Source organism: Drosophila sulfurigaster, chromosome X, assembly GCF_023558435.1.
Source record: "Drosophila sulfurigaster albostrigata strain 15112-1811.04 chromosome X, ASM2355843v2, whole genome shotgun sequence".
NCBI lineage: Eukaryota > Metazoa > Arthropoda > Insecta > Diptera > Drosophilidae > Drosophila > Drosophila sulfurigaster.
Window position 1 is genome coordinate 20,206,922 of NC_084885.1, and position 121,896 is coordinate 20,328,817.

The window sequence follows — 121,896 nt, forward strand, 5'->3', positions numbered from 1 at the left end:
GAGAATGTGAACCTAGGCAGGCCAACAGCCAGCAGCAGCCAACAGCCAACAACCAACAACCAACAGCAGCAGCAGCAGCAGCCACTGAGATGTTGAAAATCGCAACGCAAAGTGAGCAATTGAAGCTGCTGTTGTAGTTGCTATGAGGCAACTGCAAAAAATATGTATGTATACATATTGTATGTATGTATGTATGTGTAAAAAAGAAAAAAAAAACTACTAAACTGACCAACAACGAGACGCGATGCGACGCGACAAAACGACGCGAGCACAAAACAAACGAATGCAAAAGTCAAAAGCGAGCAACGTGCTGCACAGCTCAAAGCGTTGAGAGGGGGAGCGGGGAGGAGAGAGGGGCGTAAAGAGGCGTATCTCAATTGTATACACACACACACACACACACACTCGAAGCACAACAGCATCGATTAAAATGACCAGCAACAAAGAGCATCAACAACTGCAGGTTGCAGGTTGCTAAAGAGTCGCATCAATTTATTTATTTATGCCGCTGATCTGTAGCGAAATCACAAGTCGCATATGGCAGATCAGTTCAAGGACGCCCCAAACCCAAAACAGCGTTTACAGGGTATCTGTGTCGTCGTTTACACAACAATTGCAATATTTTACATTACATGTAACTTGCAACTAACGCGCTTTTTACTTCTATATGTTTTTCGTTTATCGATATACCAAATATAGTCTTCGGTATAACTTAGTATTTTTTTTTAGTATTTTTTGGTATTTAAATTTGGTATATTTGTAGAGTATTGCTCAATTGAAAATGGGTAGTGGGTATCTCACCCACTCAACAAAAGATTTCTTGTTTAACATATAATATCGATATACCAAATATAGTCTTTGGTATATTTTTTTTGAGGTATATTAACTTAGCATAGCAGGTGTCTCACAGTCTAACACACTCGACTGAAGATTTCTTGTTTAGTATACCAAATAGCCTACGGTATATTTTCGTATTTTAATTTGGTATATTTTCAGAATATGATTCCATTGCAAATGGGTTGTGGATATCTCACAATCTAGCACACTCGACTGAAAATTTGTTCAATATACCAAAATATAGCCTTTGGTATTTTTAGTATTTTTGTGGTATATTTTTAGAACATGGTTATATTGAAAATGTGTAGCGGGTATCTCAAAGACGAGAGCACTTGATTGTAACTTTCTTTATTGCTTCATTAATAATATCAATATACCAAATATAGCCTTCGGTATATCTTAGTATTTTTAAGATATATGAATTTGGCATAGCAGGTGTCTCACAGTCTAGCACGCTCGACTGAAGATTTCTTGTTCAATATACCAAGTAGCCTACGGCATTTTTGGTATTTTTGTGGTATTTTAATTTGGTATAATTTCAGAATATGGTTCTATTGAAAATGTGTAGCCGGTATCTCACAATCGAGCACACTCGATTGAAGTTTTCTTGCTTGCTTAATATATAAAATCGATATACCAAACATAGCCTTCAGTATATCTCAGTATTTGTATGGTTTATTAAATTGGTATATTTTTAGAATATGATTTTACTGAATAGGAATAGAGGGTACCTAACAGTTGAGCACACTCGACTGTAGCTTTCTTACTTGTCTAATATTTGTATATACATATTTATATTTTCCTTGAACTTATTATTTGAATTAATGAAAGCGTATTTTTTTCATAGTTAATTTTAAACCTTAATTTTCCAGCAAGATTAATTTATCAAATCTAGATTATTAGATGCTGCATTTAGTATTTCAGAAGTTTACCTAAAATTCACGTAGCTCATTGGAGTTCTTTAACTTAATATAGTAAAATAATTTAACAAATTTTCTTCATAAAAAGAAATTACTGAAAGTTACTGATAGTACATAAATAAGATTTTCGTCGTAAGGAGAAAGCCTCATATTCGGATAGGTAATTATAGCCTTTATTAATTACGGGCAAATATCATAGTCTATAATTTAATAACGGATGATTAAAAGCTTCTAAAGTCAATATTTGCTTGTTTCTATTACAGTACTATATCAATATACCAATTATATTTTAGTATTTGGTATATATTCACTATTTTGGTATATTTAAAGAATAATACCGCACTATTTTGTTTTTATTCAAAATGATAGCAGGTAGCTTTCTTTCTTGTTTTTACTTAAATTTAAATTTATATATTTATTGTTGGCTTCGAAATGATATATTGCTGTTAGAAATGAACTTTCGCAATCTTAACTTTAATCGGTATTTAAAACACAGTTTAGGCGACGAAGCAGCACTCTTGGTATACGAAATAAATTAGTATATGCATAATAATTGCAAGTATAAATAATTCAGATTTTAATTGCTAGCTTTTGGCTTTTGCATTTCGCAGTGAGGTTGCCTTGGGGCGATGTTATGAAAAGTGGGCGTGGTCGCACGCATATGCCACCGAAAACATGCCGAAAAGGGAGCAGGTCGAGGGCGGTGTCGATGGAGGGGGAGTGGCACTCGCTAATAACATATTGCAAACATGCACGCAACACAAGCGCAACAAAAAAAAAGAAAAAAAAGCAAAGTGGGAAACAAAGTTGAAGAAAAGTCAAAAGCGAACGAGAGACTATAAAGGAGGATGCAAACTCGCTTTGCCAGGGTAGTTCAAGAAGGGATGGGTCAGGGGACAGGGGGTAGGGGTTAAGGGTTGTGGTTGAGGGGCACATCGAGGTCAGGGTTGGGGCATTGGAGGGATGGGGGGAAGGGGCTTTAGTGCAAAAAGTTGTACAACAAAAGTTGAATTTTTAATTTGCATTGCATAGCGAACAACACGAGAAAATGCAGCACAAAGAGGAAGCAAAAGCAAGCGAGAGAGAAAAAGAGCGAGTGAGAGAGGAAGAGCAAATGTGAGCGAGACAGGACCTAGAGCATAACAATGGAAATTTTTGATGTCTATGAATAAGATAAAAAAAAAGGAGAAGAAAAACAAATTGCAGACGACGAAAGTGAAGGGAAAAGGCAAGCGAAAAACCATACACACATACATACATGTATATAAATGCATGTGAGTGTGTGTGTGTACATCAACTTCCGATATTTTTGATATACTCTCAACGCATTTTGGTGGCCCAAAAGTTGAGTTTCTCAGTTCCTTTCCAGTTGAGCTGCACATATATGCATAAATGTGTGTGTATATACATGTGTGTGTGTGTGTGTGTTTAAGTGTGTAGCTGCCACACGCTAGTTTCAACAGGGAATGCAGTTGCAACTCACACCCAAAAATAAAAAAAGAACCAAGTTAAAGCAAGAAATTTAATTTGCATTGCAAAGGAAAGCAAAGAAAACGAAAACGAGGAAAACGTTGCAAAGCTGCTGTGGCAACAACACTGCGGCAAGAGGCAAGGAAATTATTGCTTTGTCTAGCCAAAAAAAAAATTTGTTAAAAGTTATCAACTGCCAAACTAAACAATTTGCAATTTATTTTGGCACATTTCCAGCAAATTTCCAATTATCATTAAAGCCTAGAAAACATTATTTGTTATAGAAGATTGATTCAAACACTTTAATTTGGCTGATAAACTTACGATTGCCAGTTACAAATGTAATTTAATACTTGACAAAATTAAAAGAAAGAAGGCAAATTATTTTAATTTGTTGTATAATTGCAAAATTGCATTTTTTACTAATTGTATTAGAAATATTTTAGATGCGTTATTTTCAATGTCTATATTGAATCTGAGTGTGAAAGTTAAGCATGAAAATTGTGCAATAAATCTGCATTTTGCAATTATTATAAAACTTAAACATGATTTAAATACAAATAAAATAATAATCATGTCCTTTTGTTTTTTGTACATATACATATATCATTTAAATTTCAGATAAGCGTAGGTAAATCTAAAACAACCTGCATTATTATGTAAACGTGAAAAGAACAATAAGCATTTAACTAAAAAGGAATGAAGCTACACGAAAGCTTCAAATAAGTGCTGTGTTATTTTTAAAATATACCAAAAAACATACCCCAAAAATACTAAAGTATAATGCAGGTTATTTTACTTAATTTCTGGAATCATAAATAGGTTAGTTATTATTTACGCTTGTTATTCGATTTTTGCAATAAAAATACTACGGAACTCAGTTGCATCGACTGACAATCTGGTATATTTGTTATTAATATACCAAATATAACACCCGGTATATTTTAAAAATATAATTTGGTATATTTGATATTGATGTTTTGCATATTTTTAATATAATACTGTCAATATACTAAAAACAAGGCTTTGGTATATTTTAGTATTTTGCGGAATATCAATTCAGTACATTTCATATTCATATTTTATGTTTTTAATTTAATACCAAATATACCCCTTAGTATATTTTAGTATTTTTGTGATATATGAATTCGGTATATTTTAGAATAGTTTGTATATTTTTATGGTATATTTTAGTATTTTTGCGGTATATTTTAGTATAATACACTGTTTTGCTTTCATTTGAAACTGGTAACAGGTATCTCACAGTCGAGCACACTCAACTGTTTCTTGTTATTTTTTTGCAATAACGAATACAATTTCCCCATTGCAATAAAATGAGCCAAAACAACGACCGATGGCTTTAGGCTAATATGCAAAATATTTCATTGATATTTATGAAAAAGAAACTTGTAGAATAAAAGCAAAAAAGGTGTAACCTAAAAGTGAGTAAAAAAAAAGCGAATTAATGCATTTATGATTAATTGAATTTGACACGCAAATATTTAGAACTATTTCATGTGCAATTGAGCAGCAATTAACGTGAATAAAAACTCTGGACTTTATTTCCCGACAACAAAAAAAAAAAAACAAACTTTACATAAATTGAAAAATGATTGAAAATTCGCCGCAGCTTTAGCTTGTTTTTTTTTGTGTGTGCTTTTGTTGTTGACTAATGGAGCGAATAAAAATCTGAAATCAAATATAAATGTTAAGCTTTAGTAAGCGGCGGGGTTTGTTTTATTTTTTTGGAGCAGCATACTGTGCGTATACGCAATGCTTGGAAGCGGCAACCAACGAAAGAGAAAAGCCAAAAACGAAATGCAGCTCAAATGGAAAATGTGGCGCATTAAAAAAAAGAAACTGATGAACAAAAAAAAAAAAATAAATAGAAAAATGTGAGAAGAAAAGCGCAGTCAGAAGGCGGCGAGTCGAGCTTTTCACTTGATATATGACTTACATATGAATACATACACACACATATATACAACACATGGACATGCTGCTATATATAGCAAGAGAGGGGAGGGGGAAGGGAGAGGGACGTGTGCCTTCTGTATCTGTAGCTGCATCTGTATCTGCATCTGGGGCTGGCAACTGGAATAAACTATGCGCAAAGTGTCGAGCGAAGCTGATATGGATGCGAATGCGTAGCTCTGTGTGTGTGTGTGTGTGTATGAGTGTGTGTGTGTAAATGTGCGTGAGTGTGCGTGAGTCTATCGCAATCGCAGGCTGCTTGCCACCCACAAATATGTATACATATGGCTTATGCCTGGCCAACTACCAACGAAAATGCGTTGCCAAGCACACACACACACACTCTCGCACACTCACACACACTCACACACACACACACACACACCCAGTGTATACGGGCTGCATATTATCGACGCCTGGCGACGACAATGCCAAGTCAACTTTGGTCTAAAGCGCGGCCCAACAAGCTGCGCCAAAGCTGCAAGTTGAACGGCCACAAAGGTTGACAAAGCGACTAAACGCCAAAGCACACACACACACACATACATGCACACACACACCAACACACACACACACTAAACTTAACCAAACCCTGCGATCTGCCAACTAGCGACTACCGACTTCCATCGACCATCGACCTGCAACCTCTGCCACATCCATCATCGAACGCAACTACGCGATGGCGCACAGTGGGCCGATGACTGGTGAAATTGAATGGAAAAATATTGGAGAGAAAAATGCAGTTGCATGCTAAACAAGTGCACTAGCAAATAATACCAAATAAATATACTTAAAAATACCAAAGCCTATATATGGTTTATTGGTATACTGTTATTTTCAAAATATACTAAATAAATATATTTAAAAATACCGATATATATATATATATATATATATATACATATATATATTGGTTTACTATTACTTTCAAAATGTACCAAATTATGGCAAACAAATATACTTGAATAATGCTCAAATACACCGAAGTCTATATATGGTGTATTGGTATACTATTACTTTAAAAATATACCAAAATGTGTCAAATAAATATACTTAAGAAATACTCAGACATATTTGTATCCTATTACATTTAAAATATAACTATATGTACATATGTATGTATATATAGAAAATATGGTATATTTCAAAATATGACAAAATATCCCAGATTATTGGACTGCAGCAGCCGTTTTTTACCATTTAAAATTATTTCTCAAATAAATTCAGTCTGTACATAAAGTCTGTTCAGTTCAAGATTGTAAGAATAATTCTATAAAAATAATTGCGTATTTTTTATGTATATTATTTCAATTTATTTTTTTATTATTATTATTTACTTTTTAAAAATACAATAGTTTTAATGTAATGTGTACTCTGTTTAAATGAAAAATTAATAAAGTTCTTTATACAAGTCTTACAATAGTTGAATTCGGAAATGTATAAATAAAAATATATATATATGTATATTGTAAAGAAAATTGTAACAAACTATCAAAAGTTTTCCCAATCGAAGTATTTATTAATGTTTAAAATGTATTGTATTTCAAATATATATTGGAATCAAAAGAATAGCATTGATTTTCAAATGTATATCTTATATAAAATTAATTTTAACATAAAATTAAATGTGTGTACATAAGAAAACATTGACAAAACCTACTTCGTTGCTTAACCTTGGTAAAAAAGAAGAATTTAGTTGTCACAATGGTAAGAAAAAGAAAGATTAATGAATGCATAGAAAATCAAACTATCTAAATATTTGAAAATATTATTAAATTAGAAATTTCGAAAAAGCCTTTCAAATAGTATTGCAAGCTGAGCAAAACTAGAAACCGCACATAGCTGAAATACCCTTTCTTCATTTGCCAAAAACGTGAGTCTGAAATGATTGACATACTCAATATTCAATTACAAGTTATTTATGCGTAGAGAGAAGAAAATTGATTGCGGGCCATGCAAAGGAACAAAGGAAATGGAAGTGTTGTGCATTTGAAAGGAATGCTTGAGATAACTGTAAATGAAGATGCTGAAGATGCACTGAGCACAACTGAGAATGGAATTCTCCATAAATTTAATTAATATGAATGTGTTTTTTTTATTTGTATTTTGTTTTTGTTGTTCTCGGTGTTTTCTCTGCTCTCGATGCAATGTGCGCATATTGAATGCCATTCCAACAGCGCATTTCCTACTCGCCATCGTCCTCTTTTGGTTGCAGCCTCCCCGCTACTACCAAATCAAAGGAGGAGGCTGTGTTTGCGTTCGTTGAGAGTTTGGGAGTTGGGAAAATCGCGCAACGCATTGATGCACAACAGAGAGAAAGAGCGAAGCAGAGACTTGCTTTTGGTGGGACTGAGGAGGAGGCAAGTGAAAAGAGGGAGGTAGGTGTTTGGTAAAGCGGTTCGGTCGTCTTGGCTGCTGCTGCTGCCAACGCCTCGCGCTTATGTATAACAGTTGTATAACAGATTGCCAAAAGGTGGCACAAACACACACACACAGAGACACAACAACAACAATGGTCCAAGTCCAATCGAAATTGGTTGCTACAGTGAAGCGTGGACTAAACCAACTTGCAAATACGTTTGCAGCGGAGGGAGAAAGAAGAAGAGCATGCAATTAGTTTGGCATGTGTGCTGGTCACACACACACCCACACACACACACTCGCTTTTGTGTGCAAATGAAATGCAATTATATATTAAAATGTGCTCACGAAGCTGTCATAATACATAAATTATAAACAGAATCAGATATATATATACATACACTATATACACAACTTTACCTATGTGTATATGTGTGTGTGTTGCCACATACTTAACGCACATTTGCTCTAATCACATAAAATTAAGCGTTAACAAATTCGCACAACATTTTTGGCCAATGAACAACGCTTTCCACACTTTTCTATGTACAAATTGCATAGATATATTTCTTTATTAACTGATTTAAGCATCGTTTAAAACATTTCACAATTTAACAAAAGCGAATTTGTATAGATATATTTCTTTATTAATTGATTTCACAAATTAACAAAATGTTTAAAGAAACTCCCTCTCAAGAGTTTTTCGATTCAGAAATTGCAAATTAAATTAACATCCATGTAATCACTGGATTAGTAAATGAATTAATAAAGTTTAATTACAAGTTGGATGGCATTGAACTTCATTTACAATTATTCAATACCTCAAAATTGTCATTTATCGCCCTTTGCATCAGTGGAGCAGTTTTTATTTCATTTAAGAGCAGTCGACTTATAGATTTTAGTATCAACATTAATTACATTAAATTGAACAATGAAAATTCTGTTAAATTTGGTAAAACTTTAAATTGAAATTGGAAAAATCGACTTATAATAATATAATAATACTATAAACATTAATTATATTATATTATATACAAATTGAGATAAATTTTTACTGAAGATTAACAACATTTATCGTGTCTTAGTATTTGATACCCTGTTCTAACGATTTCAATAAGACTCTGTTCATAATTGTTACAGTTACATCAATATATCCATTACTTTTTTATGTACACAGAATTGTCTAAGAAATTTACATAAGAAAATAGAATACACAAGTAAATACCCTGTAAATGAAATTGGTATAGAAATATAGAAATCGAGTGTTTCTAGGCGTTTAGTTTCTAATTAACACAAAAAAAAAAACATAAAATTTTCTACTACTAAACCGTACTACCAACTACATCGAAGCTTCTCTTGGCCGGACACATGTGACAAATTTGTACATGAGAGAACACAAAACACAAGTTAATAGAAGAATACCCAGTAAAAGAAATTCAAACAGTTCTAGTTAAGTAACTAGTACAGCGAAGCCTCTCTAGACCGGACACAGTTCATAAATTTGTATCCTTTCAAAGGAAAAAAGTATCTTTGCCGTGCAAACTACGCCAAACACTACAGCAAAAGTGTCCGCCAAGCGGAAGGTGTCCGCTAAAGAGAAGTTTTTACAGCATAGGGTATGTTAAAGTCTAGCAATTCAAAAGCTGTGATAATAATACATTAGGTTAATGGAAATTTAATTTAATTTAATTAATTTAATTTTAATTTAAATTTTGCAATATTTTTTTTTAACACTGCTATTTCAATGAAAATCTAATGCATTCCTTGTCTTTTGTTGTTATCCATACTTGGTAAAATTTTAAGTTACCAATAACGAAAAAGTTGTTGACTTATTTATAATTCAATACATTAAGCTGTTGTAACCAAATTTTATCGCGGAGTTGCTTTTATAATAGTATTTATTTAAATGTATTTTTACTATACTGCTATTTCAATGTTAACAACTGTATGTATGTATTGAGTATTGAAATCCCCTTTAGTAAAGTTGTCCGCTTAACGGGAGTTTTCACAGAGTATGTTAGAGTCTAACAATTCGATAAATGTGAACATTGAAATAGCAGTGCTTACAACCTAAGCGTTGAAAATTGAAAAATACTGTTATAAGCGCAACTTCGAGATAAAATTTAGTTCAATTATTTATTTATAAACAATTTTCATTGTTACTAACTCAACATTTCAGATAAAATGGATAATCGCAAATGAAAAAAGCTGAGGTTGAAGATTTGAGGGACGTTTCTACAGTATAGGGTATTTTAAAGTCTAGCAATACGATAGCTTCGATAAAATCACATACACGAGTGTGTGTATGTATTGAGTATTGACAATTAGCACACATTTACAAATTTCGTAACATTATCGCAAATGAGCGACCTCTCAACCCTCTGAAACTGAAACACAAGGCCATTTTGCAATCTGTCAACCCGAGTTTGAGTTACACACACACACATACAGAGAGAAACACACAGTCACAGACAGAGAGTCGTGGAGAGAGCGAGCGCCATCTAGCGGCAGTATTCGATTGTGTCCCAAATGCAGTTTTGCGTGTGAAAACTTCAAAATGAATTACACACACACACATATACACAGAGACAGCAGTTGAGTGAGTGAAACACACAGATAGCGAATACACAGAGAATGATGCAAGAAACTGAGAAACTGAGACGCAGGAGGAAGAAAGGGGGGAAGGGGAAGGGGAAGAGGCAGCAGAATGCAGAGCATGGATATGGATATGCTAGATGTGCCTATGTGAAATGCCGCCTCGCTCTCACTCGCTCTCGCTTGCTCTCTCTCTCTCTTTCTCTCTCTTTGTTCGCTCCCTATGCGACCCCTTCAACAACAACAACAACAAGAACAACAAGAGGGAGAACAACATCGAACAGAATCCCGTGTTCCGTGTTTTCCGTGTTCCGCCCACATTTATATTCTCTGGTGAATTCAAGGAGTATATAAAAGCGGAAACATGCTGAAAATGCTTACATAAGCAGAGCAATGTATTGCGTGATGGGCTATGGGCCAGAGGAGGGGGAGAGGGGAGGGGGAGGCGCCAAGGGAACGTAGCCATTGCGCAGGCCATCCCTCACCCCCCTCAGTTCCCACCCCCCCATGCGTATGCTGTGTGAAATGCATACATTAAGCCGCAACAGCAACAGTAAATATTGAAAATTCCATATCCGTTTTGGATGTCAACTCACGCGACAACAACAACAACAGCAACAAAAATATGTGCTAGCAACAGCAGCTGGCAAATATTAACCCCCCCAACCCCCTCCCTCCATACATCCACCTTTCTTTTTTCACCTTTCTGCCGCAATTCGCCAAAAATCTACCCGAAAACCAAAACTTTCATGTGAAATAAATGAAGAGAGTGCACACAGAACAAAAAAAAACAGAAAGAAAAAAAACTCGTTAGCATCGACAACAACAAAAATTCATCGCCCTCTAGGGGGCGCCACTGAGCCAAGAGCCAACGCGCGTCCGTCGCAGCATTTTTCGCTGCGTCTTTTTGAGCAACAATTCGCAATCTCCCTCCTCCCTCTCTCTCTCTCTTACGTGACACCTCTTTTCCCCTCCGCTCTCTCTCTCACTCACTCTTCTACGATGCTAGCTTATGGCCTCCAGGGCCCCAACAACACTCGACTCATCACAATTTTGCGGCATTTTACAACACTACACACTGGGCAAAAAAAAAAAGAAGAAAAAGGAAAATAAATATATAATATTCTAATAAGAAGTGTATGTGGCATAAAGAGAAGGCATGTGTTGCATAAATGCTTAAAGCCAGCGGCAAAGCGGCGTATACATAATTTTTCATATATTACGTATACGCCAGGTTGTACAAAAGTACAAAGTTCAAGGCATATTATGTAAGGAAATTATCATTATTCATTCATTTTATATAGAAATCTATTAAAAATAAGTATAGGAGAAATTATTTCAATATTTACAAGTCAAATTCAACAAGAACTCAAACTTAAATGCAAATGCAAATCCAAATCCAAATAAAGTCACATTTGATTTCACATATAATCTGTTAAATCAAACAAACACGTTTTAATGCCAGCTTTAAGGCATATTTAGACAAAGTTTGTTTTACATTTATATTTACGGCTTTAAATTGAATTTATTAGATGCACAAACACAAGCACACATATTTAAATTGACTTATTTGGCATTTGGAAAATTGTACAACTGTTACAAATTGTGACCCACATCTGATTATATACAAATACATATATATAAAACGCCCAGAGCAATTGAATCGATTGAATAAATACGCTCAACTCTTTAGCCAACTGTTTAAATTGATTCTATTTCTTCTTCTTCTTCTACTTTGTTTCCTTCTATTCAAATGCACACACATACACACACTCACACGTGCCCACGAGCACAAAAAGAGCAACAAAAATTGTCAAGAGGTGCCATAGTTCAGGCATTTCATTAATTTCGGATTCGCATTCGTTTTGCTTTTGCTGTTGTTGTTGTTGCTGTCTTTTTTCCTTTGCTGTTGTTGTTGTTGTTGTGAGAGAGCGCATCAACAACAGCTGAGCCAGTAACACGTCGCTCTCTCAACACAGCTGTTGCAATTTCTTCCGCTCTCTCTCTTTCTGACGCTCTCTCGCGCTCTGTGAATGCTTAGGCAGTTAACAGTTGCGGCCGCTGTTAATAACAGCAGACTGTTAAGGGCAGCAAAGATTTTTGCATTTTAGGTCAGGTCGCCACAGCACAACACAAATCTATCCAGCGACAGCGGCAGCGACGTCGACGTCGGCAGCGACGCATGACTAGTTTTTTTTTTTAATGCCTGTTGTTGTTGTAGTTGCTGTGCCGCCGTGGCAATCTTTTTTTTTTCCTACGTTTTCTCGCTGCTCCCAAGCTCTGAGCTCTGAGCAGCGTATAATTTTCATGGCAAGTTCAATGAACTTGCGAATTTTTTTTTTTTTTTTTTTTTTGTTATGCCGTTGCCCATTACTATTGTTACTTTTGTTGCGATTGTTTTTGTATTTGAAAAAAAAAGGTTGAAAAAAAGGCAAACGACGCGAGAAAAAGAGAAATTAGGTTTTCTTATTTGCTGTTTTCTGTTTCTGCTTCTGTTGCTGCTTCTTCTTCTGCTACTGCTCTGCTTGGTGTCGTCTTCTTCAGCCAACTGTTTCTTCTGATTAGTGTTCTGCTGCTTCTTCTTCTACTGCTTTGCTGCATTACCAGTTTTCTTTCCTATGTGCATTTGTGTCTACAATAGTTTTTACGGTTGCTTTTTGGTCTAAACCTAAGTTCAAAACCATAGACAATGAATACGACTATGATATACCCTATAAACTATGTGAACTTGACTTCAATTTTAAAGAATTGCAAATAATATTTATTTGTACCTATTTTTCATGAATATTTCTCTTTTAATTTTTGTTTTCATTTAAAAATAAAATTTATAATAAACAAAGAAAAATTTTAGATAAAAAATATGGTTTTTATTATTACTTTGCTAAAAAGAAATCACAAAATCACACGCAACTTTTGCAATATGATATTTTAACAAATAAATAATTCAGTCTTCATATAAATAGACTGCAGACAATCGTTAAACTGGTATTTTAAGTAATACTAGTTGTTATTTATTGGCAAGTCTCAAAAATATGAAGTTAGACAATTCTTTTTCAACGTCTTAGTCGGGGATTTATAATGCCATATTTTCTGGTTTCGAGTTGACAAATTACTTCACTTGCCTTTGACATTAATTATTGTTAAATTCAAATTGTTGAATTCGTCTAGTTTACTTTCAACATTCGATTTAAAAGTCAATTTCATCAATTAAGCAAATTTCAATGAATTTGGTCTGCAAGCAAATACAGTTTAAATCAACTTTTCATTGATTGGTTATGCAAATGATGCTGAAATTGATATTAGTTAAAAGGCAAAAGCATATTGACATTATTGTTTCAAAAAACGTGTTCAAGACAAATATCTTATTGATTGGATATGCGATATTTTTGATTATTACAATCTTTAATCTTGAAGTGCTAGGTATAAAAACAAGTAAATTGGTTTTTAAATTGTAAATTTTGTAAACAAAACAAATTTTTCTTTTAATAATTGATTTTTGTAGATTTACTTTAAATATTAAGTGAATTTATTTAAATGATGTCTTAGAACAAATAAAAAATTTGGATTTTTCTTGTCAACATAGCAAATTTTTCTTTTAGTAATTTTTTTTTTAACTTTCTTATATATATAACTTTAACTTTCCTATATTTAGAATTTATATTGAAATTGTATGTTGAAAAAAATAATGGATCTTAATTTTTATTTTAAAATTTCTGTAAAAAACTATTAAACAGCAGACAATTTTTTGGTTTAAAGAAAAACAAAAAATATATAATCGATATAAATGATATTTGTGTTTAATAGTATTACTACTATTAAATAAATAATATTTATAATATTTATTTGGTAAATCATTAATTTTTGTATTGTTTTTTTTTCTATATATATTTCCTCTATATAATACGTTAACAAATATTATTAAAATTTAATAAAATTGGTATCATTTTATTAAAATTTTAAATACATTTTTTCCCATAATAATCTTATATAGATATCGGAAAAATTTTCGGCAATTAAAATTGAAGAAATCATATATATAAAATAAATGTAATTCATAACGATAAGAACTTGTAATCTCCCCATTATACAGATGTATGTATGTGTGGAAGTTGCCACATGTGGGAAATATGGTGGCAACATATCACTTTCTCGCCAAGCTCCTCTCTCAGCGTTGTCTATCTGATTCTCATTTTCTGTCTGCCCCTTTTTTTGCATGTTTTTATCCATTCTCACATTCGGGCACTTTACTAACGACTCAACAAGGACACGAGAGAGGAAGGATAACAGTGTAGAGCGGAAAAAGAAATGCAGGCAAAACCAGGAAAATGGCAATAAATGTGATCAAATGAAATTATGCACATACAGTCTCTCTCTCTCTCCCTCTCTCTATCTTTCATTTTCTTCCTCTCTCTTTTTATTTTTCTTTCATCTCCGTTACATTCACATAATACTGCATTTTTTTCTTTACTAACCTTAAAGCGACTCATTTTCCTTTGCTTTATGACGGGCATGTCGCTGTTTGGGTTTGTGTCTTCGCTAAGCTGCGTTTGAATAGTGCTCTTCTTGCTCTGCCTTCTCTTTAACTTTTTTGCACACAATTTAGTTATTTTCTTTTTCACAAATTTGCATTTTTCACTTGTTTTACTTGTTTTGTTCGCTACTTCTATGCTTTTCTGTTTTTTTGTTTATTTCACTATTTTGCAACAACAAAAAATCAAAAAAAAAAAAAAAACAAAGAAACACGCACCGTATAAAAAATGAATTTCTTAGTTTTCAATTTGCAATTCTCACAAAGCTCTCACGCGCTCTCTCTCTCTCGCTCGTTCGTTCGCACACAGACACACACACACACAAGTCACGCGTAAGCTAGAGAATAGCGACAACAACAACAACGAATGGATAACAACTCAAAGTCGAACTCGAACTCGAACTGAAACTCCATTGAAGCGTGGCAATCAACTGAAAAAACAGTGAAAAACTGCATGCACTTCGGGCTGGGAAAATTGTGAGAAACGCCGGCGACGCGACTGCGACGCTAACTGCGAAATAGCGACGCCGTCGTCGCAGTCGCTGTCTCGCGGCTGCAAAAAGCAAAAAACAAATTGTAGCAGCAAACATTGCTTTAGAGGCGAACGTTGTGCTCTTGTTGTTGTTGTTGTTGCTGCAAAATTGCATCAAAAGAAACAAAAAAAAAGGGAAAAGGAGCAAGAGAGCTGCCGGGCGCAGCTTCGTGTTTTTCTCTTTTGTGCTTAGCCATTTTCCGGGCTCTGCCTTTTGGCCCGATCTTCGTAATCAATTTTTGTTGGTGGTTCGGTTTTTTTTTTCTCGGTTTAACAGAGACAAGAACCAGCGAGTAAAAGGCGCGGCGATAATTCTTATCAGACAAATGAATGAGCTAAAAATATATACAGTGTATATTCCATAACCATCATAAATCTGTTTGCCTTACGCTCAATGAAAAGCTCATAAAAATACAACAACAACAACAACAACAAAAAAACAGCAGCGTCCACTTGACGCGTTGCTACGGCAACAACAGCGCAACTACAATAACAACAAAAAATAATACAACTGATTAACCATAAAAACGAATGCGAGACAAAAGCCAAACAGCCGCTAACAAGCCGGCTGCCATAAACTCACACACACACACAAACACGCACTCACAAATATAGGCAAAGCTAAAGAGCGAACGCGAGAGCGAGAGCAACGTTGTGAGCACAGCGAGAGAGGGAGAGAGAAAAAGCTGCAGACACGCAAAGCGACGCGGCGACGTCGCTGTCAATGTTAAAATGGCTGCCAACAGCAGCGACCTACGACTACAACAGAAAACAGCAGCCGAAGCACTGTGTGTGTGTGTTTGTAGCTGTGTTTTGCTTTTTCGCATTAGCCGGCAAAACGTCACTGTTAATAACATGCGGAAGCCGAGATACCGCAGATACCTTTTCCTTGTCTTCTGCTGACGCTGACGCAGCTGCCACCGCTGCTGCTGTTATTGTTGTGTAGAAGAGATGTTGACAGGCGCAGGGCAATTAAATGTTATGTTATGCTATGTTAGAAATATGCATGTATGTATGTATGTACATCATATATTTGATGATTCGAGTCTGTGGTAATATTTGGGATGCTATCGTTGATATCAAACGCATGTGTGTGCGGTGTGTGTGTGTATCAACATTTACACTACAATTTGCGTTAATTTGCAAATTGAGTGAAACAATTTTTAAACGCCTGTATGAGGCGCACAGCAATCCAGCAGCAACGATATCTTCAACTGTTAACATCAGCGTGCATAACAGAAAAATGTTTGTTAACATGCCACCGATTCGTTGCACAGTGGATAAGAGTTGCACAAAACGCCATTAAAAAAAAAAAGTGTCAATTGTTGAATATTAAGGAAAAATATGAGAAACTTTTGTGAATTCAGATATTTTACGCAAATCACTCGTAGAATTGCATACTTTGAAAGCTGCCTTAAATATACAAATGAAAAATAAAAATTAAAGAAAATGAAGTGTATGACATTTGAAATGCAATTGAAAAAATCAGTTTGGAAATTAAGTATTGATTATTATTATTATTGTTTTTTTTTTTGTGTTTTATCGACTATTTAGCTTTTAAGCCTATATTTAGGGTTGATTTTTCATTGTTTTTTTTTTTTTAATATAAATTTGTTTCCCCTAAATATGTTAAGTTTATTCTCTTCTCTGGTAAAATTTAAATCTTGGTAAAAATACAAGAAATTAATTAGAGCACAGTTTTATCACAATTTATCATTAAAGGTTTATGCTTTTCAATGCGAGTTGAGTCTTGGCATGTTTTTCACCATGCTCACCTCACCTCAACTCCCCATTCTCAACCCAAAAAGCATAGACGCAAATGCTGAAGCCAACGTTGACGTTGCTGTCGCTGCCGCTGCCGCAGTCGCCGTCACCAACGACGACAACGTCGCGCTTATCAGCTGTTCTGTTGCTTTCATTTCTTCAGGCAACCACAGAGACGTGGCAGACCCAGAGAACACAGAACCAGCCTAGCCTAGGCGCAAAAGAGCGACAAAGAGTGCGAGCGAGAGAGGGAGACAGAGGGAGAGATGGTTGGGCGCACTGTGTGCAAAGTGTATGCGATATGGGGCGAAAAAGGCGTGGTGGTGTGATACAGCGAAATGTAGGAGGAGGAAGGTGAGGAGGTGGAGGAGAAGTTAGTTGGTTTGGTTTGGTTTCGCTTCGCAAATGTTTTGGGGTAGGGGGCCAAGTGCAAATGTTTCCTCTGTGTGTGTGTGTAAAACTGTATATACTACTTGCTGCGTTCTTTGTGCAAACTGCAATGTTATGTATTGACTATGTGTGTGTGTGTGTGTATGTTTGGTGTATGCCACGACTTGTCACGAGGCAACAACAACAACAACTACAACCAACTTGCATGTGTAAGTGGAGCTATTCATTCTGAAGTATGCAACGCACACACACACACACACACACACTTGCATACACTTATATACTCCTATGTACACACACACACACGCAGCAATGTGTATGTGTATTGGCAGCTTTCTTTTGCCCGCACATCTTTTGTACGCTAATTTATTTGCTTATGCTCTGCTTCGTCGTGTATTTCTTTTCTTCTCGCTGCCTTCGCTTTGTTCACAAATCTTAGGAGAGCAGCAGCAACAACAACAACTACAACAACATAGCAAAAGCAGTGCAAAGAAAAGGGCGAAACACATACAAAAAAAAAAAACTATGGGAAAAGCATCTTCTTCATCTTCCTTCCATCTTTCATTTTCTGCACAAGAGACCTTCACTCTCTTTCTCGCTCTCTCCCCAACAACAACATCAACATCAACAACAACATGTATTATAAAGTTTAAGTTGTGTGTTGCTGACAATTCCAAAGTGCAATAACCGTTTGGCCTGGCCTGGCTTTTAACCCACGTTAGCCGTTAAAAACAGCTCGAAGCTAATCACAAATAAAATGTTTCTAGCCGTATTTTAATTTTTAATTTTATTATGTTCGCATTTTTCTATGATTATGATTTATTTATCTATTTTTGATTTAGGTTTTTTTTATTATTATATATTATTAGGTTTTTTTATTATTATAATCACAATCGAAATATAAACATTTTTAAGTTCAATTTATTTATTCACCAACTTTTGATAATAAGAAAATTTTGTGAATAGTTTAAAATTACATGGTGAAGTCGTTTTAAATTTCAAAAACTTTCAGTTTCGTTTTTGAATATTAGAGCAAAATAAGTATGCCTCAAAATTAATAAAGTTTTCATATTTTTTTATTTTAATTAATATTAGATCAAAATAAATAAACCTCCAAAATAAAAAACTTCTGATTTTTATCTAGTTTCCCCTTTCCATCAAATAAACACGTTTATAAGTTGTATAACTTTAATTAATTTTTTCACTCTCCTCTCGTTTTTGTTTTTTGTTTTTGTTAATTTTAATAATTTATATTTTAATATATATTTTTGGCGCTTACCCTGACTCCGATGAAACGCGCCTCGAGCAGCTCCTGTTTCCGGGGATTTAGCGATGTTTGAAAGTGATCCATTTTTACTCCTTTTGCTTGGGTTCAATTGTCCGATTTTTTTGTAGTGTGTTGTTTGTTGTTTTTGTTGATTCGATTCTCAATTTTATTCAAGAAAATGTGTGTTTAATTTTCTGCTCCTTGCTCTTTGGTTTAGCAATTAAAGTTGCTATGTTTTGTTCTAGTTTTAGTGCAATTAACTTGCCCAGGAACGGCAACAGCAACAACAATTGTCAGTGCCATGACGATTTGTTGGCATATTAGCTAAAAATTTGTAGTTGATTCTCATTAGAATTATTCGACAAATTAATTTAGGGCGGTGTTTCAAAAAAAAATATACAAAAAGCATTGAAATTTAAATAATCTTATAAAGTTTGCATAATATTATTAATATTTATTTTAAATAAAAATACCAATACAAAATTGATCCTTTTTTAACATATCTAATTATTAAAAATTATTAACGTATATAATATAATTGTTACTACTTATAAATAAATTCAATAGGTCGTTATTTCCAGTTTATTTTATTATTATTATTTAACATTTTAGAATTAGAATTTATTTTTAAACTTTTGGTTTGTCAAATAATAATAATAATATTTTTATATTACTTACTTTTTAATTAAAAAACAGTTGAATTTAATAAAAATTTGCATGTTGCGTCGCTGCTGCCAATTGGAATACGTTCACAAATTCCGATTGGAAAATTGCGATACTAGCCAAACTAGGGTTAAAATTGTTCAGTTCAATACAAATGCCAAAATAATCGAATGTTACGCAAATATTTTGATCAATTATCAATGCCGGCTAAATAACATTGCATTTAGCATAAGCAAAAGCATTTCAGTACTCTATTTTTATTTATTATTATGTCAATTGGAACAATGTGTATTTATTCAATACATACACACACACACACACAACATAACACACACACATACGGTTGTAGAGTTTGTATTCGTATGTAGATGCTTTTGCTGCTGCTTCTTCTTCTTTTTGCTTTGCTTTGCTTTTGCTCGCCGGTCAATTTTGTTGTTTTGTGTTTCTTCTCTTGTACATTTTCATTCGTTTAAGTTTTAGTTGCGCTGCCACAAAAAAAAAAATTGAGTACACTTGCCGTTTTTTTCTCTCTTCTCTTCTCCTTTTTTAATAAAATTTATTTTATTGTTGACAGACAAATATGGGGGATCAAAAAAATAATAAAAAAAAATAGAAGTACTGCAACAAACACTTTTTTTTATCTTTCACTAAAGTAGTAGCTTTTCGCTCTCTCAATGCTTCTTTTCGCAGACGCTCTGGATTCGCGTTTTTCTTTGCTTGGCGACGTTTTTTTTTCGCAAATGCTGCGAGGTTAAGTTTTGTCTTTTTGCTTTTTACTTTGCAGCTGCTGCAGTTCGTTTGCCGTTTGGAGAGGAGCAAAGCTTTTGTATTATCATCAAGCTTAACTAATAACGAAACAAAACAATAAAAAAAATTATCCGATTAGCAACAATTTATGCTGCTGGCTGCACACGCACTTAGCACAATTTGGGTTTTTTCTTTGAGTTGATTTTCAATGTTGTTTTTTTATATTTTGTGTCACAATAAAAAAATTTTTTGCAGAAGCTCCACAAACGCGTCGCGTTGCAAAAATGTGCTAAAAAATGCGCTCAGCTGTCGTAAGGGCTGGCTGAATAAATATTTATCTATCGATAACAATCGTGTGGCCGCTGCACGAAATGTACCCAGTAAACTCTTCATAAAAGCTTTATCGATAACTGAAAATAAATTTGAACTTTATATTTAGTTTAACCGTTTTTGGTGCTGAATTCTCAATTTATTATAAATGCATTTATTACCAAACTTTTAGGTAATTAATATGTGAAATTTGGGTGCTATTTTAATGAATAAAATATACATAGCAGCGAATCAGCTGATCTGTAACAGTAGCGATTAATTGTACGGCTCGATAAATGTTAACTAACGAGGTTAGCATGGAAAGGGGCTGTAACTTTAAAAGCTCTATGCGATTATATTTCAGCAAAATGCTCAGGCTATTAAAATATATATTTCAATATAAATATAATCAGTGCCAATATTTAACATAGAAATTACTACTGCGCTTGAAAGTTTAAAATTAAATTAATGTTATCAGAAGTTAAGTTAAATTGATATATTATTAAAGTAATGCAAATAATAATAACGAAATCTTATTGCAAATTTATTTAAATACTATAAAAAATAAAAGTGTGAATACGGTATTAATATATATGGTCCCATTGCTTAACGTCCAACAAATTCAAATTAGTTGCAGCCATTTTTGGTGCTTGCAACCTATCACGTATGTATGATTCAGTAATACAAAAAATAAAAATATATTTGTTATTTATTAATATGTTAAAATATTCATTAAACTGTATTATGCCGTCATTTATAAGAATAATAATACCTTTTACATTGCAATGTAATGTAATAGTATTATATTCTATTTTATCTTCTGAATTTACACACATTTATATCATTTCGAACTATTTGATATTCTAAGCCGAATTAATTTAATAACTATTGATATTGAAGTTTTTCTTAAGGCATACAAAGTATTTACAGTTGTAATAACCAATACTTTAACATTTTGCTGTAATGTTAATAATATGAATGGAAATTTAAATGACAGCTTACTTAAAAACTAATAAAAAAAAAACCCTGAAAAATATAAAAAATTTTTACTAAATGAAAAATAAATTGTTTATACTATATTTGAAATTTTAATTGTTAAATGAGATTTTTACAAAAATGTAACTATTGTTGACACTGCGCGATTAGAAACAGATAAATACGGCTCCTAATAACAGAGTTGCTCCAGTTCAAGTGAATCACTTGAACAACAATTTGGTTCTTAACGAAATAACGGAACAAAATTGAATTCAATTTGTCGTTAATTTAAATTAATTCATAAATATATTTCCTTACTAAAGTGTTACATTTAAAATTGTAAACTATACAAATTATAATTCATTTAAAGTCTGCTAGTTCATTTGAACAAATACCTGAAAATGTTTTTGGTATTTGGTATTTTGTATTGCGCAGGTTTGATTTCCAACCAACCGTGGTATATTTAGTAATGCAACTTACGGTCACACGGCATACAACTCTATTCAGTTCATTTTCGGTTTTTGTGCGCAGCGAGTTAACAATATTATCAATATCGAGGCGTTCCGACATTCAATTATAAACATAATTCCACAGTAAAAAGACGCGCTGCCAAAAGAATACAAAAAACGCATAAGTGAGCTGCGAACAATACAAAAAACAAAGTGCACACAACGAGCAGAAGGCGGCTATACACAAAGTGATTACGAATTTGTATGTTTTCATTGCATTTCTCGCCCCTTTAAATATAAGAGTATTTTTTTAAACGTTTTTTTTTATGTTGCTGACTGACCTTTTTGTTGTTGTTGTGTTGTATATTGTGTTATTTACCAAGTGTGTGTAATTCTACTCTTTGAATTTGTTGTTCACTCTTTTTTTTTGCGAACGCGTCATCGTTGAGTTGAAGAAGAAAGAAAATACGCCAAAAAACGGCACAAAGTTTGCGCTCGATTTGGTTTATAGGGTTTTTTTTTGGTGTGCGTGCCGTGTGTTTGGCTGTATATGTGTGTGAATGCTTGTGTGTGTGGTAGCTGCTGTACTATAATTGATTAATTGCTCAGAGCGTCCTGTCTGCCCAACATCAACAACAAGAAAATTTAGCAAAAGCCGCCAAAAGGCGAACGATCTCAGCAGACGATGCAGCAGCAACGGCGTCATAGTCGGCGTCAAAGAAAGTGCGGCCTAGCTGCTTGTCTCTGTGTGTGTGTGTGTGTGTGCTCAGTGTGTGTACGAAGCAAAAGGCAAAAAAAAAACCAAGCCCAATGCATATGCTTGTGTGTATTTATTTGTTGCTGCCTCTGTCGCAGTCACTGCTTATAACGGGCGCCGCATGGCGCATAGCAAAAGTGAAATTTCTACTCGGGTTTCTTTATTATTTAAATTCAACAAAAAAAAAATAAAATTTGTTTTTTTCGGTTTGCTGCTGTTTGCCATTCTTTGTATGCGTATAATTTGCATTGTTGTTTTGTAGTCATTGTCGGTGTTGTTGCTTCATTGTCAGTGGCAACGCCTCTGCTCTGCTTTCTGCCCTCTTCTCTCTCTTGTCATTCAAAATTGTTGCTGACTTTTTTTATCAACGCTATCAGCGGAAACATTTTTGCGCCGCACCCCGCTTGACCTTATTCTACTCACACAGACGCAACAACATCACACGCATACAGAGAGGTACTTACACATTCACGCACGCAGAGGAAGCTGTCGGACACATACGCACACACACACACACACACAGTGCGTAGCTCCACTTTATGCAGTGCAATCCGCCCTCTGACGTCGGCGTCGCTGCTTTTGTCGTTTTTGTCGCCCATCGTTTTGTGTTCACATCTCACCCGCATTCGTTTTGCGCGCTGCGAATGAAGTTGACTCATTCTCTCGCTATGCGCATTCCATGTTCACATTTTTATACTATCTTTCTCTCTCTCTCTGGCGGTCGCACGGTCTATGCGTTGCGCTCTATTCACATGTTCTTCTTTCATAGTTTCTTTTTTTTTTGCATAGTCGATCACTCGTCCACTTTATCTACTTTCAATAAAAAAAAAAACAAAAACTTAATTACAATTGCATAGAGTTTAGCTTTTTTTACAATGATTACAAAACAAAATGATTTAAATCGATCGCAATTATCATTTGGAAATAATGACAATAGTTCTTATCACCCGCATATTAAAACAAGTTCAAGTTCAGTTTGAATTTTCTTATCTGCCCAGACTTGTGAGTTTTTAATGCTTAAATATCAGTCTTTATTATTTTTGTCACTCGAAGAGATTGATAAAAAAATGAAGTTTCTGTGATAGAAATGTAATTGTGGAAAGCAGTGTAATAAATTTATCTATAAATATTGTTCTATAATCAGTTTGTTGTGGTTTTAAGATAACTCTTCTTTTCATCATTATATTTCTCTTAGTTATTATATATTTTTTATGGGATTTCTATAGTATTGAACATGATGATCTATATTTCTGTAGAGTAATAAATGGATTAATTGTATAGAAGGATTTATAATCTAAATAAAAAGAGATTTACAATCTGTTGCTGAAACTTAAATTGAGAGCAAAATGTTGGAATTGGAATGAAATATTTAAAGAAAACTTATCAATCCACTTACAGGGTATCTTCAAGTGCAGTCCAGCACAATAGTTGTGTTCTAAGCCCCCATGATGAAAAACTGTGTCAAAATATTATGCGTTCCAAGATGATATTATATTGATTTTCGATTTGCATTTTGCGCTTAACGCTTTTTGTCGCCTTTGTTTCTGGTCATGTGGACTCGGCTTTTGATTTTCAGGTCTCGTGATAAGCGTTCATTTGTTGCTATTCTATTGGGCCAAATGTTCGGTTTCCTAATTTATTTTATTTTAGTGCTAACAACAAGAGCAACAACAATTGCAAATTTAAATATTTCGCATCTATTGTGTGTCTCTCTTTCGCTCTCGTTCGCAATGACGTGAGAATGAATGTAAATGTTGAAATCAACAATAATGATAATTATAATGATTATTTATAATGATGATGATGACACAATTTTCGTGTTGCTTTTGCATCGTCGTTTTCCGTATTCTTCATTTAAGTAAGCTACACTTTATAATTCTGCTTGTCTCTCTGTCAAATGATTTCCAAGTTATCGTCTCTCTCTCTCTCTCTCTCTATTTATCTCTATCTCCGTTTCTCTGTTTGCTGTCTCTGACCTGTCAAAGCTTCTTTCGAGCCATTTTGGTGCGCGCCGAAGCTGAACTAGCCTAATTTATAGCCATCAAGCTGCGATTTGTGCCAATTTCTTGACGCCGTCTTCCTCATTCTATCCACAGCGACAGAGGCCCTATTAAAAAAGTACAATAAAACCGAAAGAAAAACTATAATGAATAGTAGAAACCCAGTTAGCTTTAAAAGTGAACAACAGTTTGATTGTTTCCTGCACGTATAACTGTCCAACAACAACACAAAAAAAAAACCCATTTACATCTGGTAAAACAATCTCAAGTTGAACTATGCAATTTAAAATGTTATCGCACAGTTTATGCAGCTGAAATTTTCAGCATTTTAGCACGAATTTAGAGCTAAATAACTGAGTTTATCTTTTGTCTTTAAGACTTTATACATTAGCGAAACTTAAGATAACCGTTATCTCATATTATAATGGGCAGAAATAGGCTAATTTTGAAAGATCGTGAATACATATTCATTTGAGTTTGTGAAATTTTAGATAGAGATAGAGAATTTACAAACCAAACCATTTTATTTACTGAAAATAAATTCAAAATTCAGAATTTTTTCTAAAATGAAACTATACTAAAATCCTCAAAATAACATTATTATATTGCCTATCTTGATTATTTCTGTTCAATGTATTTTTTTTTTTAACAAATTTTAATCATAATGTATTTGAATCTTTCTAGATACCACCAACTTAATTAAATGATACGAAGTTTATTACACTTACATTTTCAAAGAATTTGTCTACATCGTTGTATTGCGACAATCAGATCAAAAGTACAATTAACGAATAATTCCCATTGAAAGCTTTTGTCTTGAGTTTCCCATGCGAGATCTTGTCAAAAGCTTCAGATCTTTAGGCTTGCGCAGTTTTTCAAGTTGCCCCCAAAGATCGTGTTAAGAAAGTGTGTATTGTAAGCGATATAGCGTATATATATATATATACCTACATTATCTGCGCTTGTATTTGGCACGTCTCTTTCATCTTATCTTACAGAGAGATCTTTAGCTCTCACAGCTCTCTCTCCCTCTCTCTCTCTTTCTATTTTGCTCTCTGTCAGTTGACTAGGTTTTAATTAAAGTTACTGGTCTGGCAACACTTCCCACGCTTAGATGTGAAAAATCACGTTATCTTTAGGGCAAAAAATTCCACTTGCTTGGAGCCTACAACACAATTTGGCTCGCCTTGAACTTGGGCTAATAAAACGTATGTGTGTGTGTGTGTGTGTGTGTGTGCGTAGAAAGTTGGGCGACATTTGAAACCAGTTTTGCGTGCTCATCCTCATCTCAAAAAAAAGATGTCTCTATTAATAGCGACAATGATGCAAAAACTAGAGATGAGCAAATGTCGCGCAAGTGCGAATAGTTCAAAAAACAGCAAACAGAATAAAGCGAGCTTCAAAGCTTCCAAAAGCTGTTTAGCATAAAGTGTGCATTGTTTTCGTTGTTGTTGTTGTTGCTGCTGCTTTGGGCTGCCACTTGACATTGAAAGTCGCAGCGACGCGACGCGACGCAACGCAGCGCTGCGCATCAGAGCACGCGACTGCGCAGCTGGCAGCACGAAACGAATTCGAATTCGAATTCGCCGCACACGAAATATTTTTGCCTTGCCGTGAGTCACGCGCATTCAACGGCTTTCGTATCTTCCTCCGCCTCCCCCCCACTTCAAATTTTTTTTCTTCTTTTTTTTTTGGTTTGTCACAACTGAGTGCACAGCAAAGTAAAGTAGAAAAAAAAACACGAAGCAAAATAGCTGGAAAAAAGCAGGCAAAAAAAAAGACAGCAAGCATTAACAGTTAACAAAACGCAAAAGCAATAAGCAAAACGAGAAACATTTTCGTGTTGATCTTCTGATTCTCTCCCTCTCCCTCTCTCTCTGTCTCTCTCTCTCTCTCCTACTTCTGCTTCTTACGCAGTGTCAAATGTGGCCACAATGCATAGAAGAGGGGGTTGCCACACATGCCACCAACATTGCTTAGGCAAAACGCACGTTTTAAATGGAATGCAAAAAAATAATTAAGAAAATCAGAAAAAAACAAAAAAAGAAAAAGAGAATTCTCCGATAATAACCAGTTTCGAAATGTCTAATGTCGCTAACGGGTGGAATTGGAATTCCATAGAGATCGGGCAATAATGCAAAATCGAAACCGTTTTCAACACTCTTCCAACGGGACTGCGTGGAGCTAAGCTTCAGCTGGGTTAAGTCGGTATTGCCCATGTTATTATTGCAAAAATATCCTCGATATCGTATTACAGAAGTCGCTAGTAAAACATTTTCAATTCAGATTCGTTATTAGCTTATCTTAAGTTTTAATCCATTTCAAAGGAAATGTTTGGAAGTCTCTAGAAACTTTTCCAATTTTCCTTCAAGTTTTAATCTGTATACAACTAAATAAAGCTGAAGGCCTTTGTAGCCATTGCTTTACCAATAATAGTTAGTATTCATTTTAATTGTAGCTAACATTTTTAAATAAATAAATTTTAATTTATTTACTTTTCAACTAGACAATTTGTTAGTCTTTTTATAAGTAAATTTTAACTCTGTAATTTATAACAATTTAAATCAAATTTATTTTTACAAAGTATTTTACAAGAGATACTGGGTTAAATTTAAAAATAGGAAATTTTCTTTCTTAACATAAGAACTTTCCAATTATTAGAACTTTAATAGTTATATTATTAAATGATATTCCATTTATTATATGTATTATATTCATTCATTTGCTTTACTATAACATTATTTCTTATTTATATAATATCTACTGGCTACTGAAATGTTTGAGAACCAGCATTGACTGCAAAAAACATGTTTCTAATGGTTGGTTAACAACATTTCGAGTTCGAGTTTGCTGGTCACCTTGGAATTTGATAAACGATCGGGGAACTCCAGACATTGAGATTGTGACGCATTCAATTGGTTATCACAAAATATGAATAGAAATGATCTATCATCAATCTCGTCGTCACGCTTCTCCAACAACAGCAATAACATAACCTCAAATGTTGCTTGTGAAACTATGGAACGATGAAACTATGTGTGTTAGCTGAACTCTGGGTCACAGATGCTTACAAATAATGATTAGCAAAAACATTGTAATCTGTCTGGCATTTACAAAAGAGAAAAAGAGGTGTAGACACAGTTAGAGAAGTGTTCTCATCATAAAGATGATCAACAGGTGGGCGTGTCACAAGTGCCACTAATGAATGACAAGACGCATTCTCTCTCTCTCTCTCTCTCTCTCTCTTTTTAACACACAACATGGCAGCTGCTTGTTCCATCTCTCCGCATCTCCTCAGTTAACTAATGGATGCATTTTTGTTCACAACTACTCGCCTTGAAGATTGTGGCAAGATTCACACACACACACACACACACCTAACATAATCGCTGTGAGGCAGCAACAATAACAAATGTCGACGACAACTGGCAAATGGGGTGCATCATAAAGTGAAGCATAGAATAACCAGATGCAGGCCATAGGCAAACTTCGAATACTCTTTAAACTGCTCGATGTATTTCTTTTTAAATTGTGAAGCCTTTGCTAATCGATTTGACATGGCTGTCTATCAAACAATAACCATGAGTATTCAAATTAAAATTTTACTTATTCAACTACTTTTCATGTTATATTGCTGAACTAATTGTGAAGCTACTTTGAAATTTAACGCTGGAAAATGTGTTCAATAGGAAACTCTTCACTATTTTAAATTTCTTTGTTTAGTTTAGGTATCTCCTTTTCAACTACTTTCTGTTTGGGCGCTGAACCATTTTTGAAACCAATTGCAAACATAGTTTAAAAAGGAACCATGCTTGAACCATTTTGGAATCTGCTTTCAATTTAAAACTTTACTCCTTCAACCTTATGAATTTTGTTTCATGAAATATCAACAAATTTAGTTTCTCATTTTCAACTACTTTTTGTTAGGGTGTTGAACCAATTTTGAAACCAATTGCAAACAAGTTGAACCACTTTTAAGCTGTAGCTTGAACCAATTTGGAATCTATTTTCTTTGTTCAGTTTAGTTTTCTTCATTTCAACTACTTTCTGGTTGGGCGCTGAACCATTTTTGAAACTAATTGCAAACATAGTTTAAAAAGGAACCAGGCTTGAACCATTTTGGAATCAGTTTTCCATTTAAAACTATTCACTCTTACAGCTTCATGAAAATATAGTTTTTTCTTTTTAACTACCTTTTTTTTAGGGTGTTGAACCAATTGTGAAATCAATTGCAAATAAAGTTTTAACAAGTTGAACCATTTTTAAGCTATAGCTTGAACCACTTTGAATTCTCTCTTTAATTGAGAACTTTTAACTATTACGGTTTTCTTCTTTTATATTTAAAAATTTGATATTTTCTCTTCGACTAGTTTTTTGCTAGGATACTGAACCACTTTTTGAACCAATTTAAAACTTAGTTTCAACCATTTTTTAAACCAAAGCTTGCAAAACTTCATAAAAACATTTTAAAACTACTTTTCTATGTTGTTTATTTTCTATTTCTAAACACTGAATTATTAGTGCTTGAAACCATAGTTTAAACCGGTTTTTAGCGAAGCGCTTAGAACCATATTTCGAAACCAATTCAAAAACCAGTTCGAAAATACTTCAAAGTCGTTTGCAAAATGTTCGCAAATGGCATTTCACAACTCTAACTGAAGAATACCAACAGTTTTATGACGCTGAACCGCTTTGTTGGAACTGGTTCGTTGAATTACAAATTACAAATTCTGAATTGTGAATTCCGATTGCGCCAGCTGCATTAAGTATGCATAATATTTATATAGAGTTCAGAAGCAGATGCAATGCTGCGTATGAAGAAGTTGTAAGTTGTGGAATGTGTCTGCAATGTTGTTGTTGTTGTTGTTGTTGTTTGTGGCATGGCAATTAAGATGTTAATGGATCATCATTGCCTTGTGTCTTCTTCCACCTACACACACGCGTCTGCTCCCCTATATATACTATATATACATATAAATATATCAACATAATGCCGGTTTATTGAACTTAATCTTGGCGGAAGTAAAGCGCAAAGCAAAAAAAATGCACTTCTTCTTGGCATGTTGTGGAGTGCAACGTTGTGGCAGCAATTGCTGCAGTTGCAGTTGTTGTTGTTGTTGTTGTTGTTGTTGTTGCTGTTGTAAACACTGAAAATGGCGCAGCGCAAAATAAAATGCAGCTCCAAAGTGCCGACATCGTTAAGAAAAAAACAAACTCAGAGACAGCAGCAGCAGCAGCAGCCCACTGGCAATTGTCAAATACGCGGAAAAGAAAAAGTAAAACGGTGTTAAAACAATAACATAAAAAACAAACTGTGGCGCATATAAAGAAAAAGGAAATTTTGTTGCCACTTTGGAGGTGTGGCAAAGCATTTTGCTGCAAATGACAAAATGCTGTTATATTGTTGGCTCCAGCAGCAAATATGTGTTGCTGTAAAAGAAACTTGACAGATCGCTCTGCAAATGGCAATACTTGATGAAAAACTATTTCTCAGCAAAATCAAAATAAGACAAAAAGCAACATTTACGCTATTAATTAAAAGCTTCGAACATATTTTCGCGGAAAACGGAAAATTCGCAAGACTAGATGATTAAATCTTGTTCCAGTTGGTAAAAGTTTTTTGATACGGGCAAATTTTACGTTTTCTACTTGAACAGACAAATTAATGAAAAATAAATAAAAAAAATACAACAATGAACATCATATTCATATTCATATTCATATTCATTCATATATCATTATATATAAATATAATTCAAAAATCACAGATCACTATAAATGGTGTAGTGTGAAGAACCTTTTAGATTTATTAGATTTGTTAATGATATATTCATATGTATGCATATTGAGCCATACAGATATATAAATTGTATATGCCACACCCTTTACCTCACATCAAAATAAAGTCTATTAATGTATAAGAACAATAAGTGTGCTGAGGTCTGGTTAAATTTAATTCTCTTTGCCGTAAAAACGGACAAAATGAACATTGCATTAAATGTTTGCAAGAACAGCAAGATTAGCTTTAGTTATTAATTAATAATAGCACTTATCTTAGCTGCACGCTTCTCAAATAACAATTGTATTTATTTAAATTCTATTTTACTCTTTTGAGATTCGAATGTCCCAAAAGCCAGCTCTTTTTCTGTAAATTAAATTTAATACTTTATAAATTAAATACTATTTAATACTTTATAAATTTTAATTTAATTTTTTTTTTTCATTTTATTTATAAGATTTTGTTTACATTTATTTACCTTTTTTCATTAGTGTATTATTTATTTTATTTTATTCAAATAACAAATCTAAAAACCATTTGTTTTTTAAGCATTTATTTTTTGTCTGATTTTATTTTATTGTATTCTAATTCATTTTATTCAAATGACGAATCTTAAAATCCATTATTCTTATTTTATTCATTTTAATTTTGTTTTATTTTATTGTATTTTAATTTAAAAAAAAACGAATCTTAAAATCAATTATTCTTAAGCATTTATTTATTTGATTCATTTTAATTTTTTAATTTTTCTCTTTTATTTTATTGTATGCTAATCTAATTCGTTTTTTTTAGTTACATTAAAAAAATAACAATTATCTTTATTTTATTTAGTTTATTCATGTTTTAATTTTCTTATTTCTTTTGTTTTATCTAAATAAGAAATCCAAAATAACAATTACATTTATTTTATTATTATATGTATTATATTTATTATTATTTTATTTATTATTTTATTTTATTTATTATTTTTTCTTTATTATTACCTTATTTAATATTATTTTATTTAATTTTTTATTATTTTTTTTTATTTTATGTACTTATATTTTTATTTATTTTTTTTCTCTATTATTATTTTATTTACTTTTGTATGTATTAGTTTTTTTTTTTCGTTTTATTTATTTATTTGATATTTTTTTTATTATTATTTTCTTTAATTTTTTATGTATTATTTTTTTCCTTTTATTTATTTTGTTTGTTTATTCCAACATTTTTTATGTGAGATTTCTATTCAATGTATTTTATTTTGTATATTTTATTCCATTCATTTTATATTTTGATATTTCATTTATTTCTATATTTTCATTCCTTGCACTTGAAGCTGTTGTTAGATTTGAAATCGATATTCAATTTGAATAATTGAGCGCGTATGACGCGTGTGGCTCTGATTTTTGTTTTTGGGGGTCCAGACAAACTGGCACTAACTGTAACTAACTGCTAACTATTGGAATTGTTGCGTCAAGGTTACAAACCAATCGTCGCCGTCTGCTGCCAACGAAACGAAACGAAACAGAAACAGAAACTGAAACAGAAACGAGAAGCGCAACGCAACAAAAACGCAACGCGCAACTAAAAATAAAAAAAGCCATTAATTTAACAGTTAGCTAACTAACAAACTGAAACCGTTGTGTGAGGAATGAGAAATAGTAGAAGAGTCGGAATAAAAGCAACAACAACAACTAACTAACTAACACACACGCAACACACAAATTTGCGGCGAATTCGGAGAGTTGAGCCAAAGTGAAGCGAAGAGATTTCAATTGTGCTAAAAGTTGACTGCACTTTGTGATTCTTCTTCTTCTCCTCCTCCTTCTGCTTCTCCTTCTTCGTCTTCTTGAAGCGCGTTCAACTGACCCTGAGGGTTGATTGCTGTGCATGCTCTGAACACCTTCAACCCATGTTTTCTCCCTCTTCTCCCTCGCCGTCCACCCACGCCTTTTACGCTCGAGTGCGTTGCGAGTGACGTCATCCGTGCAACCACCGAAAAAAATAATAATAATAAAGGAAAATGAAAAAATCACATGGCGAACTCAAAAGAAACTTTAAACGAGCTCACAAAATTATGAGTAATAAATAAGCGAGCATTTAATTGAGCTGCTTGCAAATACATGTTGTACATAAAGTCAAACTATATATAGATATAGTCTTATACATCTCTGCAGACTCACTCGAGTACTTCATAAATTTTGGCAATAACTACAACAACAACAACAACTGCTAAGACTAGAACTAGAATTTTTGGTTTGGTTAGCCAAAAGTCTGTTTAAAATCAATTTCGAGCAAATAAATTCATTTGGTGTCTGGGGTCTGGTCGATATTTGGCTAGTCGTTTTCAATATTATGGCAAACACAAGTCGAGAGGAGAATTCCACAATTCGAACTGTGCATGCTCTTTCTTTTTATTTCTTCTTATTTTCTAAATGGTTCTTAAGTTTGATTATTTTCTTATATTTTGTCAATTCTTCTTTCAATTTAAAAAGTTACGAATTAATTTCGACATTTTCTGAAGATTTTTTTTTTTGAGATTTATTTTTAATTTTAGTTTGCTCTTCACCTTTTTTTGTCAAGAATTCTTTTAAATAGATTTTCATTTAAAAGTTACAATTGAATTTTAATTTTACTTAGGTTTGCTTATTTGTTTTTTTCTTTTTCAAGAATACTTATAGATTTGTTTTATATATTCTTTATTTATTTATAATCTATCTATCTAAATATAATAAGTAATTTTTTTGAAATTTTAAAGGTGAATTTTCATTTTAAAGTTTGCTTAAGTCGCTTTTCCAAAATCTGATTATATTCTTCTTTTTTTATTTTTAAAGTTACACATTATTTTCGAAACTTTGTGAAGTTTGCTTATTTTTCTCATTTTTTGTCAGAAATAATTAGAATTTTGTATATAAAAATTGATTAATTTCGAAATTTTTTATGCTTCATTTTTAAGAATTTTGAGAGACGAATTTCAATTTAAAAATTTTGCAAATTAATTTTCAAATTTTCTTAAAAGTTTCCTTATTTTTATAATTATGTTTAAGAATTTTAGATAATTGATAATTTAGAAAAACCTTTTGAAATGTTCTTAAATTTGTTTATTTTTAAGAACTTTTATTTATTTGAGATCCATATATTTTCTTTTTCTTTGAAACTTGATTTGAAAAAGCTGAACATATTTTAAAATGCGCATAAATACATAAATGAATTTTAAATTTTGCCAAGTTTGTGCTATGTATATATATATTTAGGAGTACTTAGAGATGAGTTAAAAAATCTTTACATATTTTACGATGAATGTCATTTGTTTTTCAGTCTGTTATTTTGATATAATATAAAAATACATTTTTGTATTAATTACTGAAAAATACGAAAAATATACCATACACCGATCCCAAGCTTAAGAACCAAGAAAATGAATCTTTATAATAGCCAAAGTTGTTCTTCAATTTCTTAAGTTTACTCTTCGCTGTTTCACTTTTGGCATTTGTGCCAAAACAAATATTGAAAATTCATTTAGAGACTGAGTAAATTTAATTAACATATAACAGTTGCTGGCAGCAAAAATATGCAAAGTTTAAATTTTCTCGCTTCTTAATTCAATTAAAGAAGATGATTCTGAAGAATAAATAGAAGAAAAGAATATTAAATATGAAAGCTCATTTAAAGAAATGGAAAAACCATTGCGATTATAAATTTCTGCTGCAAAATTAAAAGTTTCTCGCTACCTTATTCAATTAAAGAATATTATTCTAAATAATAGAAAGAAAAAGAGAAGAAAATTTCGTTTTCTAAAGGAATTTCAATAGTTCAATTTCTGCTGCAAATTTCAAATTTTCTCGCTACCTTATTTAAAGAAGATAATTCTAAACAAGAATATTAAATATAAAGCTCATTAAAAAAAAGCGAAAAACATTAAAATTTCCTTCTCTAAAGGAATTTCTCGCTATCTTTAGATAAAGATGATTCTATACAATAGATAAACATAATTATATTAAATATAAACCTAATTTAAAGAAAAGCGAAAAACATTTCAATTTCTTTCTCTAAAGGAATTTCAATAGTTTCAAATTTTCTCGCTTCCTTATTTAATTAAAGAAGATGATTCTAAACAATAGATGGTTCTAAAAGTATATTAAATATAAAGCCCATTTAAAGAAAAGCGAAAAACATTTCAATTTCGTTCCCTAAAGGAATTTCGATTGTTAAATTGATGCTCGTGTTCGTTAATAGCATCAAAGTACTCGCAACTATTTCGGATTGCGAATGATATTAGCTTAGACTAGCTTCGCTGTCTGTTTCTCTGTTTGTCTGTCTGTCTGTCTGTCCGTCTGTCTGTCAGTCTGTCAGCATGCCACAATGACGTCATCTCAGTTTTTCCTGCGTACGGTAAAAATGAATTTCCGCAAACAAACAAATGGCAAAAATAGAGTTCTGCTCTCAGTTCTTTTCTTTTCTTCTATTCTCGCTCGATGAAAAGCGAACGCAAACAGACAAAATGCTGATGGAAAGGGTGAAGGGGGAAAAATGATTTTTCTTTTGTTTAGAAATTACCTCTGAATTTTGTTTTTTGTATATATCATTTGTTTGTTCTTTTTGTTGCTGTATTTTTCTTTCAGTGTTATTCTTTTATTCACCTTTTTTTTTTATTTTATTTTTGATTTTGTTAATCTTCACAAACAAATTTGCAACGTGGTATTTCGATCGTTCTTGAGATCAACGCATCATTTTTTTTTTTTTTTTGATGATTTTGGGTGAAAACATTAAAAATAATATGCGTTTGTGTGTGTGTGTGTCGTAAAAATGTGTGTAAGCCACATGAAATTATTTATTATGCTTATTAAAATGGCATAAAGCTGGGAAAATGCCTCGTTAAAATCTACGAAAAAATAATTATAATAATATTGCTATGCGCTGACCATGAATTGCAACTTTATAATTTGGCCATGTGCCAAATCATCATCAGCGTAACTTTATAATTTTCTAATAAAGTTCAGTTTCGAGCTGAAATAAAGTCAAATTTCCAAAGCTTGTAAACTTTGCTTAATTGAGCAGAAATTACAATTGTTTTAAACGCTGCATTTTTACTTGCTTCAATCACTATTTTTCTATATTTTTTTTTTTATATATTTCTTTATTTATATTTATATTTTTTTCTTAGCAATTTTGTTGCTTTAATAACTTTTTATTTTATATAATTTTCTTACTATTTTTGCTTTTGTTTTATGTATATTTTTCTTAGCCTGTTTTTTTTTATTTTTCATACAATTTTTGTTATCTTTTTTCTATATTTTTCTTACAATTTTTGTAATTTTTTTCTATATTTTTCTTACCATTTTCCCTATTTTTCTTTGCTTCAAAATAATTGCTTGCATTGCATTACAAATGGCAATTTGAAAGCTTGGCCTTGGCCCACACACACACACACACACCTAAGAAAAAAAGAAAGAAAAACAAACGAAAAAAGTACAACTGAAATTTAGTTTTTAGAAAATGTTCAAGCTAAAAAGTTCAGTTAATGAAATTCGTGCGTCAGAAGAAATACAAAAATATATTTGCTGGGTTTTGACTACACAATACCCTGTAATTCAAATGCAGTCTTGCAAAAAATTTCTAATGAAAGTGAAACATATTGAATTTGCTATTAGTAAATTTTCCAGCTAAAAAGTTTAATTAATTCAGAAATTCGTTCGTCAAAAATACAAGCGAATATTGTAGTTTTTGATTTCAAAACGAAAATTAAGCAAATTTAATTTGGTATTAAATTGGTTACTTAGTTTAAGTAAACTGAAAGTTCAATTAATGGAATTCGTGCAGCTATTAGACTGTAGAATACCCTGTAACAAAGTTACACTGTTCTTATGGAATTGAAATTATAGCAAATTTAATTTGGTATTAAATTCAGTTCTTTACACTTTATATACCCTCTTGTTCTGCATATTTCGAGGGTACAAAAAGTAACAATAAACATTCAAAATTCGTAGAAATCAATAAAAAAGCATCAGCAGCAAAAAACAAATATAATTTTCGGAGCTAATGTCAAATGCAAAAGAATCTGAAGCAAAAAGAAAGTATATTATTACGAGTATTACATTATAATATACAAAATAGAGGAAATATAATATATATTTCTTATATAGCAAAAGAAACAAAAAATGAAGAAATAAAGTAACAAATATGTACTTAATATAATTCACTTAGCTCCTATTAATGTTTTTAGTATAAATCGTGGGCAGACAGAAACAAAAAATAAAAACAAAAAGCAAAAGAAGAAAGAAATAAATAAAATATCGTTGTGCGAAGGAAAGATAATCAAAAATTGATTTCATTAGTTCGTAATTGCATTTGAAGCGAGTGGATGTGTGTGCGTGTGTGTGATCTATGTATATGTGTGTGTGTGTGTGTGTGTGTGTGTGGGATGGGTGTGAGTCAATGAGTGTGCCGGCGCTTTGAATTTAGCTGCAACTTTTCAATTAATTTTCCTGTCGTTTCACGCTGCGTATGAGTAACGTGCAATCTTGGCTAAAAATATTGCCTTTTTGCTGTAGTTTATTGTTGTTATTCGTGTTCTGCTTGCTATTTATATATCTTTATACAGAGCAAGAGAGAGAGGAAGAGAGAGAGAGAGAGATAATGGACAGTCGCATGCAATCATATCAATCACTTGTAAATGAAGTGATAACTGCCATCATAACTATGTTTTCAATTGTATCTGTAACTTTGTGCGCTTCGCTTCGCTTGGATTGCATAACACACAGGTTGTTTATATCAATATTGAATGCTGAGATTAACTTTTCAATAATTGATACAAAACGTGTTCTAATCTTAATTGCTTAATGATAACTTGAATTTGATTGCCATATTTTTAGTGCAAAACAAAAGTTCTAAGCAACTTCCTGCGTCTGTTTGATTAGCTAAAAGTGTGGAAATTAAAAGCAATTGGAGTTTTATAATATCTAGATGGTTTACAGATCTTTTTAACCATCATGGAATCTATAAATTGCTTAGTTGTGTGTTCGATTTAAAAATACTTTAACCATCGATAGAATATATAGATAGATAACATATATATAAATCGCAGAGTTTTGTTAACTTTTGACTTCAATCGCTAATTTTTACAATCATGAAATGAATTGAAATTTCTTTCTACTTTCTTTTTTGTGTGAAATATATCCATGTAAATTGCTAAGCTAAATTTTCGTTTAAATATTCGATTTTCGACATTTAATTGATTCTTTCTTGTTCAAAGATCGAAGCTATTTTTAACTGCGATCGTAAAACTCGTAACTAAAATGAAATAAATAAATTTCTCTGCCTTTGTTTTAAGTTTAACTGCAATCGTTTATTTTCTACAAATATTAAAAACATTTCGTTTAAATTTAACATTTAACTTTTCGTTTCTTCCATTTTGTGTTAAAGTTTTAAATTTTAGTTTTAATACTCTGTTAAATTTGTTATTTAAAGCTGATTCCAAAACTTAACTTCATTCTTTTCTTTCAAATGTTATAGCTAAAACTTTTGTTTTTAGCTGTTTAGAACGTTCAAAATTTGTCAACACTTTTAGCGTTTTTTTTTTGTTTTAGAGTATTTCAACTTCTGCTCGATGAAGTTGTTGTTAGTTTTAACGACTTGTTGTTGTTGTTGTTGCTGTTGGCGTGACTGTTAATTCAATTGAGAGTTGGGCGTGGGAGTTTTTGTTATTTCTTTTTGGCGTGTGTGTGTGTTTGTGATTTTCTTTTGTTTTGTGTTTGTTTCGAGTCTATTGATTGACGCGCTCGTTTGCCGCGATTACTCATACGCCGCGTGGCACTCAACGAGTTGTGTTTGCTGTTGGTGTTCTTGTTGCTGTTGCTGTTGCTTTTTGTACTTGTTGCGCACGTTATTTTATTTGACAGCTGCTGTTTTTCGTTTTCAATTCCCGGGCGCGTCGCCATTGGGAAACAGCAACAACAACAACAATAACAATAACGAAACCAAAACGATACTCATCTTATGTGGCAACAACAACTACAACTACAACAAAAACAATTCAAGTTCACTTTGCGTTACACTGCGCTCATAATATTTCTGGGTCAGTTGCGGTTACCAATACTTCTCATGTTTGCAATGCGGTTAAGTTTTTTGCTCTTTTGCTTTTCAAAAATAAGTCGAAGTCGTTTGTTGGTTAAACACTCTGCGCAATAGTATCATTTCAAATAAGTTGCAATAGTTGTTGCTGATTACATTACATTCGAGCACTTTGGGTGCTTTGGGCGCTATGAATCAGCTTCGAATCAACTCAGAAACTGTTTTCGCATTTCCGTTGCCATTTTGACAAATTCCCTGCTTAACAATTGAGGCTTGTTTACTGACATATTATTCATACAATTCTGTCTGATAACAAACAACAATGATTCAAACGTTGCCGTAATTATATTTTCAAAGGGGTGAAAGCATTTATTAATTATACGTTTTTCTAAAGCCAAACTTTGAGCTATATCAAATTGCTTTAAAGAGCTTACAAATGATTCAATCGTTGCCTCAATTATTGGTATTTTTAAAGGGTGAACTATCGAGTGTACTATCGGCACAATCGATTGTATTAACGATGTTTTAGAGATGGCGCAATCTATCGATAGTTCTTCACTTCTAATGCGTATATTTGAAGGTGAATGTGTTTGGCAAAAAATCTATTAATTGAATGTATTTCTTTTGTTGTAAAAAAGCTTCATTTCGAACTATATTAAAATTTCACATGATTTAACTCGTGACATAATTATTTGTAATAAAACTATCGATGACACTAACGATGTTTTGTAAATTACTATCGATGATTTCGTTTGAATTTTATCTCCGTTTCTAATGCGTATTTCTCAAAATTTCAAAATTTGACTTTATTGAACATAATTCATTTTTCTCTTAGAAGTATCCACGAATGAAATAATTAAGATTGAAAAGAATTGAAGACGATTTTACTTCTTTGTAAATCGATCCCTTGTTTATTTCTTTATCGCACAGTTGTCACTCAGTCTTTTAAACGAATGTATTATGTGAACTTAACGATGGCACTGGCGATAGTTTATAGATTACTATCGTCGACTATTGATTGCGTTTACTATCGATAGTTGCGCTAAATTTAGGTAGAAACATTTTTAATAAATGTATGTGATATAAAGCCTTTCGTTCTTTGACATTAATATACACTTCATTTATTTTGGCTTTAGAAATATCTTCAATGAAATAACTTATATTTGTATGATTTCATAGTATTTATTACATTTCAATATATTTATTTTCGATTGATCAAAATTGAAAGTGAAGACGATTTTACGTCTTTGTAACTCGAACTTTTGTTTGTTTTGTACATTGATCGATAGTTTAGAGATTACTATCGATTGAGCCTACTATCGATATTCGGACGAAATGCTTTTTGACAGAAATATATTGAATTTGTAGCAAAACATTTTGTACTTTGACTTTAATATTAACATATTTATTTTACCCTTAAAAATATGTTCGAAGATTTGAAATTATGATTTCATAGAATTTATTAAACTGAAATTGAAGACAATTTGACGTGTTTGTAACTCGAACTCTTGTTTATTGTCACTCAGCCTTTTAATCGCATTATGCATTATGCGTATCGAATGAACATTTAATATTATGCCGCGTCTCTGACTGACTGATGAATGAGTGAATGAATGAACGAATGCATATACATTTGATAATTTGTTGAGCTGTTGCGCGCTTTGGCAGCCATCCAAATGACCACGTGGCCAACAAATACATATACACAGACATATATAGAAAATATATATATGTGTGTGTATATATATATGTAATTTCACTCCTTAATTTATTGCAATCGATGGTGGACGGGACGGTCACAAAAGGCTAATTGCGAATGGCTTGGCGGCTTCATTTTGGCCAGCTCTGCATTATGCTACCCGTATTTTACTCTTTGAGTTTTCCCTCTTCTTCTTCTTCGCCGTTGTACCCGCTTTGTTGTGTGTGTGTAAAAGTTCATTCAACCTTTTTTTTTATGCTTCATTTGTCGATTTGCGCGCAAAGTGGCCAAAGCAGAAAACAAGCCAAGCTTTTTATGCAGCAATACAAAAAATAGTTGCCGTCAGTTAACTGTTTTGTTATACCATAAGCCAAATGAGTAATGCCAACAAGTAGTCGTAGTACTCACAATCATCAAGCACATTCACAATGCAAACACTCTATGACGAACACAATTCACAAATAAAACGAACAACAATAAAATGTCGTGTATGTAGAACATTTGACAATTGGAGAGCGAAAGTGAAAGAGAGACAGAGAGAGAGAGAGAGAGAGAGAGAAATTTATGCAGATCATTTATTAATAAACAACTTTTACTGCTCCATAATCAAAGATTGGAACAGTTAAGAAACTCTATTCTTCTTCGCCTCAAAATACTTTCAATCTAGTTTTATATTATTCTTGATTTACAATCATTAATTTATAAATGATCTGCATAAATTAAAGAGATTGTAAATCAAGAAGAATATGAAACTAGATTGAAAGTATTTTGTGGAGAATACAAATCGAGTTTCTTAGCTATTTATTATGGAGCAGTAAAAGTTGAAGTTATTTATGATACAAGATTAAAAGTTCTCAAAGTTAAAGTGAGATGCCGATGTTTTTTTGATTAAAAATTTAGGATGTGGTTAATTCACTGGCAAAAATTATTTCAGTAAAAATGAATCTTATAGCTATTGATTCGCACTTTATTTAAAGCTAAGAATGATTTATTATTATATTATTTTTCTGTTGTTAGATAAAAATGAACAAATTCATACGCCAAACCAAAAAATGCGCGAATTTCTATATTTTATTATATAACATTAAATGATTCCTAAAATCAATCTTATCTCTAAATATAGTGCTAAACAAAACCAAAAAAAATAACCTTTTCTTAATTTTAAAATTTTGTCAGTTTGTTTTTTCTCCGCAAAGAATTACCTATATATTAAAATTATAAATTTTCCATTTTAATTAGAAAGTTCTGAAATAGAACTCAAATTGGCAATTATTCTTATTGAGCTGTCAGTTAAGTCACATAATCAAATCAATGTCTAATAAAAGTGACCATGGCAGATGCAAAGTTGTGAATCAACTAATTTTTGATAGTGCTGACAAATTGACGCAGTTGATTGACGTAGTTGATAAGCGAAGATTAACTGAGTGCAATTCTCAGTAAAATAATGAGTTTGCCGATTACATTTTTTAAACAAGCAGTTAAAGAATTATTCGCTGTTTGCAAATGCTTTCTTTTGTTTTAGATTTCGAAATTGTGAAATTTTTGATTAAATTTGAATTTAATGATGCATTGAAAAGAATTCTTGATGACTCAGTTAATCAGGTGCCAAGAAAAAAATACTTTTATTCTGGGATTAAGAGTTCATAAAAATTATAAAGACAAAAACTTAAGTCCAAATTGAATTTTCGCAATCATTTCACAATTTAATATACCAATTATAGGCTTTAGTATATTTGCGTTAATTATTTAACCTTCTTGCTTGTTTATAAGTTTAAGCCTGCTGGAAATGTATGTAACAGACTGAAGAAGGATTTATGGCACATACTATAAAAGTACTAATATATTAATAGTATTTAAGATTATTGAAAAATGCAGAAATTATTTAATAAATACTTTTCTATGGCAAAAACGGATCTTATGTGCTTTAGTGGAGAATATGATATATTTTGTACTTTATGGTATATTTAAAATGTACTATTTAGATATACCAAAAAATTTGGTATATTTTTGTACAAATACAAGCAAAAAGAAGAGTAAACATTATTCAAGAAATACAAATTAGCAGTTAATATATTTTATACTTTATGGTATATTTAAAATGTACTATTCAGATATACCAAAAAATTTGGTATATTTTTGTACAAAAGAAGAGTAAAAATAATTCAGGAAATACAAATTAGCAGTTAGTATATTTTGTACTTTATGGTATATTTAAAGTGTACTATTCAAATATACCAAATATTTGGTATATTTTTGTACAAATATAAACAAAAAGAAGAGTAAACATAATTCAGGAAATACAAATTAGCAGTTAATATATTTTGTACTTTATGGTATATTTAAAATATACTATTCAGATATACCAAATATTTGGTATATTTTTGTACAAAAGAAGAGTAAACATAATTCAGGAAATACAAATTAGCAGTTAATATATTTTGTATTTTATATGGTATATTTAAAATGTACTATTCAAATATACCAAATATTTGGTATATTTTTGTACAAAAGAAGAGTAAACATAATTTAGGAAATACAAATTAGCAGTTAACATTTGTTTTAGTATTTGTTGAAGACAAGTTTTGAATACAACATTTTCCGCTTTTTTTTGTTAGTGGTGCCAATTGTGTGTGTGAGTGTTTGTCATAGGCAAGTGTCACTGTGCTGTGTGTACTTAGTATGGGTCGCATATGGTGTTGCTGGTTATGAAACGAAACGAAACGAGACGAAAGGAAAGGAAAGGAAAGAAACGCACCACGCAACGGGCCAAGTCAATAGCCCGCATTCACAATATGAATATGGGACTGTGAATGAGAATGGGGATCGTGGGGGGAAGGGGCTTTAGCTTTATATGGTTCAATTGTTGAACGGTTGAATGACTTAAGCGAGTCTGGGGAATAATGGCAAACAACAACAACAGCAACAACAATAAAACTTGTCGCCTGCCAATCGAAAATAGCTGCTGCCAAAAAAGTGTTTCAACCCTTTTATTTATTTAACTCATTTTTTCTCTCTTTACAGTTGCAGTTGAACAAGAGAGAGAGAGAGAGCGGAAGAAGAAGTAGAGGAGTGTGTGTGTGTGTGCCCGTGTGTGTGTGTGTGTGTGTAGTCCCCAAATATCCCGCCCGCATCAACGTCCACGTACAACAATCCAAGATGAGCAAGAAACCAACAGCCGGCCCGGCGTTGCACAAGGTCATCATGGTGGGCAGCGGAGGCGTTGGCAAATCGGCCCTCACATTGCAGTTCATGTACGATGAATTCGTGGAGGACTACGAGCCCACCAAGGCCGATAGCTATAGGAAAAAGGTGAGCGAACTTTTGAGATTACAATGCAAAAGAAAAGATTCCATTTCAATTGTTCGTTTTTCTCTCCTCTCTTAGGTTGTGCTCGATGGCGAGGAAGTACAAATAGATATTTTAGACACAGCCGGCCAGGAGGATTATGCCGCCATACGAGATAATTATTTTCGCAGCGGCGAAGGTTTCCTCTGTGTCTTCTCAATCACAGACGACGAAAGCTTCCAGGCCACCCAGGAATTCAGGTGAGTCGAGTCGTCCTCATCCTCATCAACATCATCATCATCATCATGCGTCAAGTGCGTCGAGTATGTCAAGTGGCTGCCAGTCTTCCCTCAAGTGTCGTCGTTGTCGTCTGCTGCTTCTGACACCTGCAGCTTCCCTTTTGGGACCAAAGTGGCCACTTGTTCATCACACACACACTGCACACAACTCACTAATTAGTCGAAACCGCAACGCGGACAACGCCGCAGCGGCTTTAACATAAATTGCGTATCTTGTATGCTAATGAAATCCTCAAAGCCAGACCCCAAACTGAAAACTGTCAACTGAAAAATGAAATAGAGTGGCGATTATAATCCCCAATTTATGTGGCAATCAATTGCATTTTTTATATCTTTCTTTCGATATCCACTTTAAATGTATCTACTAGAGCAGACGCTGTCTAAAAGCTTCGATTTCTTATGACGAATTTATAGAGCACAACTTTTCATGTTTCTTTCGTTTTTATTTATGTTTCAATAGCTGTCTTTACTTATAGAGAATTTATATATATTTAATTTCGTATAACGAATTTATGATGCATTTTTTAAACTATGTTTTTAATTTCTCCAATTTCTTATACCGAATTTTTAGTGCACATTTTGCTTACTATGTTTTATAACTTCAAGATTGCTTCAATTTGTTATAACGATCTTTTTTAAACATGTTTTCTATAGCTTAATGATATAATATGTAATTTATAATCAATTCCTTAAATAATCTTATATTTATTTATATCTTTAAAACATAGTTTAATCTATGAATTTCATGGCTTACTTATCAAGACTTTATAGTGAAGATTTTCTAAACTCTGTTTTTTAAAGCTTCATTGTTTCTATAGCTACTATTTCTTATAATGAATTTATGATGCATCTTTTAATCTATGTTTTCAAAAGCCTCAAAAGCTAAACAGTAATTAATAGTACATCATTTTTATTTATGTTTCAATTGGTGAACCTTTTAACAGATTTTTTTCAAGTAATCTTTAATCGATGATTTTAATTGCTATAGTCGAACTTGTAGAACATTTTTTAATGGATATTTTTAAATAATATGATAATAGTACAGAATTTTACTAAGCACATATAATACATACTATGTATGTATGTAGATCCATAGCAATTTATCAAAGTAGTTCAATGTGTTTCAAAGTACTGATTACTAGCTTATTCAGTATAATTCAGCAACAGCTTAAATGATAATATTTATACGCAATGGGTAACATGACAAATAATATTCTATATAAATACTAATATGATAAACTGGAATATATACAATTCCAGAGTAATTATATGGGTTTAAAAAGAGTTCTAAATAACAAAATATATAAAGAAAAATGTCATCTGTCATCACCTAAATCGTAGTAATTATTACAGCGAAATATGTAAAACTTTCTAGCAATACTTTCTACGTTCTTCTTTTATTTTACTTACTTTAAAGTTCAAGTTTTATCTTTAGTCATTAAATTTGCTATTAAGAACATTGATAATCAGCTAGATATATTTTTGTTAAGCACTTTATGCAAATTGTATTTCAAAATACATACCATATGTTTTATACAAATTCGAGACTATCAGCACTTTTGATATTAAATGTAATTAGGCATTTTTAGCTGTTTGGGTCTAGAGAGCCACCCTCAGACAATTTGAGGGGACTTGACGTGCCCTTTGACCTCATTCCGGGCATGAAATAAGCATAAACAGGAAAGACAAAAGGCACACGTCTAAAGAGGAGGAGATTATTATGATATTATAGGTATTATATGTAGAGTAGGGTATAGACTGCTGTCAATTATAATGTGTTGACTGGGTGTGGTTGCTGTTGCTGTTCTCTCATAATATTGAGTTGTTGACAGGTCGAAAGTGAGTGAAAGTGAGTCATGCCGCAGCCAGTCGAATGTGATAAGCGAAGAATGAGACGCTTATCGCCACACTAGACTTTTAGTATTACTTATGAGCAATTATTTATCCCCTCTTTATTTTCTCTTTCTCTCTCTCTCTCTCTTATCAACATTGTAGAGAACAAATATTGCGGGTGAAGAATGATGAGAGCATACCGTTCCTGCTGGTGGGCAACAAATGCGATCTGAATGACAAGCGCAAGGTGCCGCTCAGCGAGTGCCAGCTGAGGGCGCAGCAATGGTCGGTGCCCTACGTGGAGACCTCGGCCAAGACACGCGAGAACGTGGACAAGGTAAGTGCGCGATGGTTGCGGGGCAATCCAATACTTGCGATAGTTATGCGGTCAGCGAAGCGAAGTGTGCACGACTATCGATGTTACTATCGATCGATCGGTGGTAACTAACCATGCTTCTATCGGTAGATGATAACTATTGATGATACTATCGATATATGGTAGCTATCGATTAATGGCAACTATTAATGGTACTATAGATTATGGTAATTATCGACGTTACTATCGGTTGATGATAACTATTGATGTTACCGTCGATATATGGTATCTATCGATGTTACTATCGGTAGATGATTACTATTAATGTTACTATCGATAATTGGTAGCTACTGTCGATATATGGTATCTATCGATGTTACTATCGATCGATTGTAACTAAAAATGTTACTATCGATACATGGTAGCTATTGATGATGTTATCGATATATGGTAACTATTGATGTTTCTGTCGATATATGGTATTTATCGAAGTTACTATCGATCAATGGTAACGATCGATGTTACTATAGATATATGGTATTTATCGATGTTGCTATCGATGCATGGTAACTATTGATGTTACTGTCGATACATGGTAGCTATCGATTATTTGTAACGATCGATGTTACTATAAATATATGGTAATTATCGATACATGGTAACCATTGATGTTACTATCAATATATGGTACCTATCAATGTTGTTATCGATGTATGAGAACAATCGATGTTACTCTTCGTATATGGTTCCTATCAATGTTACTATTGATCAATGGCAACGATCAATGTTACTTTAGATATGTGGTATTTATCGATACACGGTAACTATCGATAGTTTGTGCTGCTTCACCGAACGAGAGAACACCTTTCTATCCCACCTGTCTCTCTCGCGCCACGCTCTCTTTCTCTCTCTCATTCCCACCGCTGCTCCCTTCCTATCTTGTCTGTTGTTATTTCTCTCCCCACTTTTGAAATGCCACCATGGACATAAAATATTTATTAAACCGAAAACATTTGCAGGCTCTTCATCAATTGGCTAAAGCGAGCAAAAAAGGAAAAAAAATGAAAAAGACAAAAGTGCAAAAGATGCAAATACCAAAGAATATATCAAAATTTATTTGTGATTATTATTAAACGTTCTAATCAATGATTTTTGAGCAGAGAAATCAGAAATCGAAATGCAAAAATTTGTCGCACACTCATTTTTTTCGTCACTTGATTTGATTTCGATTTTAAGTTTTCTTATTTTGTTTTTCCTTCGATTTTTTTCCCATCAAATTTTGTTTCTTGTCAATGTTTCGGTGTGTTTTTGTATTTTGCAATTACCGTGAACACTGATTAAAAGCAGCAAACACAACAACAATAAATACATATAACAAGAAATATCAAATCATTAGATTCGCATAATTTACTTTTTTGTTTTTTTAACTCAATTTACGATTCACACTCAACATTCTTATCAATTGCTATTTTTTGTGTTTGTTTGACTGCCACATTTTTTTTGTTTTGTTACCTGCAATTCACTTGCCAAATAGTTTATAGCCATTGTTGTTTTGGCCCAACAATAAGCACACATCCATCCACACACACACACATCTATCTATCTATCTATATATGAAAGCAATTGTAGTTCGTTTGTGCCATGAACATTTGAGCAAAATGCTTTAATTTCACTTAGAACTAAGCGACAATTGTGAAGTGAATCTTGATGATGGTAACAACAAAAAAAAAAAAAACATTTATATTACAAGAATTCTCCAGTGATTCTTCATTCCCTAAATGATAGTTTTAAAAGTCTTCAGAGTAGTTCAAGTTAAAGACTATCAAAAAATCTACCTTATAGAAAGCACTATATAAATAAATCTACCTTTTAGAAAGCACTTAATAATCGAATGTATCATCGCCATTGTCGTTATCGTTATCGTTTTATCGATGTTGTAATCGTAACGCTGCTTGCAGAACAACAACAACAATAAAGTTGATAATTATAATTTTAAGTATATAGTTTAATTATTCTTCATTTATTTTCTTTGATTTCTAATTGTGTTTTTTGCTAGCGCATTTCACACGCTCTTTTTTCATACACCCAGAAACAACACCAAAAAAAAAAAATAAAAAATACAGCCAGCTCTCTATGTAACAACTCTCTCTCTCTATCTATCTCTCTAACTAACTAACTACTCACCTCTCTATAACTATCGTATAAATAAAATGATTTGCGTTATTTTTACAACTAAATATATATATATACGTATGCGATATATGTATATGTATGTGTATGTACATGTATATTTTATTCCCATCACAATTGCAGGTATTTTTTGATTTGATGCGCGAAATAAGATCACGAAAAACCGAAGATTCGAAAGCCACGAGCGGGCGTGCTAAAGATAGATGCAAGAAGCGGAGACTTAAGTGTACCCTACTTTAGGCATTAGGTGCATAAACAAAACAATTTTACAAGCTACCAACTACTACAACATCAAAGATAATTGAAAAAAAAAAACTACACACTATTTACTTACTTACACCTTATGTGACCCGTATTTAGCTTTGCCCTCTTTCGCTTTTGGCTTTTTGCAACACTAAAATCCACTTAAGTTCTTTTTTTTTTGTAACAATTTCCTCTTTCTTTTCCTTTTCCTTTACTTACACCGATTTCTCTTATATTATTAACTTATTTATTTAGATTTGAGCGCCGCTTGTCTTTGATTTATTATAATGCTTTCCTTTTGTTGATGTTTGCCTTTGATTAGAATTGCAACTTTACAAACATCACAAAATCAAAACAAATAACAACAGTAACAACACAATAACAAACATGAACAACATTTATAGACTAACTTTTTAGCTCTTATACTATAAACAAAATGAGCTCTGCATGTCTACATTATTCAGCTGTAATTTCGTACTTTACTAATCGTCGTCTTTCAATTTCAATGTTTCCTTACAAATTGAAATTCAACTAGGAAAATAATATATTATTTTGACTGTCAAAATTCAATCTAAATTTACAGCAATTGAATATACAAATTTCATCATATTTGTGTTAAAAACAACGCTTTAAAAAAAAAAAAAGTTTAAAAAATTCAGATAATGACATTTCCATGAAAACAATTCAATTTCCAAATATGAATTTTAAACGCTATATTCATCGATAGTAACTTATTGACTTTTCAATGAAAACAATTAAATTTCAAAATATGTATTTTGCAATAATCTATACATATATTCATCGAGTAAAGTAACTTAATGACATTTCAACGAAAACAGTTTAATTTAAAAATATGTATTTTGCAATAATCTATATATTCATCGATAGTAAGTTAATAACACTTCAATGAAAACAATTCAATTTCAAAATATGTATTTATGCAATAATCGATAATAACTTTTGATTATGGCAAAATTAAATTTATGCCAACATCGGTTTATAACTGCAAACAATCGAAAAGTCTCGTTGTCGTTGTTTAAAACTTCGCCAAGCTTTTGCTTTTAAAACTTTAAAACACTAACAAACGTAGAGCACAATTGACAACAGTAGAAATTAGAATTGAATTACACTAGAGTTGCTTAGAAAATACACTTAATTGCAGTTTTAGTGCATAAAGGTATCGAAAAGAATTAATAAATAGTAGTAATATATTTATCGATAGTAATAAAATGTTGATTGATAGTAGTAATGTATTTATCGATAATATTTATATAATTGTCGACAGTAATAAAATATATCGATATAGTCGATAGTATTATGTTTATCGATATGCCCGATAGTATTATATTTATCGGTATGATCGATAGTATTATATTTATCGATAGGTTCGATAGTATTATATTTATCGATAACGTTATATCGCTCGATAGTATTATATTATCGATAGCATTATATCGATCGATAGTAATATTATCATTATCGTTAATATTGTTATATCGACCGATAAGAGTTATATTTTTATCGATAAAATTACATTGCAAAGGCAATATGGACAGCGACCCTTGAGATGAAGGTGAAAGGAATGCCAAGTTTCAACTAAGTGAAATACACCAATGCAAAACTACACACACATAGACACACCCACACATCTGTAGATAAACACTCATACATGAATAAAACAAGTATATTTGATTTAGTTTGAGTATGATCTTGGCACATTTATTAATCAAGTACAAAAACCCTTTTTTTTTTGGCTTTATTTGACATTATTTTGTTTGGTTTTATGATTTAATAACTTTTGGTTTGGCGCTCGTATTTTTGAATTTAATACAAATTTAGTTTTTGCTTTATTTTTAAGACAATTTTTTTGTTTTGTATATTTTTATGGTGTATGAAACTTTTTGCTTTCGGTTTTTAGCCATTTTTCCAAATTCTGTAACTATAGATACAAATTTTAACCCGAAACAAAATGTTTGATTTGAAACGGAGAAGAAAAAAAAAGGAATTTATGATTAATCTATTGTTTATTCTTATTTAGGTATTTTTCGATCTAATCAGGGATATTTCATCACGCAAAAAACAACGTCAGATGGACGTGAAAGAGCCGACAAAGCCTTCTCCTTGCTGCCAATTGTTGTAAACATTCAACAGCGACAACAACAACTGCAACATCTGCAACAATAACAACAAGAGGAAGATGAACAACAAGAACAACAACAACAACAATAATAATAATAAAGCAAACAACTGCAGTTCAACAAGGCCACAGCAGCAGCAGTAAAAAATGGCAAACAACATAACCAACAACAATAATTGAGCGTTATTAATATTTATAAAAACAAAACAGAAAAACGAAAAAAAAAAAAAAAAACAAAAACAAGCAACAACAACAAAAATTTGTATCAAAATTATTTGCAACATTTCAACGATGATTAACATTAAATAAATTATGAATTATATGTAATATACATAAAATCTATATATATATAAAATAAATATATTAACAACAAATGCAACTATTATTTAGGTAATAGCAAACAGCAACAACAACCACAACAACAACCACAGCAAAGCACAGCGCCAGCTTTTAATTCATAATTTATCGATATTTCTTTTCCTACGCTACAAATACAAGCATACACAACAAACACACACATATATAATACATACATGCTAATAAAGTGGAGCCTCGCCAAAGCGAACAGTGCAATCTAAACTAAACTTTATCGAAGCTCCACAGTATTTTGCTTAAGGGATTCAGTTGTTTATTATATCTATATATTTTTTTTTATTATTATGATAATTATTATTTTGTTCGTGTATAAAGTAATAGCAAAATGTTAAACAATAATAAAAAAAAAAAACAAAACAAAAAAGAAAGTAAAGTCTACACACAACACACTGAAAAGCTTTTTATAAATATTATACATACAAATACAAATACAATACATAACATACATAATTATATAGTTTAAAATATGTAATTGTAAAATGCAGCTGCAACAAATCATTAACAAACTTCAATCTTTAATTCATAAATAATATCGAAATAGACTTTTTTTAGAATCAATGAAGAACAAGAAGAAGAAGAACACCTCAATTCTAATGCAATTTTTGTAATTTTCTAAATAACTAAACAACAACAACAACAAAAAAACAAAAAGAAAAATCAATCAATATGAAAAGAACTTGAATAATTTGTAGCTGCTTTCATAAACAATTCTTTTTCAATTATTATTATGATTTTTTTTTTTAAATAACTTTATAAAATCGTATTGAGAAATTATTAAGATTATGCATACACTATTTTTTTTCTTGCAAACTGCATTCTGTATTTTAATGTTTAAGCTATTATTATTATTATGATTATTATTATTATGATTAATATGATAATGTTAAATCTAATTATTGTTAAATATATAAGTTATGCAATTGATTTACCTTGATTTCGAAACTCTGAAGAACTTTGAACTCCGCATTTGACAATATTTCCTTTCCTTTCCTTTACCTTTTCCTATTTATTTATTTTCGTTTTCTTTTCACCCTTTCTTGTGTATGATAAATCGAGAATCGAATGTTGCTATAAATTTATATACATACACTATACTATATATAGCGTATATATATATATATATAAAGAGAGATACATACATCATATATATTGATAAGAGCACAGCAGCCAACAAACACATACACATTTTTAGTGCTCTACTCTCGCACACACACACACACACACTCCTCTTCCCACACACGATGAAGAAAGAATGAAAGGAAAGAAAGAAACACAACACATTACACACACACACACACACACTGTCCCATACTTATATATATATATATGCATACATACATATATCGGAATCTAAATAAGTAACAATTTTTTTAGCAGCAATAGCAAAGCATTTTTTTGATAAACTATTATTATAATGATTATGAGTAAAACTGGATTAAAATTATGTTTAGCTTGGAAATAAACAAAACAACAAAAAAACAAAAAACTATGAGAAATCTTACAACAACGTGTTTTATTTAATACAAGGATTTCATAAGGACTTTTGAGATTGGCATTCAAGTATTTTCAAGAATCCGAGCAAAAAATTCATCAAAATTTTTTAAAAATTGTCACAAATTTCATATTTTCAGCTGTATCTCGGTCAAACGACCGACGATCGGATTGTCCTTTGGCATAATAATAGTTCTAATCAATAAAAACTGAATGTGGTTTCCAAAAGAACGAATGTCCTTACAGGAGCTGAGATAAAACGACTTTTTGATGCACACAAAATTAGCTACAACTCGTGAATGTCCTTTCGTATCCTGGCAAGCAATGTGTCAAATGGTGCGTATTAGTGAAGCCTATCAACTGGCCAAAGGACATGGCATTCGTTTTTATAGTTTTCGAGTTATCCTGGAATTTGCAATTTTGGTCGGTTTTCTTGAAAAAACTGAAAAATTACAAGTATTGGATTCTAAGATGACCCCATATTTTTTTGATGCAGATCGATAGAGGAGATCCTTGAGATCCTAGCAATATGTGTCCTTTGATAATGCGACAGGATATGGCCAAGTTATGATCAATTTTCATTTAGGTTAAATGCTTTGCTGGATGCCCCTAAAAGTTTGCAATGAAAACGCATAAAGCTCAACAGAAATTTCGTTTTTACGCCATAACTCGCCCAAATCTTTAAGGATCTGGAACGGACATACCTTTTTGTAATGAGAGTTACCAGGACTAACGATTTGCATCCAAGGATTTTAAGATTGCTTCCAATAATTCTGCTTGAAAATTTTCAAAGGGTAGGGCATAGGAAAATTGGTAAAAATTGCAAAATTCCGCCGTATCTCGGTCATTTGAAGGACGATCGGGATGTCCTTTGGCACTGACTTAATTCTAATCAATAGAAGCCGATTGGCGCAACTCCAAGGACGAAAATCCTTACAGGAGCCGAAATAAAAGGACTTTTTTGTATAGAAAAAATTAGCTATAACTCGTGAATGTCCTTGCATATCCTGACAAGCTATATGTCAAACGATGAGTATTTATGAGGCCTATTATCCTGCCAAAGGACATTCCAATCGTCCTTGTGGTTCTCGAGATATCCTGCAATTGTCAATTTTCGCATCATTTCTTTGGCCCCCGGATCAAAAAATTACAAGTGTTGGATTCCAAGATGACCCCATATTTTTTTGATGCAGATCGATAGAGAAGGTCCTTGTGATCCTAGCAATATGTGTCCTTTGGAAATCCGGCAGGATATGGCCGAGCTAGGAGCAGTTTTCTAATTCATAGTGGCAGCAAATACATTTTTGTAGCATACTTTCAGGCTGCGCCAGTTCAAGTCGAGATTGTGACTGCGACTCATAGATGGCGCTACTAAGCAGCTTATGTAGAATTGATGGAATTTATTTATTTCCACGTGACCCGCTCAAGTAAATAATTAAACAATTTGCATTTGCTTTGAAATCACTTTTTATTTTTTTTCTTGCATTTTTGTTTTCTTTACACATTTATAGAATATATATATCATTTCTCATATATATTTTTGTTTTATACTCATTTTTGCATTTTTGTTTTCATTGTTTATGCATTTAAAATTAATATTATATGTTACATTTACAGCTAAAAGATGTTCGTTTTGTTTTTTGTTTGTTTTTGTGTTTTTCTTTTTCAAATTTTGTTATTTAAATTGATTTATTTATTTTTTTTTGTCTGCTTCTTCCATTAATATATAACCTTTTGTTTGTTTTTTGTTTTGTTTTCATTCATTTATAATTTGCAATACTCCCGATTTGTTTTCAACTTTAAATTAGGTAAATAAAATAATAATATTAATAATAATAGCATTTCTAAAATGAAATCGTTTAGTAAAAATTAGAAAAAAAAATATATGTGTTTTCGTATTTATAAGAAAAACAGAATAGAATAATTGTAAAAGCTAAAATAAAGTATTATGTTCATTACTTGGCTACTTACAAATATCATTAATTAATTTAAATCAAACATATATTCAATTATTAATTAACTAATAAGCAAACATATAAATATGCAGATCTTCATATCATAAACGAACAAACTAGATACAAATTAATTATTAATTCTGTTGTTTGTTTTTTTCTTTTCTTTTTTTTGTAATTTTAATTTTTGTTATTATTTTTTACATTGATTTTTATCATTTTTTTCTTTTTTGTTGTTGTTGTGTGTGTTTATTTTGATTTTGTTTTTTTTTTAGAACTTATGGCTAAGCATTTTACATGTACATTTAAAACATTTACACAAACATTTAGGCTTAGACACTAAATTGATGTTATTCTTTTTTGAAAATAGATTCCAACTGCGTTGTATTTTTCTTGTTTTTTTTTTTTGTTTCTTGTTGTTCTTTATTTCTTTAAAATGTGTGAAAATAAATTTTTGTATTTTTTTGTTTTGTTTTCTTTTTTTGTGTTGGCTTCTTCAGAAACTAATTTATGGTGAAATTGTTGAATTTGCCAGCGATTTGTTTGTTTAATTTTTATTTTATTTTTTGTTGCTTTTTTTTTTGGACATAAGTATATTTGAACAACTTAAGATTGGGTTATTTAATTTTTACCTGTGCCAAAACTAAAAAGCCAGAGAAACAAAAGAATATTTACACAAAAATATGAAAGAGAAATTCACAATTTTCTCAGCTCTGTTAATATGTTTATGGTTTGTTTTTTTTTGCATCATTTTATATTGTTTTTGTTATTGTGTTTTATGTTTTTTTTTTCTACTTTTTCTACTTTCATTTGTTTTTTTTTTATCGTAATTGTAGTTTTGTTTTGTTTTTTTTTTCTATTTGTTTTTCTCTTTTCCAAATACAACTCTTCTCCGTCTGTTTTTTTTTTTTGTGTTGCAAATTCTTAACTTCTTCGGATTTAGATAATCAGTTTTTGCTATTATTGTTCTTATATTTTTTTCATTTCTGTTTTTTTTTTTAATACTTTTTTTATGTACTAACGTACGCGCACACATATACAGATACACACACACACACACACACAGACGCACACACGTTTGAAAAAAATGCTCCAAAATATAATATTTAGTTAGTTTTTAGTTGATTTTTCCCCTTTCTCTATCTCTTTTTGTTTTGTTTCGGTTTTTGTCTGTCTGTCATAGTTATACATAAATATATATAATATATACATATACATATAATATTTTAATATTTTCCCTTTTTCTTTTCTAGTTTCTATATTCTTTTTGTTTTTTCTTCTCGCTTTTGTTTTTTTTTTGTATATAAATATTCCAATATTTTGTGGTTCCGAATTTTAATAACTTGACGTAGAGCTCTTAAGGCGTTAGGTTCAGCTTTCTGCTCTCCAAAAAAGAAAAAGACAAATGTTTAAAGTAGAAAATGAAATAAATAAGAAAGTTAAAGTTGAATTGCAATTGTTTTCTCTAATTCTTTATGTAATTTTGGTTGTGATATGCTCTCTAAAATCATTTGAAAACTCATTTACATTTATCATTTTGCTATGGCTAAGAAGTTATCAGCTATTATCTATCGGGTGGGAAGCAAGCAAAGCGCCTATAGCAAAGTTTGCTTTCGAGGTGGTTTTTCTTATTTTGTTTTTTAATTGAAAAATCAAAAGTAAACTTTTTTGTTTGTGATGTATGCTTGGACAACAACAAAAGAAATGCAATCGAAAATTGAAGTAAAAAGAAGTTTTGCTTTCTATGTTTTTTAGCTTGTTCTAAGAGACATTCAATTGTATGTACTAAAAGAGTATGTATGTAATCTTGGCTACATCACTACTACACAACTACATGCATACATCCACATACACACATACATACATACACATCTATAATGGCTGATTAAGGGTATACACATTGAGTACATCATGTCAACATCGGTTTTACATTGCATTCAAGGAGGGGGGGAAGTTATTACAACTACAACTACACACACACATACACTCACACACACACACACACATTTAGTAGTAGTTAAACTCTGGCAAGGGAGCAGAAGTGAGGAAACTAAAGAATAAACCAATTTTTGGTATAACATTATTTTTGCTCTTCGCTCTTGTTTGTTGGTCATAGAGTATATAGAACTATATCAGATTCACTCTCTCACACACACACACACACACTCTTACAAATTTCTTACACTTTCACAATATTATATGTTATATGTATAAATATGTCTTTAGGTTCGGTTTGTCACATCAATTTGCCAAAAAAAAAAAAAAAAAAAAAAAAAAAATGAAGATAATTCGATTGGATTGTTCTTTAAGTTTATATATATGTATATATATATATAAAGTACTACACACACACATAAGATATATATATTAAGTATATACCACATAGTTGTGCAAGTATAGTATATCTATATATAGTATATTTTAGTATATATAGCATATGCATGCAGTTTTCATAAAGCGTTACCCATTTTGGTGGTTTCTGTTACAACAGCGCGATTTCTTTTCATCTTTTCACATTTCTTTTCATTTCATTTCCGACAATAATTTACACTAAGTTCTAAAAGTAGTTATTGTTGAAGTTGTTGTTGTTAGTGTTGTTTGTGTCCATGTGTGTGTGTGTTTGTAATTGTGTGGATAAATTCAATGTGAGCTACACATACAAATGTGAGTTGTATATATATAGAGTTTTCATACATATATTTCATAGAATAGGCGCTTATACTTTACATGTGTGTGTATGTGTGTGTTGAGTTGTGTGTGTGTGATGCTATTGTTGTTGTTGCTGTTGTTGCTGCTGCTGTTCTGGTATTTGTTGTTGTTGTTGTTCTAGTGTATAAAATTATTTATTAAAAATAATTCCTTTTGTTTTGTTTTGTGTTTTTTGTTTTCTTTTTAGTTTTCTTCTTGTTTAAATATGTATTTCATTACTTTCTTCTCTTTTCTTTTTTTTTTTTTTTTTTTTTTTTTTTTTGATTTTCAAAATCGATGCTTAAATGTTGGGCGGAACTGTTATGTTTTGTTGTTGTTGTTGTTGTTTACTGTTGTTGTTGCTGTGTGCGATTGTTGTTGTTTGTTAAATGACAGAAATCGAAGAAACATAGAAGATAGAGAGAGAGAGAGATAGAGATAGAGAGTTGAGAACAAGTTTGCTTCTTGCTCTGTTTTCTTGTTGTTGTTGTTGTTGTTGCTTTTGTTGTTTAAGGTGGGAGCTGTTGCACACAATTCAGTTGTTGTTTTTTTCTTTTTTGTTGTTGTTTTAGTTACAATTCTTGTTGTTGTTGTTGCTGCTGTTTCCATTGCTGTTGCCTCTACTGTGCCGCCGTACCGCTGCGTATCAAGAAATTGTAATTACGATCCTTGTCCGCCTGATGGAATCCAGCGGAATGCGCTTTAAACATAAAAGACAACAATCGATTAATTTAGTATTTCAATTTATGTATCTAACTAAAGCTAAACAACTTTAATGAAATTTGCTAAAAACAAATCAAAAGTAGTCAGATCTTAACCCTCTAGTGCCCAAATTTTCTTTTCCAAAAAAAAAATTATTTTTGGATTCAGTATTTATCAAAAGTGAATGTTTGTTTTAAAAAAAAATTTATTTTTGCTCGGATCGAGTTTTATATGACTATAACCTTGGACCGCCTAGAGGCGGCTTTGGGAAGCTAGGCCAACAAAAAATTAGGTAATCAATTCTTTTGTTCATATGTTTTATTATAAATGATATTAAGATGAGCACCAAAAACAAATAAAATAACAATTAAAACTAAAGTTACTTAAATTCACAAAGCTTCAAATATTTGTGTACAAAAAGTTCGTTTACTTATTTGTGATGAAAATCATAGAAACAGTTTTTTTTTTTCTGGGAAAAGCACAGGTTTATATTACATTTACGGCAGACAATTTGAGTTTCGGAAGTTTTTGAGGTCGCTATCAGTTGGCAGCTTACAATTTGGAATGCGATTCGAGCGAATAGTTCCCAAAGAAAATATTCCCCGGGACTTGAGATATACAAGAAGCGGCAACGAAGTATAATAATTGTCAAAGTAGATTATCTAATTTTTGAAATCCGGAACATTTCGAGTCAAACGAACAACTACATTTGCTGCCGCACCAAGATCTGGGGAGCCTGTTTGAACAACGTTGTCACCTGCTCCACAATATATCTCGAAATTATAGCAAAAGCCAGAATAATCACACAAATTGAAGAATTTCACTCTAAGAAAGGTCTTCATCTTCGTTGCACACATTTGTTCATCCACAGATAAGCGTTGGCGCATCGGAACTAATTGAAACTTGTCATTGAAATGATTCACGAGCGGCCGTATTTTGTATAAAGGATCGCGGTCGGCAGAATCCTTGGAGGGCAACTTACTGTTATCATTAAAATGCAAATTTCCTCGTATTTTTTCAAAGCGATTTCTTGACATTGTGTTTTGTATTGTTCCAAATGCGTACTCCCCCCAATATGAACGAACATTTGGGTAGCGAAAAACTGACATCAAAAATAGAATGCCAATAAATTGACGAATTTCTAAATTTGTTGTGGAAAACAGGTATTGACATCCTTTTGGGTAGCATACAAATTTGTTTGCTAGGTGATATGTTCAATAATAGTATCATTCAAAAAAAATTGAAAACACTTGAATGGCGTATCCAGATTTTTAAGTTCTCCGAGGTCAGGCTCATTACTGGATATTGCAGATTTATCCATGACTAGGTTCTTTTGGCGCCACAACATCTTTTCAAAACAGATCCACATTCAACTATTGTGCTTTCTTTAACATGAGCAGTATTATGCTCAGCAGGCGCTTTACGTTTGCGTTTCTGTGCTTGAGGTGAATTGGACGCAATCGAACTTGAGGGTGACAACAATTTTGCAAAAGGAGTAGGACTTCCGCGTGAAGTTACACAAATCTCTCTCGCCAACAAAGAATCCGACATATGTAGCACTCTTTCAATCGCTTCTTTATCTTCCTCATTGACAGGAAGTGCTGCCTCGCAAAACATCATTAGTCAAATCGTCCTCCAACTCTTCTTCTCCATCCGTATCAATATCAAAATCAATAGAATTTTAAAATTTTTCAATCTCCACGTCGGAAAGAGCTAATAGCTTATTCACTTGTCGTCGTTCCATGTCTACTGAAGCAATTATTTGTACTTAAATATGTCATAGATTGTTTCCCTTTCAAACTTACCTCATAAATTTTTTTCCCGAATTGTCCCAAGACCGCCTCTAGACGGGCTACTTTATAAATGCAACAAAAAGCTAACGAAAACTTATTTTTAGTGTGGGTTGCGTTTTTTGCGTCCTTGAGACAATCAGCAACACGGTACAATTTTTTTTCCAGCAGCAAACTATTTATAATATTTTAAAAAAATATTTACATCATGCACTTCTTACAAAATAATTACTTCGTCCGAGTTGCACAAATTTTCTACTTCAAATTAATACAGCAGCTTGCGCAAGCTCTAGTATGTATACCAAACGCAGCCAACTTAATTTTTGGTCTTCCCCGAATTAGAAAAAACGCAAAACCGAGTCAAAAGGAATGAAAAGAATAAAATAACGGTAGTTTTATCATTACCCGTCTAGAGGCGGTCCTGGGCACTAGAGGGTTAATACAAAATATTTGAATATTATCACAGAAAATGTTTTTTACTCAAATAAATAGAAAACTTTTTTGCTTGCATGGATTCCTGCAGTTTAAGAAATTTATAAAGCAAAAAAAAGAAAGATACTTGCTTCTTTACAATGCGATATTTTTCTTAAAATATACTAAATTAATATACTGCAAAATACTGAAAACATTCCGCATATATATGTATACCCAATATACGCTTTAATTTAAAAATATTTAAAAAATTAACTCTGAATGGTTCTGCTTTACTATTCTAATAAAAACTTCTTTTATTGATATTTCAAGTATTTCAACTAAAGCTTCAAAATACATAATAGTAAACCTGACTTCTAATAATAGTAAAATAATTTAAGAGACCAAATAAAAACTTTATTATAATTTAGTATTTTCTTCAATATATTAATTCGGTATATTTTAAGATTAATACCGCACTGTTTTGCTTTTATTGAGCTTTATCTTTACTATCAATCCATCAGGAATTTGCGTACTCTTTGGTATATTTTGAATACACGAATATATTAATATACCAAATATAAACTTTAGTATGTTTAGTCTTTGTTCAGTATATTAATTTGATCTTTTAAGAATAATACCGGTCTATTTTATTTTTGAGCTTTATCTTTTCTATCCATTAATTTTTTTGTATATTTCGAATGTGATAATATATTGATATACCAAATATAAATTTTAGTATTTTTAATTTGTTTAGTATATTAATTCAGTATATTCTAAGAATAATACCGCAGTGTTTTGTTTTTATTGAGCTTTATCTTTACTTTGGTATATTTTCAATGTAATAATAGTTCAATACACCAATACTAAATATACACTTTAGTATTTTTAGTATATCAATTCGGTATATTTTAGCAGTAATACCGCACTGTTTTTCTTTTATTGAACTTTATCTTCACTATCAATTCATCAGAAATTAGTGTATTTGTTGGTATATTATTATTGTATTTTTTTTAAAAGTATTTTTAGTATATCTATGCGGTATAATTTAAGAATAATACCACACTGTTTTTCTTTTATTGAGTTTTATCTTTCGACTGTATCTTTCTAAATTGTTTGTTGTTTATCAATCGTTTTTTTGTCTGCCTCTTAGCATTTACGGAATCTACTATAATTTTGTATATAAGTTGTAATCGCAGTAGTATTAGCCATTCAAGAGCTTGACTTACCATTTGCGGCTGCAACTGTTGCAGCACTTGGTGCTGTCGCCGTGACAATGGTGGCGCCACCGTTGAGGGCACCGCCTGCGCCGCTGGCATGGAACTTGATGTTCGCGCTACGTGTGGCGCCCAGCAAGTGCGTCGTCGTCGTCGTTGTCGCCGATTGTGTGTGTGTGGGTGGCGATGAGCCCGCCGACGAGGACGACGACAATGACGATGATGAGCTGGACGATGACGATGATGATGACGACGACGATGACGACGATGATGACGACGATGAGGAGCCAATGAAGGAGGCCGATGAGGAGACGCCGCTCGACGACGAGCTTGGTGATGGCGATGGCGTCGATGGCGTTGGCGATCCACGTGTCGTCGTCATCAATGTGGTGTTGTTGTTGTTGGTGGCACCAACAACCACATTTGGACTGCCAGCCGGGCTGCTCTGCTGCGATGTGGACGTTGCTATCGGTGAGCCATTGCTGCTGCTGTTACTGCTGTGGTTGCTGCTGCTGTGGTTGTTGCTGGTCAAAAGGCTGCTGCTATTCTTGAGCAGACCCATGGCAACAACTGTGGCGGGACTTTGATTCTGTGAATAGCTGACTGCAGCGGAGGTAACATTGTTGATGTTGCTGTTGCTAATGCTGCCGTTCGATTTGCTGTTCTTCAGTGCGCCAATTGTAACAGCTGCAGCGGCGGCGGCGGCGGGATTCAATTGATAACTGACGGCGGCATTGCTGTTGATGCTGTTGCTGTTGCCGTTGCCATTCGTGTTGGTGTTGTGCTTGCTGGCGTTGCTCTTGCTTATCACAGATGACATGGTCGTTGTGGGCACACCAGTCTGAAGCTGCACAGCGCAGACAGAGACAGCGAGAGGAGTGCGGCGAATATGAAAGAGAGAGCATGATTAATTGTTGATTCAATCAATAGACGAGATTCGATTAGCTGCAGCTGCAGCAGCAACAGTTGCCATCGCAATCTTTAAATACGCAAGTTCAACGATGTCAGTAATTAAACTAATATAAAACTTAGTTACTGCTATTTTTCTGTTACTCTCTGTGCATATTTCTGCCACTGTTACTGTAAATATTTCTGTTACACTGGCTGTTAATATTTATGTTACTGTAAATCTTGTTGTTAATCTTGCTGAAAATGTTTCTGTTAAAGTTACTGTAATTTTTCTGTGACGCTACATATTTCTTTTACTGTTACTGTTATTATTTCTGTTACTGCTACGAAAATTGACAGTTTGATGGAGAAAGAAAGCGGTATTCATGTAGTATTGTTGCTATAAAGAATTGATTCTAAAAGTATATTTTTTATCCAAAAAGAACCAAGTAAATCCTAGATAAGAAATAATGTTTCGTGAAGAAATCTATTTTAGATGTTCTAATGGGTATTTCTTTTAGTATTTAAATATAACAATATAATTATATCGATAAAGATGAAACTAATGCATCGTAAAGAAATCGATTTTGTTTGTGTTTGGTATTCAAAGTGGTATTGTTGTAGTATACTGATTGAACAGAAAACGAAATGCTAAGCTAGACTTTTTGTTCAGTTGTTTTGTGGCCGATAACTGATGACTGAGTGGCCACTAAGCGAGATTTAGTTCTATAAATATGATTAATGACAGAAAAGGCCGAGTTGAACTTGCGTATTTAAAAATTGTTGCCACTAAATGTGGTAATTAACTGATAGCTGAATGAAACAAAGTGGCCGCTAAGTGAGATGTAGTTCTGTACAAATCTCTGATGTTAGAATTGGGTGGGATGAACTTGTGGATCTCAAAATTGTTATTTCTGTATTATGTCAAATTGTTGCCATTTAATGTGGCCGATAATCGATAACTGAATGAAACAAAGTGGCCGCTAAGCGAGATGTAGTTATGTACAAATCTCTAATGCTAGAAATGGCTGAGTTGAACTTGCGTATTTAGAAACTCTTATTTCTGTACATATTATGTAAAATTGTTGCCACTAAATGTGACCGATAATCGATAACTGAATGAAACAAAGCGGCCGCTAAGTGAGATGTAGTTGTATAAAAATCTCTGATGGTAGAAATGGCCGAGTTGAACTTGCGGATCTCAAAATTGTTGCCACTAAATGTTGCCGATAACTGAATAAAACAAAGTGGCCGCTAAGCGAGATACAGTTCTGCACAAATCTCTGATGGTAGAAATGGCCGAGTTGAACTTGCGTATTTGTTATTGCTGCAACTACAAAAGTAAAGTGAGCATGTGAACTTACACCGGTGGCACAAACGGTCGCGGTGGTGCCATCGAACAGTATTGGCGGCGCTGCATTGCGTCCTCCAGCTGATCCCGATCCCGATGCTGGCGATAACGATGCTGATGTTGTTGCTGTGGTCGCCAGGCAAACGGCCTCATCTTTAACACGACAGCAACAGAGTGCGAAAGAGACAAGCCGAGAAAGAGAGAGAGAGTTAGAGTTAAAAATTTGATAATCGATATCAATTGGGGGAAGGGGAATTGCATAAGCTGAAGGTCGTCATTGCGAATCGAAATGATATGCACAACTTGATCTACTTTTCCACATCATCGCAATATCGATCCATGCAAATGTGCTATGAGCTCTGTGCTTTTCATGGTTGCACAAGTAGTTCTGTAGTTCATTTGAATTGCAGCTGAACTGAGCTGAGCTGAGCCTGAGCTTCACTTCTCGCATTTCCCCTCACCTTTATCGTTCTGTGGAATGCTCTGGGAATCCGCCGGACGTCTCAGGCTGTTTAGACGCTTCTGTAGCTCAATCTTTTGCTTGGCAAGCTGCTCGATTTGCGCCTCCTGATCACTAGCGGACTTTGACAGTTGCTAAAGAGAGTGCAGAGAAGAGAAGATAAGATTAGATAATCTGCTAGAGAACATAGCATAATAATAATTGCACTTACCTTGACATATTTGTGCGCCTTGTCGAGTATTGTCAAATTTGATGTCTTCTTGCGATCCTCATCCTTGAGCGGCAGCTCGTTCTTTAGCACTTCGTAGCAACACTTGAGATGGAATCGTCGATTCTTTTCCAGCTTGTTGTGCATATCGCGCGTGCCAGCCCTAAGATCAACAAAAACGTTAAGAATCAATAGAGAACGCATGATAAAAAATTAATATAATACGAATAAATCCTACAGCTTATTGAAGAATCAAAGGAAAGTTACCTATTTTATTTACAATACAAACAGAATCCTAAAACTTCGAAGTAATACAGTTAAGAAATTTAGAAAACGCTAAAATTGTTTTTCTTTTTCTATAAAAAAAAACTAACATAAGAATCAAAATATAATCTTTAAAATGTATTATTTAATTTGAGCAGTTCTTTAAGGCTAAATAAGTTATGCGTTCTTATCTATAAAATTCTTTATACTTTCGTTAAATTTGGCATTCAGAGAGTTTCTTTAATTCTTCCTACTTTCGATAAAGTTTCAATTGGACAAAATGCTAAATATTCAGTATGCTATATAAAAAATGTAATAAATTATCAACAACCCTTTTACCCTATTCATGTTACTGTTACAGTAAATATTTCTATCCCTATTACTATACATATTTCAGTTAAAGTTGCTGTTATTATTTCTGTTTATGTATATATTTTTGTTACAGTTGTTATTTATTTCTTTTAAAAATACTGTTATTGTCAAAGAATATTTCTGCACCTGTAGCTGTAAATATTTGTACTATTTGATACAGGTACTGTTATTATTTTTGTTACTGTAAAAATGTATGTTAAAGCTACCGTTATTTTTCTGTCACTCTCTATGCATATTTCAGTCACTGTTAATGCTAATTTTTCTGTTACTGATGCAGTTGTAATTTCTGTTACTGTAAATATTGCGGCACTATAAATGTTTCCTTTTATTACTCTTATTTAACTGTTATTTTCTGTGAATATTTATGCTATTGCCTTAAATATGTCTGTTACAGTTGCTGTTTTTATTTCTGTTACTGTAAATATTGGTGTTACTGACAATAATTCTGTTAAAGATACTGCTATTTTTCTGTTACTATCTAAGAATATTTCTGATACTGTTGCCGTAAATATGCCTGCTAATGTTAATGTGTCAATTTCTGTTAATGTTACTGTGTGCAATTCTGTTACAGATGCTGTTGTGTTTTCTGTTACTTCTGAACTGTAAATGTTTCTTTGAATATTTCTGCTACTGTTGCCGTATGTTACTGTTACTGTGCATATTTCTGTTAATGCTACTGTGTGTATTTATGTTGCTATTGCTGTTACTGTAAATAATTCTGTTAAAGATACTGTTATTTTTCTGTCACAATCTAAGAATATTTCAGCTACTGTTGCCTTAAATATGTCTGTTACAATTACTGTTATTGCTTACCCATTGCTATTGGAGCTGATGGTTCGTCGGCGTCCACCGTGGGCGGTCAGCTGAGATCCGGTGACTGGCGCCGATGAGGAGACTGCTGCCGCTGCTGCTGCCGCCTGTTGCTGCTGCTGCTGGGCATTGAGTATCTGTCGATAGGCGGCAGAGTTGGCGCTGTTGGCGCTGCGAGCAGAGGCTGAGCCGACAAAGCTCATGTGCGCATCCTCCGATCCTCCGATGAGCACACTCTGCGTTTGTGCTGAAAGTTTATGGGAGGACATTGAGTACGATCGAATTCTGGCTGGCTCGACCACCTTGCGGGTGGCCACCGGGGGTGGAGTGAGTGGTATTTGTGACTTGTGTACGATCACTTGGCGCGGGAAATTTGCCAAACCGATCAAGCTCGTTGTTGAAAGTGCAGACGCTGCTGTTGCTGCCGCCGCTGCTGGCGTTGCTGACGTTGTGGTTGCAGTTGCGGTTGCATTTGCTGTGGCTGTTGCCGTTGCGTTTGCGTTGGCTGTGGCAAAGGCGCCTTTGGCGTCTAGCATGAAATACTTGCGCGGTAACTCAGAGGCGGCAGCCGTCGCCGTGGTGGCCCACTTATGCTTCAGCGTTGCCGCCATCGGTTGCTGTTGCTGTTGTTGCACCTGAACAGGAGTCGAAGTCAAAGTCGAAGGTGTTGCAGCCACAGCAGCAACTGACCCCGAACCCGATCTCGTTCCTGTTCCAGGTGCAAGCACCACAAAAGCGGAGCCATCAAAGCGACCCGCCAACTTTGTGGCAGCTGTTGTTGTTGTTGTTGCTGCTGCTGCTGCCGCTGTTGGTGTTGCTCTGGCTACTTGTTGTTGTTGTTGTTGTGATGGTAGGGAGAAGGAGTTGGAGTTGGGAGTTCAAGTTTGACGAGGAATTTTCATCCTCTAAAACAAAACAAATAAAAAAAGAAAACAAAGAACAAAATAAATAAATAAACGTAAAGAAAAAAAGGTTGGAAAAATAGCATAGAATAGAAAAATAATAACGAAAAATAAAAAAAATGGGTGGCATGTGGCATGATAAATGGATAATGGCAATGGAAAAATCAAACTTTCCACAAATGAATTACAGCAAAAGCACAATTAACAAACAACAAGCTTATGCAAAATAGAACAACAATAACAACAAGGCGAGTTTTTAAAGTTTATGAATACAAATGAATTTCATTTGAATTAACTTTTGACCTCCCAAATGCATTCAATAGTAGTAGTATTCTAATTCAATATTTAAACTTATTAATTCCACTGTATAACAGGACTCATCAAAATTGGTTTATTATTCTTAACTTGCTCGGTTTCCTCATTCCCAATTTTCATTCTAAAAGTATTTGGGGTAGAATCCCAAAAAAAAAGATTTGACAACCTTCGTTAGGTTTTCGAAAATTAAGTTCAATCTTTAATTTAAATATTTGGAAATGAAATTTGGCTGAAATGCATAAATCATATGGAAACCTATACCAAAAAAATTTGCTAATGGTAGCGAAATTTGTAAGAAAATTACCATCATATTAATCGTTATTAAAAATTTAAGTACTGAATTTATAAAATGTAAAGTAATGATATAACTACACAAAGTTTTTATGAAAATAATAATAAATTCAATATAATATGACTATAATACTATATGATGTTTAAACAATTTTGTTGTTCAAAATTGAAGTAATTCGAAAATTTTATGAAATTTAATATTATTTTTTTATGTTTGAAGTTTGAAATCTTCAATGTAAGGCATATTTTTGTAAGCCTCAATTTAAAAAAATTAAAATTGTAATAAAAATAAATACGAATTAAAAAAGGGAAATTTAAAAATTATAACTCCAAAGAAATATGATAGTTTTGAATATGCTATTTTCAAGTATTTTCCACATTTCTTTACACCCTAGTTTCAAATGGTTTAATAACTAATTTTCAATCATTTTAATGAGTATTGTGCAATTACTATGAAGTCTATTTGAAAATGTTGAGGAATTTAACAAATTTTGCGGCTTCCCAGACACAAAATAAACACAGATGAAACAAGATCTCATCAGGTTTAAATCATTGCGCATTAACATTAACTCGTCTGCCGGTTACACTTAAAGCCCATAAAGTTGGAGGAGATGCACAACAAAAGACACGACGACGCTTTGCTTTCACGCTCTCTCACTCTTTCACAACGCATACGGCTCAACAACTTTGAAAGCTGCACATTTTGTTAGGACTTGCTCTCTTGCACTCTCTTTTGCGCGCTCTCTCACGCGCTCTCTCTCTGCTGCAGCCGGCGTCGCTGCTGCTGCGCATTCGATCGCCACGTGCGTATGCGTATCACGTGGCTGCAATGACGAAAGCACCGCCCAAATGCAAGACACACACACACATACATATGTATGCATGCGTGTATGTATGGAGTACATACCAAGACGATAATGTCGATATATCCACTTCTTTTTGGGCGGCGCCGCTGCTGACGTCGACTGCAGCTGCGTCACCGGTGCTTGCTGTGTTTGTTGCTGTTGTTGCTGCTGTGCCAGCAATAAAGTTTGCAGCGTATTAAGGCCGCTCAGCAGCTCAGTCAGCAGCTCGCGTTGTATTGACAGATAATCGATGTGGTTGTTGTTGTTGTTGATGTCGTTGTCGTTCTCTTCGTGACGTTGATGTGACATATTTTCTTTTCTATTTTATTATTCTATTCTATATTTCGTGTATTTTTTTTTGGGTTGTGGTTTTGTGGGGAGCCTTGTGGCCGCTTTAGAGCGCGACTAAACAACAAATGCGCTCAACAACTGCGATCGTTGGCAATGCGAGCTGACAAAATGCATAATAATGCAAATTGACAATGACGGCAACAACAACCACAACAACAATATTGTCACTACGCATTAGTTAGCATATTGCACAGTTACAACAACAGCGATATTTTCGTGTTGTGTGCTTTTAGGCAACAGGCAAAAAACCAACAACAAGAATCGAAAAAAATGGGGTGGAAATTTAAAGCGATAACTATCGAACTGTGAACTATCGAAACTAATTTAAATAGCAGTGGAAATTGAAAGCGAAAACTATCGAACTGTGAATATCGGATCTATCGAAACTATCTACTTAAAATAGCAGTGGAAATTGGAAGCGATAATTAACAAAGTGTGAACTATCGGAACTATCGAAACTATTTGAAATCGCAGTGCAAATTTAAAGGAATAACTATCGAACTGTAAATATCAGAACAATCGAACTGATTATTATTATTTATTTATTATTGTGGCTTAGAATTGAATGCTTAAGATAAAACCTCCCATAGCGAACACTTCTAGTAAACAAACTCCCCTTAAACGGACATTTTTTGTGCAACACTCGTTTTGTAAGAACTTTATTTAAATATAACGATGATATACTACTAATTTAAATAAGAACATGTCTTATTGTGTAAATTATACATTGTTATTTAAGTTCTAATGATCCATCGATTCTATAATCCAGAAATATGAACCATATCGTAAGAAATTTTCCTAATTTCAATAGCAAAAATATTTTTCTTGCTTCCTTTTAATGCCACATTTTAGTTTTCATCTATTCTATCAACGTTTCAATTAGTATTCAAACAAAAACCAATTTCGTCATTATATTTTGTGGCATTTCTCAATTGTAAACAAAGCATAAACAGCTGCTGCAGTTTGTTTGCTTTTACAACATAACTGATAATTGTTGTTATTTATTATTGAGAAAGTCACATTGTTTTTATCCATACTATAGATAACTTAACTTTAACTTGAGTATGATAAACCTGTCGGAAGTCTTGCAAAAAAGCAGACATCAAAGCAGAAGAAGAAGAAGCGCTGCTTACAAATGTATTTAAATGTATCGCATCATTTGATATTTACATAAACAACGCACGAAAAGAATATTCCAATTGAAATGGAAGCATCGATTTCGATATTTATTCCAGGATTTATTGTCGAAGCGAGAAAGCGACAGAGACTAACAAGCTGCAGGCGATGAGAGTGAGTGGGAGAGAAGTTTAACACCCACACGCACACAGTTATGGCTCACCCACTTGTGTATTTACTGATGCGCTAGCTCACCCACACACACACATACACACACACTCATGCAGTGCACTCAAAAGCTGCGCTGCTTTTGGTTGCATAACATTTGTAGTTGCCGCATTGTTGTTGTTTTCTTTTGAGCTCAGCTGAGCGCACGTTGGCTACAAATAAGCACACATAAACATACACACACACGCACACGGACAACGAGTGAGAGAGCGAGCGAGAGGCGCGCAGACAAAGACAGCTGTCCAAATATTACAAACGCCAAATTACCGAGCGATGCAACAACAATAAAAGCAACAGCAACATAAATTGTAAGTGTGAAGAAAATAAACATAAAAAGAAAGGCAGACGCTAATAAAAATATGAACGGCTCTGTCCAAAAAAAACAAGCAACAAAACAACACACACTCACACACAAACAAAAAAATGCGTACAAAGTTCATTGACTTTGTTTTACACTGCCGCGACGTGAGGAAGAGAGAGAAGTGCGCTCGCTCTCACCGTTTGCATATTGTGTTTGCAAAGACACAAAACAAACACACAAAAGCAGTCGAAATCGCAGCACACCATTTCTCTCTGTCTCTCCCTCTCATTTCGGCTCTCTCATACTCTAGCACGCCGTCGCTCACGTGGGGCTGGCTCGCATAAACAATGGGAGCTCTCTGTGCATGTGTGTGTGTGTGTGTGTGTCTGTTTGTGTTGTTTACCAGAGTTGCTGTGCTGTGTATGCATGTGTATACATGTGTGTGTGTGTGCTATGACTAATTTGTCTGTCGTTTTTCATGGTTGCGCTTGGCTGGCTACAACAAAGAGAGAGAGAGAGAAAGAGAGCGCAAGTGAGAGCGGGAGAGCGCACAAACAAGCCAGCAGCAGTGAGCGGCGGCGACATGACGTGACCCCAAACAACAACAGCAACAAGTACGAGCGTACGTGCAAAAAGCCAAAGACAAAATGGTAATAGCAAACACATACATACACACACACACACACGTCTACAATGTGTATGCGTGTGAATACGTATGCATGTGCGTCTGCTCTTTGTATATATGTATGTGTGTGAGACTTGGTGCTTGTTTGTGGCAGCCAAATAAGCACAGCAAAAGCTACAAAGACGAATGAAATGTATAAAAAATATATGTGTATATGTATAAACACAATATTACCGCTGGGTTTTCACTGAGCACCCCCCTCTCAACACAACCCACCCACCGCACTCCAGTCATTAGGCGTAATAATAATAATAACAACAACAACAACAAAAGTCGACAGCAAATTTAGCACATGCAAATTTGGCTGGCTTGAGCTGACAAAAAAAAAGAAAGAAAAACAACAACAAGCAGCAACACTGCTAAAAATATAATAGTACCTGCTGCTGGTGCAACCTGCTCAGAGAGCAAAGAGCGCGAACAGCGAAAGAGAGAGAACGAGTGAGAGAGAGCAGGCTCATTTATTTTGGACACCAGTGTGGCGTACAGTGCGAGCCTATGCAGAGTGCAATGTTTGGCATTGTTATTGTTATGCTACGTCACAAACAAGGTCAGCGCAAAGGAAGACTGCGACTGCGACTGCGTGTGAGCGAGACAGCTAGCGAGTGTATGAAGTATAAAGTGCGAAGTGCGAAATATTCGCAATGATTTGTTGCTTCAAATTCAAATTGAAAACTTCAAATTAAAGATAATGTGTTGTGTAAGGTTGTGTTTTGTTGGTATCTTTTTCGTTGTTTTCTGTTTTTGAAACTCACCCGAAACAATGGCGCGACCTTCGCTGCTACGTCCCCCCGTTGACTCCAATTGTCCATTGGTGGTGGTGATGCCGTTGCCAACATACTCATAATCATGAGTAACAACTAATTGACTGCGTGGACTGCTCTGCCCATTGGTGCTGCTGCTGCTGCCGCTGTTACTCAGCGCTGCAGCGGTACCGTTAGTCAGACCGTTATGGCCGTTTACGTTGGCGGGTGTTGTTGTTGTTGCTGATGTTGTGTTTGCTGCCGCTGCTGCTGCTGCTGGCGTGCTGTTTCTGTTGAGTTGGCTTGCGCTGTTGTTGTTGTTGTTGACGATGCTTTCACTGCTGATGCTGCTACTGCTGCTGTTGTAGCCATTATTGCTATCATTGATAAAATGCAACCCAACAGCATGCTTAAGCTTTTCCTGCTGCTCAATGAATTGAGCAGCTATCAGTAGCGATGTAATGCCGCCCTGTGACATAGCCGCCTACGCACACGCACACACTCACACACACACACACACACACACACACGCACGCACACGAAGAGAGCGAGAGAAGCGATCGAGAGAGCGTCAGACACACAAGATTTGGGTCGAGACACGTTTGCAGTTGAATTTTGTTTTCGGTTGCTTTTTCTTTGCGCTTCGTTTTACGACTCTTCTTCCACTTCCTTATATGCTGCTTCTTCTTCTTATTCTTCGTACACTTGTTGTTGTTGTTTTTGTAGTTGTTTTGTTTTTGTAATTGATGCAGTTTTTGCAGTTGTGTTGTTGTTATTGCTGTCAATTATTGCTTTTGCTTTTTGATTGAGATTGTTTCCGATTGTTTATGCACGTAATACACATGTATGCTAAAACGAGACGAAGAGAGAGTAATTGATTAGTAAAGCGCACAGAGAGAGACGACAGCAAATATGTACTTGCAAACTTGCACAGCGACAACCAACAAATTTGTCCACTTCATTTACATGTATGTCAAGTGCAGTACATTTATATGTAACATATATAAAGCAAGGGTATATTCGACTATTCGACACACTCGAAATATAGTTAAGCCACAGCAATTAGAATTTTGCCCTATTACATTGTGGTTTTTTGTTCCAGTTTTTAAATATTTATTTATTTTAAAAGAAAAACGAACAAGACATATTTTCTGGAAGTGAAAAATTAATGATTAAATTCAACATCAAATCTAATTTAAAGTATTGCAACCAAGAGAAGTAATGCAATGAATAGAAGTATGCTCGCCAAGTTTACCTACTTCTATTTCTATAAATATTCTCGGTTTAACAATTGATTACTCTAAAAAATTACAAAGAAAAAGGAAATTTATGTATAATATAAAAATATAGTCCATAAGACCTTTCAAAATTAAATACAATATGCTGACATCTTCATTAAATTTGTCTATAAAATAGAGCGATAAAAAAAATATATCTAAGGTCTGTTCATACTTAAATATGTAATTTTATTGCAATCTTAGTTTAGATATTTTTGCGTCACTTTAATATAATAAAATTAAGTAATAGAAAAACATTCTAAATAACCAGAAAACAGTTTTTTCTGATAAGCCCGAGCTCAGAAGAAACTATGATATGAGCCCCTATATAATACTGCTTATGATTTCATCGTTTTCAAAGTAATTAGGTCCATGAAAAATTCTAGTTAAATGTTAGACATTTCATTATCACATACGATGAATGCTTGAGAATTAGAAGCATATTGTTTTTAAGTATCTAATTTTTGTCAATACACATTTCAAGGCATTTTTTTTTATATAAAGTGTCTTATAGTCGAACATTTTAATTATATAAAGATGCACAACAATTACTTCAACAAGTTCAGTTCCAATATTTGAAATTTTTAAGTTGAGAATTCGAATTAAAGAGTTTCTACTGTTTCAACACTCAAAAAATATTTCAAAACTAGAATTCTTATCCAAAAAAAAACAAAAGCAAATGTTGCTTAACTAAAAAAACACTTTTGTCGCCTGTTCGCAAGTAAGTCCAGTCGTCGACTGCGACTAGCGGCAGCGGCAGCGACGGAGGCAGAGGCAGCTGTTGAGTTTGCGCTAATTGTGCACAGCTGCGTGGCGTCGACGACGACACAAATACAAACTCAAAAAAGAACACGAGCACAAAATACAAAAGAAACTACACACACACACAAGAACAACAACAAGAAGAGAGCGCAATGGACAGCCCCAACAAGTTGCTGCCGTTGTCGACATCGACATCGACATGTCGACGTCGACGCCAACGTTGCGCTTGCCTATCAATGAAAATAACATTGGCGCGTGCGCGAATTCGATGTTTGCGTCAGCTGCTCTTATTATATTCTGTATTCGATGTACATGTGTGTTCCTGTGTGTGTGTGTGTGTGACAAGACTAATGCTGCATTGTATTATTGTCATAAGCAGCCCGCAACCGTTCATAATTCATAAAGAGGTCAAGGGTCATGACAGTCGGCACCTGGCTGCATCAGAGCCGGCTGCCGGATACAAAAATAACCAACAACAACAAAAAAGTGACTGAGTGAGACAGCGACCAAATGCAACTAATAGAAGAGTGAAGAGAGTGTGATTGCAAGGGAGTTGAGAGATTGCTGAAGAAGCTTTCTGATGGCGCGCGTAGGCGTTGCACTCTCTCACAGCCACACACACATGCATACACTCTTTCGCTCTTTTCGTCTGTTGCTCCACATACGAAGAGAGAGAGAGTGCGTTTCGCCTTGACATTAAACGGCGCTTTGACGGTCGCCGTCGCTTCAGGGTTGCCAAGGAGCAAAGCTCTGCTGTTTTCTATGTAATTTTGTTGTTGCTCTTGGGTTCCAGGGTGCGACGTTGACATTTTCCGTTTCGCACACAACAGAGAGGGCGCGAGAGAGAGCGGTCTAGAGAGCGAGTGTGAGGCGAGGAGAGAGAGAGAGAGCTAGGTTGACAAAGTTGCGCGTGGCAAATTGTATTAAATATTTAAATGCAAATCGCTTAAAATAGAAAACAATTCGCAGTAATTGCCCCAAAAAAAAAAGGGAAAAACAAAATCGAGCAAAGCATAAAGGTGACAACAACAAGAACAAAACCCGCCACCCGCATCAAAAAGAAATGAAAAAAAAGCTCACGACATTTTAAGGGCTGCTTTGGCAAACGTGACTTTCGTCTGAATAACAATAAATAGAGAACACCACGCTACTCTAGCACACAATGTGTGACTCTGACTCTGCCCTTATCAACACTCTCGCTTCTAGTACTTCTTCGTCGTGCGAGCCTGCGGCCAAAAAGAATAATAATAACAACAACCCTATGATGGGCCAAGAGGGTCGAACGTACACCTTAGGACGCCTCACGTCATATTCTCAATACTTTATGTAGCTCATTGTCGTCAGGCTTTCTTCTCCTTCACCGCCTTCTTCTGTTACTGCTTCTGCTTCTGCTTATTTTCTTTTATTTTTATTTTTGTTTCTCTTTTTGGGGTGAGCGCATCGTGTGAAAGAAACCTTCGGAAACAGCCCATACCTGACTCTGGACAGGGGGGTTGCTTGCTCGCTGGGTTGTCTATAGATGCCACTCAATACTCAAATACATATATCCTTATAAGGCACTTCGAAGAGTGCCCCGAGAAACCGGAATTATGCATGTGGATGGTTCGTAGAAGCCTGAGAACTAAAAGTCAATGCAAATGAAACGAAAATGGTTCGACCTAATGAGACACAAATTGTTGCGACATTCAATGGCTGATTAAACGTCATTCCACTCAATATAAAAACAAATAAAAATGTCCGCAATTAGATATTAGCAGATTATTTTATTTCATTTAAGATTGGTTAAATAAGTAATGGTATATACAAAAATAATAATATTTTGTGCAAGAGAGATAACCCTAAGAATCGCAAGCATAAGACAACAACGGATTAATCCATCGGACACTTTAAAGCTTCAGCAAAAGCTGTCAAATGTCGATTGACTCTTCTACTATACTCGTATTGTCACTTGATACATTTTGAGCGTTGAAACCCAATATTTTCATGTACAATACCGAAAGAGTATGTGACACATTTTTGTCAGTGTGCGGTAGAAATATTGTTGAAACTTTTATGGAAAGTTTCAGCTGTATAAAGGGGGTGTTGGATGGGGGATGGCGGCTTTACTCGAATTCAAATTATTTTGAAGCGACTTAACGAGGTTACGGCGTATCAGATTCCAGTAATGAATTGTCACAGTAAACAGAGCTTATAGCAAAACTGCTTCATAAACACGTATAGTTGATCTATTGATCACTCGATTTATACACTATTCAATTATTGTAGAACACTCTTTTAGCATGAATTTAAATACTGCACAAAAGTGGATGGATTTATATGATAACAAACTAGTTAATTGCAAGGTATCTCTAAGGTATCTTTTTTTATGATATTTGGTTCAGCAAAGGTTTAAGTTGATAACTATTTCTAAATGCTCGTCAAACTATGTATTTGGTAAAACGAAGAATATGGAAAATATATAACCGGAATTAAGAAAATTAAATTCCACGCAAGTGACTTTAGGGTATACAAAAAAGTATTCAATAAAGAAATCAAACCAAAGACATTAATTTTTTTAATGCAATATTTAAAGTATTTCTCACAGCTTGTAATCAAATTTATAAACAGACCAACATTAGTTACTGTCTGACAAATCGATCACTTCGTCATTAACTTAACTTCTGCACTCTTCTCCACTCATTTTTGCATGACGAATCAGAGAAACACAGCGAATACAAAGTGAGGAATCGATCGTAAAATGGCACGTAAGATTGTCACGTGCACATCTCTAGTTTCCACCTTGTTATCGCAACAGATGCAAATTACACATGTGTGAGTGTATGTGTGTACGTGGGGTTCTTTATATAGCGACAGTTGTTATTACTATTTGCTTTGTATAAGCTAGTTTACTGTAAATATGTGTAACTTATATAGTTTTCGACTTTCTACACTAGGGTAACAACAACAAAAAAAAAAAAACAAAACTCTTAAAAGTTTAGTTTCTCAAAACTGCATTTAAGCAGAACGCAGAGACTGTCAAATGAAATGTGTTGAAAGTGAATTTCAAAACAAGACACTAGAGAGAGGCAGCAGAACAACAACAAATGGGCAGCAAAGCGCAAAAGGCAAAACGAAGAAAGCAACAGAGAGATACAAAAAAAATTCTGACGATGCTAAACGCTTTCATGTTTAGTTTCGCACACAAACACAAAGAAAGACAACACACGAACAGCAACAACAACAACAACAATCAGAGATTTCAACTTGGAGCCCTGTGCTCACGCATACACAGATGATGTGGTATATGTATGCATGTGTGTGCCAAAAGAGAGAGGGTGAGAGCGAGCAGCGAGCACACCAACACATAAATATGAATTTATGTATGTGAGCGCACTTTCTTTGCATTTCTCGTTGCTTTTGACGTCGTCGTCGTCGTTGTTTCGTATACGTGTGTTTTTATTATTGTTGCTAATTTTGAAATGAAGAACAAGAGTGTCGTGTTCGTTGGCAGCCCCAAAAGAGAGCACCAGTTAGCGCGACAGAGAAAGAGAGAGAGACCGATTAGCTGGTGCTTTACTTTTTGCTTTTGCTGTTGGTGTGATATCGTTGTTGTTTCTAGTGCTGCTGCTGCGGCTGCATATAAAAATAGCTAAGCGATTGTCTGGCAGCTAGAGAGAGAGCGAGAGAGAGAGAGAGGAGCGCACACCACAATTATGTACTGACTGTGTGTATGTGTGTGAGTGTGGGAGTCGCATAAAGGATATTTTATAGGCTCGGGAAATGAGAGAATTTCGCCGACATTGGCAGCACTGTTTAGCTTTTTATAATAGAAAAACTTGATAGCATTGTTGTTTGTTTTCGTTCTTCTTTTCTATCTTTTTTTTTTGTTGGTCATTAGTCAGCCACGCACACATTGAATTTATTAAAAACAAAAAAATACACACACACACACACACAATGATAGATGACAGCTGCATGAACCAAGGCACGCGCTTTGTGGCATGGGCAAGAAAAAAAAGCTCACGTTAACACACAGTCAAACACTCACATGCACATGCACACACACAGAAGCACTCAACACAGAGCCACGCAGCTACACACACACACTCTCCACTCACACACACGCGCGAGAACAGCGAAAAAAAAGCTAAACCACGAAGCCGAAAATTGCTGTATTTGGCTTTATATATGTTTTTTTTTCATCACTATTTTTTGTAGTTGTTTTTGAAATTGCGTATACAATTGAATTAGTTTTGTTTTTTTGCAATACATACATTTTTGCCACACATTTGTTGCGGAATTTTACGACGGTAGGAACAAACAGAAAAAAAAAGAAGAAATAGTTATTTTGTTATTACTGACGCAACGGACACTGACGTCGTCTGCTGCTGTTGCTGCTGCTGTTTACTGCGACTGCGACTGCGACGACGACGCGCACGGCACGGCTAAACAACGTATAATGAAAAATGCCAGGCGGCAACACTTACCGTTGACAAACTGCCAACAGCGCCAAACCGCGAGCTGAGCTAAGCTGAGAGAGAGTGAGTGAGCGAAAGAGCGAGAGCGCAAGAGAGAGCGCAGCAAGTGAGAGCGCGCGCCAATGTGAGAGCTGCATGGATGGGAGCTTGCGCGTGTGCTTATGTATTTGTGTGTGTGTGTGTGTGTAGGTGAGTGAGCAGCGCAAAATATGAGAGCAGCAAAATCGAAAAACGAAAAGAAAAAAAAAACAACAAGGCAAAAGCAAAAGCACGCGCGTCATGTACAAAATGTGCCTGTTGTGCATGATGGCTGCGCCCCGCCCCACCCCACCGCCGACGGTTGTGTGTGCAAGTAAACTATACGAAGAGGCGCACACACACATGCCTACTGATATCTACATACAGTATGTATGCAAGTAGGTGTGTTTGTATGTATGCGCACACTGAAAAGGGCACATGCTAAAAACAAAGCCAAAAAGCTTGCAAACAGTTCGTTACTGCTGTCGACGTCGCTGCCGCTGCCACTGCGCCCTGCACTTTGAACCGAAATTGCTCTAACATAGTATATGTATGTAATGTTTGTCTGTGTGTGTGTACGTGCGTGTATGTGTGCAGATATGCATTATGAACATTGCATATACACGTACATAGTGTAATGCAATTCTATATACACACACACGCACACACACACACACACATATATGTATGATGATTTTGTTGCTTTTCTATTTACCATTTGATATTATGAAGAATTTATAATTTTAGCTTTATAAACACACACTCACACACACGTACTTACGTACGTACACTTGAAAAAAAAAAACGTTTTGCAAGGTTTTAATGCTTTCGTTGTTGTTGTTGTTGTTGATGGATGTTGGTTTGTTGTTGTTTTTTGTAATTTTTTAAATTATATTTCTGCTTTGGTTCGGTTTATATTATTATGATTATTATTATTGTAGATTATTACTCTGCTTCTTCTTTCTGCTCCAACCCGCACACACACTGCAATGACACAAGCAAAAGCAAACTAAATGCTGGTGCCAGTCGCTGTCGCTGGCTTTAACTTTGAGTGCCACTCTGCGTCGCAGTCGCAGCGTGCTGAGACCGCAGCGGCAGCAGCAGCAGCATTCGCAAAAACAACAAAAGCAAAACGCACAGTGCAGTCAAGCCGCAGTACGCGAGAGAAGCAGCAGCAACAGCAGCAGCAGTAGCGGCAGCAGAGAGCGCGAGCGCACGTGACGTGGTGCCGTTTTCGTTGTATGTGTGTATGTGCGTGTGTGTGTATTTGTTTTTGTTTGTGTGAGCGCGAAACAGGAAGAAGAAAATAACAACAACAACCATAAGCAACAGCAGCAGCCACGACGGCAGCGCTATGTAATTGTAAATAGCAGCAACAGCAGCAAGAACATTAGGGTGGCTCCGAACAGTTCTTTTTATTGAGGAAATTCGAGAGCAACGCATCGCAGCATTTTTAATGAACTTTATAAGGCAAAAGTGCTATTAGCAAGTGTCTTTAACAATTCGAGCATTGGGTTACAACATCATGAAAATCCAGTTTTCATATATACACAGTGAGAATTCGCTTGAAAGGACAAGATGTTCAAAATTATTTCAAGCTAAAACGATAAAAACAATTGATGTTCGGCCAATAGGAATGCCTGTCTAATAGAGGTTTCCATTAAGCGAGTTTTCACTGTAGTGTTAAGAATTCATTAAATTACATTAAACTAAGCATTACAGTTAAAGGAAAATGTATACATTTTTTTTATAATAATAAAATTTAAAAATCATTTATGGAACAATTTTAGAATTTATTAAGAAGAATTAATATAATAATATTAAATAAATTTGAAAAGTATATTTAAAATCGTAAAATAATTAAATTAAACAATAATGATTTTGGTGTTACACAAAAAATGTTAAACCCTTAAGCAAATAAATTTCGAATTTGATTTACATGCACACAGATTTTCTTTTGGGCATTATTTTTGGGATCACCCTAAGATGCGATGCTGTGATTGCCCTGCGCTTATGCTGCGCTGCAGCAGCGAAAACAACGACGACGACGACGTCAACGTCGACTGCAGCAACAACTTCTTTCTGTACTCGTATATGTATGTTGTAAGTGATTGTTTTTGTTTTTGCTGCTGCTGCAGCCGCTTTTTATGCACTGTTTCGTTTACCAAATTGTTTTGCTGCCTTTGCCGGGCTTTTGTTATTGTTATGATGCGTCGTCGTCGTCGTCGTCGCCGTCGCCGACGTCGGCAATTTCGAAACGTGCTGGCATTTGTGTGGAACGGAACTTGTTTTGATATGCATGGGATCGTTGCGGCGGCTGCGCTGTCCTCTGCCGCGACGCTGCAAGAGTGGCAGCTGCCGCCTGAGCCCTGGGCAAACTTGCAGCCCCAACAACAACACAGCAACAGCAACAGCAGCAGCAGCAGCAAATTGTTTGTTTTCACAATTCCTCTTACATTTCAACTTTGTTGTGCGTTTCCCTACACATACAAATATGAGTGTGTGTGTGTGTGTGTGTGTGTGTGTGCAGGGGCAGCTTGCAACAATGCTGCAACTGCGCTGCCCACGTCGCAGTCGCCCAGCAAAGTTTTGAAGAAGGTTCATTGTACTTTTTCGGGTTTCGTCTCTGGTTGCGTCGTCTTACATCTTTTATTTTTTTTCTTTCCGTCATTTCGTCGTTTTACATTGTTGTTGTTATGCTCTGTCGCGTATTCACAAACATACACACACACACACACGCTTAGAGGGAGAGCGAGTGTGTGTGTGTGTGTACATGTGGGTCAAAATTTGATTTGAAATGCGTAGTTTTTCGTATTCCTGCCATTTACTGTTGCTGCGCTGTTCTCGCCGTTGCTCGTTGCTGCTGGTGTGTGCAGCAACAACAACAACAACAACAGCAACAACAACAACAACGCGCAACTGGCGAAACAAGTTGCGAAGTGCAAAGCAAAACAGGAAAATGACAAAGTCAAAAACAACAAGAGCCTCAGATCTCTCTACTTGCTTTCTCACTCGCACGCTCTCGTGCACTTTAACGTAAGGATCCCCATTTCTATTGACGTAAGCACACTACGTAATCACACTATGTAACCGCAGCTTAGGCATAAGCTCCTTGTTGTCGCGACTCCTCAGTATTCATCTCTGTGTAACATCGTTCGACCATTTATACAGTAAACTCTCCCTAATTTGAACTACTCTGTTCTTAGCATTCACGGAATAAATATTGCAGTTTTCTCTCTATTCTTTAGATGAGACAAATGTATCGCAAACTATTAGTATATTTATTTTAAGTTCTTCTTAAGTTAAAGTAATTTCAAACTTGAAAAATTCAAAATTTTGCCTATTTGTTTTGACTTAAACCATGTTGTAAATAAATACATTTATAAAAAAAAAAACATTTGTTGGAGCCAATCAGCAGTACTGATTATACCCGCTACCCATAGGGTAGAAGGGTATTATAAATTTGTGCCGGCAGGAAATGTATGTAGCAGGTAGAACGAGGCATCTCCGACTCTATATATATCTATATACAGTAGAATCCAAAAGTTGAAAAATAAAATTTTGTTTATTTTATGGTTGCCATAGGTTTTTAAAATTCAACTAATTAATGTTTTAATCTATTTAATTTGAATGGGGACACACCAAGTCATCGAATTTTCGTCTCAAAAACCGGACGGACGCTATAAGCGGCGTCGTTATAACCGGATTCTACTATATATTCTTGATCAGCGTCAACAGCCGAGACGATCTAGCCATGTTCGTCTGTCCTTCTGTGTGACTGTCCGTCTGTCCGTATGAACACCTAGATCTCAAAAACTATAAGAGATAGAGCCACGCCCCCTTCCGCTCTTGCAAATCAAAAAAATCGAATAACAAACGTAATTTTAAAGTTAGAGTTGATATATATAATAACTACTATAGTATTTATGATTCCTGAAAATTTGGTTGCGATCAGATAAAAATTGTCGAAGTTATTAAAGAAATACTTTTGTATGGGCAAAAACGCTTACTTACTGGGGGTCTTATTGCTTTTGCCGACAATCTGGTATATTGTGCTGTCTATGGTGTATTTTTAATGTGGTACTATATCGATATACCAAATATACCATTTGGTATATTTTAAGTATTTTTGTAGTATATTCGGTATTTTTTTTTTTTTGAGAAAATACCGCAAAATACATTTCTTTTATTCAAAATGGGTAGCGGGTATCTCATAGTCGAGTACACTCGACTGTAGCTTTCTTACTTGTTTATTAATATGACTGAGCTATCACCAAAAAAAAACAAAAAAATTTGAGAATTCCAAAAACGTTTCTTCTATATGTACATATTTCTTAATCAAACTAATCAATCAAAATTACTTTTAAAATGTACTTGGAACCTTAAACAGATCTTAAAAATTGTTATTTAGCTTAAAAAGCTGATGCCGATTAGCTACAAACTCTCCAAATATTATCATATGAAATATATTCTTATTAGACTACAGTGATAGATATACTATAAAGTCGACCCCGTTGACCTTGTTTTGATAATACTCAAGATTGAAGCTTTAGGTGCACAAGGGCCATCGCTTTCTTGTACTACATCAGTTTAAAAGTCAACCCCCAAAAACCTGATTAAATAAAGGCTTGAGTGGAAAATTTAGTTGCATTTATATTTAAAACATTTATTTGCGCAATTGTTCGATACGCAATCATTGTTACGGCACGTGGCCAACGGAAATGTGTCGAGAGATCCTATATAATGGGAAACTTATGTTGGGAAAAGTATCAGTTTCCATCTTCACCTTGAGAAGTGCAGTAATCGAAGCATAACATTCAATATGAAAATTTCCATTGCCTGTCTTATTGGTAATGCCACCGATCTTGGCGAGGAAGTCAAGGACTTGATGATAATAATAAAAATTAACACATCCTTTACTTGCAGCCAGCTTCTTGGTCTTGAGCTTCGTTGACTTCTCCGAGGCAGGCATCGGTTGCCCCCTGAGGACCGTTCCCCCACCAACCCAGCCATGGTCGCGATGCCAGCCATGTGGTCCCGGAGGTAGAGCTTGTCCTGGCTGCTCAGAGCAACCACAACTCTGCGAGGAGTTATTGGCCCAACTGAAGGAACTCGAGGACCAGATCAGAGTTTGTGTCTGTGGCCAGAGTCGTTGGTTGGTCTAAGATCGAAAAGGAACTACGGCAATGATAATTGAACACGTTCACAACTTTGTTAATTAATTGTTTTCATTGTTTTTTTTTTTTTTTGGATTGAATAAAAATGTAATATCGTTAAATATTAATTCTTGAAGTTTTATTATCCATAGTTTTGTTGTAGTTGTAAATAAAGGAGTTTAAATAACAGCTTTTGAAAACGAAAACAAAAAATAGATCTTTACAGATTCTTTAATTTTAAACTATTGAAAATTAATTTCATTAATATGAAATTGTTGGTAGAGAAACAGAGGGAACAAATAATGGTAACCTTTGTAATGTATATTTTTATAATTCTCAATCTAAGCTATAATTTAATTTATCTATATTACCTGCGTAAATTTTAAAACTTGAAAATTTTAAGAAAGCGAATAAAATATGATCTTTGGATTACGTATAATACGTATTTCGATTCTTGCATTATTTTAATTATATTTACCGAAAAGAATTTAAGTTATTCTTTATATAAATTCAAGTATGTTAATTGGATCTTTTTGAAAAGTGCACTCATAACAATTATAATCCCTACAAACTCGATTATCCAAGTATCCATCGATAAATATTGACACTAAGAATAAACTTTTCGAAATTCCCATGATTTATGTTTCTTTACTTTAATGATCCTTGCATTATTAGCTTGCTATTTTATGTACTACCCATAGGGTAGGAAGTGCAACAGGGAGAAGGAGGAATCTCCGATCCTATAAAGTATATACATATATTCTTGATCAGCGTTAACAGCCGAGACGATCTAGTCATGTCTGTCCGTCCGTCCGTCTGTATGAACACCCAGATCTCAGACACTAAAAGAGATAGACAAAAAATTTTTTTTTGATAGCACTTGTTTTGTTACCACCGAGATCAAGTTTGTTTCAAATTTTTTCCACGCCTACTTACGCCTCCACCAAATCGAAAAAATTTAAAAAACAAGCTACATTTTAAAGCTTAAGCCGCAATTTTTGATAAATAGAATTCAAATTCCAGTTGTTATGATTCCTGGAAGTTTATCTGTATAAGTTATTTAGGAAGTAGTTACATATGTATGGAAACCTCGCCTTCTTACTACGGGTATTCGATACTTTGGCTGACAATCTAGTATAATTTGTTCTCTTTTTGGTATATTTGCATTGTAATACCAAATGAATATACCAAATATAACCTTTGGTATATTTTACTACTTTTGTAATATATTAATTTAGTATATTATTAGAACATTTAGAATAATATCACAATGTTTTGCTTTCATTAAAAATGGATAGCGGGTATCATAAAGTCGAGTAAACTCGATTGAACCTTTCTTTTATAAGAATCTTAGCAAGAGATGGTTCATCAAATTTCATGTTGGTAGTTTGAAGACTAATGAACAAAGTTTGCATAAAATCTTATAGATGGATGTTATTCATTACCCAGATCATGAACTTAACGATTAACTAGGTCATTTATATTTTACAACTTATTTGCACAGTTGTTCTATATGTAAATATTATAACAGAAAAAGTACCATGAACATTACTGAAAATTGACAAAGTTTAGCCTTAAAATGCATAAGATTCTTTCCTCACTGAGTGGAAAATTTAGTGGTATTTATATTTAAAACATTTATTTGCGCAATTGTTCGATACGCAATCATTGTTACGGCACGTGGCCAACGGAAATGTGTCGAGAGATCCTATATAACGGGAAACTCATGTTGGAAAAAGTATCAGTTTCCATCTTCACCTTGAGAAGTGCAGTAATCGAAGCATAACATTCAATATGAAAATTTCCATTGCCTGTCTTATTGGTAATGCCACCGATCTTGGCGAAGAAGTCAAGGATCTGATGAAAATAACATTTAATAAATTCTTCATTTGCAGCTAGCTTCTTGGTCTTGAGCTTCGTTGACTTCTCCGAGGCAGGCATCGGTTGCCCCCTCAGGACCGTTCCCCCACCAACCCAGCCATGGTCGCCATGCAAGCCATGTGGCCCTGGAGGAAGAGCTTGTCCTGGCTGCTCAGAGCAACCACAGCTCTGCGAGGAGCTATTGGCCCAACTGAAGGAACTCGAGGACCAGATCAGAGTTTGTGTCTGTGGCCAGAGTCGTTGGTTGCTCTAAGATCGAAAAGGAACTACGGCAATGACAATTGAATACGGTCACGATTTTGTTAATTACTTGGTTTCAGTTTTGTTTTTGTTTGAATAAAATTTTATAATGTTTGCATATTAGTTCTTGAAGTTTTACTATCCACATTAGTTTTTAAACTATTTAAAGCTAACAACAAAAATTTGATGTGCTACTATCAAAGTTTATTTTACTAGTACTAGAATTATTATAGAACTTTTAGCAGAGAAATAGAGGATATAATTAATGTACGAGTATAAGGAAGTTTATTCCCTTCTGTTAATTTATATGTATACTCTATATTACATTTTAACACGGTTTTTTGGTACATATGTATAATAACAATAGTATTTAAGATTCCTGAGAATATTGATGCGGTCAGATAAAAACTGTAGGTTTTTAAGAAATACTTTTTTATGTGCAAAAACGTCAACTTTCTATGGTTAGTTGCTGTGGCTGATAATCTGGTATATTTCGCACTCTATGGTATATTTTGACTGCAGTACTATGTAAATATACCAAATGTAGCCTTTGGTATATTTTTAAAATTATTTTTGCGGTATTAATTTTATGTTGGTATAGTTAAAAAATAATACCGCGCCTATATGCTTTTATTCACAATGGGTAGCGGGTATCTCAGGCATCGAATAGTAATATTTATTTATTTTATTATTTATTTACTTAAAGGAATAACTCGAAATTTTTATAAATTCAAGAACTTTAATTGGATCTTTTTAAAAAGTGCACTCATAGCAGCTGCATGTATGATAACTTTAAAATTTAATGAATACCCAATTATACAAATATTGATCGTTAAATATTGACACGAAGAATAAACTTTTAGGGACGACGTTGACTTAATACTCTTTAAGAAATATCTAAAGAATAGGAAATAAAGCAAAAAAATGTTACTTTACTTTAACGATCAAGATTTGCTAACTTGATTTTCTGTATGAATTTTCCTGAATTAAATTTCATGTTAGGAGTTTGAAGACTATCAATAAAAGTTGCACCAAATCATATAGAGCGAGGAACGGACAGACAGACGTGGCTATAAATTGATCGATGCCATAGTTTCATTTATTTTTATAACTTATTTGCACAATTGTTCGATATGTAAATATTATAACTGATAGCAGTACTATAAATTGGCAAAGTTGAGCCCCAAAATGCATCAGATTCTTTCCTCCCTTTGAGAAGTACTGTGATCCATCATGAAAATCACCATTGCTTGTCTTATTGGTAATACGATTGTTCTCTTCGCTCGGAAGACTGTAGGGATCTGACATTTAATACATCGAATAATCTATTTTCAGCGAGCTTCTTGCTCATCAACTGCATCGGCGTCTCTGAGGGAGGTTGTGGTTGCCCCACTAAATCAACGACAACTCGTTGCACGAAGGCACCCACCAAATGCCCCACAATACCCACTCGTAGACCTACACCACCCACTGGCAGACCCACACTACCCACTCGCCCACCTACACTACCCACTCGTACACGGCCTACACGACCCACTGGCAGACCCACACTACCCACTCGCCCACCTACACTACCCACTCGTACACGACCTACACGACCCACTCGCCCACCTACACGAACCACCCGCAGGACTTCCCGCAGGACCACTCGCAGGACCACTCGCAGGACCACCCGCAGGACCACTCGCAGGACCACCCGCAGGACCACTCGCAGGACCACTCGCAGGACCACTCGCAGGACTACTCGTAGAACCACTCCAAGAACTACTACTCCAAGGCCAACCCAGCCATGGTCGCCATGCAAGCCATGTGGCCCTGGAGGTAGAGCTTGTCCTGGCTGCTCAGAGCAACCGAAGCTCTGCGAAGAGTTGTTGGCCCAAATCAAGGAACTCGAGGACCTGATCAGAGTTTGTGTCTGCGGTCAGAGCCGTTGGTTGGTCTAAGATGAAAATTGAAGGAATTACGACACGAACACTTGACTAACGCGCTCGATTTTGTTAATTAATTGGTACAATTTTGTTGATTTAATAAAAATTAGATATTGTTGCATATTAATTCTCGACTTTTTACTAGCTTTGCTAATTTTAAACTAAGTTTTTTTTTATAGTAGTAAATATAGATGTGAAATGAATTTCTCTTATTGCAATTTGCTGTAATGCTAATTGCATGAACTATATTAACTATTATTAAATTAAGAATATAAAATGAAACAAGTAAGAAAGCTACAGTCGAGTGTGCTCGGCTTTGAGATACCAGCTACCCATTTTGAATAAAAGCTAAATAGTGCGGTATTAATTTGAATATATTCCAAATTAATACACCACAAAAATATTATAAATATATCAAAGGATATTTTAGGTACTATATTCAAAATATATCGAAAACAAATTATATCTCTATCTCCTTTAGTCTCTGAGAAATAGGAGTTTATACGGACGGACAGAGAGACAGACGGATAGATTGTACATGGCTATATCGTCTCGGCTGTTGACGCTGATGTACATATATACTTCATAGGGTTGGAGATGGATTTTTCGCCCTGTTGCATACATTTCCTGCAGACACAAAGTTATAATACTTTCTATGGCTAGCGGGTATAATAAATAAATTATATGTTTTTGGATTATTAACAATTCGAACGCTATAAAATACTTTCGTATTGGTTTGTCGATCCTTTTTGGATTTTAAATTTATATGCAGACATCGATTCTTAATTTAAATAGTTTAGGTTGAATCGACTGACTCAAGAGAATTAGAGCAAGGTGGTCCTGGAAAGGTTCGTAGATGTAAAGTCACTTGACATGAATTGATTATTGGCGAAAGCCAGCAGAACCCCAAGAGCGTTGTCAAAGACGGTGATTTAAAGTACCGCAGCCGAAGTCTCCATAACGTAGGACATTTGCAGAGAAGTTGTTCCTGTGCTTATTTGACGCAGAACTAATTTCATTTACTGCAGTGATCATTAGGGATGATGCCCAGCATTCATTCTAATAACACTAATCAAATATCGGACAATAAGTGCCACAAATCCTCGGTTTACTACAATGCAAACCTTTTTCTATATCTAAATCTAAATCTATATCTATATCTATATCTATATCTATATCTATATCTATATCTATATCTATATCTATATCTATATCTATATCTATATCTATATCTATATCTATATCTATATCTATATCTATATCTATATCTATATCTATATCTATATCTATATCTATATCTATATCTATATCTATATCTATATCTATATCTATATCTATATCTATATCTATATCTATATCTATATCTATATCTATATCTATATCTATATCTATATCTATATCTATATCTATATCTATATCTATATCTATATCTATATCTATATCTATATCTATATCTATATCTATATCTATATCTATATCTATATCTATATCTATATCTATATCTATATCTATATCTATATCTATATCTATATCTATATCTATATCTATATCTATATCTATATCTATATCTATATCTATATCTATATCTATATCTATATCTATATCTATATCTATATCTATATCTATATCTATATCTATATCTATATCTATATCTATATCTATATCTATATCTATATCTATATCTATATCTATATCTATATCTATATCTATATCTATATCTATATCTATATCTATATCTATATCTATATCTATATCTATATCTACATATATCTATATCTACATATATCTATATTTATATCTATATCTATATCTATCTATCTATATAATATAATTGTCAGGATCTCTTATTTTAAATATTTTTAGTGAAATTAGTTAAAAATATAAAATTTAATTTGTAAAACTAGTAACTAGACTGTGAGTCATTATGAAAAACATATTTATTTAAACGAATAGCTCAAAACTTGTGCAAATGCAAGTAATTTAATTGGATCTTTTTGAAATGTGCGCTCACAGCAGCTGCATTTATGGATACTTAAAATTTAAAGTTGAATAAATACGAACTCGATTATCCAAATATTGATTAATAAATATTGCCACAAAGAATACATTTTTCGGCAGTCCGATGATTTAATACCCTTTCTGACCTATCGAAAACAAAAGAAAATAAATGGAAACTTGTTACTCTATATAAATACTTTCGGTGATCATTACTCGCTTGTAAGTTTATGAAAATCTTACAAAGAGGTACTGCAGGCAAAATTAGAGGTTGATAGTTTGAAGACTGAAACCCAAAGATTGCATGAAAACATAAAGAAGAATGGATGGAGAGACATCGCATAATTGATTAGCCTTTAATAATTATTGCACTGCCCTAGTTTAAATTATTTTTAAAACTTATTTGCACAATTGTTCGATATGTAAATATTATAGCAGATAGAGTACTGGGAGGATTACTATAAATTGGCAATGTTGAGCCCCAAAATGCATCAGATTCTTTCCTCCCTTCGAGAAGTACTGTGATCCATCATGAAATTCACCATTGCCTGTCTTATTGGTAATACGATTGTTCTCTTGGCTCGGAAAACTGTAAGGATCTGACATTGAATACATCGAATAATCTATTTTCAGCGAGCTTCTTGCTCATCAACTGCATCGACGTCTCTGAGGGAGGTTGTGGTTGCACTAAATCAACAACCACTCGTTGCACGAAGGCACCCACCAAGTGCCCCACAATACCCACTCGTCCACCTCCACCACCCACTCGTACACGACCTACACTACCCACTCGTCCACCTCCACCACCCACTCGTACACGACCTACACTACCCACTCGCCCACCTCCACCACCCACTCGTACACGACCTACACTACCCACTCGCCCACCTACACCAACCACTCGCAGGACAACGCGTAGAACCACCCGCAGGACTACTCGCAGACCATCTCCAAGGCCAACCAAGCCATGGGATCGTTGCCAGCCATGTGGTCCCGGAGGTAGAGCCTGCCCTGGCTGCCCAGAGCAAGGACCGCTCTGCAAGGACCTCTTGGCTCAATTGGAAGCCATTGAGAAGAAGATCAGAGTTTGCGTCTGTGGCGAGAGCCGTTGGTTGGTCTAAAATCGACAAGAAGATACCGCACCGCACCGCACTTGATTGTTGACCATGGACTTCTATTTGAATTTACTGATAGAAATGAGTTATTTGTTATCTAATTAAAAACTATATTATTGTTGCAGAGAAATTAAACATTTTTTATTTTCTATCTAGAGGGGGGACCCTTTCAACAATAAGGTTTCTATTCCATTGTACATATTAAATTGAAATTTAATTGTTATATCTAGCAAAATTTTCAAATTTATAAGTGGAAAATCTGCAATCAAGAGTGTTTTACTGATCGTTAAGCAATTAAAAAAAAAAAAATTTAGTGTGATGGCGACTTAACCCCTGAAATAAACATATATATTTACTGAATATCGACTAAAATTATACGAAAAATAAAGTTTTCCATGCATTTACAATATATAGGGTATAAAACATACCATACATATATGGTCACACTGTCTGATGTTATACAAAATTTTTGCTTGAATAACTTTGCGGTTTTTTATCCATTTTGGTATTATTAAGACAATAGATATCATCTAAAAATTCTTCAAATATACCAAATAACATACCACAAAAATACTGAAATATACCAAGGGCAATATTTAATATATCATTAAAGTGCCACTGTAGAGGTCAAAATATACCAAATTATCAACCAAAGCAGCTCAGACCTTACAGTAGGCGAAATTTGCCATACAAAAGTTTTTCTTAAATAATTTCTTCAATTTTCATCTAATCACAATACAGTTCTCAGGATACTATACTATACTATGTATACTATCATTGTTTATACAAAAATTTGTAAATAAATTTGATCTGCGTGCAAACATAAAAATGCTGCTGAAAAAGAATGTTAATTCTATCTCTTATAGTCTCTGAGACAAGGTTTAGAATTTTGTCTATGCGTATTCCTAAATCGCTGTCTAGGTTTAAGAAGAAGTACAGTATAAACTTTTAAATGAAGATTCGTATTTTACGGAAAATATTACTAAAGTTGTCTTATGGTATTTGAATTTCAAAATAGTTTTCAATACTCCAACAAGAAAAGTAACACTAGATCTTTTAGAATGTTGTTCTTATATTTGGTAACCTAGAGTGAGAATATAAATCTACTGTTTTGTTTTCTTTCTTTACTTTATTTCTTTCTTTCTTTTCGTTAATCGTTAAATTTAATCAGATTTGTCCTATTTTACAAAATTCCTTCTAGCGTCAATCACCCACAAGTGAGACCCAAATTTTTTCCCTATTCATACTTCTTTAAGTGTTGTAAAGCACGCAATGTTTACTTAATTTAAGTGTTCAGTGTTGCGTATCAATAACTTAGTTTAAGTGTTGTGTAGTGTAAAACGATTAACAGATAATGAATGAAGCAATTCTACGCTATTCTATTTTGGTTATGAATGTTTTCAACATTACGAATTGACAAAAAAAATCAGCATATGTTGTACAATTATAAGCATAAGTATAATGCTCCCGTCCGTATTCCAAAAAAATATTTTTGCCTGCTTGTATGCAATCAAAAATACGCATCAAAACAAATGTTTCATTTCACAAAGAATGTTGGAAACATATTTAAAAAGTATTTGCGCAATTGTGCAAATCAAGTATTCCAATTTTATGATGGCACGTGGTCACTGAACAGTCCTATATAACGGCCAAATGGAGACATCGAAATCATCAGTTCGGTATCCAGAGATCCAGCAAAAACATCATGAAACTAACCATTGCCTGTCTTATTGGTAAGTATTGGAATACAACTCACAAATTGAATTTGCAATACAACTTCTCTACTTTCAGCGAGCTTCCTGCTCTTCAACTTTGTCGATCTTTCGGAAGGAACCGAAGACTGTGGCTGCGAGACAAGCACTCGAGAACCTCTTACGACCCGGATGACAACAACCTGCGAACCAACAACACCTGAGACAACCACACCTAAGCCAACCAGGCCACCAAGGCCGACCAGACCATGGAGACCAACCAGACCATGGAGGCCATGTCCTCCATGTGGTCCAGCTGGCCCGCGTTGTCCTGGCTGCCCCGAGCAGGGAGACCTATGCAGGGAGCTCTTGGCTAAAATTAAAGCCCTTAGGGACAACATCAGGGCCTGCGTTTGTGGACAGAGTCGCTGGCTGTTGTAAGCCATAAACAAAGCAGAAAGCATTTCTCACTTTTTTTTTCATTAATGAGTAGAGTAGATGAATTTGTTAATTAAATTCTTGTCACATTAATAAATAGAAAATTTCATACTTCTAACAATAATAAATGATGTTTTTTTTTTTTCAAATGTAAGCAAGCTATCAAAGCTTCACCCCAATGTTAAGGAATACGAATGCCAAATGTTATATATGGATTAAGTGAGACCTTACTTATTTTAGAGCAGGGATGCTCAACGCCTATACACTGAGTGCACTTTTGTTTTTGTAGATGCTCTGTGCTTATGGCTAGTGCGCCCATACGCACCGTGCATATGAGCTTCGATTTGCATGCGAAACAAAAACAATTTTGCTTGTTTCTCCATTCCATCTCTTTCCGTCGTCACGCTTCGCTGACCGCAATGTATTTTGTTTTTGTTTTTTTCTCGAACACATGCACTGGAACTTATTCTTCTGTCTGGGTTGGGTTTTGATTTATTTCGTGGCCGACCATCGTAAATGTTATGTTAAATTTTTTGGTGGGTTAGAAAAATGAGTGATGAATTGGAGAGCACTTTTTTTTACCAATAACTTTAAATGTGAATATAATGCGAAATATGCTTCGTAGTTCTAGATGTAAACACAAAATACAATCGGAATTTCTCTCAGTGCACAGCTGCGCCCCAACACAAAAGCGCCGCTACATATGTACACGTTTTCTTGTGTCTGTGTTAGTAAACGCACTGCCATAAGACGAATTTGAGCACCCCTGTTTTAGAGTTTGATTCAATTGATACTCTCTATGCCTCAGTAAAATACAAAAATAGTAATGTGGTTTTTGACCGAGAATTGGTTTTATAAGTTTCTGGTCTAAGCAAATCGTAGATTATATTGATTCTTGACCAGCGATAACAGGAGAGACAATGTATTAATATTTTAACACTCAGATCTCAGATACTTTGAGCAATGGAGCTAACATTATTTTCAAACAAGAAAAAAGCTACCGTCGAGTATGTTTGACTATGAGATACTCGCTACCTTTTTTTGGAAAAAAGCTTAAGTATTTATTTTAAAATGCACCGAATTAATACACTGAAAAAATAATAGCATTAAACCAATTGTTTTTTTTGTATACTGTATATATACAGTACTGTATTCAAACCCCTAGCAAGTAGGCACTTTTGGTCATATAATTTATTTCATAAACTAACAGGCAAATCAATCATGTTTTCCATTTTAACTACATGCCAAAATAATTGAAAAACAACTAAAAAAGCTACAATCGAGTGTTCGAGATCAAATTAAAGTACTATAAAATACATAGAGGCTATATTTGCAGTACTCTTTGTAAAATATACCAAACGGAAATTTCAATATATTTGAATTGCGATTGGAAGAAATAATTTAATAAGCCAAAAATGAAGTGCATATGATAATGAGTGTAAAATAAAAAAAATGAAATAAACTGCACTAAACGACAAAATTAATAGTTTACTTAAACTATATTACCTGAAGAGATATTTGTTTTTTATAAAATAAGTTTCTGACACATTTATTGATTTAGCAAATAGTTAAAAAATGGTTCAAAATATATGTTGTTTGAATATATGATACAGTATATTATACTACCAAACCATATATTCGGTATATTATTTACATATTTTACTAATCAAGTCTCCTCCCTAAGTTAGATTAATAAGTCTTTGGAGTCCAGAACACTCATTTGTATCTTTGGGACTTAAAAAAAAAATGTCGGGTCTAAAAATCCTAAATGGCTTTTCATAGTAAACCTTAGCATACTTCGTAGCATATTCAAAATATGACTTAAATAAATGATTGGTTAAATGCACCGCATCATCATATTTATTTACACTAGAAAAAGCTTTCTTGAAAACAATGCACAATGCACGCCTAGAAATAAAAGCCTACATGTAAAAAAATGCAGTATTGGTTTATTTAAACAATTGATTAGCACAATTGTTCGATTTATAAATATTTATAATGCTATTTGTGCGATACCCATATTACTATAAATTGGCCAAGCTGAGCTCTAGAAAGTATCAGATTCTTCCTTTGCTTCGAATTGCATTGTGATCCATCATGAAAATTGCTATTGCCTGTCTTATTGGTAAGACTTCTACGACTTTTCTTCATCTTTTTGGATGAAGAACCTGCTATTAATCTTGTAAATAAATCTTTTTCTTCCAGCGAGCTTCTTGCTCTTGAGCTTCGTCGACTTCTCTGAGGGAACTTCACCGAAGGAAGACTGTGGTTGCACAAAGTCAACCACCAGAGCCCCACCAACCACTTGCAGCACAACCAGACGCCCACCAACCACTTGCAGGACAACCAGACCCCCTCCAACCACTCGTAGAACTACTCGCAGAACCACCCGCAGGACCACTCGCAGGACCACCCGCAGGACCACTCGCAGGACCACAACTCGTCGACCAAGACCAACAACCCGCAGACCAAGACCAACCAGACCATGGAGGCCATGTGAGCCATGTGGTCCTGCTGGCAAGGCCTGTCCTGGTTGTCCTGAGCAAGGAGAACTCTGCAAGGATCTCTTGGCTCAACTGCGAGCCATTGAGAACAAGATCAGAGTTTGCGTCTGTGGCCAGAGCCGCTGGTTGGTATAAGATGAAAATGGAAGCAGTATTTTCCCCTATAGCTTTTTTCTAATGTATATTGATTGATCCATTTAAATGTTTTTTTTTTTAATTGAAATAAATCCGAATATTATGGCATAAAAATTAATACTGTTTTGACTATCAAGAAATTGTATAGCTTTATTTCTCATTCCTGATATATCAGATTTACTCGTTTTCTATATAGTTTTTAGAGTTTATTACCATAGTTGTATTTACATTCCTTTTCATTTTCATTCCTCATAAATATATTATGCAAAATCAGTCGTTTTTTTAAATTTCTCCCTTTTTTGTGCTCTGGTGATCCTTTTAATTAAAAATAATTTGTTGAATAATCATGGAAATACGAATTTCAGTAGCACATGCAAATTGTTGAGCTTCTCTATTTATCTTAATGGTAACAAGATGTTTTTACATAACGAAACTATTAAAGAAACAGCGTGTTTTTCCATTTCACGCTTCTATTTCAAAATGGGTTGAATGTCGTGGAAATTTTCGAAGATTGCACTTTGAAATACTGAGCAGAAAAAATTTTTAATAAATTGTTTGATGAAACTTAAGTTAAATTTCAATTAAAAACAAGTAAGAAAGTTATAGTCGAGTGTACTCGACTGTGAGATACCCGCTCCCATTTTGATTAAAAGAAATATATTTTGTGGTATTTTTCTCAAAATATACCGAATATACTGCAAAAATACTAACAAGTAAGAAAGTTACAGTCGAGTGTGCTCGACTGTGAGATACCCGCTACCCATTTTTAATAGGGGCAAAATATTGCGTTATTATTTCAAAATATACCGAAAATACTAAAAAAATACTAAAAATATACTAAATGGTATGTTTGGTATATCGATACAGCACACCATTCAAAATATACCATAGACGGCGCAATGTACCAGATTGTCGGCCAAAGCAACTCAGACCCCTAGTAAGTAGGCGTTTTTGCCCATACAAAAGTATTTCTTTAACAACTTCCACAATTTTTATCTGATCGCAACCAAATTTTCAGGAATGATAACTACTATAGCAATTATAGTATATACCAAAATTACGCTTGTTATTCGATTTTTTTGATTTCCGGGGGCGGAAGTGGGCGTGGCAAAAATTTGAAACAAACTTGATCTGCGTGCAAACATAACAAATGCTGTCGAAAAAAAATTATAGCTCTATCTCTTATAGTCTCTGAGATCTAGGTGTTTATACGGACGGACGGACGGACAGACGGACATGGCTATATCGTCTCGGCTGTTGACGCTGATCAAGAATATATATACTTTATAGGGTCGGAGATGCCTCCTTTTTTTTTGGTTGATTTGGTTGCGATCAGATAAAAATTGTGGAAGTTATTAAGGAAAACCCCTACTTACTAGGGGTCTGAGTTGCTTTGGCCGACAATCTGGCACATTGTGCCGTTTATGGCACATTTTGAATGGTGTACTATATCGATATACCAAACATACCATTTAGTATATTTTTAGTTTTTTTTTTAGTATTTTCGGTATATTTTGAAAATGATACCGCAATATTTTACCTTTATTAAAAATGGGTAGCGGGTATCTCACAGTCGAGCACACTCGACTGTAACTTTCTTACTTGTTTTTTAATAGAAATAGTTAAGAGTCATAGACTTTAAGTTTTTGTCAATAATTAATGCAAGATAAGTTTTTCATTAATGAATTTCTTCATCGATTTTCAAGCTAACTCGAATCGAAAGTTATTAAATCACAAAAACATAAAAAAAATAATATAAAAACTTAAATTGCATTGGAATTATTTTGAAATTGAAAATATATATTTAATGTAGTGACACTTTGAGCGAATAATAGGACATAGAATAAATTTTAAAGGGGAAAAATATTCATCAGCAAATAAAGATAGTAGATAGATAGTCTTCCCAGCAATATATTTTCTTGTGTAACGTTTCCTGTATATTCAACGTATTTGTTACAATTTCCTATTCTTTAATATATCATACATAGTTAGTTGTAGTATCCAAACATGATAATATTATACAAACTGCACTCGCGTGGCAAAACTCTATTCTCGTCATCATCATTGCTAATTTTAACATGAGCAGGAACAATTGAAAACCTGGCTAAACAATCGACAATAATAAAACATAAGTTGCACTTATTTATATAATTTATTTGTGCAATTGTTCGACTCTAAAAATATGTTAGCACGTGCTTCAGCCGAATATTAAGGCGAGTCCTATTTAAACCCTAACTGCTACAGCAGAAAACATCAGTTCCAATCATCAGTTCTCATCATGAAACTAGCCATTGCCTGTGTTATTGGTAATACATCCAATCCTAAGCAAACAAATGACTTATTAACCTGACCACCCAATTCTCCTTATTTTCAGCGAGCTTCTTGCTCTTGAGCTTCGTCGACTTCTCCGAGGGAACTTCACCAAAGGAAGACTGTGGTTGCACAAAGTCAACCACCAGAGCCCCAACCACATGCAGGACAACCAGACCCGCTCCAACCACTTGCAGGACAACCAGACCCCCTCCAACCACTTGTAGGACAACCAGACCCGCTCCAACCACACGCAAGACTACTCCCAAGACCACACACAAGACAACTCGCAGGACAACTCGCAGGACAACACGCAGGACCACTCGCAGAACCACCCGCAGGACCACTCGCAGAACCACCCGCAGGACTACAACTCGTAGACCATGGTCAACTCGCAAGCCAAGACCAACCAAGCCATGGAAGCCATGCCGTCCATGTGGTCCTGGTGGCAAGGCCTGCCCTGGCTGCCCAGAGCAAGGAGAACTCTGCAAGGAGCTCTTGGCCCAGCTGGAGAAACTTGAGAAGAGGATCAGGGCCTGCGTCTGTGGTCAAAGTGCCTGGCTGTTGTAAAGTGAAAAAGTCAGCTACGACTTTGAATGATGAATCTGGACCCCTATTTGACTGAGTTGATTAAATTATTATTGTATTTTAAATTCACTAAAAAATAAATATTTATTATATTGCATAATCTGAAACTTGTAAAATTTTTTTAGATAATGATAATTCCATAAATGTTATGTACTATAATTTATGGAAGTTAGACTTCAATCTTCTATTAGATCAAGTCTTCAGATTTAGTAATAAGATTTTAACTGCCACCGAATTATACTGAATGAGCTGAGAATCTATTATTAAAATTGAAGCCTAATTTAGTTGAATATTTTTACATTGTACATGAAGGAATAATATGTTCCATATGGAATCTGATAAATAATGATCTAGTATTGACTACATAAATAAAAGTCTTTTAAATGTGGATCCGATAATAAACTTAACAAGTAAGAAAGTAACAAGTAAGATACCTCCCACCCAAGCAAAACACTGCAGTATTAATTTTGAAATATACCAAATTAATATACTGCAAAATACTAAAAGATATACCGAATGCTATATTTGGCATATTGATATAGTACTGCATTTAAAATATACCATAGAGTGCGTTTTACGCATAACTAATGAATAGAGAAAATGTCTAATAAGAAAATCGAAACCAAAATATTGTTTAATCTGATGATATGTGGGATCATGCTATGCTAATATATGTTCAATAGAAATTAAAAAATCTGCTTTGGAACTTTATAACAATTTCAACTTTTATAGATTCGAATACCTCCACTTGGAGGTATGTACATATATTTATATTTACTAAATACACGTGAAGATTTCCCTGCAAAATTTATGGAAATACCGAGATTCAGTTAAAACAAAATTTCGCATAAAAATATTTGAGTAAATAAATATTTCACCAGCTTATTCCAGTATTAATATATGTTATTAAAACATTTCTCATTTTACCATTCAATACTTGCTGTAAGAGTTTACAAAGAAAGATCAATTTATTTGAACAAGCTATTTGCACAATTGTTCTATTTATACAAATTTATAATGTTCCTTGTAAAAATCTTACTATAAATTAGCCAAGCTGAGCCCTAGAAATCATCAGATTCTTCCTTTGCTTCGAATTGCATTGTGATCCATTATGAAAATTGCTATTGCCTGTCTTATTGGTAAGACTTTTACGACTGTTCCTTAAGCAAAAGCATCTTTTTGTGGATGAAGGACCTGCTCTAATCTGGTAAATAAATCATTTTCTTTCAGCGAGCTTCTTGCTCTTGAGTTTCATCGACTCCTCCGAGGGAACATCTCCGCAGGAGGACTGTGGTTGCACAAAGTCAACCACCAGAGCCCCACCAACCACTTGCAGCACAACCAGACGCCCACCAACTACTTGCAGCACAACCAGACCCCCACCAACCACTTGCAGGACAACCAGACCGCCTCCAACCACTTGCAAGACTACTCCCAGGACCACTCGTAGGACAACACACAAGACAACTCGCAGGACCACCCGCAGAACTACTCGCAGGACTACTCGCAGAACCACCCGCAGGACCACTCGCAGGACCACAACTCGTCGACCAAGACCAACAACCCGCAGACCAAGACCAACCAGACCATGGAGGCCATGTGAGCCATGTGGTCCTGCTGGCAAGGCCTGTCCTGGTTGTCCTGAGCAAGGAGAACTTTGCAAGGATCTCTTGGCTCAACTGCAGGCCATTGAGAACAAGATCAGAGTTTGCGTCTGTGGCCAGAGCCGTTGGTTGGTCTAAACTGAAAAAGGAATTAGTTTTGGTGTCCCAATATTTTGACTAATGGATTAGCTTGATATTGATTTGAAAGTTTTTTTTTATTGAAATAAATCGGAATATTATAGCAATTAAATTTTCTTTTTTGTGTCGAAACATATAATGAATTTAGGTCTCTGGGTTTATTTCTCCGAATTTTGAATAATGTCATATTATTCCTGTTTGGAGAAGTAATATTAAACTTGGCAATTTTTGAAATTTACAGGCAATTTCATTGTTTTTCTTAAACTACCAGCATGTTAGATCAGCAGCTTCAGCCCTAGTGTCAAAAGAGCTTAATATGCATTGACAAATTAAGCTATTAATGATAATTCATTCTTGTAAAAATCGTTCTCAAAAATGTGCATGTGCCTATCGTGTTATATTGTAAGGGAACGTTTCACTAAACTTCCGACCAACTTAATTACGAAGACTCTCTTGCCAAAGTCTTGGAAGTCTCTTATGGAGAATCGCCCAAAAAACGCGGAAAAATTTCGGAAGCATCACGGGACTCGTAAGATAATCGCGGTAAGCAAGTAACGCGGGACAATCACGCGACAATTGAGGGACAATCGCAGAATGATCGCGGGATAATCGTCCGACAATCGCGGTAGGCAAGAATCAGAGACAATTGGGATCCAATTGATAATTGTCAGATAATTGCCCGACAATTGCGTATCGCCTTCCGCGACGCAAAACCTAGTGATCCTTTCATTGGTTCGCCACGTTTACTTCCAAACCAATTATATTCAAAATTTATTTAACGAAATATGGTTACTGATATTTAAGTAGTATTAAAAATATAAAATAAAATTATAAGTTCAGTATAACTGAATATGATACAAACTGTACTCGCGTGGCAAAACTCTATTCTCGTCATCATCATTGCTAATTTTAACATGAGCAGGAACAATTGAAAACCTGGCTAAACAATCGATAATAATAAAACATAAGTTGCACTTATTTATATAATTTATTTGTGCAATTGTTCGACTCTAAAAATATGTTAGCACGTGCTTCATCCGAATATTAAGGCGAGTCCTATTTAAACCCTAACTGCAACTGTAGAAAGCATCAGTTCCAATCATCAGTTCTCATCATGAAACTAGCCATTGCCTGTGTTATTGGTAATACACCCAATCCTAAAGCAACCAAATGACTTATTAACCTGAGCACCCAATTCACCTTATTTTCAGCGAGCTTCTTGCTCTTGAGCTTCGTCGACTTCTCCGAGGGAACTTCACCGAAGGAAGACTGTGGTTGCACAAAGTCAACCACCAGAGCCCCAACCACATGCAGGACAACCAGACCCGCTCCAACCACTTGCAGGACAACCAGACCCCCCTCCAACCACTTGCAGGACAACCAGACCCGCTCCAACCACACGCAAGACTACTCCCAAGACCACACACAAGACAACTCGCAGGACAACTCGCAGGACAACACGCAGGACAACTCGCAGGACAACACGCAGGACCACTCGCAGAACCACCCGCAGGACTACAACTCGTAGACCATGGTCAACTCGCAAGCCAAGACCAACCAAGCCATGGAAGCCATGCCGTCCATGTGGTCCTGGTGGCAAGGCCTGCCCTGGCTGCCCAGAGCAAGGAGAACTCTGCAAGGAGCTCTTGGCCCAGCTGGAGAAACTTGAGAAGAGGATCAGGGCCTGCGTCTGTGGTCAAAGTGCCTGGCTGTTGTAAAACAAAAGAACTGTTTTCGACTGATGAATTTTCTTGATCTTATGATGAACTTACTGATAAATTACAATTTTTTTTGCTAAGATAAATAAAAATAATATATTTGCATATGAATTTTTAAGCTGTGTTATATTTTTTAGCAGACAGTAAAGAGTTTATTTTTATAATTACATTTTAAGATGTTCAGTTTCTCATTTATGCAAACTCAAATTGGAAAAAACAACTTCCATTATTTTAAAATATAGAAAAATTCAATTTTGAATAAAATATTAAAAAATATGTGCTCTCATTTATATACATACATACTTCAATTTAATAGTCCTGAGACTAAGAATTGTTTTAAATTTTATATGTTTTAATTTATATGCTGTGTTTGTTGTGGATCTCTTTAAACAGCTGTCATATTTTGATTGCTCGGAATTTATTCTTCAGGTGAAATATGACTACAACAAATATAGATACATTGTCTTGCTACAGTAAACTCAAATCCAGTATGGGATGAACAGAGTATCGCAGGTTTAGTTTTATTATAAACACTTTCAATTCGTAAATTCACTTACATTTTGGAGATGATCAGTCTTGGGTGATCATGTAACGAAAGCGTGTTAAGTGAACTTTGTGTCAGTTTTTACGACGCGTGCATTAAACAAATAGCCTTGAACTTTTTGAAATGGAAATTTTTTATAATATATTTTTAAAGAAGTTATATGGGTGTGTTTGTTCAATTGCTTGTATCTGTAATGAAGAGCCCTATATAATGCGAGCGTAGATTCGACCAAAGCATCAGTTTCTACCTATACGTCATAAAGGGATTCAGCAGAGAGCCCTCCCGGACCTATCGTCATGAAACTGACGATCGTCTTTCTTATTGGTATGTTCGCTATTTCATCACATTTCATATAAGATACTAACCCTTTATCAATTACATCAAGTGAGCATTGTGCTCGTAAGCATTGTCGATCACAGTGCAGCAAAGGAACGCCGAAGGCACCCGGGGCACCCAGCTAGAGGCAATCAAGGATCGTGTCCCTGCGAAACGAAGAAACCACCTCACAGGGAACCATGTAAAACGAGAAAACCACACCATAAAGAACCCTGTAAAACAAAAAGACCACGTACAAAGAAACCCCGTAAAACAAAAAAACCACATCACAAGGAACCTTGTGGTTGCGGTTGCAAAACCACGCGAAAGGCAACGAGAAGACCAACACGTAGAAGGACAACGCATAAACCACCTTGTAGAACTACTCGAAGGCCACCTTGTGAAACAACGCGTAAACCACCCTGTGACACCACTCGAAGGCCACCTTGTGAAACCACTCGAAGGCCACCTTGCGAAACAACGCGAAAACCACCCTGTGAAACCACTCGAAGGCCACCTTGGGACACTACTCGAAGGCCACCTTGTGAAACAACGCGAAAACCACCGTGCGACACCACTCGAAGGCCACCTTGTGAAACCACTCGAAGGCCACCTTGTGAAACAACGCGAAAACCACCCTGTGAAACCACTCGAAGGCCACCTTGGGAAACGACGAGGAAACCACCTTGCGACACCACTCGAAGGCCACCTTGGAACACTACTCGAAGGCCACCTTGTGAAACAACACGTAAACCACCGTGCGACACTACTCGAAGGCCACCTTGGGAAACTACTCGAAGAACTACGAGAAGGACTACTCACAGAACTTCTCGAAGAACCACTAGAAGGACTACACACAGAACTTCTCGAAGAACCACTCGACGAACCACTCGAAGAACTACTCGAAGAACCACTGGAAGAACCACACGAAGAACTACTCGAAGAACAACGGGAAGAACTACTAGAAGGACTACTCGTAGAACCACTGGAAGAACCACTCGAAGAACTACTCGAAGAACCACTGGAAGAACCACACGAAGAACTACTCGAAGGACAACGGGAAGAACTACTAGAAGCACTACTCGTAGAACCACTCGAAGGACAACGCAACCTTGTGAAACAACTCACAGAACCACTAGAAGCACTACTCGTAGAACCACTGGAAGAACCACTCGAAGGACAACGCAACCTTGTGAGACTACTCGAAGAACCACTAGAAGCACTACTCGTAGAACCACTCGAAGGACAACGCAACCCTGTGAGACTACTCGAAGAACCACTAGAAGCACTACTCGTAGAACCACTGGAAGGACAACGCAACCTTGTGAAACAACTCACAGAACCACTAGAAGCACTACTCGTAGAACCCCTGGAAGAACCACTCGAAGGACAACGCAACCTTGTGAGACTACTCGAAGAACCACTAGAAGCACTACTCGTAGAACCACTCGAAGGACAACGCAACCTTGTGAAACAACTCACAGAACCACTAGAAGCACTACTCGTAGAACCACTGGAAGAACCACTCGAAGGACAACGCAACCTTGTGAGACTACTCGAAGAACCACTAGAAGCACTACTCGTAGAACCACTGGAAGGACAACGCAACCCTGTGAGACTACTCGAAGAACCACTAGAAGCACTACTCGTAGAACCACTGGAAGGACAACGCAACCTTGTGAGACTACTCGAAGAACCACTAGAAGCACTACTCGTAGAACCACTCGAAGGACAACGCAACCCTGTGAGACTACTCGAAGAACCACTAGAAGCTCTACTCGTAGAACCACTCGAAGGACAACGCAACCCTGTGAGACTACTCGAAGAACCACTAGAAGCACTACTCGTAGAACCACTGGAAGGACAACGCAACCTTGTGAGACTACTCGAAGAACCACTAGAAGCTCTACTCGTAGAACCACTCGAAGGACAACGCAACCCTGTGAGACTACTCGAAGAACCACTAGAAGCTCTACTCGTAGAACCACTCGAAGGACAACGCAACCTTGTGAGACTACTAGAAGAACCACTAGAAGCACTACTCGTAGAACCACTCGAAGGACAACGCAACCCTGTGAGACTACTCGAAGAACCACTAGAAGCTCTACTCGTAGAACCACTCGAAGGACAACGCAACCTTGTGAGACTACTAGAAGAACCACTAGAAGCACTACTCGTAGAACCACTGGAAGGACAACGCAACCTTGTGAGACTACTCGAAGAACCACTACAAGCTCTACTCGTAGAACAACTCGAAGGACAACGCAACCCTGTGAGACTACTCGAAGAACCACTAGAAGCACTACTCGTAGAACCACTGGAAGAACCACTCGAAGAACAACGCAACCTTGTGAGACAACTCGCAGGACTACACCTCGAACTACTCGCAGAACAACTCGTTGGACTACACCTAGAACCACCCGTCGAACCACTCGAAGAACTACACGTCGAACCACTTGGAGGACAACACGCAGAACCACTCGTCGAACCACACCACGAACTACTTCTAGGACGACCTGTAGCCCAACAAGAACCACTCCATGGCCCACTTGGCGACCATGTGCGCCATGTGGACCCGGTGGCCAGCGTTGCTCCGGATGTCCACTGCAACCGGAACTGTGCAAGGACCTCATAGCCAAGCTGAAATCAATCGAGAAATCAATTAGGGTCTGTGTCTGTGGTGAGCGATCTTGGCAACTATAGAGCTTCATATGTATATGACCCTTGAATTTATTTCGTTTCTGATTTTGCCTAATTTAAAAATATTGCTTTATCCACATACAATTCCAAATGAAAAATGCAATTATTAATATTTCAAAATTCCATAATTCTCTAATAATACGAAATTCAAATATTAAAAGATTCCAAAACTCCATAAATGTTAAAAAAAAAACCATACAAATTTTAATACGAAATCTTAATATTTGACAGCTAAATGATATAGTTATACGATCCAGTTAATATTTGGTTTCTGTAGAAAAACGGAATCTGCTCGAAATTTTAGCAAGATCGATTTTAAATTAATAGAACAGTTTTCAGGTGAGTAAGTGGACAGACAGACGACGGGTTTGGGATTTTTGTATATGTACATTTATACTATATTCTGCTTTGAGATGCCATCACAAATTACTGACTAAATGGATACCCTGTATTTACCAAGAGCGGCAATCCTTTATGGCTGACAGAAACACGTGGTGCACAGACTATTAATCACGTCTGCTTTGAGCCTTTTATGCGAGTTGCAGTGTGGAAATGAAGCCATAGCTGGGCAAGAGTTATTTTTATTCAACTTGTATTTTTTTTTTTTTTTGGCAGTGGCAATTGCCAATGGCAAAAGTTCAAAGTGCAGCCTGAGGCGGAAACGAAAGCGCAGTGGGGGCAAGTGCAAGCTTTCGTTTTGCGGCCGGCGAAGTTGGAAAAAGGAAGCCAACGAGCCTGAGAACGAAAAGTCCAGAAGCAATTGGAAGCACGCGTGTGTGTGTGTGTATGTTTGTGTGCTCTAATTGGAGTTTATTACGTCGCAGGCAGCAAGCAGCAGAGGAGACGGCGGTTTGTTGTTGTTATGTTTTGACTGTGCCAAAGACGAGCAGAGATGGAGAAGAAGCAAATAGAAAGAGAGTGAAAACCGGGTGAGTATGGCACATGGTGCGATAACAACAACAAAATGCTGCCAAAGAGAGTGAACTGTGTAGAATGGGGGGAGGTGTAGAAGGGGAGCTAACAGGATGACGAAAGACGATGTGAAGCAGCAGTTAGGAAAATGCGTCGCAAAAACACAGCGCAGGTGCAAAGAGTGCAAGTCATGACGACGGCCGGCAGGACGAGATAGCAACAGAGAGAGCGAGAGAGCAGCAATACAGAGAGAGAGCGCATCGAGAGAGAGAAAGAGCGTAAAGCACACAAATACAGTTGCAAAGCACAGTGCATGTCAAACTGCGCTGCGCCGCTGTCGAGGATGTGTGAGTGGAAAAAACCGGAAGACGAAAGTAGTGGTAAGGCCAAGAAACTGAGCCACAAAACAGAGAAGCGACAGCCAACAACAATGTGCAAGTTGTGCGTAATACAAAGAGAGAGCCCACGAGAGCGAGAGACGAAGAGAGAGAGAGAGAGAGAGAGCTAGCAAGAGAGCGTCAAAGCCACGTCGTAAAATGTGAATGAAAACAGCGAAACGTCAACGTCGACGCCGGCGCTGACTGTGCAACAATTTGTTGCCGCAAAAACAAGCTTGCAGAGCTAGACAGAGAGTGAGAGAGAGAGAGAGAGAGAGAGAGAGAGAGAGTAGAAGAAGCAGAAGCAGCAGCAGAGCAACAACTGTTAAATTGTGCAATGAAGGCAGCAAGCAAATTGTCAACGTAACGTTCAGCAGCATGACGCAAGCTTCGTGCCACAAATGCAACAACAACAAGAAAAGCAACAACAACAAGGAAAGCGCTGTCATCGCCCACGCGACACCAGCTGCCTTAACTAACTGTGCTGTATCCGGGGAATTGCAGTCAAATAGAGCAAAGCAAGCTACATACATAGCTACCGAACTTGCAACACACGACCTCGCACTCCCTCAACTCGCACCTGCCTCAACTGCAGCCCAATTGCCATGCGGTGGCATGTGGCATCATTAGAAGCAGTGGAGCGCAATTTGTTACTTGCATTAGAGCCATCGATAGGCCAAAAGCTTCAACTTCCACTTCCACTCCCACTTCCACCTGCACCTGAGTGTGGCAGCAACGATTGATGTGGCACATTCATAATGCTCGCTGCAGCCTGTGGCAAGTCGCTTTTGGGAATACTTGCCTCACTTAATTGAGTTTGCGAGTTGGCTGAGGACACTTTGTCGAATTAGATGTGTTCGTTTTTTAATTGCAGCATTTTTTTATCGCATCTCATCTAATTAGGCATTATTTTTTTCATTAAACTTATTGCGTTTTAATGCCATCGATCGGCGAGTAAATTATTTAAAATTGTGGGGAAACTTTTTTGTATTAATTTCTAAATGTAACACTAGAAAAAGTCGCGAGCAAATGTAATTATTATTATTATTAATATTGCCAATGACATTGTCTATTATCATCAGCATTATCCTTAGCATTTTTATTAATTAAATTTGCATGTGTCCTTTACAGAAAAATCATTGACAATAATAATTCTTTGTGCTTAGCATTAACATTGAAATTGCAATGAAAATGATTTAGTTCAAGCATTATGATTGTCATTAGCTTCAGCATTATTACTAATATAAATCATTATTATTATTAATTCATAAATACAACACTTGATATTTTTAGTGTTAGCATTATCATTAGTATTATTATTATCATCAGTATTAGCATTATCATTAGTATTATTATTAATGGTGCATTGCATGTGACTTGTAAGCATTTGAGCATTATTATTATTATTTGCTTGAAATTTTCAGTGTGAGCATTATCATTGGTATTATTATTATCATCAGCATTAGCATTATCATTAGTATTCTTTTTAATGGTGCATTGCATGTTATTTGTAAGCATTTGAGTTTTATTATTATCATTAACATTACTATTATTGGTCACATAAATATCACATTATCATTAGAATAATTTTAATATTAATTTACATATATTCACTTAGGCAATGTTATCATAAACTCATCATTATTCAATTTTGCATTATCATTAGTTTTTAAAATATATTGCCTTGCATTTGCATTCACATTAATTTTGACTTTTTCATTTTGGCACTTAGATTAGATTAATGAGAGAAATAAGAATTATTATTGACAGTCATTAAAAATATATCGTTCACATTGCAACTGAAATAATCTATACAACATTTACATATATTCTAATAATTGAATGAATATCGGACTTTAATAATAACAAATTCATGGTTCGAGTTTATAAAATACAACTTGCATTGTAACTAGAAATCATCGAGGCGAAAATAAGGCAAACGCTTAACGAACGGTTCAAAGTAGCAAGAGTTCAGAGCAAAATAAAACTTAATTGTGTGGAATCAATGCAATTAGCGTAGCGTATTTAAATGCTTTGCAGTTAACTGAGATGATTCAATGCTGAAGAGAGAGAGAGAGACAGAGCGATTAGCTGCTGCAGCTGCTCTCAACTGATTGAAGGATAATGTGATTGATTACTACAATAATATATATGAAGTAACTTATTCGAATAGTGTAGAAACCCAGTTGACAGCTGCCGAATACTTCATTCAGGGTGTCATAACTAAGTATTTTTGCTTGTACTTTCCACTTTCCACTCTCTCCATTCTTTTGCTTTGAGCTGTTAAAGTTTTTAATTAAAATTCCATGGAATTCCAGCAGATTAAGCACTTGACGTAACTTTGCACTTGTTAGATGTTGCTGTTGCAATTTACACTGCATTTGTCAGGTTTTGTTGTGCAGAGCCCAGCTCTGTTACTCATACGCCACGTTGGCACGCATTTCGTTGCAGTCTGGCATTGAAGCACTACTCCTCTCTACTACTTCTCTTCTTTATTGCTATTGTTGGCTCAACGTGACAGGTGAACACAACAAAATGACTTGAAATGTCAGGCCGGCAGCTAAAAGGGTTCGACCTTAGCTTCAAGGAGTGCGAGAAAAACTTTCCTCACTCGTTCAACATGTAAGCATGTAAGCACATTCCCCACTCGCACACTTCTTCCTCCCTCTCTCTGCCATCTACTCTCTCCTCACTTATTCTTGAGCTGATTATGTGAATGGTTCTTAAACTGCAGCTGGGCTAAGTTCATTTTACTTTACAAATCTCTCATAAAAATTGCATTTTCATATGCGTTACTAAATATTTCATTTATACTTTTCAGAGGGGATTCCAGATTTATGTTTTGACCTTTAAACAATGGGATCAATTTTAATCTGTTTCAAATTATTATAATTGAGGAACTAATGTGAATATACTTCCAATCAATATTCAACATTTGACAATCAATTAAGTTATTGTTATCAAAAATAGAATACAAATGAATTTATAACCTGAGCTGACTGTTTTGAGCTTTGGCTAAAATATATACATATATTTCACAACTGAAAGTTAGGAGTACAAACCGATTTAAACCAAAAGCATATCATATAAAACACATAGTATAATATATTTTTGAAGTAATAATTAAACTTCCACCAGGCATTGCATATAAAAGTTTTGAATTACAAAAAATTTAAACTCATAAAAGCAGAAAAAGTCCAGTTTCTTAAATCAAGAACATCTGTCTTAAAAATTGTGTTCTTAAAATAAGATCACTTTGAGAAGAAATTCTTTAAACTAAGACAAAACAGTAAGAAAACTACAGTCGAGTGTACTCGACTGTTTGATACTCGCTACCCATTTTGAATAAAAGAAATATATTTTGGGGTATTTTTCTCAAAATATGCTGCAAAAAATACAACAAATATACCAAATGGTATATTTGGTATATCGATATAGTACCACATTAAAAATACACCATAGACGGCACAATATACCAAATTATCGGCCAAAGCAACTAAGAGCCCTAGTAAGTAAGCTTTTTTGCCTATACAAAAGTATTTCATTAAAAATTTCGACAATTTTTATCTGATCGCAACCAAATTTTTCATTCAGAAATCATAACTTCTATAGTAATTATTGTATATACCAAAATTCGTAACTTTAGCTTTAAAATTACTCTTGTTATTCGATTTTTTGATTTGCGGAGGCGGAAGTGGGCGTGGCAAAAATTTGAAGCAAACTTGATCTGCGTGCAAACATAACAAATGTTATCGAAAAATTATTGCTCTATCTCTTATAGTCTCTGAGATCTAGGTGTTCATACGGACGGACGGACAGACGGACATGGTTATATCGTCTCTCCTTCTACCCTAAGGGTAGCGGGTATAAAAAAAAAATAGAAAACCATTAAAAAATTATACAATATTTTTTGGAGTTATATTAAGATTTTTAGTCTTAACACTAAAACATTTTTTCTTCAATATATATTAAATGTACTTGAAATCAAGATGTGTTTTCTAACATTAGGATTTTCATGATGTTGACGCACTTTTGAGATCAAAATTCGTAGTACAAATACCAAAATCTTCATTTTAGAAATTTTTTTCTGTGTAGAGTGTAAACTAATTTAAGCTTTTCAACCAAACAGCATATTGAAACCAAAACAATATCAGAATTTAATTGATTTCGATCAGAATTAGAATTCATGACATTTTAATGTTTAAACTACAAAACTACAAACTATATTAGAATTACAAAATTTTTGACATTACAATGTTTAAACTAAGAAACTATAACGCATCGTAAATATGAGTTTTGAGTTAAAAAAAATTGAAACTTGGAAAAGCGGAAAAGATATCTACTTATTATTTGTACCGCAAATTAGAAAACTGCAAAACAAATCTTCCATTTTAAAGTCTAATTATAAAAACACATTTATTGAAATTCAAAGTATTGCGAGACATCATTCGAAATATTCAAAATATTTTCGAAAAATTCTTTGAAATTCTTGAATTGTTGTAACAACATTAAAATATATGCTATAAGAATAAACTTCAGCTCATGGCTTCCTAAGTAATCTAATGTATACTATATAAGTCGGAATTATAATGTAACTTTGCATGTGATACATAAATCAATTGTGCCACTGAATGTTGTGGCAACAGTTGTTGTTGTTGTTGATGCGTTTCCCTTGCGCATATTGCATTGAACTTGAGCGGTCAACGCCTCAGCCTCCTCGCATGTGCTGCTCTCCCCTTCCCTGTCCCCTCTTCCACCCTTCCCAGCACATCATCGCCACACACATCACACATCATAATCATACTTGGAAGTCGGAGGTAATCGGTAATCATATGGCTTGGCACGCTCATGCATTTATATATACCACATATCAGGCTATATATAGAGAGAGAGTAAGAGAGATAGAGAAGGAGATATGTTATATGCAGGCCTGTAAAGCATAGACAAAGTGACGAAATGACTAATTGACTGACTGACTGATTGACCGACAACAGCAACAACAACAACAACATCTCTGATTGCCATTGAGTCTGCACTTTGATTATGCTCCCTGATGCCTTATTGTTGCAGTCGCAGTCGCTGTCGCTCGGAGTTATGCGGGGCGTAAAGAGCGTGATATGCATGCAGATAGAGCCAAAGAGGGAGATAGAAACACAGAGAGAGAGAGAGAGAGCGAGCGAGTGAGGAAACATTTCCATTGTTGCGTTTTCCATTTTCGACTGCATTTTGCATTTGCAGTCGCTCTCTGTATCTCTCTCTTCTCTATATGCATTTGTATATATCGACATGTGTGTGTGTGTGTGTGTTTGGGCATGTTTGCTGCACACACACACACACACGCATTCGCATTCACAGACTTATTCATCGCTTTATATGTACATACAACAAGTAGTCGGACTTTTGTGCCTCTTTTTCATGCATAATTCTCTGGCTGCCTTGCGTTTTGTTTCGCTTTTCGCATTTCCCTCGGACCATGCCCTACTCCACCCCCACCCCCCCACTCCCCTTTCCACCACCCTCTAGCTAGGCAACACTTAACATTGAAAACGAACGTTGACATAAATGCAATCAGCACGCGCCATACACTGAGCATAGAGGGGAACTTCTCCCCCCTCCACCTCCACCGTAATAGTGTGGGAGGAGAGCGATTTCAACTTGACAGCCAAGCAATTAGATAGTAGGGAGGAGAAGCAAGAGGGTGGGCAATAAATGCAATTTCATAAAACATTAACGACTCAACGATGAAACGAGTAGTTGAAATAATGCTTCAAATGCTTCAATTGCGATTTCATTTGTTAAATTACTCGCAGCGAAAATCAACTCGATAACTGTCCATCACTTGCAGTCATCAAAACTAATTATTTTTCTAGAGCAACATTTTATTCCAAAAGTTTATTTTTCATACACAGCTGCGAATTTGAATATATCACGACTTTAAAGAGCGTTAATTATCGAAAATGCAATCCAATATATCCAATACAATAATGCAATCCAATATAATAAGGAATTACAATAACGTATTTATTATTAAAAAAAATAGCAAATAAAAAATAATTATCATAATAAAATATTACCCAAATAAACTGTTTTTTATTATTATACCTAAAATATACCAAAGTGATATACCGAAAAATTACGGAAATCCACCAAAAGTTTATATTTGGTATATCAATATACCAAAACATTTACAATATGCCATAGAGTACAAAATATGGTCAACAACTTCAAATGCAAATTAATGGATAAGAAATTGTTATAGCATATTAAACATTAAATTATTAAAAAATAATTAAGATAATTATATTATATTAAGATTATAATAATTGTTAATATTTAATCATACCGAAAAATTTAATATACCGGAAAATACTAAAATACATATATTTAAACCCTATATTTGGTATATAAATATAGTATTACCGTTAAAATATACCAACGAATCCAAAATATGGCAAGTATACCAAAAACGTATACATATTTGGTATATAAGTATACTAGTGTATATTAAATATACCATAAAGTACAAATTATGTCAAATATACCAAAAGCCTATATTTGATATATATATTAATTTATTTACATGTTAATTATTATACAAAATAATATAATAACTAAAAGAAGGAAGTGCCAGCAACTAAGAGCATCGACTTATATTTGATATATCAATATACTATTACCGTTAAAATATACCAAAGAGTTGAAAATATTTCATATAACTTAATTTATTATTATTTATGTTTTTTAGACAACTACAATATTGCATTTTAAATTATAAAAAGAAAATTTTATGATACTTATATTACGCCTAAATAGTTGATTTCTGGATTTCAATATGGCTAATACACAAAAATAATTAACTATTGAAATATATAAACTATTCTATTAGGATATTTCGATTAATTGAAATGATCGCTAGATTTTTGTCTATTGATCTAGGTTTGAATTTCAAATTATGAATTTCTATAAAGTATCGAAATTGCCTGCACTATTAAGATATATTGACATTCCGAGTTGTTAATTCTTGATTTCTGCATTCTTCGGAGAGCAGAAGAAGAAGACTCGCCTTTGTGGCTCATGCCGCATAAAGATGCGCACAATGGAGGCAAACACTTGAGACACTTCTTAATTAGAGGCTGGTAAATTTCCTTCACTTGTTCCCATTCAACTCGGGTAGCATCATCATCAAGAGGATCTCTCTAGCTCGCTCTCTTTCTCTTTCTTACTCCCTCTATGGTTATCTCTCTCTCTCTAGCTCTATAGCTATCTCTCTCGCTGGGTGTTGACTATACATAAATTCAAATTAACGCAATGCACGGCCAGCGGCAAATGTAATGGCCCATTTGTGTCCCGGATTGTCCCGAGCTCAGGTCTCCAAAAGGATTTGCCATCAAACGCAGGCAAACTTGATGAGACAGCGAGTGAGTGTGTGTGTGTGTGTGTGTAGAGTGTGTGTGTGTGGAGTAGAGACAACTAAGTAGCCAATTAGAGGCATGCAGCAGACTTCGAATCAACTAATTAGCGAAACATTAGCGACAGATGCGCATGCTGAGGATGTGGATGACGATGCACTGCGGACACACAGGTGAGTGAGCCAGCAAAAGCACTTCCACTTCCAATTCCAATTCAAGTCATCACAATCAACTCTGTTTAATGCAACTTCACGAATTGTCATTAGCTTTTCGCTGTAGTATCTTTGAAAATTCCCAAAAAAGAACCAAAATTATCAGCTTTAAAGTTTATATAATATTCTAGTTGTTGGTTACTGATGAACAAAATGTAACAAAATACCAGAAGACTGACTTGAATTTAATCATAAATTTGAATAGATAACGATAACATTCAATTGGCAAAAAGGAAAGAAAAAAATACTAAAATAATATATAAAATGTATTCAACATTTTTTCTTGGAAGAAAAAAGCTACAGTCAAGTGTACTCAGCATAAAGGTAGCTACGTCGTTGAAATAATATACCGAAAATATACTGAAATATACCTTATAGTATATTTGATATATTGATAATATTTCATTGAGTCAACGGCATTTAAATATGCTGAACTATACCTGAAATATACCTATACCTGAATATTTGGTATATTGACCTTTGGGTAGGTTCAAAATATTGCAAAGAGTGCACAGTATTAAAACATACTGAAATATACTTAAAAGTCTATTTGATTGAAATATACTACAATAGTATAATATATCGAAAAAAATATGCTGAAATATTCCTGACTATGTTTCATTTTTCAGTATTAAAACATACTAAAATATACTTCAAAGTATATATGGTATATTGGACTTTTGAGTACGCTCAAAATATAGACTACACAGTATTAAAATATATTAAAATATACTTGAAATTCTATTTGGTATATTAATTTTTGAGTACGTTCAATATTTGGGTGAAATATACTACATTAATTTATCGAAAAATATACTGAAATATTCCTGACCATGTTTCACTTTTCATGTTGAATTTTTCAGTATTAAAACATACTAAAATATACTTTAAAGTATATATGGTATACTGACTTTTAAGTACGCTCAAAATATAGACTGCAAAGTATTCAAATATATTGAAATATACTCTAAACTATATTCTAAAACATACTTGAAAGTATATTATTTGGTATATTGAAACTTGTGTACGTTCAAAATATTGCATAAAGTGTACACAATAAAATTTCTTGAAATAAATTAAGAAGGATTTATTTCGAAATAGGTTTCTCCCAGTTATTGAAGAGTTTTAATTGCAACTGATTATCAATTTTGAACTGTTCATTCAAATAGCATAATACATTTCAAATTGAGTTGTACAAAAAGTGAAAATACTTTCTCTCAACTATTATTTGCAGCTCTAGAAGCTCGCAGCTTCAAATAAAAACAGCTGTCGAACTTGCAAGTTGAGTTCTATGCTAGGCTTGAAGTCTCCATAGCGAATGTGTGGAAAATACTCTCTGGGGATAGACGACACGTAGTCCAATTCAATTCACACACATGCTGTGAGTGCAACAGAAGCAGAAAGAGCGAGAGAGGGAGAGGTAGAGAGAGAGAGAGAGAGCGAGAGAACACTCGAGTGGGCAGCCCATAAACGAACTGAATTCATAGAAGCAACACATTTTCGCTTTGGTGTTTTTTTGTTGTTGTGTTGTGTTGTTTTTTGCCACAGGGCTTGGGGTATGTTGTACATGTGTGCGTGTGTGTGTGTGTGTGTGCGTGCAAGAGTGTGCGTGTGTGCGCCACTGTTTGCATGCATAAATCAATCAAGCAGAGTGTTTGCGCATATAAAAAGCGAGCGAAAATATAGCAAGATCAGCCCATAGGGGTAGGCATAACAACAAGAACAGAAACAACAACAACATCGACACGAAATACACAACATAATAAGTACATATGTACATTGATGTACATACATACTTATGTGTACGTTGTAGTCTGCATCAAATACTCACACCTTGACACTCCACTAAAATACTGCTCGACCTGTGAAATACCCAAGAACAAGGTCAAGGCAAGCTTAAAAAGTCTCCTGACTTCATTTAGTCTTTAACAGTATTATTGCTATATATTATATATAAATCTGGTCTAAAAAATATTTATCTACACAAAAATAAAGTATAATAATAGGTTCTAGCATTACAAATCTTTTTTGTCCGATTCGATATATGCATATCTATAGAGTTTAGTTACTTGTTGAAAACATGGAATGTGAAATACACATTAAGTTAGCTCATCCGATCTATATCATGTATTTTATTTGTCATATATTGAAAGTTTTTTTTTATTAAATTCTAACACTTAACGTTTGGTAATATAAGATTATAGGCATTTCCTTGCACCATTTTAAAAAAATCATTTCAAAATAAATTCGCAAAAAATAATTCAACAAGAAAAAAAAAAAACATCTCAATGCAATTTGTATTACTTTATGAAAAAATCATATTTTGGAATAATTATTACAAGAACAATTAGTTATATGTTCTATAATTATATAAAACTATTTTAAATTTTACAGGTGTACATATGTATGTAGAATGTATTATCATAGTCAAAGAAATGCATTTTCGAAAACATCGTACTGTCAAGGGAAATGTAGAAATATATCGAATTTGATATCGTAATCTTTAATCTAATATTACACGTTAGTATTATATTTTAAAATAATAAAGTGCTTTTTACTTGTACTTTGATATATGTATTTAAATATAAACAAATAAATGCTTTTAATGAAAAATCAAATGCAGCCGAAAATAATGTAAATAATGTTATATAATATATAAATAATATTAAAAAGTATTAAAGTAAAAAATATTAAAGTTTTCTAATGATAACATTTCGATATGATTTTTTTTACTTTACTTAAAAATCTGCAAAGAAAAAAAGTTGCTCAATATGTTGTTTTTCTTTTGTTTTCTTAATAATCCATAATGTAAAAAAGTGTCTAATTTTTTTTTTTGATTTCCTTAATCTATAAAGTAAATAAGTCTCTAAATATGTTATGTTACTATCTATCTATTCAGTAAAAAGTTTCTCATTATGTTGTTTTTCTTATTTTTTCCTGAATAATCTTTCCAGTAAAGAGAATATTTAATTATTTTGTATAATAAAATCTAAAAAATTGTTCCGAAAAATAATATAACTTTATAAGCGACATAGAAAATCTGTTGAGATCAAAAGCAATTTCCATATAAATAATAAATCTTAGTCAACATGATTTGCAGTCGTTAAAAGAATGGTTTCGTTTATGTATCTATAATAAAAATCAAGTCGCATTTTATTGATTTAAATAGTAAAACAACGCACGCCGCCTCCTTTTACTATTTTCGGTTTAGAATGTCTATTAATAAGTGTTAAATGTGGAGACTTAAAGTCTAACAAGGTGGCAAGTAAATCAAGTCTGAATGTAATTTCTACATCATTACATTTTTAATAATAGTAACTGATTGTGAATATCAAGTATAAGCCATGTATACCCCATCAAAGCATCAGACTGTCTAAAGGGCATGAAAGCGTTCAAGTGTTAAATGCATCGCCCACTTTGGGCCCGACACCGACAACAACAACAACAACAACAGCAACAACAGCTTGAACACCAACAACAACAACAACAACAAGGAGAACGGCAACGATAGCAAACAAAATGCTGTCGAGTTTTGATGACGCTGTTAAACAAGAGAGAGACAGATAGAAACAAAAAAAAAACAAAACAATGCTTCGGATTTAATCGACTTGCAACGAAATTTGAATACACTGCACTTCTAGACTTTAGAGCATTCCGAAGAAAAATCGATTATATTCAAAGTGCAATTTGAAACGAAAAGTAAATAAAAAAAATATTAAATTCTCTTTGTTGTTGACTCGATTGAAGAAATTTATGGGCACAATTAAATTAAGTACTTTGATAACAAGCAATTTGTCATAAATTTTAGCACTTGAAAAAACTCTTCGAATACTTAATATCAATTAAAAATTTCGTTATTTTCATATTCATTTCTTTAACTTGATTCATTACAATTTATTTATTTGGATTCGTTCTTTTCTAATGCCTTAATTTATGTATTACCAATTGCCACCAAATATACTTGATTGCAACATAACTTTTATGAATCAGGCTCTTAATAAATGGCCAACTGATGAAATTGCTGTGACTCAGTTTCATTTTTAGCATGTAATGTGTGTTTTTTAGATTATTTTTAATATGCTTTATTAATGCGACATAGATCAAAATTGAGTGTTCTAACTTTAACAATTCGTTTCTTTAAATTTGTAGTAAAATTATATAATATTATCATTTAAAGTGAATTCAAATTAAACTTACCTATTATTTCAGTGGGTATAAAATATTATTATTATTCTGAAAATAAACCACAAAAAACCCACATTAATAATAAATATATCAAAGATTGAACATAGAGCATAGAAAATTTTACATGAATAATAAATATTTTAAGTGTATATTAGTAATTGCATATTATATAGATATGAGATTTGTATATGGAAAATTCAAATAAACACAGAATGATAATAATAATAGTAATAATAGTAATAGTAATATTAATAATAATAATAATAATAATAATAATAATAATAATAATAATAATATAATAATAATAATAATAATAATAATAATAATAATAATAATAATAATAATAATAATAATAATAATAATAATAACAATAATAATAACAATAATAATATTAATAATAATAATAATAATAATACTGAATATTAAATCTTGAATATTGCATTATACAATAAGAAATTTGATAAACTCAAAAAAAACCTTAAGATTTGATCTAAATTAAAAAAACATAGTTGTATTTTTAATTGATTTGTGGTAAAGAAATCAATTGAAACATAAAACTGATAAATATATATTATGTGCTAATCTTATCGCTGCCACTTGAAAAAGTAAAAACCGTCAACTAAAGAGAGAGATAGAGAGAGTGAGAGGGAGAGTTGCTCTCAGGTAGTAGGGGGAATTCTGAATGTGGCATGACTCATGACACAGTTAAAGTGCTCGCTGGCAGGCAAAGTGTGTGTGTGTGTGTGTGTTAACATTATTATCAATGCGATGGTGTCGCCTATACGGCTGCCTGTCGAACCCCCCCACACACACACACACACACACCTACACATATGTGAGCTGTTTGTAATCAAAGTATGGCACTCTAATTAGCAGGCAGAAAACTGAGGCCGGAGACAAGAATAAGCGAGCAGGAGGAGAAGAAGGAGGAGGAGGAAGAGGCGACTGCAACGGAGACGAAGACTTTTTCACTTTCGGTGGATTTGTGTGTGGGTGGCAACCCTGTAAAGTGCCAAATGCCTTTCAACATGCATTCGTTGGGCATATCAGCTACAAGATCAAGCTGAACTCAATCTATTGCTAACTTTATATATACTTTATTTTCCACATATTATACTTTATATATTATATAAATAACATTAATTTATTAATATAACATATTTAATATTTATTTTGTATTTTTTCTATTTCTTACAGTTGATTCAAAATTAATTCTAAAATGAATTATGTATAATATATAACTTTAATCTTCACTTAAAATTTCATTTTAATTTTAACTTTATTGAACTACATTTTTTCCATGTTCAATTCAACACTTAGACCGAGATATATCAAGTACAATTTGTATAATCTGTGGAGTTTATATGTCGAAATACAAGTGGCAAAATATGGATTACAATCGGTAATATAACGATAAGTTTATTCTTTTGTATTACAACAAAATTTTAAATGTAAATATACAATGGACTATAAAAATATATTAAAAAATAAAGTATCTAGAAATTCTATAAAACTGGTTATATCATTAAAAAGTTTCAGCTTTTTGCACAAAGGAGAATACAAATAATAAAAATTAAATAAAATATATTAACAATATACATAATAATCTAAGAATTTGTGCCTTTCTTTGCTACTCTAACACATATTATTGTATAACAAAAATGCATTTGAAAAATACATATATATATAGTTATGGGCGGAAAATATAGAAATATGTTGAATTTTATATTCTATTAATTCACATTCCTATACAAATTAAGGGGTTGCTTATTGTATAAACATAAAATAATTAAAATTATTATTTTTCAAATAATAATAAAAAATAATAATAATATATGGTATTACCAATATAAAGATAAAATAAAATTCCAATATAAGAATCTAAAATAGTTCTACGAATTTAAATATAACATTAAAATACTTATATAAAAAGAAAAAAATATATTTATAATTTTATATTTATAATACGGAATTCTATGAAATTTGGTTCTCTTTGTGGAAAATAAAATAAGCAAAAAGTTTTACTAGAATTTAATATAAAAAACTAAAATAGTACGACTAAGTTGAAGATATAATAACAATACTTATATAAAAATAAAAATATATATATATATATTATATAAAAATAAATAAATAATAAAATATTATTATTAATTTTAATGCTGTGGACAATAAAATAAGCAATCGAGGGCGTTATTATTAAGTTAGTTTAGTCTAAAAACTACTAAAAAAAAAAAGAATATAATTCGAATTATTTTTGTAGTGTATCTGCTGTTCGTTATAATTGATTTTTGTTTCACTTTCAGTGCATTTGCAATTCGTGTTTGTCTTTTATAATTGCAGTCTTGTATCTTATTTACTTTTTGGTACTATGCAACACTTGCACACACACAGACACACACACATAGAGGAGCACACTCATGTTATATGTGTGTGTGTGTGTTTATCTGAGTCTGGTCGACGTTCTTTTTGCTTCTCTTTCCCTTTGCTTTGCTGTGCTCAAGTAACAACAAAAAAAGGAAGACAAGAAAAAAAAAATGACAACACTTATCAGTCTCTAGAGACAGTGCGAGAAAGAGACGGAGATATGCGCCAGAGCGGGTGGAGAATTATAATCAGCAATGCAGCTGCTGTTGCTGCTTTTGCTTTTTTTGCTGCACTGATAAGACAAGGCAACTCTCTGGAAGCGAGAAAGAGAAAGAAACAGACATAGAGTGAGAGAGAGAGAGCGAGACTTGAGGGATTGCAACATGACAAAGCTTCATTTTGCTGCCAGTTTCACGGCCAGTTGTTGTTGTTGCTCTGTTGCTCTGTTGCAATCAGTTTGCTCTGCATATTGCTGGACAAACAACAAACAACTCAACCCGAGTGGCAATGTGGCAAAGTGGCAAGCAGCAAGTGGCAAGCCGGCAAACTAATTGGAATTTGGCACGTTCTACCAGTTTGACAATGGATCTTCTTCCTCTCTCTCTCTCTCTCTCTCTCTCTCACTTTGCATAGTTTCCTCATCGTTTTAAATTATGTAACAAACAGTTTCCCAATTGTTATCACAATGTGTGCAGAATGTTTCACAGCATTTAATGTTCGAAATTTCATTGTAAAAGCCTTTGTTTGTCCATCTCTATTTACTTCTCAATCGAAGAGATTATCAAAGTAATTATTATCTTTTAGAAGCTATGCAGTTCTTGTTTGCTTGGCAATTAGTTAGGAACAACTTTCCATTTGCCAAATTAATAACATATAGTAATAAATTCAAAGCGTATTTTGAAGCGCGCGAATCGCGGGTGAATCGCAGGCGAATAAATCGCGGGGCGAGAAAATGTTTGAAAACACAACTTATGTTATATTTTAAAAATATTTGAATATTATAATTGAAGTATTATTAAATAACTAAGGTGTGAACTTTTTTTCAAAAATCATTTAAATAATAATGCGAATAAATCGCGAGCGAATCGCGCGCGAATAAATCGCAGGGCGAGAAAATGTTTGAAAACACAACCTATGTTATATTTTAAAAATATTTCCGCCTGCGATCCGCCTGCGATCCGCGATTGAAGTATTATTAAATAACTAATAATACTTCAATTATAATATTCAAATATTTTTAAAATATAATATAACATAACATAAATCGCGGGGCGAATCGCAGGCTCCGCGATTTATTCTTTTTTTTATTTATTAATTTAGTTTAAATAATTTTTTAATTATTCAAAATATTTTAAAAACATAACATAAGTTGTGTTTTCAAACATTTTCTTAAAGCAACTTAAAATAAGGGACATTTTTCTTGGTCAATAGAATATCATAGACGCACTTGGACAAAATATTGAAAAAAACTACTTATTCGCCTCGCGATTTATTCGCGATCCGCCTGCGATCCGCGTGCGATCCGCGTGCGATCCGCCTGCGATCCGCCTGCGATCCGCGTGTGATCCGCCTACGATCCGCGTGCGATCCGCTTGCGATCCGCGTGCGATCCGCGTGCGATCCGCTTGCGATCCGCGTGCGATCCGCGTGCGATCCGCTTGCGATCCGCGTGCGATCCGCGTGCGATCCGCCTGCGATCCGCGTGCGATCCGCGTGCGATCCGCCTGCGATCCGCCTTCGATCCGCGTGCGATCCGCGATTGAAGTATTATTAAATAACTAATAAATTATTAAATA

The 121,896-nt window shown here is 34.2% G+C and overlaps 10 protein-coding genes across 25 annotated transcripts; 8 read left to right on the forward strand and 2 right to left on the reverse strand.

The window, feature by feature from the left end:
• Window positions 1–21,825: 21,825 nt before the first annotated feature.
• Window positions 21,826–50,630, forward strand: LOC133847768 (ras-related protein Ral-a). Of its 3 annotated transcripts, none has more exons than XM_062282984.1 (6): window positions 21,828–22,047; window positions 43,096–43,377; window positions 43,453–43,613; window positions 45,648–45,822; window positions 48,115–48,238; window positions 50,273–50,630. In XM_062282984.1, the coding sequence occupies exons 2-5, from the start codon at window positions 43,225–43,227 to the stop codon at window positions 48,229–48,231; spliced, it is 606 nt and encodes a 201-aa protein (XP_062138968.1). In that variant the 5' UTR covers window positions 21,828–22,047; window positions 43,096–43,224; the 3' UTR covers window positions 48,232–48,238; window positions 50,273–50,630. The 3 variants fall into 3 exon arrangements, with proteins under 3 accessions (XP_062138970.1, XP_062138968.1, XP_062138967.1); XM_062282983.1 differs by having other exon boundaries at window positions 21,828–22,043; window positions 43,090–43,377; XM_062282986.1 differs by lacking the exon at window positions 48,115–48,238 and having other exon boundaries at window positions 21,826–22,043; window positions 43,090–43,377.
• Window positions 50,631–54,435: 3,805 nt separating this feature from the next.
• LOC133847762 (platelet binding protein GspB) lies at window positions 54,436–78,612 on the reverse strand. 2 transcript variants are annotated; one of them, XM_062282970.1, is made up of 8 exons: window positions 78,354–78,612; window positions 71,137–71,973; window positions 65,354–65,597; window positions 63,908–64,067; window positions 63,698–63,830; window positions 63,250–63,389; window positions 61,010–61,844; window positions 54,436–57,577 (listed from the first exon to the last, which is right to left on the reverse strand). In XM_062282970.1, the coding sequence occupies exons 2-8, from the start codon at window positions 71,600–71,602 to the stop codon at window positions 57,498–57,500; spliced, it is 2,058 nt and encodes a 685-aa protein (XP_062138954.1). In that variant the 5' UTR covers window positions 71,603–71,973; window positions 78,354–78,612; the 3' UTR covers window positions 54,436–57,497. The 2 variants fall into 2 exon arrangements, with proteins under 2 accessions (XP_062138954.1, XP_062138955.1); XM_062282971.1 differs by lacking the exon at window positions 78,354–78,612 and adding an exon at window positions 77,417–77,578.
• A 3,766-nt stretch (window positions 78,613–82,378) lies between these two features.
• On the forward strand, window positions 82,379–82,922 carry LOC133848142 (salivary glue protein Sgs-7-like). The gene is made up of 2 exons (XM_062283567.1): window positions 82,379–82,488; window positions 82,565–82,922. Exons 1-2 carry the CDS (start codon window positions 82,461–82,463, stop codon window positions 82,801–82,803), a joined length of 267 nt encoding a protein of 88 aa, XP_062139551.1. The 5' UTR covers window positions 82,379–82,460; the 3' UTR covers window positions 82,804–82,922.
• Window positions 82,923–84,510: 1,588 nt separating this feature from the next.
• Window positions 84,511–85,038, forward strand: LOC133847773 (salivary glue protein Sgs-7-like). The gene is made up of 2 exons (XM_062282996.1): window positions 84,511–84,616; window positions 84,690–85,038. Exons 1-2 carry the CDS (start codon window positions 84,589–84,591, stop codon window positions 84,926–84,928), a joined length of 267 nt encoding a protein of 88 aa, XP_062138980.1. The 5' UTR covers window positions 84,511–84,588; the 3' UTR covers window positions 84,929–85,038.
• A 1,029-nt stretch (window positions 85,039–86,067) lies between these two features.
• Window positions 86,068–90,062, forward strand: LOC133847766 (salivary glue protein Sgs-3-like). Of its 7 annotated transcripts, none has more exons than XM_062282981.1 (3): window positions 86,068–86,176; window positions 86,251–86,481; window positions 89,727–90,062. In XM_062282981.1, the coding sequence occupies exons 1-3, from the start codon at window positions 86,149–86,151 to the stop codon at window positions 89,957–89,959; spliced, it is 492 nt and encodes a 163-aa protein (XP_062138965.1). In that variant the 5' UTR covers window positions 86,068–86,148; the 3' UTR covers window positions 89,960–90,062. The 7 variants fall into 7 exon arrangements, with proteins under 7 accessions (XP_062138965.1, XP_062138961.1, XP_062138962.1 ...); XM_062282977.1 differs by lacking the exon at window positions 89,727–90,062 and adding an exon at window positions 86,503–86,970 and having other exon boundaries at window positions 86,251–86,457; XM_062282978.1 differs by lacking the exon at window positions 89,727–90,062 and adding an exon at window positions 86,515–86,970 and having other exon boundaries at window positions 86,251–86,439.
• A 1,543-nt stretch (window positions 90,063–91,605) lies between these two features.
• On the forward strand, window positions 91,606–92,181 carry LOC133848424 (salivary glue protein Sgs-3-like). The gene is made up of 2 exons (XM_062283979.1): window positions 91,606–91,686; window positions 91,745–92,181. The coding sequence occupies exons 1-2, from the start codon at window positions 91,659–91,661 to the stop codon at window positions 92,083–92,085; spliced, it is 369 nt and encodes a 122-aa protein (XP_062139963.1). The 5' UTR covers window positions 91,606–91,658; the 3' UTR covers window positions 92,086–92,181.
• A 1,923-nt stretch (window positions 92,182–94,104) lies between these two features.
• On the forward strand, window positions 94,105–99,464 carry LOC133847770 (salivary glue protein Sgs-3-like). Of its 5 annotated transcripts, none has more exons than XM_062282992.1 (2): window positions 94,105–94,207; window positions 94,288–94,835. In XM_062282992.1, exons 1-2 carry the CDS (start codon window positions 94,180–94,182, stop codon window positions 94,719–94,721), a joined length of 462 nt encoding a protein of 153 aa, XP_062138976.1. In that variant the 5' UTR covers window positions 94,105–94,179; the 3' UTR covers window positions 94,722–94,835. The 5 variants fall into 5 exon arrangements, with proteins under 5 accessions (XP_062138976.1, XP_062138973.1, XP_062138975.1 ...); XM_062282989.1 differs by lacking the exon at window positions 94,288–94,835 and adding an exon at window positions 98,850–99,464 and having other exon boundaries at window positions 94,136–94,207; XM_062282991.1 differs by lacking the exon at window positions 94,288–94,835 and adding an exon at window positions 97,096–97,719 and having other exon boundaries at window positions 94,140–94,207.
• Window positions 99,465–100,410: 946 nt separating this feature from the next.
• LOC133847771 (salivary glue protein Sgs-3-like) lies at window positions 100,411–101,189 on the forward strand. Of its 3 annotated transcripts, none has more exons than XM_062282995.1 (3): window positions 100,411–100,503; window positions 100,573–100,685; window positions 100,717–101,189. In XM_062282995.1, the coding sequence occupies exons 2-3, from the start codon at window positions 100,670–100,672 to the stop codon at window positions 100,887–100,889; spliced, it is 189 nt and encodes a 62-aa protein (XP_062138979.1). In that variant the 5' UTR covers window positions 100,411–100,503; window positions 100,573–100,669; the 3' UTR covers window positions 100,890–101,189. The 3 variants fall into 3 exon arrangements, with proteins under 3 accessions (XP_062138979.1, XP_062138977.1, XP_062138978.1); XM_062282993.1 differs by having other exon boundaries at window positions 100,573–100,729; window positions 100,845–101,183; XM_062282994.1 differs by having other exon boundaries at window positions 100,573–101,183.
• A 730-nt stretch (window positions 101,190–101,919) lies between these two features.
• On the forward strand, window positions 101,920–103,752 carry LOC133847859 (involucrin-like). The gene is made up of 4 exons (XM_062283124.1): window positions 101,920–101,947; window positions 102,028–103,439; window positions 103,548–103,616; window positions 103,723–103,752. The coding sequence occupies exons 1-4, from the start codon at window positions 101,920–101,922 to the stop codon at window positions 103,750–103,752; spliced, it is 1,539 nt and encodes a 512-aa protein (XP_062139108.1).
• Window positions 103,753–103,778: 26 nt separating this feature from the next.
• On the reverse strand, window positions 103,779–104,829 carry LOC133847860 (uncharacterized). The gene is made up of 3 exons (XM_062283125.1): window positions 104,208–104,829; window positions 103,849–104,123; window positions 103,779–103,793 (listed from the first exon to the last, which is right to left on the reverse strand). Exons 1-3 carry the CDS (start codon window positions 104,647–104,649, stop codon window positions 103,779–103,781), a joined length of 732 nt encoding a protein of 243 aa, XP_062139109.1. The 5' UTR covers window positions 104,650–104,829.
• Between the last annotated feature and the right edge of the window lie 17,067 nt (window positions 104,830–121,896).

What these genes read in the sequence shown, in the direction of transcription:
- LOC133847768 (XM_062282984.1), top strand. Translation starts at nt 43,225, where the DNA reads ATGAGCAAGAAACCAACAGCCGGCCCGGCGTTGCACAAGGTCATCATG. An exon ending in CCGATAGCTATAGGAAAAAG is followed by an intron (nt 43,378 to 43,452) that starts GTGAGCGAACTT and finishes CTCCTCTCTTAG; the next exon opens with GTTGTGCTCGATGGCGAGGA. An exon ending in CAGGCCACCCAGGAATTCAG is followed by an intron (nt 43,614 to 45,647) that starts GTGAGTCGAGTC and finishes TCAACATTGTAG; the next exon opens with AGAACAAATATTGCGGGTGA.
- LOC133847762 (XM_062282970.1), bottom strand. Translation starts at nt 71,602, where the DNA reads ATGTCACAGGGCGGCATTACATCGCTACTGATAGCTGCTCAATTCATT. An exon ending in AGGCGCACAAATATGTCAAG is followed by an intron (nt 63,831 to 63,907) that starts GTAAGTGCAATT and finishes CACTCTCTTTAG; the next exon opens with CAACTGTCAAAGTCCGCTAG. An exon ending in AACAGTTGCAGCCGCAAATG is followed by an intron (nt 57,578 to 61,009) that starts GTAAGTCAAGCT and finishes TTATGTTTAAAG; the next exon opens with CGCATTCCGCTGGATTCCAT.
- LOC133848142 (XM_062283567.1), top strand. Translation starts at nt 82,461, where the DNA reads ATGAAAATTTCCATTGCCTGTCTTATTG. An exon ending in TTCCATTGCCTGTCTTATTG is followed by an intron (nt 82,489 to 82,564) that starts GTAATGCCACCG and finishes CTTTACTTGCAG; the next exon opens with CCAGCTTCTTGGTCTTGAGC.
- LOC133847773 (XM_062282996.1), top strand. Translation starts at nt 84,589, where the DNA reads ATGAAAATTTCCATTGCCTGTCTTATTG. An exon ending in TTCCATTGCCTGTCTTATTG is followed by an intron (nt 84,617 to 84,689) that starts GTAATGCCACCG and finishes CTTCATTTGCAG; the next exon opens with CTAGCTTCTTGGTCTTGAGC.
- LOC133847766 (XM_062282976.1), top strand. Translation starts at nt 86,149, where the DNA reads ATGAAAATCACCATTGCTTGTCTTATTG. An exon ending in CACCATTGCTTGTCTTATTG is followed by an intron (nt 86,177 to 86,250) that starts GTAATACGATTG and finishes ATCTATTTTCAG; the next exon opens with CGAGCTTCTTGCTCATCAAC.
- LOC133848424 (XM_062283979.1), top strand. Translation starts at nt 91,659, where the DNA reads ATGAAACTAACCATTGCCTGTCTTATTG. An exon ending in AACCATTGCCTGTCTTATTG is followed by an intron (nt 91,687 to 91,744) that starts GTAAGTATTGGA and finishes CTCTACTTTCAG; the next exon opens with CGAGCTTCCTGCTCTTCAAC.
- LOC133847770 (XM_062282989.1), top strand. Translation starts at nt 94,180, where the DNA reads ATGAAAATTGCTATTGCCTGTCTTATTG. An exon ending in TGCTATTGCCTGTCTTATTG is followed by an intron (nt 94,208 to 98,849) that starts GTAAGACTTCTA and finishes ATTTTCTTTCAG; the next exon opens with CGAGCTTCTTGCTCTTGAGT.
- LOC133847771 (XM_062282993.1), top strand. Translation starts at nt 100,476, where the DNA reads ATGAAACTAGCCATTGCCTGTGTTATTG. An exon ending in AGCCATTGCCTGTGTTATTG is followed by an intron (nt 100,504 to 100,572) that starts GTAATACACCCA and finishes CCTTATTTTCAG; the next exon opens with CGAGCTTCTTGCTCTTGAGC. An exon ending in ACCAGACCCCCCTCCAACCA is followed by an intron (nt 100,730 to 100,844) that starts CTTGCAGGACAA and finishes TCGCAGGACAAC; the next exon opens with ACGCAGGACCACTCGCAGAA.
- LOC133847859 (XM_062283124.1), top strand. Translation starts at nt 101,920, where the DNA reads ATGAAACTGACGATCGTCTTTCTTATTG. An exon ending in GACGATCGTCTTTCTTATTG is followed by an intron (nt 101,948 to 102,027) that starts GTATGTTCGCTA and finishes TGTGCTCGTAAG; the next exon opens with CATTGTCGATCACAGTGCAG. An exon ending in CAGAACCACTAGAAGCACTA is followed by an intron (nt 103,440 to 103,547) that starts CTCGTAGAACCA and finishes GGACAACGCAAC; the next exon opens with CCTGTGAGACTACTCGAAGA.
- LOC133847860 (XM_062283125.1), bottom strand. Translation starts at nt 104,649, where the DNA reads ATGAAGCTCTATAGTTGCCAAGATCGCTCACCACAGACACAGACCCTA. An exon ending in TCTTCGAGTAGTCTCACAGG is followed by an intron (nt 104,124 to 104,207) that starts GTTGCGTTGTCC and finishes TTGTCCTTCCAG; the next exon opens with TGGTTCTACGAGTAGTGCTT.